At 42.6% G+C, this 144,179-nt stretch overlaps 1 protein-coding gene across 1 annotated transcript; it reads right to left on the bottom strand.

The window, feature by feature from the left end:
* Positions 1-42,850: 42,850 nt before the first annotated feature.
* UVRAG (UV radiation resistance associated) lies at positions 42,851-141,575 on the bottom strand. The gene is made up of 15 exons (XM_050902689.1): positions 141,430-141,575; positions 123,644-123,761; positions 122,170-122,204; positions 119,664-119,825; positions 117,806-117,880; positions 112,110-112,195; positions 98,457-98,562; positions 96,013-96,139; positions 94,950-95,034; positions 94,383-94,470; positions 93,740-93,800; positions 91,442-91,607; positions 75,717-75,795; positions 58,398-58,489; positions 42,851-46,577 (listed from the first exon to the last, which is right to left on the bottom strand). Exons 1-15 carry the CDS (start codon positions 141,508-141,510, stop codon positions 45,875-45,877), a joined length of 2,064 nt encoding a protein of 687 aa, XP_050758646.1. The 5' UTR covers positions 141,511-141,575; the 3' UTR covers positions 42,851-45,874.
* Positions 141,576-144,179: the final 2,604 nt, after the last annotated feature.

Genomic DNA, 144,179 nt, shown 5'->3' with positions numbered 1-144,179 from the left:
CTGTAAATAGGGGGAAAGAAATAAAATCTGAGGATTTAAAGGGACATAATTAGCGCTGGACCCAACCCAGGTCATTTATCTAAAATCCCACATACCTTGGAGGCCTTCATCTGAAACATGTCTAGCTTTTTTTTTTTTTTTCCTGTTGTTTTAACCAGACTGAAGCCTACAAGACAAAGATTTGAGACACTAATAACTGTGGCTGATTTCTGCCTGGACTTGTTTCAGCCCTCTGTCTCTTAATGCTAACCAGCAAAACGAAAAATAATTAATAACACTCAAAATTCTCCACGCTAAGCGCGAAGTGCCATTGTTTCCTTCGCATTCCTCGCGCTGATTCTGCAGGGCCCCAACCCAACAAAACAATCAAATACATGTGTAACACTGACAGCCTGACTAGCAGCTTTGGCTCCAAGGAGCTCAAGGCTAGTATTTCATCCAAAAAGGTGCTGGGCTATTAGTTGACAAACTGCATGGACATCTTGAACAGGTTCTTGCCTTGGCCTTGAGCATGACCATTTGCGACTTGATCTTTTATGTGGGCTTCCATGTTTTCAAAGCTGGCCATGATAATCCAGCCCTGAAGCCTTAGATGAGCTTCCAAAATAGTTTCAAGGAGGGTATTGGTTGATGCAGAAAGGGTTGTGGGGTCTTCTGCAAAGTTTCCCTTAGGCTATGTCCATATGGGTAGATCAAACAGCACCTGGGATTATTCCCAGGCATGAGAGCTCCTTTCTCCAAATGGTTTAATTTTTAGGATGCTCTTGGCACCAGTCAGGTCTGGACCACCAGACCGTTTCATGGACACCTCCCAGGCACAACACAGGAGGTAGCACAAGCCAGGGACTCCAAATAGGCAGTTTGGAAGCAGCCACCTGGTTTTGGATGGCAAGAAGGAACAGCAGCATGGACCTCGGGGCTGGAGATCAGCCCTGGGCACGTTTAATTTACTGGTATAGACCCAGTGACTAAATCGCTCTCTTACCCTCTCTGTTACCCAGTGGGAACGTATCATGTGGCAGAGATGTTTATAAACCTTCACCCATCTGGAAGTCATTATCTCAAAATGAAGTTTATTTGAAGAAATTGTATTAAATGATTACATGTTATTTTTGCCTCGGCTAGAAAGCAAACTGTTGTACCATTGCTGAGAGTCTCTCTTTGGTTCAGATTTGTTTTAATATTTTATCTAGACTATCAGCATCAGGGTATGGCAGCTAATTTGGCTGCTTTGTTACAGTTGTCTGGTGGTCGGACGTAATTTATTAAGAGTTTGACTCTTTATTTAGGTTTATTTGTTACTGTTTCTCTTCCCCATCTTCTGTTAGGTTTGTATATTACCCGTCTAAATTGCCTTTTTATTTACTTCTTGCATTTTGCAGTGAAGATTTGAAACACATATTAAAGTCCAGAAAAGAAAGAGAACAAGACTACTAAAAAAATACCCCAGATAGGTTGCCAAAATATTGTCACTTGTGTTGTGTACAGGGAAAAAGCTGGACTAGACAGTAGTGGGGCTGATTCTTCTCCCAGTGAAAAGAAAACAGGGAAAAAAACCAGGGACGACTAAAGCAGAGCATTGACCTTCAGCAAATGCATAGATTTGCAGTCCAGAGGTCGATTTCTACGATCATGCAATCTTCCTGCAGACCTCCACGCCACTGATTGATAATTCATGATCGAGCAAGAGCATGCCTTTTGAAGGGAAAAATAACTGTTTGATTTAAACATGTTAACTACTGGAGAGACAGATCATCCCCTACATTTATGTGCAATTCTGGCTCATTGCCTTCCACATGCTGTCTCTGCAGCCTGCCCTTTCCAACCCATCTGCACCACTGAACCCTTGTGCGGGAACCTCTTTTCCTCTGATCTTGACAAACGCCGTCCCTTCCCGCTGATATTCATCCTGAGCGAGTATCGCTTTGATCACGTCTCTTCCTCCCCAAGCAGCTCTCCTCGGATTCCCCCATCTGTGCCGCATCCACCATGAGCCGCTTCTCCTTGCTTTCAAAGCCTGTCATCCCTCAGCTGGCGTCAGGCGTTCCCCGATGCCAGGTTTTGCATCTGCTGCCCATTTCAGGTTTCTCAGGCGTATGCCCCTCTCTTCGCCAGAGCCCGGATTCATCAAGGCACATGAGCAAATGAAGTTCAGGAGATGGCGTTACTCAAAGTGCTTTGATATCTGGGGTTGGTGGGGTCCTTCCATGCCCCTCCCAGGTTATGTTTCAAGAAGATAAAAGGGAGAGCTTTTGGGGCCCAGGCAGCCAAGGGGCACCATAAGTGAGTGTGAACATGAAGCCCAAGACATGAAAAAGTTGAGAAGCGACTGACCTACTGATAGAAGTAGTTTTAAATCAGTGTGCTTCCTTTCTTTGCATCGTTATTCCCCACTACAAATCTGACCAGTATGGTTGTTTTGTAGCAGAGCTTTTTTTTTTTCCCCCAAAGGTTGGAAGATCAAGGAATCTTTCTTTTTTTCCCTGCACATTACAAATCTCACCCTGGGATCATGTCATGGACCGGGACCAGTGGTGTGCTCCCCTCTGGCCAGGGACCATCTCCCTCTGCTGTGTTTGTATCGTGACCAGCACAGCAGACAACTTCTGCCATATACAAAAGCAAACTACAACCATTTGCTTTTCTATCCTGTGGCCACATTTCCACCGCTCCACAGTGATTCCTTAACTCCTTAGTTAAACCCCTTTAACAAGCAGGATAAATGTCAGCCAGATCCTATGATTTGTATACTTTCAAAGTTTCCAAGCCCATCCTTATCAGCTTAATTTTTCTCTTTATTTTTCTTGCTAATGACATATTTAGAAAGGAATTCCCTATTCTGGTGAGTTTAGAGGCATTTATTAATTACATCCTGCTCTTTGTTTATTAATGAGCCTGGGTTCTCATTTTCCCCTGTTATAATTGTAGAGGGCTTTTATTTCCCTTTAGCCCTCGCACACTTAACATTAGCTCATAAATGTTTCCTTTCCTATGCCCAGAGATTTTCACTATTAGTTTAATTGACCAATGGCTCATCTCAAGTAGGGAACTGACTCATTGTGCACTACAGCTGTCAGCAAGTCGACTAATTGATAATGCGCTCGCTGGGGCCAAGCCCAGGACAGCTTGAGATAAATAGAAAAGAAAGTCGAGACCGGATTTCTCCTGTGAGTTTGCACAGCATCTAGCACAGCGCAGGCCAGAGCTGCCCCAAAGTTGCTAGGTGTTACCACAATAGAAATAATAATACATAATAGTAATTAATAATAAGAAATAATAATAAATGGTGGAAAGGATGGACGAAAAAGATGGGGAAATGTTTCCACAAAAACACAGTCTAGCTGCTTCCATTTTCCAAGTCTTCAGATGACCCATTTTCCACATGACATTGCAAATTCTTCTAATGAAAACCCCAGTTGTACTTGAGAAACGTGTTCTCTGGTTAAAAAACAAAAAATAAAAAAAAACCACTGATGGAGATGTTCGAACAAGGTCAGCATTGTTGGGATGATGGGCATTGAGGGAGCTCTTGTGAAGCGAATGCTACAGATGAAAAAGGCCTGCATCGCCCTGGACCAGGAGTCCCTTTGGTGATCAGTAACTGCAAGTGAGCTAACCACGCTGCCCAGAAGCCTGCAGCAGAGGAAACCAGTTGCAAACTGACAATGAAGCCATCCTTTCAGCACATCAGCGATGCATTCAAACATATGCCCGATGTTGGATGCCACGGGGCAACAACGTCCATGAGCTTACTCATGCTCCAAAGCATGCTCCAAAGCGCTTTGCTGATGCCAAAGGTGTTGCATCCCCACGCGGGATGAAGCCACGTGTGCCCTGACGTGGGTTCATCAGAGAGGTGGGATGGAGCCGTGCTTCCCTGCACAAGGGTAGAAAGGTTAAGCTTAATGCAACTCCTCATCCTCCTCACCATCAGGAGGACAATTTGGAAGTCAGAGCCAGCTCTCATGTTGGGGCCATCTGCCCTAAGGTTGGCTCTGTACCTCCTCAAGAAGAGCTGAGTAAATGTAATGTTGGAGGATATTGGGATGTCAGCAGAGAGCTGGCCTACGGCTCTGGGGTCCCAGGATGAAAATGGGGAGAGAACCGGTGAATCTATCATCTGCCTTTGCCAGTTTTTCCTCTCAGTCCTCCCTGGCCCTCTGGCCCTCTCCAGATGTGTCACATCTTACTCGTTCTTCGGACCCAGACAACGAGCTCCTACATCAGGTTCCTCCACTGTCAGGCTGGAGCAGCCCAAGAAAGCCCCTTGTGCAGCCCAAAACATGTCCTCACTGCACCACGGGAGCTTGGAGACCATCTGACACATCAGAGGAGACACAGCTTCAGGAGTCTGCTCTTCTGCCTGTTTTTCTCTCCCTTGGCTGCAAGCTTCCTCCTTTAGACTACCCCTTTGATTTATTGTACTCTTGCACTTCTGAGCACCTGGAAAGTGTTTTTGTCCCATTAATTTTGACTTGGAAGTTTCAATGTTTCCCAGAAGAAAAATAAATCACTCAAGCTGGGAAGACGCGCCCCACACAACCTCCTCCCTTGTCTGGGTCCCCTCTCTCCTGCCTTCCACTTTCTTTTCCCTCCTACTGTTCCCTTCCCCCTCCTCTGAGAGGGAAGAGGGGTGATAAATGTGCCATGCAAGGTATGAACTTCACATACCAGGAGCAATGAGGTAATCCTATCTGTCCAAACATTGTTTTGCTGAGCACCTAAATAAAGCTCCCTGCACCCAGCACATTTCCCATTGCTGGAAATGAAGAATGTGGTCCCAGGAAAGAGGGCAACCAGCTGGAGGGGTCTAATCCCTGCAGGGGCCTGCCTCCACTTCTAAAACATTTGACCCCCAGAAGTCTGAAACACTTCTGGACGGTCAGTATTGGGCTGAAATTGCATTTCCTTTAAGGTCTTCCCAAAGGTGACTCTTCCAACCCAAAGGTCTCAAGTCTCTCTCCATTGCAGTCTTCTCCCACTCTCCCAGGTTGCCTCCTAGCTTGTTATCTTCCTCCTTGCAAGGAAACAATCTTCAGTAGCACTCGCTGGTCTTCCTGAACAGACGACATACCCCAAATCAAGCCTTTTCCCATTTTATCAGGCACAGGGACACAGCAATGATGAAATGTATGCACTCTTGGTTTCTACGGTCAATCTCATGCCCCTGCCCCAGTCCTCCAAGAACATTGATTCCTTACTAAAATCCTGCTGTGTAAGTTAAACGCTGCTGATATCTTCTGCCAGGATAACTCCTGCTCTGCACTGGGACCATTACTCCTTTGCCTTAGTATATTCACTAAAGACTCAATGATTAGGGTTTTGTAATATCCTCCCTTCCCTCACCACTTGGACAACTCGTTCAGATTTCTTCCAGTGATGAGCACATGATGGACAAATAAGATACACTTGGCACTAAAGGAAGTGCTTCATAATTTATGAAATGTTTGTCTAATCAAGGCTTGTTTTAAAAAAAAATTAAATTTATTTTAAAGATAGCCTCTATGCCTAAATTCAGACCTGGTTTAAGGTTTTCCACAATTTGCTTCTCCTCCATTCAGTACAGGAAATACAGTGAAGGAACCACTTGTGAGTTCACTTCACCATTTTATTATGTAACCTTTTTTTTTTCCCCCTGGAAATTAGATTTACATGGTCATTCGGTCTGTCATCTATCTGTCCCCCACAGATTTCTCCACCTGTTGATTTTTCAACCAGCTTTGACAGAAAGCTGAAGGTCTCCAAAGAAATTATGTTCCTATTTCCACATTAAAATAAAGATTCAAAGAAAGGAGTGATTTCAATCTAAACAGTTTCTTCTTAATTTTTATCCTATTAGCTGATTTCTACAGGGAAGGTGATGTACATAGCAGATTGTAGTAGACAAACTGTACAAAAACCCCAAGGGAATTCTAAAGGTGCAACAGAAAACAATGGACAATCTTAAAATAAATCAGTTTAACAAGCCATCAACTCTGAGACATAAATCCATAACGACCAGACTCTGCTTGTTGCCATTCTTTGTTCTTCTAGTTTCTGTCTGGATTTGAGTCCACTGAAACCCTGCTAGAAAGGTAATTCCCTCTGGTATTTCCAGGCTGTCTAGAAATATCTGAGTAGAAAGCATTGGAAATTCTTCCAGAAAGCACATTTTCACATGGTTTCCAGTTGTGTTTTGCATGCTGCAGTCCCTAGATGCAGTGTGTGCATCACAATCAAGAGGCAAACCGTTTCAAAACGGTACGCAGCCCAGCACAGAGGCCAGAGCAACCAGTGCCAGGTGTGTTAAAACTGGTGGTGACTTCAAAACCACCACCTGTCCTGATGGTGACATCTGTTAGAAAAAAAAAGTAGGACACTTTCCTCTAGACTGGAGGTTTGAATTGCTCGGTGATGTCATCAAGAGGATATTTAGGACATAACTCATCTCATCCTAGACTTTGTCACTAAGTTAAATGAATTGCATCACCAAGTGCCTGCTTCTCTCCCTTATACTAAACATAAAAGTAATGAAAGTAAATGAGACTGAAAAAAAGAAATTGCTCCAATATGAAAATTGTAAAGAATCCAAGTCTTCTCACTTTATTCCCTGCTGCCCTTGAGAAGTTACAGCATGGCATTCAAGAGCATCAGAAAGAAGAGTCTTGTCCCATTCCAGAAGTGCAGCTCGACAGAACTTCATTTTAGTCCTGTCTTGATCAAACTCCACTGGACTGAAAGGATTTCCTGGGGGAAAACCAGGCTAGGAGAGCGAAAAAGCAGGCGAGCGTGTTTTATGAAACAAGACGAGCATGAGTGCTCTACCTGCAGTGCCGTGAAGTTGCACGGAGGATATTCAGTTCCAGAGGGGCGTGGGGAGTGCGGTAGGTTGCATGTCAACGGGGGTGCTAGAATAACACTACTTACACACTACATTGCTAAGGAGACCCACTTGGGAAAGCACAATAAATAACATGACTACTTAATAGCTCTGTAGTGCCTTTCATCCAAATATCTCCAAACACTGTACAAACATTCGTTAGAACTGCCGCTAACCCCAGGCGAAGTCATGCTATCTTTGCCGTGCGGCAGATAAGGAAATGGAGGTTACATTATTTCCAGGAGCTTGTGACAGAGGCCAGAGTAACAACCAAGAGTCCTGCCACCTATTCCCCTTTGCCCCGTGGGAACGATGGAGAAAAATGGAAATGGAAGTCTGAGGCCATGGTAAGCCCATACTTAAGACAAGGGGCACTCCAGCGGTGGTTTCTTTTGTTCCTCCAGTTGGGCTAAGTCAAGCTACAATGCAGGGAAAAAACGGAAGATATCAGGAGAAAAAGTAAGGAAATTGCATACTAGAAGCATGGTCAGCTCAATGCATGGTACATTTATAAACACTTGGAAGCTGGTGGATATGACCCCAGACCTATGGGACACAAATGTCCTCCTATATTGGAAGCTGGAGACCGTGGGGGATACTCTAGGGTATCAGCTTGTACGAGATGTCTACGAGCGGGTAGATGAGCCCTGGAGGTCTGAACTAGGCGTCTGGAGTCTGCTGTAGTGCAAAGAAGAGGCAAGTTTTGAAGGACAGATCATCCGACCCAGCTGTTTGTCCTGGTATTGGATGAGTAATGCCAGGGTGAGGCTGATCCTTTCCACTGTCTGTAGCAGGCATTTAGATGATGAACTCAGATGTCAACCTGAGTTGTCGACAGATGATGAACTCAGTTGTCAACACTGAAGACACCTAAATTGGGGCAGAAAACTCCTACCTTTCACAGCAGGGATAGGACTGGGATTAGAAAGTGTCTGTCCTTTAGGCCTATCCATAACTCACGTGTTGGAGAAATAACATCAGATGCAGGAGCAACCGTGGGAGAGATGTAGGGGTAGATTTAGCATTAACGGATTGCTGTCTGGCTGGATGTGAAATTCAGGGTTAATATCTCTAGCTAGTGTTATTGCACCTATGACACATTACAACACACCACTGTGGGCTCCTGAGTGTTTTGAGGTCTTTGAGTGGTAACATACACCAGCAAGCATCTATGGCTGGATCCTTCAAGTGCCCACACATAGGCTTAGACCACATCTCAAAACTGCATATACTTAGTCTTTTGGACAAGGTGTATAAGACAAGGCATCTAGTGTCTGGAACTACTGCTGCTCCTCAACCAGAGCACGTTTACATATACAACAGGAGGACTTAAGTAAGCACTGAGTATCCTGCAGCAGGACTCTCCAGAAAAGCAGGCATTTTCAGATAACAGGGCACGGCTGAATAGTGGGTTTGTTCCCTGGGTCTCTACTGATACTGAGACTGTATGTCTAAATGCTCAAAAGTGTTTAGATCCTGTGTGGAGCCAATGGCCTCAACTCAGAAACCTGGTGAGATCCCATGGGACATCTGGTTGGCAACCGTGATAGAGGACAAAGGGAGTGCCGAACCTTTCTCGAGATCCAGAGGCCGACAGGGATGTTCTGCAGCATCTAACATGACACCAGACACCTACATTAAAGCAACCGAGCCTCAGGCCTGGATTCAGGCCTGTAGTTGAGGTGCCTTTGTGAAGGTATCTCCAAATTCACTGTGTGCCTGAACTTCCATTATAGGAGAGGTCAGTCAAAAAGACTGTGGAGCCCAGAGAGCTATTCACCTGGGACAGGATCCAGTTGCCCAGCAGAGGTGCCTAGTCACTGGAGATGCCCTAAGAGCACCTGACCTGGGCTCCAGTTGGCACTGCAGAAGGGCAACAGTCTCTCATAAGCCTTTGGTTGCATGTGCAGCTTTAATCAGGTATCCTAGACACTCCAGGCATGCTCTAGGCACTGAAGCACCACCGGGTGCTTACGTTTAACCAACTGAATATCATCTGCAGGAATGGTCGGCTAAATAGGTCTGCATCAACTACAAAGGCAGAACAGACATCACAGAGGCACCCACACTCCTCAAAACTACGTATTTATGAGTCCCTTATGCCAATAGCTGGCAGGAGCCAAGTGTCCACACCCGGGATGCTGTGGACTGAGCAGTAAGTTGGCATGAGTTTGTGACAATGACAAGACCTTTTTTAAACAGTTGTGAGCTGTGAAGCAGCCTTGGCTTCCACAGAGATCACCAGGAGTTGAGGGAAACTCTTTCCAGCTTCCAGGATAAGGTCCTTCCATGAGGGACAGCCCTTGCCTTTGTCCAATAGCGATGCCAACATCTGAGTGAGCAAAGACCCATGAAGGCGGATCTATTTGCTTCAAAGCTGTGACAGTCCTCCCCTCCCAAGCTCCCACTGTAATGAAACAGTCTGTTAACTGTAAGCTGTTATTTTTTTAATGAAAAAAAGGAGGAATTGAGATTGTTATGTTTTCTGACCTATAGCTAGCAACACGTAACCCCCGCTCTCCCTTTGCAACTCTAAAGCGTTGATGTTAGTGTAACGTAAGATGCTGAGGAAGCGATTCCTCACAAATATTATGATGGGGTTGTCATGTAGTGGTCCATGTGGAGTGATATACAGACTGAACAACAAACTGCCCTGCTGGGACCCAGCCCCGAAAGACGAGTCTGCCTCTCACAGTCTACTCTGCACATGCCGGGGGTTGTTTCTTCAAAGCGGCTCCTTCAGGGACCGTGAGGGAGGAGGGACCGAGGTCTGAAAGGAACAGACAGTCCTCTCCCAGTGATGCAATGACCCGTTACCGCTTGCTCTAAATCAAGCAGTAAAAGATGGTTGATGGGGGTCTCTTCGGCTGAAGATGCTCTGCCCAAAGGAGGAAAAAAAGAGAGGGGGGCATGGGTTGGTTTGTGTACAGGTGGAGATTTACTTGGGAGTTAGAAGGGGCTTTCCCCCACTCCTTTTTACTAAATAGTATAGAATTTCAGAGGCTATTCTGATCCTCCTGCACTCACCCCTCCTCGGGCAGGCAGTGTCCAGCGGAGGTGGCTCTGTCTGTATAAAGAGAAGTCAAACAGCCCAGAGGAGCCCCACTGACAATTTTACACTCGTTTCAGACACAAAAGAAACATCAGAGCTCCAGCATCTCTTAAAAACAAAGACACCTGCTTTAACGATATCCGTGTCCAAGTCCGGGGGAGCTTTACGGGAATGTCTCCCACTGAGAAACAACTGTAATACCAAAACTCCCCCCAAACATTGGATATCAGCTCTTCCAAGGCTGGCTATAAACCTGTGGCCTTGTCCAACTTCTTTTTATGTTTATAGAAATTAAGGAAGGAAGAAAACTCCAAAAGTCCATCTGGTTGTCTCCTTCCTCCTCTTGGGGAAGATTCCCATCCCTGGAGTTTATTTCTGTTCTCTAGGATTGGGCTTTTGACTTGGCAGCTCGCAGATCACGTCCAGCCTGCCAGACACCACGGTGGACTCCTCCGTGCAGCTCCAGAGCAGACAGCTTGGGGAGCTACCATGAAGGTCTCATAATGCTGAAATCCGGTCCAGCCAGACCTCCTGTCTCCCGGACAGCAGTGTGCGATCAAGGACAGCCCCAAGCTGCAGCAGGACCCAGCAGCTCCACCACTGCCTCTGCTTGGTCCACGCAGAGAGGAGCCCTCTCCTTCCACCTCAGGGTACAATGGCATCCCTGGGTAGCAGGCATACCTGGAAGACCCACAGCATCATGGAGTATCTTCCCATTTCCAGTTGGACTGAGCCACCAAACTCCTTTCTTGGATCCCAGGACCACCGTGATTGCGTTTCAGCAGGCACCCCAAGCAGGACCAGGCTGCTGGTGCTGTAAAGATACACGAAAGGCTGTGGTCCCTCTCCCCGTGGCTCAGGCATTCCTCTGGCTGCTGGTGCCTTTGAGCTGCAAAATTACCTCCCACGAGAGCACTCCAAAACCAGAGCATTTGTGCAGCAGGCTTCTCCATGAGCACGTTTTCTCCAGAAGCATGAGGCACACATGCCTGGGGACTCTGCTGCTGTGGGAACCTTCAGAAACTAGCAATGTCCCGGTCTCTCTTACCCTTGTCTTGTGGCACATTACAGTTGGTGTGTTGGTACTGACATGCTATGGGATGATTAGAGTGGTGTTTTGAGGGTGAAGAGTAAAGAATAAATGTTCTTTGCACTGGACCCCATTGAAAAGTTGTCTGTGAAAGCAAGGAACTGAACTCAGTGATGCTCCTTTCCAAGTTTCAATCTCCTGTCCCAAGTTTCTCTGCCTCCCTCTACCACTGTGGGGAACATACTCACTGCACATCCCTTCTCAAAGCACTCACTGCCATCGAAGGGCCTTCACTGAGAGCCTTCCAGGGCTAAGTCGAATGTGTCTTGCCCCAAGTGAAAGGGGAAGACCAACCCACAACAATTCTTGCTGGGAATCCAGTTCTCCAGCCACTTCCAGCGTGGCAGAACAACCCCAGCTCCGTGGTTTCCCTTGCAATTGATATCTTCTCTGCCATATGGACAAGAAAATACCTGCCAAGAAAATAATTATGCATTGACCTGAAGGCAGCCCTGCAGGGAGCATTTAAATCTACGTGCAAAGACTCCAGATCCAAAGGAGACGTGGGTCTAATCCCCACCTCAGAGAGAGATGCCATTTGCGACCCTTTCTCAGGCCATCATCAGAAGCCTACAGTTCTCTGCTATGCCAAGACACAGCACCCCAATGCTCCTTTGATGTACCTGTCATTTATTGCCTTACTATAGAAGAGTGTAGCAGCTACAGCTGATTTCAAGGCCCTCAGCATCTAAGCAACATGTGGTCACACATTAAGAGAACATTGGTGTCTTGGAAGGTTTATGGTTCAAGCAAATGCCACAGGCAAAGGGCAAGAAGAAACAATGTGGAGGGCAGGGCACGGCTTCCCCATCCTCTCTGCAGATAGGTCTCCATTTCTCAGGGTCTTGCCCCATTTGTCTGCTGACTCCTCTTCCATTGCCTGACCCTTGGTGAAATTAGAGACCCGACTGGGTTCCCCAAAGCCTACCCTGTCAGCCAAGCAAAAGGTGAAACCCTGCTCTCAAAGCCAGACTCACTCACACATGCAGGAGTCCCAGGAGGGAGAGAATCCATGATTTGCTCACCTCCTCCTGTGGTCTGGACAAAGAGGACCTGTGGGGGACAAAAAGTGGACCATACCCCTACACCATGACAGGGACCCCAGAGTCGGCTCTTCCTCAGCAACAGTGTGGTGCACGGGCACGGCTGGATCAAAGCTTCTCAGTGGCACAGGCAATGTTGAGTTTTGGTGCCCTCTGGATAGGGGGGACGATGCTGCCCCAAGCCTGGGAAGGAGACAGCTACGGGGACAGGCAAGGGAGAGCTCCAGGGCTACAGGAGGACCGGGGGACAACTGAGGGCACAGCAGCTGGAGCACAAGGTTAGTTTTTTACCATCAGGAGCCTGTTGCCATCGGCAAGTGCCTACTGAGCTTGTTGGCAGAGCAGTTCCCCGTGACTTCTCCTGTTCACGGGACAGATCACAGTCCAAGCACCCTGGCCCTCCCTGGTGTCTAAGCTGGTCAAATCAAATGCCCATAAACCTTTCTCTCCATCACGATACAGCCAGTAGTACTTGAGGACACACAGAGATACTACACCTCCATGTGAGGCTCTCTATTTTCTCCTGGCTGTCACAGGAGAGATTATAGGCATCCACAGCATCTCCTACCCACACTGTTCACAATTTGCAGTCATTTATATCAATTTTTTTCATAGAAATCACCACCACCACCCTGAAGCAAGCACAAAAGGAATTACAGAAAACCAAACAGTGTTGTGGGCTCTAACTCCTTCTTCTGCAGAAATAGGATATTGCAAAAGGAAAAATATAAGCACAGCAACTCCACTGCTGAGAAATACTGAGGGCTGCAATTTCTCTTTGCTGCCAGGGTTTGACGAAGGTGGGAGTGATTTGTTGCATCCTAAGAAGACAAAGTTTGTACAGTCACTCTTGAAGCACGTGGGAGGGAGTATATATCTGTCTGACGGACTGTCTGCTTTTCCTCTAGCAATTTTTGAGCCCCTTCACCAATTTCCAGCTAATTTGACAGAAAAGCAGCAGTCTCCAAAGTACTTGAGTTCCAACTTGTTTTGTGAAGGAGGGAGGGAAAGAGAAAGAGGGAGACAATATAAATGTCCCCACTGAGGAAAAGCAGGTATATGGTTTCTGTCCTTATTAGACCCTAGAAGATCTGCATGGCAGAAGCTGTGAACATCCCAAACACTGTAAAAGCTTCAGCAAGATTCGTAGCTAGTAGACACTGGAGGCTCCAAAACAGAAAAGAGAAATCCTTTTAAATCAGGGTGTGTTGCTACTCATTGCTTAAAGTACAGCAATCCTTGCAGAGACCAGGAGTCCCCAGTGCTGACTGCAACGGGTTGAGCAAGTCCTAAGTGTCTCCTCAGCTGGCATTACAGGTTTATCATATCTCCTCTTGCTCTTCCGCTTCCCCTTTACAAGTCAGGGACCTTTTAATCTCATCCCTGCTGGCACCTCCCTCCCCAGGAGCTCTCTGCCTCCTCCTATCCACCACCCCTCTGCTGACCCCAGCTTTATCGCTGGAGTCTGGCAGGACAATGCCGGAGTGAATTTGCACTTGTATCTCCTGCTGTTTGTTATGATGGCCTGGTGTATTTCTCCTGCTGGAGAGTTCATTTAAATTCTTACATTTCCAGCCAAGCCTTTGTAGATGAGCGAATCCATGTGTCCTGCTCTGTTTTTCCCCTTGGAGCGCTCCAAGCTTTTCTGGTCCTGCCCCAGCCGTGGTGGTGTCCAAGTCATGCCTTCCTCATGGAGGGACAGGAAAGATTTGTGTTGTGTGTGTCTACAAGGTCAAATTCTCAAAGCCCATGGGTTTCCACATATCATTATCCCAAGGTTTGTGGCTTCTGCTCTCCCAGTTTTTGATATTTTTAACTCTTAACTTCTGCTCTGCAAACACACTAACTGCTGATCCACCAGAAAAACTTCCCCATACCATGCTGTTGAGAGGCTGCTAGTATTTGGGACATCAAAATGGGTCTTTTCACACAGGAGGACAAACAGGGGACACAAGCCAATTCTTATTTTTTGGTAGGATGTTGACTGTTTGTAGCAAATACGCACAAACATCAAATATGTGAACAATCAAGCAAAAGGAGCAGTTTCTTCAGTCTGTCCCCAGGTCTGGATGCATGTGTGGTTTGTGCCCCAAAAGCCCTGTTTCTCAGCCTTCCGTTAGACTGTATCTCTAACACATTTTCATCAGCTGGAGAAAACAAGAGAAGAGATGAGATAGGACCAGTACAAAAAAACCAAGCAGAAATCCTGAAACAAGCCCACGTAGACAGAACTGAATCATCTTGCTGGTACAGTTTTGCTTGTGGAGAGGGATATCAGGGTTTTCTGAAAGCCACACGGAGAGCATATTGCCAGTATAGTGGTATCCTCCACTGGGAAAAAAGCAGGAGAAACCTTATTCACTTGTTGGGTGTTTCATTGAGGTATCCATGCTGCATTTTGCTGTCCCTAAGACATGAGAGATGTTAATTATTCCTTTCACTGAGCTGAAAAATGGCCACTTACGCAACCGAAGCCTTCACCTATGTCTGTCATTGCCTTAGAGCTGCTGTTCATGCTCTTAACCTAATGCTTTCTACCTGGCTGCAGACCACAAATCTCCATCCTTCCAACAGAGGCGCGTTTCTCTTTCTCCTTTTGCAACGGCTCAGGGTGAAACCCAGCCCTAGTTAATGCACACTAACCAGCACAAGCAATTGAAAGAGCCCATGGATCCCGACCTGGCATGGGGCTGAATTTCAGCGAGAGTCAGACTTCTGGAGGTGACTAATCCCATCAGCTTCAGTAGGGATGGCAGCACACACAAACAAGGGTCATAGCGTGCGGGCATCGCTCAGCCCCCAACATGGATCACACGGAAAAGCCTCCACACGATGTAAAATACGATGCCACTGGGAGTATTTTCTGTGATGCCCTGTTAAATTCATGTCAGGCTGAATCAGCTGGGATAGCTCAGGAATTCAGGAGGAAAACACATGGGATGCTCATGGCCAGGGCAAGCGAGAGGAGTGCATCCTTTCCAGAGACCACAGGGACACACCATGCCTAATTTCTGCTTCCAGCACGGGCAGGGAGGATCATAGACCCCCCTTGGCTGTCCGTTCCCACACCCTCACCCAACAGAGAAGATGATACTTATATTTTAGCATGAAAACTATGCGGCACCATGGAAGGCTGCCAAGACATCCAGGCAAACCTCCCTGCCGGGATGGGCAGTCTCTGTGCGGCACACCGGCAGTGGAAAGCATCCTTGTAACGATACCAAGCTCTCGCGAAGCCGAAATGTGTAACAGGAGCCTCTATGGGGAAGCGCCAATTTATCAGCCTAACTGGACTGGAAATTCCTTTTCGGCAGGATCTGTTCACTCTTGAACATGTGCGGCGCAGCCCGAGGAATGAGCAATGAACATGATATCTCTTTTATGTCCGCCATGGCAGACGGCCTTTTAATAATAATAATAATTTAAAAAACCTGCCCGGTGACTTCACACCAGTCTTCCTAGATATAAAACATAGATGGGAAACCCTATGAGACATTTGTGCTATTTACCCTTGAAATGCCTGTATCCTGCCTCAGTTTACTTCAGGGTTAATTGGTCACATCCCCGAGATGCTGTAATGTTTGAACAGCAAATTGTATAAATGCTGCAAGTCATTCCCGTGAGGATGCAACTGAAGGACCCCGGTCCCCCATAACTTCGGTTTTCTGATGTCTAGCAAGGGTTGTGTTCACCCCTCAGCCCTTTTTTCCACCGAGCATTAGCAGGATTTCTTTCTCTTGCTTGCTTGGGTTCACAAAACATATTAGAAATTCCCTCTCTCTCTGGCTTAAACTGGCCAACAGCCTTAATGGTTTTTGAAGAGATAAACAGATAGACACAGGCCTGTGCAGAACATGATTGTATAAGTTGTGCTTTCTTAGGGACCCAAGTAGAAAGCAAGCCAGATGACTTCAACCCAAAATGCACTTAGAAAAGAAACCCTTGTGAAAGTGACCACGGTGGTGAGGATTAAGCGGGTGCAAGGAGAAACAGGCTGTGAGGGTAGCTGTCTGTAACTCCTGGGTAAATTAAAATAAACAACAATGCAAATATAGATGATATCAGTCATAAGGATTGCAGAGTCTCAGCCAAAACGTTTGCGCACTGAGAGCAGAATTTGGCTTCAGATGAATAAAAATGCTACTGGTTGTTCAGGGTAAATTGCCCTGGGTACATCCATCCTGCAGCACTGGGACACAGAAATTGCAGCAGAGCTGTGCTGATAATAGACCAGAGAGCAGGGACGGGAACGTAAAGAAGAGGAGAAGCCAAGGCACTTTCTCTGTGTCAAGACCCCTATATGTTGTCCCTGAGAGCGGTACGGTTGAATCCCACCTCCCAAGCTCAGATGAGGAGCGAGGGTTTAGCCAAAGCACAAGAATAGGCCTAACAGACATCAGGACCTGGAGAGATGGTGGTGGGTGCCATAACAAGTCTCATCTGAGGTCCTCTTGGTGCTCCCCTTTGGATGCTTGACATGGACCAAGAGTCTGTGTCCACCCTGGACTGCAAAGGGGGGTGCATTCACCTGAGGGAGGGATGGAGAAGGCACAGGGAGAGAGCTACAAACTCCACCAAAACCCATCTGGAGGCCTCAGAGATGCTGAACTCCCCTAAAGCATGGCCATCAGGGGGTCGGGCAGCATTAGCCGCACAGTCCGGGTTGAGGAGAGGTCAGCTACAGGCACTTGCCATATTGAAAAAGGATTTGCAGCCAAAAGCAGGGCTGACTGCAGAGCTTCCCTCCGGGACCACTTGTAGAATGAACATAATTGCCTGAGCATTTAAGAAAATAGAGATCCATCTTTCCGTGCAAGTGGGCCTGCCGCTGGGAGGGGAAAGCTTGGGGAAGCAGTGGAATAAATACTGGTGCTTTGCAAAGCAGAGATAAATCCACCGGCAAGGAGGGAGCAAAGTAAGAGAGCTTTGGGAAGCCTTTGCACATCAAATGAGCAGTGCATCCCCTGATGAGTGAGGGTGTCGGGGAAGTAGATCGATGGGCAAACACTCCAAACAGTAGCATCCATCTCTCATAATAAGGCAGCAAAACTGCTCTCGTTTCCTGTAATCTGATAACCCACCAGAGGAAGGGGAAAAATGCCTTTAAATGGTGATTATAATTCCCGTCATGGTGTTTCCTGATAAAGTGGCCCCCCAACATAGTGTTATTATCAATCATGACTACTGCAGTAGCATCCTGAGGCTCCCATGGAGATCTCCCTACCTTCAGAGGGAGACTTAGCTGTCCTAAAGGACCTGCAGGATCCTCATGGGAGTGACGGCTCCACAGAGGTGAAATGAGTTGTTCAAGGCCTCCCAGCTGGGAGTAAGACCAAACCCAACTACCCTCTGAGTTGTGGGATTATGTGAGCATCATGCAATCATAGCAGTGGCGGCTGGTAGGGACCTGTAGAAGTCTCTAGCCAAACCTCCTGCTCAAAGCTGGACCACCACGAGCTTCCAGACAAAAAAAGCAGCTCACAAATTGGCATAGTCGTAACAAACTGAAAGTGAAGATCTGAAAAACACGACCATCAAAGCCGTATGTTATTGTATAATCTCATGAACATCAAGCCAAGTGTTGGCAAGGAGCTGACTCACGTTTTTGACCGGTCCAGGCTCTGCTGGACTGGCATTTCCTCCCATCGCTTCCTGGCCTGGACACTTCATTCCATTGTTGGTTCTTCCCTTTTACCACTAATGTGTGGAAGCAATAACAATGCTCAGGACTTTTTTTTTAGCTCCATTGGCGTGACAGGCAGTTGTAATGCTGCTTCTCTTCACCCAGCAAAATGCATGTCTACGGCCATTTTTAGCATTGCTGCCATCTGTACTCCAGTTGTATCTAAGGGCCCAGTGCTGGGTCAAGTGAGCCTTGTGCTAGGTCCTATAAAAGAGAATCCTTCCTCAAACAGGCACTGTATGACACCAGCAGGTGACCAGCACCTCATTCCTGTCCTGAAGGACTAACCTCAGATTTGCCCCGTGACTCCACAGTGCCTCTGATCAGCAGTCCCCACGCGGCACCGTGGCTTGACCCTCTCTCATTCATCCTCCCTCACCAGAGAATTGTGTTCAGGTGGGAACTTCCAGTCACCTTCGATCATATGAGCACAAAAGAAGATGAGATCCTAGCTGTACCCACCAACACATCATTGGAAATGAAGATGAATTATGGAGACTGAGGTACTGCATGGCAAAGCCGGGTAATTGAGATAGCAACCGTCCCACCCAGGACACGTTGACCTCCTCTGGACAGAAGAGCAGCAGATATCCCAAGGTGCCCGTAGCATTCATCTACCTGCCTAATTCCTTATGGCTAAGCTGGACCGGGAGATCCGATCCCATTCCTGCTCTGCTTTTTGCCTTCTCTAAGTGGCAAATTCCTCAGAAGCAGGACCGGCTAGCCCAGCTGTAAATCTGTCTTCCGTGGAGCAAGCGAAGTGGTGGAGCAGGCAGGAGGAGGGAAGACGTTGTGGGTGCTCCAGAATAATCATTAGCGCAAAGAAAACCCCATATCCCTTCTCAAAATAAAAGGGGAATGAAGGAAAGAGGTCCATAAAAACTCTCCTTTTACAGCTTGTATCATAGAGACACAGGTCTACCCAAGTTTCTGATTAATTAGGTACGTAATGGGTGACTGCTTCAGACAATGTGCAGGAACAGCTAATATAGCGAGCAGCACTGAATCACAGGCCTGAGAACAGGCAGAACAAAAGCCCCAGATTGCTTTATTACATTTTTGTTATTAAATCATCTCTTCTAGAGAGAGTGTTGTTTTAAGCTGGCTCATGGTTTCAGGCAGGAGAGTTGCCCAAGTCTGGTTTCTGCTCTGCAGCTGCAAACACTTCATTCCCAGCAGATCCACCCGAAGCAAAGGAAACTCCAGACCCTGACAGCTCGCTGTTGGCTGCGTGTTCCCAAGAGCCAGGCTCCCACCCACCACCCTGCTGCAAGACCAACACCTTTCCTGGTTGACTCTAGACCCCAGAAGACATTTTTTCTTCCCCGAGCCCACCACTGCCAGCTCCCAGCTGTGCGTGGCTGAGGGAAGCCCACCCACTATCCTCTGGGTTGCTTGAGGAATAATTTGGCACAAGCCAACGTGAAGACCTCACAGTGACACTGTCCCTCTTCTTAAGGTGTGTCCAGACTAGAAATCAGACACAAATCACAACCCCAGTGACGTTATGGATTTCCCCAAAATGATGATGAATTATACCTACTCTATTTGCCACGAGAGGGCACTTTTACATTAATTCTCGCATCCCTGGCTCTAGCATGGAGTCTGCTCAAATACAGTTTGGTCACGGTGGGATCCAATGTCCAACTCATTGAGGGAATTTATTTTGCAAGGACAGGGCAGTGTGTCAAGTGTGTTGCTCGTTAAGTTACAGGGGAGACTGCAATAAGGGATACGGGTGCAGCTGGGGGTCTTGGTGTATCAGTTCTATACGGAGAGAAGTAATAGCAAAGAAAACCCCCATGGTAAAGGATGCCACATGCAAAGAAAATTTCCTCAGAGGAAACAGTTTTGTAGGAAAGATTAAGCAAAAGTGTAATGTCTTTCAATCCAGATGAAGGAGATATCTGCTTCCCAGCTTCTCTAGCAAAGACTGTATAAATTAGCATTTTGGAAACGGGACAGTGGCTTATGTTTGCTGCAGACATGAGTCGTTCCTTTGCAAACACCTCACCAGCTGGAAGCTGGAGGATAGAGTCCAGGCTGCTGACTTGGAGCTGATTAGAAACCATTTTTTTCCCCCCTCTCCATCATGCGTAAGATGTGGAAAACTGCAAACCCTGAGAATATGCATAGCTCTGAAATTACCGCTATTCATCATGTCCAATTGGCTCTTGGAGGAATCCCAACCAGTCAAGGCGTTCTGCAGCATAACAATAGGTGATTATCTTTTGCTCCAATTCATTTTGTCACAACAGCCTCCCAGCCTCTGCCGGACCGTGATTTTCATTTGGTTTCCAGGAAAAGTACAGAAGATCCAAGCAACGAGACAATTCTTTGCTTCTCTGGGGAAGGCACCTCATGTTTGGGCAAGAAATCAACTGTGCCTTGTAAGCCAGTTAACAGACACAATCACTATCTTGTGTCTAAGGTTGGGAAAAAAGCTAAATGTCTCTTTAACTAAATTCTGCAACTTTAGTCCAGGAAGGAAGAGAATGACAGACATGAATTAGATCAGCCCTGGGAAAGAGAAGGCCTTTTTTCAGTCATCTTTACCCTCTCTCTTTTCATCTTAGCTTCATCTTCAGGATCCAACCATAGATATGAGACATAACATTTTTAAACACCATCAACACTGTGAAAAAGGGCAGTCAAATACTGAGCAAACACAGGAAAAGCTCACAGAAGAACAAGGATGATAAGAGACTGGGGAAAATACAACTTATGAAGAAAGACTGGTGGAGTGGTGACTCCTCAGCCCAGAGAAAAGAAGCCCACGGAGGGACTGTGATGACTGTCTTGGCATCATTTGCAGCAAAGCAAATTTAGGTTGGCTCCAAAGGAAACCTACTAAGTCGATGGAAGAGAAACACTGAAAAAGTCTGGACTCATTTCTGCTGTGGGTTTTTATGAACTGGCAGCATGGTCCTTGGTGTAGGCGGTTAGACTAGGTAGTCTCTTGAGCTTTCTTCTATCTCAAAGCTTCCTCTGTGCCCAAGATCATGAAATTCCACAGGCTCTGCTGTATATGTCCCATAACAAAGGAGCCTCTGTAGCTCCACCACCCAGACTTACACCACGAGGGAAAGCAGAGTAGCAGGGGGACGTTCACCTTGTCTTCAAAACCAGCGCTGGTGGCCAGAGACTTCCATTCACCCACATACATCCTACCTCTGAGCACCATGCTTTACAAGGACGGGTTATGGTTAAAGAGGTTGAGCTCAACAGGTTGAGCGTGGAGGTGACGAATCAAATCCTGTTCTTAGTCGCGTTAAGTATAAAGTTTTTCTGCCAGCAGCTTACATGAGATTTTGCCCTTGCTGAGGAATTCCAGTAAGACCAGTAGAAAAGAAGACAGAAAAAAGCAGAGATTTTTTTGTTTCATTTGTGGCAAATGTTCAGCATTTCACAGTATTGGAATACATTGAAACCTTTCCAGCTGGATGAAGGAGACAGATGAGCATTGCCTGAGCTGGGGTAGGATGCATCGGGGTGCCTGCCTGCAGCAAACACCCTGGCAAGAAAGAAACATGGGTCACACTTGTAATTTATGTTTATAAAAAGCATCTCTGGCTCCCAGCACCATGACCATGGCTGCAGCCTCTCTCAATCGCAGCAAAACTCGTACGCACCGCATCGATTCAGACATGTACACTCCAAAGAATGCCCAGCCACACATTTCTCAGCCTCCCATGGAAAGGCCACGCACATTAAGAGAAAACTTATGAATCAAAATACACCACGACCCAGGGAGAAGATTTCCCTAACCTGCTGTTTTCTAGCACAGGGAGCAAAGCCCACTTTCAAGTTGCAGCAGGCTGGGCTAAAAAGCAAAGGCAGACCAAGGGCGGGGAGGGCTCCCAGGAGACACGACAGGCAGGAGCACTTATATCGTCTCCAAATGTCAGAGACCCCCTCTCTGTCCTCCTGCACTAACCTTTTCCCTTCAAGCATCCTCTTCCCAAACCCGACCCTTCAGGAGAGCGCTAGCCCTCTCCAGCAGGTCATTGCTTTGAGCGGCAGAGCTATTTGCAGCAATCAGCTCTTGCTCAAGAGTCAGGAAGCGCACGGCCGAGGAGGTTAATTAACAAGAAAACATTTCAATAGCATTTCCGTTTCGTGGGACTCACGGTTTGCATTTGTTGCCCCTTTCCCCTGTGTGAAAAAAAAAAAAAATGTGTTGCAACCACTCTCGGAGACAGGGAGTGACATGTGGATCTCTGGCACCTTCCTGCTGAATTCTTTCGGTGAAGGAGCCTGACCCTTCCCGGGGAGGAGGTTCATGCCTCGGCTGGGTGTGCGTGATAGGAGGGGAACATCTGCACCAAGACGGCCTCCTTGCATGCAAGAACCACCCACAAAGTGTCTTCTCCCATCACCTTTCCCCAACCACGGACTCAGAAAGTCCATTTCGAGTCGTGGCTCCTTGCGGGCGTGTATTTGTTGCACAAGATTTGTCCCCACCACTCATCTTACAGACAAAAACTACTCCCTCCGGTCATAAAAATCAAGTCACGGCACGCTTGCAACATGATGATCTGAGAACAGAAGGGTTACAAACGCTCGGGAAAGCCTGGGTTTAAAACCCAGGTAAAATTCAGGAGGGGTAATGATAAAAATGTAGATGATTTGCATGCAGCGGGTGAAAGACGGTTGGTGCTGTGGGTATAATTTTGCCAGTGCTAAGCCTCTTCAGCTGTACAAAGTGATCCGTGGCTGCAAACCAGGGGGAGAAGCTGGGGGACAGGTCAGCTTTGCAGCTCATATGCTGGCAGCTGAAAGCAGCAGCCAAGGCATCTCCACTTCCCAACCACACCAGGCATTTTCCTGGACCTCAAATGAATGAAGAAACTCAGCAACTCGCAACTTTGGGAGAAATTGCCTCAAAATCGATGCCGAAAGGGTTTTCCCCGACATCTAGCGGCTGGCGAAAACACTGAGAGAGATAACACGGCAGGAGAAAACAAGCCGTGCTATTACCAGGAAGATTAATTACAAGTGCAATAATATCCAGGCCTTCTGATGAAATATTTTACAGTATATTGCCCTCAGGAGAGTGGCTCTTTTTACTGATTTATTTTAACCTTCACATTAAGCAGATATGTTATAGACGTCTTCAGAGATGCCCTGGTGTTATTTGCCCCCTGACAGCAAATAATAAACTCTTTCTCAGCTATATAACATTTCCAAGGAAGCCCTTGACGTGACTAGAAAAATATCGAGGACAATTAAGTCACATGGCACTCGTAGCCCTGTGGGAACGGACTTGAGCTCTGCTCCAGGACTCGGATAGCATGAGAAACCCTGGTTCAAACGGAGTAGCAAGAGTCTTGGAGGTAGTAATTATTAAAGATCTCCTGGTTAAAGATCCTCTGGGGTCTCTCTATTATTTTAATAATGGTTCAAGCCAACTTCACTGCTTCCAGAGGAGCCCGTCAGCACAAAGGAGGAAGGGCTCATCGCAAGGGAACACGGGCAGGAGATCAGCTGCCTGCGGTTTTGTTCAGTGGGGAGCAAGGGGGTGTTGGTCACGCAGCTTTGAGGGCCCAGGTAAATTTGGTGTCTCGCTTGCATCCCTGCTTTCAGTCTCACTGGATGGAGCAATGTGATGGGCAGAGGTTGCTGTGAGATAGACATCAGCATGGGGCTCCCACGGTTAAAACATGGTTAAAAGGATTCAGGCAATTTGGGGAGATTTCCAACCATCTAGTCTGCCAGCCCCCATGGCTTTCTTCGTCTCTGCCCTTGGTTCTTCATCTGCAATTAATAAGGCAGCCTTTTTCCCTCATTACAGTTGCCTTGACTTTTTGCTGTGTTTGTGCAGCGCCTGGCACTCCAGCCACAGAGTCTGGCTGAGACCCCACACACTTGTCACACTGAAGAGAGACGCTTGCCACTGGAAGGGGTGAGGTGGGAGAGGAGGCCAGATCCTGCTAACCTGCACGGTGAGGGACCCACAGCATCCATCGGCATCAGGGGAAAGATGCTGACCTCCCTCGGGGCCCGAGAGCTGTTGCACACACCGGAGGGTGTTTGTGCAGCGCCTAGCACACGCAGGCACGGCTCCCCGACAGATGCTTTCAGTCACTGCTTCATTACAAGTAGCAAATCCATCCATCATCACCCCACCAGTATTCGCAGGGTGCTAGCATCAGTGCTGCTGCCACTCTGGGCCCCACCACGCTTCTGAAGGTTTCTCCGCACCAGCTCACCATGAACCTGCTCCTCCTCTCCCCTGCAGTCTCCTCATCCCACCCACACAGCAAAACCCCTCTTAAATCCTTTGATAACCATCAAAGCACCTTTATATAATGTTAGGGTCCCACCCCATCTGACCCAGACACCGTATCCGATTTCTCTTGTTGCTGTGAGGATTGGCGTGACGGCACGGGAGTCCCACATCAGACTTGTCTGCCACGGGATCATGCAATAAATCTTGGCACACAACTGGCTTTCGGACGATTTAAAGCCTGGTTCTGAACATTCACCTTCTCTGTTTAGCCCCTCGGGGAACCCAAACCCCACAGGGAGGAAGAAATTTATTTCTAAAAATCTTAACTAGCAAAAATAACACCGGGGCTTCTGGATGCATCACACCAGCCTGTGCTACATCATGAAGACCCCGCTTCCTACTGCAGCAACTTGCATCGGAGTCCCCCCCTAGGTATGGTTTCTCCCTAATTTCATGGCAATTGGACCTGTATTTTACCATCAGCAGGTCTGAAGAAAATAGACTGGAGCGAAGTCCCGGCGGCAGGGCTGGCTGGTGGCCCAGGAGAACGGTGTGCCCACAAGGGAGGCATCAACATCTACATTCACGTGACTGTCTTCTTATTTGTAGGGTCCCTGCAGGGTCTGTGCACAAGTCTGCTGGCTCCATGTTCGCACCCCTGCTCTGCACTTCAGTAGCGGATTGCCATGGGCGAAGAGAAACGCTCTGAGATAATCATAAAGGTGACCCTGCAACTCCAGGTTTAGGCTATTCCATAAGCATTCAGCACTTGGAGCTTCTCTTGCCCCAAAGGGAATGACTCCGCTACGTGGGGGTTGCAGCATCAGATCCCAAGCCCCTTTACCAACATTACAAACCTGAAGCAAAGAAGGGCAGCTTGCACGGCCCTCCGATGCCTTTTTTTTGCCTCCCTCTTTCCAAGCCCTGCAATGCTGGAACAGATCCCTGCAAAACCACTTCGGTTGGAGAGCTGTTGTCAGGTCATTTTGAAAAGTTTGCAACACTTTGCAAATTGTTCTTGCTGGAGGTTGTACAATAACAGTGCCATTACTCAAAAAACCCATCCAAGAATATTATGTTAGGCACAGGTCAGATGTCTCCACCCACAACAATATTCCAAGGGAAAAAAAAAAAAAAAATAAGGAAAAGAAATTGTTAAACACAAGCTGGAGATGACAATGAAAAATTTACCCTTAACTATGTATATTTTTATGGAGAAAGGTTATCTATCCATCCATCATCACATACTAGTACAGGAAAGAGCCTGTGAGTATTTAGATATTTATATCTCGCATGTGTAGTTAAAGAGAAAAAATACTCGTATAGATGCATGGCTGTCTCTGCTCCCCCCTCCTCTCCCCTTAGGTGCCCATCACAAACACTGCATAAATACATTGAAGCCGGTCATCTGACCTATTTTAACCATCTATATTAGGATAAAATGAATAGAAGTGTCTGTTTGTCTCCAGCAACAATAAAGGGAGTCTCAAGCAATTAGTTCAGGTGTAAAAAACTCTATTATGCCAGACCAATCCCATCTATCTGTCTTGTATTCTCGATCTCTAAAGCAGAGATAATAAACCTGTCTTTGTCTCAAAAGTACTTGGAGATCCAGAGGGGAAAGGTATTCATGACATAGGGATGTTATCTACGAAATAGCAACAATAAGGTTAACAATAAGGTTAGTAATGCGTTCATATATATAAAACTTGTTGTGGGGTTGCAAAAAGCCCAGGCTGCCCTCTCTTTGGAAAATCATGCCTATATTCTCCTCATAGCTCAAACTGGATCCTTCAAAAAGCATTATTTTTCTATCAGAACTCAGTAATTTTCAGGCGAATTAAAGAAGAAAGGTGGTTATTTCTAAAAGCCACTCCTTTGATACCTCACAAAAATCGCGTGACAGCACTCGGTGCAATTACTGTATTTTCCAGCATTTTGTTGAGTTGAATGCAACAAATACCAAAGCCCACATGCAAATTAGAATTTTTTTTTTTTTTTTTCCATTTTGCAATTTTTTTCCCCATTTACATTCTCCCTTGTCCCTCTGCCTCGGACTCCCCAGCATCAATGAAATCCCTCACGGTGCAAAGAGCAGAACAAGGACGCAACAGAGCCACCCCCAGAGCGGGTGTTCCTCCGCTGCCTCTTGCACAGAGGATGCTGCTTCAGCCCGTCCCGTCCAGCCCATGGGAAGCAGCCGGTGCCTCGAGGCCACACCAAGCCAAGACCTCCTGTTCCTGGGTCTGCAGCATGGGCACGGGGCTCTGGGAGGGGGCTAGGGTTGGAAAAGCTGGGTCCTGATGCCTTGGACAGCTGGAAAAAGGCCCAGCCCCTGGAAAGCCATCGGCTTTGGCTGATGGGGATGGAAGGTGTAAGAAGGAGCCAGGGCTTGGAGGTGTCCCCGCGTGTGCCTCAACCTCTGGGTTGGAGCCAGGACATCTGAAAATACGTGCCTGTAAGCGCATGCGCCCTGGGGCTGGGTGAGACATCCCTTCCTACGCCGTCCCCTGAAGGACTCACCAACGAGGAGGGAGTCGGGAGCCCCCATGGAGCACTGGCGGCTGGGTTGCTCCTGAAGACACCATGAGACCCCATAAAACTCATGGTATCTATGGTAGACCCTTTCTAGCATCAGGGCAGGGAAACGCCAGCCTCCAGGCACCCGTCCGCTTCGTGTCCACGCTTTGCATCAGTTCCTGCACACTTTTAGCATCTTGAAGTCTCTGTGAGGGGCTCTGCAAACCTGCGGCGCTGGATTCGGTGAGGTTTTGCCGCCTCGCTGGGTCGGGTCAGAATCGGGCCCTGGGTCTTCTAAATTTCCACGAGGTTTCACCGACACTAATTTCCTTTCAATCAGTTTTTCCCTCTCCGCTGATCAGTCCTTTCTGCCTTTCATACATTTCCAGGCTCTGCAGCCTCATAAAACTTCACGGGAGAACATTTCTGCTTGGTTGGCGTGGGCAGGAAATTACTATCATTTTTCACTTCTTCAGCCCGAGGAGGTGTTCACTGGGCCCGTCATCAGCGGGCAGTTGCACGCTGGCCCTTCCAGCACCATCCCCAGAGAGGTCCCAGCACCAGCAGCCAACGCAGAAAAGAAGCCAAGCTCTTTATTTTGACTGGCACCGGGAAGGCAACCTGGGCGTTTCAGCAACACAACATCTCCAGCCAACCCCTCAGCAGCATCTTGGGAGTGCAGTGAAGGCTGGAGAACACCCCAGCTGCCTCTGAAGGTTAGCAGCAACCCAGATGCATGTGTTTATCCCAGGTTTTGGATATAACACACCCTGCCCCACCACAGTTGAGTGTGAGCACCTACATCCCTGGAATACCTCCATGCTTTGATGCCTCTCTGATAGATTGGGACCACAACGGCCCTGAGAAGGACTCCTACAGACACCCCTGTATGGGGAGAGTTAATAGAGAAGACCTTTGTGGCAGAACACAAATACGAACGCAGGACTCGCAAGCGTCCACCGAGCTTTGTCTTCTTCCTTCACCATTTAAGAGGAATAACGAAAGCCAAAGACCAACATGTTGGGTGAAGAGCCTCCTCTCCTTGCTAAGCGCATCATTTTGTTATTTTTGTGGGTGGAAGGGCAGGGGTTGGAAGATGCAGTTCTTGGGGAAAGCTCCAGGACATGCCGAACAGATGGGAAAAGGCCTGTTCTCCTTGGCTGCGCAGTAGCTCCCCATGGCACTTTTCTTGGTATTTTATCCAGGACAGCCTTCAAACTTCTACCTGATGAACTGCACCCCTTCTTTGTGGCAGGAAGAGTCTGCAGTGCTCAGCTATCCGCACAAGACGATGACGAGGACAGAGCCTTGTCCTTCCTTTCCTGCAGAGCTGTCTCCTAGGGTTTAGCCCCCCCATCCCTAGTGTTGCATGGGGTTATTCCATCCCAGATGTAAGAACTCACGCGTGCCCTTGTTGAACGTTGCCGGGTTCCTGTCAGCCCATTTCTCCAGCCTGCCCAGGACCCTCTTCTGAGTAGCAGCCGTGCCCTCCAGCACATTGGCCACTCCCCTACACAAGTCTGGTGCCATCCACAAGCTTGCTGAGAGCAGACTCCATCCATGTTATCAATGAACACATTCAACATTGTCAATGAAGACATTCAACATTATCAATGTCAGTATTGATTACTGAGGGATACCGCTAGTTATTGGCTGCCAGGTGGACTTTGCACCACTTATCATAACGCTCTGAGATGCTTGCACCAGAGCTAGCTACTTGTGGCTCCCGTCATCATTGCGGCGAGAACCAGAATCACACAATAATTGAGGTTGGAAGGACCTCTGGAGGTTGTGGTCCAACCTCTGCTTACAGCAGGACCAGCTCTGCTGGCAGATCAGGCTGCTCAGCCTCATCTTTATCCTGCAAGTTCAGCTCAGCCTTGCTCTCGCACAAAACGCCGCTGTTCTCCCTGCTTTCATCTGGAGGGAGCAAACTGTGACCTCCACAGCAAAGTGAGCCCCCCAAATGGCAGATCACCCCATACCTCCTAGCCCCGAGCTGTGAAGGCAGGGAAAGACATACCGCTCTACCACACGCTCCGTGGCTAAATCTACTGTTCAGTCAGCTTGCTCCACTGTTCCCAGGTCGTTCAGTAACGTTATCCTCTCCTCTTTAATCCCTAAATTCTTCCCGCATGCAGATGCACACCTGTAATAATAAAGAGCCAAGGCTGCAGGTGTTCCATGCGTGATTTCAATGTACTAATAATCTTGCAGCCTGACAGACTGATATCCCAGGAGACACGAGGATCTCTGATTTTTAAGCAGAAATGAGGAGAACAATCCCAGGGCTGTTCCAGTGCCTGAATTCACGGGTAACCCCCAACCGCAGAGCCAGGGCTGCAAAACTTCTCATTCATCGAGATACTTGCGAGGGATTTGAAAAAGGATCTGAAGTACGGAGAACACTTTCCTCCTCGCTAATTTACTTTGTTTCATCATTTCCTCAGTCACCTGCATCCTCTTTCTCTTTCTTCTTTCAAATTTAGACTTCAAGCTCTTTGGGGCAGGGGTTGCTTTTACTCTGCTCATCTATGCCAAAGTCTCCACACAGCTGAAACAAAACTGGATATAACCTTTCCACTTGAAGAAAGACATGATGCACTCAGGAAAAATTTCATCTGCCGGTTCCATTAAAGCCCTCTAGAAGTTTTCTGACCAACACATCCCTTTGTTGAGCAGCCAGGCTGGATTTTTGGTTTTAACAAAGTCAGCATGATCTCTGCTTCAGGACTCCCAGCTCAAAGCAGATGAGAGTCGATGACTGGAGAGAGCATCAGCAGACCGCCAACGCTGTGACTGTCCTTGCAACAATCTTAAAGACGTGACTGTGTATAGATACCTACTGTAAGAAAAGACTTCGATCTCACTGTCCCACCATCCTTGTTCTGGCTGAATAAGCCATGCAGATTTGAGAGATGCATGTGATTAGCAGGCATGAAACACTGAATCATGCAACACTGTGCTCAGCAGAGATGCTCACGTGCTGCCTCTACGCAGCACAATGAACAGGAACAAGCCTGGAACAAGCCAACAGCATAAATTTGTCAACCTCGGCACCTATCCAGACTAATTAACTTGAGCTCGGGATGAACTGCGACTCCAAGGTTGCATCCATTTGCAACACGTGAAAGGGTAAAAGAAGAGGATCTCACTGACAGGCGTCTCTTTTCCTATTCCCCCACCTTCTCCCTACCGCAGCTGCGGACTGAGGTACTGCTCAACGAGGGACAGCCATGCTCTGCCCACACAACAGCTCAGCAGGCGTTCAGGAGCACTGTGTCAGACCACGCTTTCTCCTGCCACGTCTGAAACTCAACACACCAAGAGAAAAGCAAAGGAACCAGAGGACAGTGCCTCCTACGTTAGCTGATTGACTGTGGCTCAGCTCAGACCTCTCTGATCAGGAGGTCCCAGCTTCTTTGAGGTTCAGACCTCAGAGGGACCCAAGCACCAGGAGGTGCTGCCTGTTGCCTCTGTGAAGTTCTGGAGGTTCCCAGCAAGTCATGGCAAATCCCCCACGTTTCGCCTTCGAGGGCCGTGTTGTAGATTGCAGATCCCTGACCCTAAATCCTTCAGACATGTTGGGCTTGAAAAAAACCTGAAGCTGATCCTGCTGCACTACTTGGTTTGAGGAAAGCAATGATGTGGCTTCTCTCTTTCCCCATCACCACCAGCAACAAACAGACCAATTTCTGGGAGGACTTGGATGGCGGTAAGAAATCACACCCAACCATTGTGCAATTAGCAGAAGAATTAGAATCCACAACCCAACAAAATTACCTCGTCTCCTGTAATTTGTGGGGAGGATGCTTCAGCCTCTGAGTTTCCAGGCGTGTTCCAGCTTGCTTTCTCACTTGTACTTCAGCACGTGTGAGAAGGTTCATTGCACACACAAGCGAGTGGTATGTACAGCCCAAAGGCTATGAAGTATTTCCAAGTGTTTCTAGCTCTCCTGCCATTCAGAGTAAGAAATCAAAGGCATCACTGCCGGAGGTAAGTGTACGAGCTATCAAACCCTGTCTCCCAGGTTCTGCCTGTGCGTTGCCTGCATCGGGATTTGGAGGCTGGTTTGGGGGAGCCATCTGAGTTGTGAAGCCATGGTGTAATCCCGGAGAAAGAAGGAAAACCAGTCCCCTAGGAAAAGTGAGACTATAGGTCTGGCTAGGGATGGCTCTGTATGTGCTGCTCCTCCCAAGGTCTTTCTATGGCTGACAGGGAAAAATAAAGCTACATCCCAAAGCAGGCATCCCAAGAACGGGACCCCATGCTCACTTCTCTTCATCGGCTCTAACTGGGGCCCAGAGTAACCAGTTAAACTGCAGCGATCTGCAGTGCAAACACCTCTGCAAGCAAGCTCTTTCCTTCCAGCCTTACTGTCCTCACCCGTCCTCAGGAGACGGCTGCTGTGATGCTGGTTTTGCCCAGCCAATGGCAAAAAGTGCATCAGTTGCTCACCATCCCAAATACTGCTAGAAGAGAGCTCTTGGAGCAACTACTACTCCCCAGCCTCGGAGTCTGGCCACGCAGCCGCCATCCAGCCAGGCGGGCATTGCAATGCCTGTCTGCTCAGCAGAGAAATGCACAAGGACAGGGGGCAAAAATCATTTCTTTTCAGCAAAGGAAGATAGCTCTGCATGCTTTGGTGACTTTGCAGCTAGTAATTTCCATATGTTTAACTATCCTTCGCAAGCACCACTCCTACCTGACTTTCCCAGCTTGCTTCCCCACTGCGGAGGACGGGGGAGAACCCCCACTCCCGTCCTCTCCCTCATTTGGGAACCAGCCCTGAGAGCAGCTCAGCACCCAGGACCCACGTGGCTTTACCGGCTCCTCGGTATCACCCAGGCCATGCCCTGGGCGAAGTTCAGCGCTGGCTGTGGCAGGCTCCTGGCTAATCCAGACAGGCACCTTTTTGACTCCTGTGCTGGACTTTCCTGGCAGGCAGGGAGACGGGGGCAGCCAGGAAAGGAAAGTTTCTAAGTATAAAACCCAAAGCGTCCTCAGCCCCACAAAAGTGTCAAAGAAGTAAGAGGCACGTGGTTGACCTGAGCTATTTATAAACCGAGACCCGACGGAAACACGATGGAGCTGAACCAAATTCCTGTTTCCAACCCATCCCTCTCCCCCACAGCCTGTTACCCGAGCAGTGTGGCACCAGCCAGTGGCCTTGGCTCTGACTTCCCCAGGGTCAGGGTTTAAATTATAGCTGAGTGCACAAACTGCACCCCTCAGATGAAAAGCAGGTCCTGGATTCCCCGAGGTACGTGGGTGGTGGTCCTCACAACGGTGGAGATGTTAGTGTATGGTGCACGCAAGCAGAAAGCCTGGCTGATCGTGTTGGGAAGAGCTCTGCCCTGCAAAGGGCTCCAAGCATTTTGCTGAGGAACAGAACGGGGGGGACACTTACCCTTATTTTTCCTCCCCTATAGCCATAGGGAAGGCATCCAGTAAGAGCAATGTGCTGGTTATGTAGGAGGGATGCTCCAGCTCCCCAGAACCAAAAACCCTGCAAGGTTGCAGCTAACTTCAAGAGCTTTCTTTCCACCTAGGCTGAGAGGTGCAAGACAGGGAGGGACCCAGCACCTGGATCATTGCCACCCTCTGGCACACCAGACCTCCCATTCAGCTCACCCCCTCCTCAGAGATGAGTAGCAGCTCCTTGGGCAGTGAGTGCCATCCAGGAGGAACCTCCACAGTCCCACCTCGGATGAGGACAGAGGGTCCTGCTCTGCCCCTGCTCCAGCAAAGGCGATAGATAGCTGCAACAGCAACTGGACATCACACCAAGCTATGGGGACCAGCAGTCAGGTGCTCCCTTCCTGGCAGGGGCATCCTCTTCCCCTCACGTGGCTGGGGAAGAGGAGGAGGAAGGACCCAGGGGCAGGGAGAAGGAACAATCTGGGAATGTACGAGTCCTAGAAATGTGAAATTTCAAGACCTAGATCTATTCTGAGTCATCAGAAATAGTCTGGACTGGGAAGGCCTGTGCCTCTAGGTTGAGCAAGTTTCTGTCCCTTCCTTTAGGGCGTTTTTAAAAAGCAAACTTTGCAGGACTCTCTCACCTATGGATCCATCCCTTGCCAAACCCCACAGCAGCCTCTGCTCCCCAAATCCTAGGGGAAGGCTAGATGTGGCCACCGGGAAGAACGCCATCCCCTTCTAGGTGACCAGGCAGCCCCTGGAGGAACGAGGCTCTCCCCCTCAGCTGCTGCTTCAAGACGCTTTTGCAACGCAAACACAAGCCTGTAGGAAAAGCAATCGTGCATCATTTGTCATAACAAAAAGTTGTCGAGAGAAGCAGACAGCAGACCACAGCGAGGAATTGTTTTCAAGTCCAGTGGTTAATAGCTTTCTTTGCAGAGCTCATGGCTGATCCTCCACAGAACGTCCCACGCTTCAGAAGGAAACGTTACCATATTTGTTCTTGGTGCCATTGCGCTGCTCTTGCAAGCGATAATCCTACTTTTATCACGTGTTCTTCTCACAGGAGCCATATAGGATGCTACGCTTCCAGTGACTAGCAAATTAATTGGGTTTAAGACGTGTAAAATTTAAAAACCACCGGGGGAGGAAAGAATAGCAACCTTTTCCCGAGTTTTTATTGAATTCTTAGGGAATTACGGATATGTGTGATTTGGATGAACAAAACCACAGCGCTGGAAAGGAGTTCAGGAGCCTGTGTAGACCACTCTCGGTTGCTGAGACAGGATCACATTGGTATGGGACATCTCTCAGGGATGGTGTAGCACAGGCTGGGGTCCGATGGGATGGAGAAGAGCTTTTAGGGAAAGAACCTGGGACAACGAAGACAAACCATGCCGCGGGTGGCGGTGGCAGGAGTGGAGTCAGCAGGGCCAGGGAAGTGATTCTCCCTCTCCGTTTAGCACTCGTCAAACAGGGCACTGGGACCAGTTTGGGCTCCCCAGTACCAGGCAGATGGTGAGAGAACCCAGTGAGGCCACCAAGCTGGTCGGGACTGGAGATGCAAGGAGAGGCTGAGAGCTGGGTGTGCAGTGAGAGTAGAAGGCAAAGGGGGATTTTATCACCGTCTGCAACCCCCAGCTGGGATGGTGTGGAGACGATAGAGAGACAGGCTCTGCTGGGAGATGCTCAGTGATGGGAAGAGAGTCAACAGCCCAAGTTAGAACATAAGAAATTCCCATTAGGAAAAGCTTTTCCCCATGAAGGTGGTCAAACACTGGAACAGGGGTCTGGGTTGGGGGATCTCCATCTTTGAAGATACTCAAAACTCTCCAGATCAAACTTCAAAGTTGACCCTTCCAGTCCTGGTTGCTCTATACATCTTTGTTCTCACACCCTCCGGTAGCCAGGGATTACAGTCTCCTTGGATCACCTCCTCTAATATTTTCTACTTCTGCAGTTCTGAAATTTTTCCTAAAATATACCAAGTGCACATTTGCTGTGTGTGCATGCATTTCTTCTCGCCACATGGCAGTGGATGTGTAGAAATGAGACCTTTCCTGCTCTCTTCTTTGCATCCCATCTTGTTAATGCTTTGCAGGAGATGTATGTCTCTTTTGTAACAGCATCACCTCTAGCTCTTGCTCCACCTGTGACAGGGAACCTCTCAGCTCCTCTCCCACCACTCAACCCCCACACGGAGCCACGTCACCTTTCCCCTTTGGGACACAGCAATGTTTTCCTCTCATCTTATTAGAAAACCAGCTTCAAATTCCACTGGTAGTTTGAAAATCCCAGCTGAGACCCACGGGATGGAGAAGAGCTGCATCTGGTTTTATAAGGTATCCGTTTCATCGAGGGGAGGAGGTGGAAGCAGAAGAGATGCTGTCCGTGTGTCAGATGGGCACGGACAAGTCCCAGGCCAAGTACACGCCTCATCATAACAGCTCATTAACCGGCAGGTCAAGGGCTTGAGTAGTAACCCCACTGTGTTGCAACCCTCATGTAGACATGGGAAGACTGGGAGATAGGTCCCGCTCGCGGAGGTAACGGGGCTATCTAAAGTCTTATCTGCTTGTGGAGTTTATCGTGGCTGATCAGAGGCTGTTTTGGTAAGATGCTGTGCAGATTTTTCTCTTGCTCTTTAGGAAGCGGGACGAGAGGCAACAGTTTAAGTTCCAAAAACACACTCAAGAAACGTGCTTAGCCATAGGATTGTGGCTTCATCCACTGCTTTTTAATGAGCTCCCCTTGAGAGCAGCACCGAGACCCTGTTTGGGAGCTGGGCAGGGCAGGGGCCTCCACCTCCAATCCCAAGCAACAAGGAAGGATAAGGCATCGCTGCACTGGACAGAAAATACGGCTCCGCTTCGGCTCCAAAAACATTTTGGCATTGAATTTTATCTGCAAACGTTTTCAGCCCAATACCACTGGGAATCCTGATTTTTCCGAGACTTACCAACAGGAAATCCCTGAGCTGGAGGGTTTAGCTGTAATGAACTTATTGTATATTCAAGCACTGAATGTCAATTTGGATTACGATGTCAAAAATAAGCACTGAGAGCATGCAACCGTACCCTGGGGTCACCTGTCAGGAACTCCAGACTGAAATTGGCCAGATAGAGACCAGCACAGCCTTGATTTATATTTTTCCCTGTGCAAATATAACAGCAAAGACTGAACGAACCTACTGCATCTCGGAGATGAGCCCCCTCCTCCTCTCCCCAGCGCCTTCTTCCACTTTGCACGGGCTTCCTTGGCTGGGGATGCTTCATTAGAGGCTGCCCAAAGAGCTCAGGACTAGTCAGATGCGTTGGGAGGCTAAATCCCTCTGTTAGTGCATGTCTAAATCACTGCCACTTGTATGGTTCTGGAACCCCAAAGTCCCAGGCACAATCAGGATTCCCATCCTCCCAGAGACTCAGCACGCACAGGTGAAGACAAGCTCTTGCTCCCCCAGCCTTGGGCTAAAGACACACAGGAATTCATCCAGAGCATGGGATGCAAGAGGAGAGGTGCGTAGGGGCAGGAGGGATAATGTACACCTTCCTCTCCAGGCACGTGGCCGCAGCCCTGCCCCTGTTCAGGGGCTGCAGGCAGCTTGTGCCTGTCTTTCCATCCATCCCCTTTTCTCCGCAGCCCGGATGCAGGCTGAAGCAGGGAGGCTGGACCGGAAAAAGCTGGGAAATCTCCGTTCGTTTCTCATGCTCCATCCCAAGCACTCTGGGGTGAGAGCTGATCTGCTGCTGCCCATCGCTCACACCGCAACCACGGAGCAGCACCCACAGGGCGTGCAGAGCAGGCAGCACAGGCTCGCCTCTGCAGAAGGGGTAATCCCATCACAGGGGGATGAGAAAAAGTACCCTACCAAGGGGATGCCAAGGGGAAGTTTAAATCCCAGGCACAAGTCACGCTCTGGATTTTAAAGTCATTCCAAAATAGAAGACAAGAATCAGATGCAAATACACACCTTCGCTAAATAAATGGTTTTGCTAAAGTTTCTGTGACCTAGGTACTAATGTTATTATCTGCAGCCTTGGTGTTCTCCCCAGTTAATGTCACATTCCCTGAGATTTCCTCTTAAATCTTTCTCATGCAGGCTCTACAGCCTCTTATGGTTAGCTGGATGGAGAAGATGCTTGGAGACAAGGCAGGCCAAATTTGGTTCCTCCAACTGAAGGTCATGGGACTGGAGTCTTAAAGAAACCAAAACAAATAAAACACATCCCCAACCACCCCCCAAACAAAACCAAAAAACACCCCTCACCCTCCAAAAAAACCCCCACAAAACTCCCCCCCAAACCAAACCACAAACCCAGATCTCCCCTCTCTCTCCCATAACACTCCAGCCAGTTTGTTGTGAAGCTGGCAATGAGATTAGACCTTTATTTGCTTTGAGGAAACGTTGAGTTTCCTCTCCCTGGCGTGTGCACACACGCACTCCGTTGGGAGACCACGGCCACAGGCCCCAGCGTGGTTATCAAGGTCAGCGATGGGGTTTGCAAGGGCACTGGCAGCCTCTTTTCCTCCCTGCGAACCTTCAGCCACGTGAGGAGCTGGCCACCTCCATCCCTTCGTCCATCCATCCCTCTGGCTTCCAGTCACTAGGAAGAGCTCATGGTGGAGGTGTTCACCCCAGCCAAGTAATTGAGAATGCCCCTTGCAGACTGCGTGCTCTCCCTTCCCTCCTCCATTTCAGATGACTGCTTGTGTGGTTTGTATTCCCGAGCCTCTGATTCACTCCGCTCTCACAAACTACACAAGCACCAAAGTCAGGGATCAGAATAAAACCACCATCTGTTTTAAACTGGTTTTGTCAGGGAAGAAGTGAATCATAGAATCGTTTAGGTTGGAAAAGACCTTTAAGATCATTGAGTCCAACCATTAACCTAACACTGCCAAGTCCACCACTAAACCATGTCCCTAAGCGCCACATCTACACGTCTTTTCAATACCTCCAGGGATGGTGACTCAACCACTTCCCTGGGCAGCCTCTTCCAACTCTTAATAACCCTTTAATGAAAATGATGGGCCTTGGGTCTCCTGCGCTTTGGCAGGTAGGGAAGGGTCGATGGTATCTGGTTTATTTGTTCGTCTTATGCTGAAAATCACAGCAGAGGGGGAGGTTCAGAGATGCTCAGCCAAAGAGCACGAAAAATGCTGCTCTACTCTGCTGGTCCCCAACTTGACAAATACTCGCTGGAGGCAGCAACGCTTTTCGTTAACACTGGAAGCTTTGCTGCACAGAGCGAGCCCACGCTAATCAGCCCATGTACTCCAGTGCCTGATATCTGGCTAACGTCAGGGCAGGGAGGATTAAAGCTTCCCTCTTCGGCCATCTGCAATTCCCACCAAAGCTGACAGCATCTTGGACTTCTCACCCAGGACAAATCCTACCCCAATTTAGCAAGTGTCCTCCGTGGACGAAGGGGTAGCCAAACAACCGCTTCGTGTTGTCACACTACGCACTGTTGACAAAATTATCGCTGTAAAAACAAGACGGAGCCAAGCCAAATGGGGCCCTCCACCTACTCTGGCATGAGAGCATTTCCTGCTAGCACAGGGGAAAAGGTTATTAAAGATACACATGGAGGCAAAGGTAAAGATCGCTGCCGCACGTTGCGGAGCTGCACTTGCTGTGTATCAGCGTTCAGGGTTTGAGAAAGGTGATCTGTAAAAGGAGGGCTCCATCTGGTAGATGACAAATATGAAATCCAAAGGCTAGATGTTAAAACTAGACGAGGTAGATGACAAAAATGTGCGACAGGAACGTGGCTGAACGTGCTTAAGCTCAACTGGGAATTCAATGAGAAGACGCTGCAGTTGCAAGTAAGAGTTTTTAGCTGCCCAAGTTAATGCTCTGAACAGTCCTTGTCTCTTCCTCACCATCTGCTATGCCAGGAAGGATTCCACGCTTTTCTGAAATACTGTGGCTTATATTGCAAATAATACACTGAAAAATCTAGGTGAAACTCTGTCGTCCGTACAGTATATCTGGTTAGGCAAGACCAGCCTAAAAACTCAGCCGAGCCCGTTGGCACATGCTCTTCTAGCAAATGCAGATGGGAAGTGGAAACACGTGTAATGTTATACGGACATTAAGCACCCCTTCCACAGAAGATCTATGAAGCAGAACATCTCAGTACCTCTTGCCCTTTCTCCACATGCAGCTGGATCTCCTCGTTTAGTGGTTGCCCTACACGCGTATGACCAGCTCTCCACGACCGTGATACTAATTTTTCACTCAAGCACCAAGCCTATGGTTTCAGCTGACGGGAACACGCTTAAACCTTGCTGACAGCTTGTGGTTTGGCAAACATCCGAGGAGAGAAATATCCAGGTAGTTCTGTTTTTAAGAGTTGCTGGTAGAGCCCAGCAACTGCGGAGCTTGCAATTAATTGGGTCGCAAACACCTATTCTACCACAGTGCTAATGACAGGAAAAAAAGGGAGAGGTGACAGACATCAATGGGTGGAGAAGAGCTACAGAATCCATAGGGAACTCTTCCCTTTGAAGGCCATCTGAAGATACGTGAAAAAAAATAAACCTCTTTTGGAAGGAAATGAATTTATATTTTTTTGTTACAAATTTTACTGAGAAACAGAAAATAGGGAATGATTTTAGACATCCCCAGCTATCCTTCAGCCTGACAATACTGTTTTAAAGAAAGGGTTCCTGGACTGCAGGAAACCACCATCCTGTTGCTTTTGTCCTTCTCTTGCATGGGAACTGAAGGTGTCCTGCCTAAAAACACAATGCAACCTGCCAACAGAGGAGGAACAGCCCATCGCCAAGGAAAAGTCACGTTCCTGCTCTTCAGACCAAACATCTTGGAGCCAGAATCACAGTCCTGTGTTTCTGATCACCAGGAGAGGTGCTGCGCTTTGCTTCCAGACCTTTATTTCCTTCCAGAAAGGTGCTTTTTAACTCCAGCACGGCGGCTGAAATTCCTCCTCTTAGTCCATCTCACCACACACGCTCCTCCAACGCGATGCCCACCCCAAGGCAATCGCAGCCAGGTCCTAAGGAGGGACCTGTAGCTCCTCCGTAGCCGCTCAGCTCTGCATTCACCGCTGGAGCACTATCTGTAGTGAACATGTGAAAAAAAAAAAAACAAAAAAAACCAGCGTTGTAACCAGCATTTTGTTTTTGAGGTAGAAGAGCAGCACACTGATGCTGCTGTTGCAATACAGCACAGAGCATCTCTGCCTGCTGCAAAGGCTGAGGAACCCCAACGCGCTTCTGGGGTTGACTAAAACTAGCAATTGCAGTGCTAGAAGCTCAGACTCCTCCAGACCTAGAGCTGTAGCTGCCCAGGGATCTTTTAAAACCAGGCATATTTCATGTCAGCTCTCTAAGGGACAGGTGTTAAGCTGCGGCCAGGAGCACAGCGGGTCCATTAACAGGAATCCTCACTATCTTTCAGACCAGGCATCAAAACACGGGAGAACTTCGTAGGGACCAAGTTAGGCAGAGGTGAACTTGGTTTATTGCCACTCCTTCCAGCATCGGTTTAAACATCTGTGAAAGAAAGGAGGAACTCGGTGAGATGACCACAAAGCTGAGATGTTAGCAGAATGTCTGCGCTGTGTCGGTCAGATGCCCAATCTCCCCTCGAGGAATTGTTCCTTCTCGGTCCCGCATAGGGCACGTACAACTGAAGCCATAGAAAACAGATACACAGAAGGGTCCTCTGTCTTTCTGCCAGCGCACTCATGTCTCCAATTAAACCATCGAGGATGTATCGGGTTGCAGTGAAATGTCACCATCATTGCAAATTTGCAGGGACATGATGATTAATATGAGAAAATGGTTTCCAAACCCAGCAGCCATGTTCTGAGCCGTGCTAGCCAGGTCCGATGAAACCACAGAAGACAAGCCCAAACTCCGCCAAGACTGTTTCTAATTTCAGACCAACGACTGAAACCAGTCTCCTGAAAACAAGACCAGAGAAGCAAGAGCTGAAAGGAAGGGACGGATTTCTGCTGCAGAGCTTCACTGAGGAACGGCAAAGAAGGCATGCACGTCCTCCATCAGGAGACGTCCTGCAAGGAAAAGGAGATTTTCTTCCCAAAAAGTGCCTCACTTGCTTGTAGCACGTGCAAGTCTCAGCTGGAAATAGAAGCACTCAGCACCAGCAGCATTGGCAGCAACGAACCGGCCAGCTGGAGGGATATTGCCTTCCCGAGCGGAGAAGCCCAAGGAGATTCACAAGCAGAACAGTCGCCGAGAGCCAGATTAAATTTAGGTAGGCACAGGTAATCCAATCATTGCACCATGCTGCCCTGATCTTCCACCTCCTGTAAGAAGGAAGATGAAGAGAGAAACTTCTCCTCAACGGCTGGATTTCTTCTGCCCATCCTGTCCATGCGGTGCGGTCCCCACACTCAGGTCAACGTGCTTGGCAGAAGCATGACGGCTGGGCTGGCAGGTTTTCCACCTGTACCAACTGCATGTTCAAGCTTAACAGCTTTTCATGCATATGCAGCTTAATTGACTGAACTACCTTATTACACTATTTAAAAGATACCGGCATTTTATATGAAATTTTTAGGCAGCTGGGACTGTTCTATGCTTGTATCAGCATGAATACGCTACGGCACTTCAGGAGTCGCCCATTAGTTGTCATCCATGATTTCAGTTTAACACTTGAGACGTGAGCGTGCAACCTGATCTGCAAACCTTTTTTTTTTTTTTTTTAACAGAGACATGAAAAACACACCACGTAAGACAGCCAACAAGACTGACTCGAGCCATTTAGGCTCAGCTCACACGTCAAGCACCATCACCAAAAGACATCAGCTGCTTTCAGTGATATTCGTTGAGGAGCGTCATCTCTCCCACAAAACCGGGATGAAGGTCTTTGCTGGCACTGCCTGCAACCGAGCTAACAGCACAAACCCCTCCTGACAGGTACCTTGCAGGAGCTGACGGCTGGTTGCTGCAATTACACGATGCCTCTGGCACGGGCACGCAGACCGCGTACCACTGCTGGCAGGTGGACACATGACAGAAAGCCAGAGCGCTGCTGCCAAAAAGGCCAAAACCCAATAATTAGAGCACGTGTTAGATTTATTCCCCATCTCCCCTCTGCCCAGCCAAGGAAACTACATTTAGTTTTGCCTAAATAAACAGCCTGAACCTGTTTCAGTTACCGTGGGTAATCCATACAGGCGCTCGGCAGCAGGCTGAGGGCTGCTGCCCGCCTCGCCTGCAAGAGCTGGCTGGCTGTCCAGGCTTGGAGGCACAGCAGAAAACACAGGTTACATTCTCCTCCGCCAACGGTCTTGGGAGAATGCTTCCCCTGTGCAAGAGCAGAAAGCATCTGCTTGCTGTAGCTGGGGAAAGCAGAGCCAGTTCACATGGCTTACTCCAGCCAACTCAAGGCTTAATGGACCTGTGTCAATGAAACCTTTGTAGCACCTGACTACCAGAAAGCATTTTTTTCTTTCTGAATTTTTTTAAAATTTATTTATTTTTTTGATGGCCAGTGCTTTAGTTTCTTTTAACAAGTCAGTGCAACACAGAAAGGGACTTTTTGTCCCTGCTAAAACCAAGACAATCCAGACCAGAATGGATACGGCTCTTCTAGAAGTCAGAAATTCAACTATGGTTTTATCAAAACAACCTAATAATAGTAACGTAATAAAGCTAGATTGAAGAGTCCTACAGATTAAGTGTCAAGCTAGTCAATGCAGCACATACAGGACAAATTTCAGCAGCAGCAGAGCTGACGTCTGACAATCAATAGCTTAGTGGAAAAAAGTTTTCATACTACCTAATGAAAATTGTAAACCAATGTTGCATTCTGCCATATACAAGATAAGCTGACATCAAAATAACCAAAAATTAAAAGAAGTCTTAGTTAGATTTTTTCCCCCCCCCCTGGAAAATGTTTTTTCACCTGGGGTTAAGACAACCTTGCCCGCAGACAGGAGGTGCTCACGGCTGTGCAAAGACACCAGCCAAACCACAGCATTCCAGACGACACAGAGCACGTGCAAACACTTCCACCTGAAAAAGGTCAAAATCCAGAAACCAAGGAGAAATACCCTCTCTGGCCATTTGAAAGGTGACAAAATGAGGTACAGAAGAGCCCAAGGTTTATCTAGAACAAGTCCACTCTCAAGCAGCACCTCCAGTTATATTTCAGTAAAACCCTTTTCCATTCATAGTTTATTATTCACTTTAATGCAACTACATTTCAGTAAAGCTGTTCAATGTTGCAAAACAGCTTGAAGTAAAATTTCTCTCCTGTATCTTCCCACTTCAGCTCCAGGACTATACAGTTGGTGTCTTGGCATTTTACTCTCTGCTGACAGACAGATTGGGTGGGAGAAAAGTAAAAAACCAAAACAAAACAAAAAAAAAACCCCACCCCAATAAAAAAACCTGCTGCTCTGACGATACCTGGAGAGTCCCTGTGGCTCTTCACATTATGCTGCTTCCCACCAGCGACTCCGTGTCGGGGACAGTCTCCTCCCAAGACTTGTGCAGCAGACTCCTGTTCAAGGGGAACATAAGCTTTTTAGGCAGACATATGTTGCTTATTAGCTGGGATCACAGAAGGTGCTGGATGAGGAGCAATGCCTCCCTGATGAGGGAACACAGCGTTTCCACTATCCATAAAAGTTTTGCAAATCCAGCTGTCTCCCAGCCCCACCGTACGCCGTAGCTGTTTTTCCAGCTGCGTGCCATCTTTTTGGACGGAGCGTGAAAAAGACCTGCAGTACCATCTCGTGCGAAATAGGATTTGGAGCCAACAAGGCGGTCAGGTCTTCTAGGAAACCCTCTTGCTCAAATATTCACATTTTGATCAATACGGGCCTGACGAACAATAAGCCAAAGAGTTCGGGGGGCTGGGGAGGACACTGTGGTTCAAATCAGGCTTGTAAAGAAAACAAACACAAAGGAGCCATTAAGAGAAGACACACAAGTTGAGAGATACTAATCAGTTTTATTTTATAAATACAGATGAGCTTTCCCGCAATTACCAACATAGTTTTAATGTGTCATTTACTATGGGATATTCTGGTTTTGCTTATTTTAAATACCTGGTCAAGCAAGGATAAGCCAATGCTGTTGTGCTTGCTATAAAAATATAGTGGGATATGATCTTCCAAAACTAATATTCTCAAAAATCTTAGGAATTCCTAGTGAGGGGAAAAGATTGCTATGAAATGTTTTCTCCGCTTGAAGACATTTGCAGACATTTAACAGCGTCACAGCTGTGCAGGAACTGAAAGGCTCTTGACAGTTTAAAGCACACTGTGATATATCATCTCACCTTCAAACCTACGATTTGTTTCTCTCCCACTACGCTATTTTCAAAGTAATTTACGGGGGAAAAAAAAAAAAACAAACACAAAAAAGAAAGCTATGAGGTGGCTGCAGTCTGTACAATCCCCCATCCTCACAGCCACGAGAAGTTTGTCAATGCTTTCATTAGCCCTACGATGCTGTCGCCCTTCACACCACCTTCTATATAGAAAGTGATGAAAGCGGAAGAGAAACGTGGGGACAATTTAAGGCCTGCTAAAGATATATCCATAGAAAGCCCGTCAAAGAAGCTTTGTGCGACAGATGCAGAAATCAACCATCGTGTTTGACACATTAACAATTACAGGGCTCAAACAGGAACAGCAACACAACATCAGGGAGGAAAACTAGACTTCATTTGGTCGGGTGCAACCTGAGAAAATGTGCAACTAATGAAAAACAACAACAACAAAAAAGCCAAAGTCCCGCTGATGCTCTACGAACCTAATTTCACATGTCGCTTAATTGCACTGAGACACTCCTTGTTTGCCTACGAAACATAGCGACTTCACAACTACTCTTTGGGTTGCTTTGAAAAGTCACCGCCACGCACAAGCTAACGCCTTCCCGTCAGAGAGGAAAACGAGCGTGCCTACAAACAGAAGGGCTGTGCTGCTTTGAGCGTGCCAGATCCCAGCCCACAGGGTGCACGACTGACTCAACATTCCCTAATCTCACCTAAAATTATACTGCTATCAGAAGACGGTAAGATATAGTCACAGGACAGAGTACTTATGCCCACTTCATTAATAAGTGCTATGCTTTCAGATGTTCATTTCTGGCTCTCAGGATGCCAAAGCACAGTGAGAATTTCCTACCTCTCTCTCCTCAAAGATGATGGCAGTGCTTTAAGCTGCTGCAGCATTTGCTTTAGGGAAGCTCTTCATGAGGTTGGAACAAAGGAGCTTATTCGGGAAAGAAGATACTCATGAACGTGTCCAACTTCATGCCCAAGTTTGCACCTGGAATCACGTTCAATGTCTTAACAGAATCGAGGTCTCTGCTTCCGAGTGCTTCCAGCTAGCACATCGTACTGGGACAGACCAAAGATAATGAATCGCTGTAGAAAGGCTCGATCCAACAACTCAGTTGCAGACACAACCATTAAAAGCTAACAGAAGAAATGTGAATATAATTTTAATACAATCATTAAGGTGTTACCTGGAAAAATGCATACTCTAGAACAGTGCTATTATGTATATTGGTTCTTGCATACACGTCTTGCTTTGACAACAGATAGTTGAGATTACACATATCCACATTTTAAGAAGTTAATTTAGGCTAGCCTTATGGTGAAGTTAGGAAAAAGACTAGGTCATTGGTTCAAAAGAAAGCATAGACCAGGGAGGGAAAAAAAGCCAGGCATGATGAAGTGTTTTTTATTCTGCTATATATTTTTATATTTGAGAGCTCACAACCGAGCCCAAATTCTTGGGTATACAATAATAGAAAGCAAGAGCAATGAAATCCAAACTGAAACAAATACCAGGAATCACGAAGCAGGCTGCAAATTGCTTTCCCATTAATGCAGCTGAACACATGTGCCAGTGGTAACCTACCTAACAGCAAACTGCACCTCCAGCGAACCGCTGGAAGTTTCTTCCTTTAAAGTACAGATGGTTAAAAAGATATTAATTTAGATGAATAATGTTAAGTGCCTCCTTTCTACAGAGGGTGGAGCGATTCCACAAATTCGCCTAATTCCAAAGTGCCGACTGCATTTTTTTCAGTCTGGGTGTTTGTGAAGACGTCTGTGAAGTGCCTCACAGCACGCTGTCCCCGGTAGACACCTCCGAGGGTGGCAGCTGAAGCCCACTTAGGTAGTGCATTCGTTAGGTCTCTACTGATGAAGGTCTGTGCCCAACCGAAGTGGGGAATGGTCAGGCTGAGATTTTTATACGAAACCTTAGAGGCAACTTAGTCCTCAAGGCGTCTACTGGTAGGAACAGCGAGTATGGAGGAAAGGAAGGGGGGGAAAAAAAAAATATATCATTTCTGATTAATCAGGTGCAAGGAAACTGCAGATATCATACAGGTGCTCATTCTCTGGCAAGTTTACACCACCAACTGAAGACCCATCAGTGCAAACTAGAACTTCAAAGGCTACAGAGCGCAGCCAAGAGAAAGCTGTCCAATTATAACAAATTCATGGTATTCCTGTAACACTGACTACATTGCTCAAGAAAACACAGGAGTACATGGGAGAAGGTAAAGAGGTCTTACCATAAATGGTAATTAATGGTATTTTTAAATTAACTTTTTTTTTCTTCTGAAAAGATTAAAATAAATTTAACTCTAAATAATAATTAAGAAATTAACAAACATTCACAGAAGGGCCTGATCGGCACTAGAAGTTGTTTCCAGGAAAGCCTTTATAAATGGATTCCAATGCCTTAAAAAAAAAAATTTCCGACATATTACAAATACCAGACATAAGAGGACTGGAAGCAGAATCAAAATTTACCTGGGCTGTGAATATACCATGATCCTGTGTTATCGTGCTCAAGTCCATTTGTCTAACACCATAGGAATAGCTTTAGCTTTTTTATTTATTTTTTTTTTTATAATTAATATAAAGAATAAGTGCAATTTTATCTCTATTCCAGATCACTGATTTCACCTCAATGTCTGCTATCAAATCCCTGTCCAAGCTCACTTGTCCGAACTTTTACGCGGTCTGCGGAAGCTGGACATGTTTTCATTCAGTGCATAGATCCTTCGAGAGAACTCCTCAAACTCCCCTAGGACTTGTTCATCACACTCCACTGCCACGGCATGCTCCACCGGGATGGAGTTAAAGTCTTCTAGCTGATCACCCGTGCTGAACCCCGTCGCTTCCATCCCCATGATCTCCTCTGCTTGCTCCACGGTGCAGCAAAGGACAGGGCCGAGCGAGGGTCGAAACTCACAGGGCTGCTCGTTGCTTGCGGTGCCAGAGCACTCAGCAGGGAGAAACGCCCCATTTATTGCACTAGTATGTCCTAGGAAAGACTCCTGCTGCTCTTGGGTATTGTTTAGGCTCCTGTTTTCTCCATTTAAACTGCTGCACATGTCCTCGCCTTTCTTGGTATTTCCTTTCGAGGAGTCCATAGAGGTATCCAAGGAAGAAGATATCGATCCAGGTTTTTTATCTAACTCTCCTACGTGGGCTGTGATGGCAACAGGCTGTGTTAAAGCAGAGTTGTAACTAGGAGGAGGAGTTTTGTACTGTAGTCTTTCGTTTCCCGTGCTGGCTCGTTTTCGGAGTCCTTTATCTGGAGAAGGAAGCCCACTGGAAAAGCCAATATCCAGTCTGCCGAAGCTAGAGCTCTGTCTCTTTGGAACGGGAATTGCACTGGATGTATGGTGTCGATCACTATAAAAGAAGGAGAGGATAAATCACAGCTGTCAGGCATGCTCACGAGCAATACAGATGTTTAACCAAAGGCTGAAGCAATTATTTTATCGCAACTCCGGGCTCCGTTTGGCCAACTACTTGTATCCTAAAGTGCTAAAACCCCAAATGCGTTTAATGCTGTATGAACTACAGAAGACACCCCAGAGGACAGCTTTACTGAAAACCAGTAAGATCGTGTAGGAACGTTTACAAAGCTCTATGGTTTGAAGAGTCAATCACCCAAGAAACCACCACATTATGTTAATTCGTACTGTTAACACCATTTTATAGGACCAAGCTGTACTTTATGAATTATTACTGTTGACCGTATATTTATGTATTTATGGCCTGTACTGGGCCATCATAAACTCTTCAAAAGTGAGTAATAATGGCCGAATCCTCTAAGAGCAACTTCTTCCAACATTGGACTTTCCTGACAGCTGCACAAAGGCGAAAAAACCACACTAACTTTGCTATTTGCAGAGGATTATTTTTGCCAGATCTTCTGCTTTTCTGTGCCAATCATTCCAAAACTTTTTGGACAAACGTCAACCTCGGTTTCTTGAAGAACATGAACTAATCAAGCTTAATTTACAAGTTTGATTTTACTATTTAATACAGTTCCACAGACCACTTACACTGTCTCAGGGTCTATAATTTGGAACATCCGCTTTACGTCATCTGGGGTGTGTTATGTGAGTTCTCCTTCATCAGCTTAATCCTTATCCAAATATAATCACCATCCTATATGCAAATAGTATGTTGTACATTAACTTAAGCAACCGGTTCATTTTCCTTCCAAATTTAAAAAAAAAAAAAAAATACAGCTATTACTGATCTGCTGAATAAATAACTCCAAGATTCAACTGCTGTCAGTATGAGTCTCCTTCATTAACTCTATTTAAAAGAAACTCCTTCTGCTCAAGGCCTGATACATTTTGGGATCTGTCTTGCAGGGGAAAATCTTGGAATAGCAGTTATAAGTAGTCCCTAGGTGGATCCTTTTCCACATCATTTTTCTTTTTTTGCTCGCCTCTGTAAACAGGATAAACTAGATTGCAGAAAGTCCCTCTGAAAAATAAGCGTCCCCACGGGAGGGCAGTGTGGAGTACCACTGCTCTTTAATTTCCTCTCCCATCTTACCTCCTCCCAGGCTGCCCCTTAATACATGTGTAGGGCTTCCTTCTCTTCCCATAAAAAACGCAAATTACCTTAAGGAAAAGTTGCTTTTCAGAACTTACAGTTGCGGACAGTGAAGTTGAGAGATAAGTGCCGCACATGCAACTAGCAGCAAAAACATCAACTTTCTTCTAAGATTTCAACTGCTGTTTCAGACCTTTTTAATGCAAACTCTGCATAACATTGGCAGCTTTGCTTGCAAAGGTTTGGACCATTCTTAACAGCGGTGACAAAACAGAAAGCAGTGTGTGCCACAGATGCTAATAAGTGCTGTATACGTGGTCTTGGAGACTAGCCCTCAAGTCCCTTACTGACCAAGACTTTAAAATACTTCAACCAACCCCTACACAATCAACCATTTATTTTTAAAATGATGTAATACGACAAACACAAGAATCTGAGGCAGGACACTTGTGAACTTAGGCCATGTGCACTGCAGATATATTGGGGATAGTCTGTTTTCCCCTCCCCTTTCCCCAGCTTAGTGCTTTCTGCCTTGATTCAGAAAATAAATGAATACTCGGCATTACTTATTTGCTTAGATTCTGTTTATCTTAAATCTTAGCTAAGAAACTTTTTCACATTTCCTCTAGGTTTGCTGAATCTTCCTTAAGAAAGAGCACAGGAAATAAAATAGAGCACTATGTTTTCAGCTTTAACAGTGAAATGCAGCAAAACAAGGTATTTTGCTCTGTATCGAGTTATTAGAAACTTTACAATTAAATGGTAAATTTTAGGAATTTACCCAAATTCCAAGATGTGCATATATTCACAAAGCCAGACATCATTCAAGACACTTCTTTGGGTCCAAGGGCACATCATCCTATGTTTTTGTGTACTAATTCCTCATGGACGAGTGATAACTGATTACTACAGATCACTGTTCATTATAAGACATATATATGACACTGTTAATTATAAGACACTTTGCAATTAAGCAGATGGTGCTTTTCAGTGCAAGATATCTAAGGTTTTGCTGCCTTTCCCATTCCAGACACAGAGATGTTGCAGAGCTGAATTATCTCCCTTCTATTTGGGCAGGATAGCATGTAACATGGCGATCTGCACGTCTTCGAGATGTGGCAAGATGCACGTCCCACCGTGAGGCACAGAAACAAGGACAAGCAGTGGCTGTGTGCAATGGAACTGGGCAGGAAAGGCCTCCCCTCCTGCCCTCTTCCTTACAAAACTGAGCCCAAAGCACAGGCTGGGACCAGTCTTGCTGCTAAGAGAAGCCTAAGCCTGCCATGAGTCTCGAGGAGTACAAAGGGCAGTCTCCAGGCAGGAGAGCTATGAGCTTTGGGCTACAAGGGCTTAGATACGTGCACTGTGGTGATCCATCACGTTGTGGCTCTAAATGAAGGAGGCTCAAAAGAGAGATAGGCAAAAGTGAGAGATGGGTTCTGTGCTCAGTCTAGTACTTTAGGTTGGGAAAAAACACCCTGTTGCTGAAGTTTGCTTTGTTTTGTTTGCACTGTATTGTCAATTCAAGATCCAAAGGGCAACACACTTGCTTTTTGCAGCTCTAGAATGAGCTGTAAAAAAGTGTGCTCCTAAGTCTGGACCTATTTGACAAATCAGTTGTCTAAATACCATTTAAAATAGTGAGCATGTATGCAATTCAAATAGAAGGTGAGGTGTATGAGAATGCCATTCTCATACAAGCTCCTTTCAAACTCGAAGGCCACTTATTGCCAACCCTTTCCAAAAGAAATGGGCTATTCCCAGAACTGATTCCAGTATGACATCCCCTGCAACAGTAACGATAAAAATCATTCTGCTTGGTTTCTATCAAGATGTCAGGGATGAGTCAAATGGGAATGTATTCCTGCTGAACTGGAACCCAGGAGGACTGCAGATTCCAGAGAAACAACCCCATACATTTGAAATAAAAAAAAAAAAAGCAAGACTAGGAATAATACAAGATGTACAGGCAGAATAGGATAACTTTTTTCCCTCCATGTACAACAGAAGGCAGATGCACGGATGTATCACGTTAGTTGTTCTGCAGACTGTTGGGTCCAGATTCACCAAGGACTTCAGCAGCGACAGCTGGAACAGCCTATATGCTAGCGCAGAAGTTACGGTACAAGACACTGTATCCTTTGCAAAGTAAAGGAAGAGTTTGACGTCAAAGCATCAGGTCTGCAACACCCCGTACAGCAGTGAGGGCTTCCTATCTCCTGATCTAGGGACAACGACAAGAAGGGTTTATAGGAAATTCTGCCATTTCTCTGGATTTTATTCAACCATCCACAGGTTGAAATAGGCATTTAAGAGATTAAAATCTAATCCAGGATGAATTTCAAGCTGTACCTTGTGGATTTAAGTACAGGTGAGTGTTTCTCAAAACAGTCACAAGGCTATCTACTCTTTACACAGTATTTTAGTGATAAAAGCTCTTGCCTGAAATGTAAGCAGCCAGAAGAGGGTTCAGACAAGTTACAAACACAGTGGCCTGAACACCAGCCTACAGACAGGTTTGGAGTGGGCCCTCCTGTTGAATCTATCACCTTGCAGCACGAGATGCAAGGTCTCACAAGTGTAAGAGCCATCTCAGATGAGGAGGACGTGTAGGGAAAGAGCAGCGGAAAGCAATCCTGGGTTTAATCCTAGCTCCTGAAGTTGCAGAGGCACACCATCACGCAAAACGCAAGTAATTCTTGGAGAGATCAAACCCAAGGCAAAGCCTCTTCACCATCTGAACGAGTAATACCTGCTACTCTTATCTGTTGTGCTGGACTGTGCTTCAAACTTGCTCAAATTCATTTCTCTTAGATCAGACTCTTGAAAGGGCAAAGACTTAAGTACGGCATAAGACTGCTTAATTGGCAAACTCCAAATTACGTTCAGCAAGCGCTGATCAGCCCAATTTAGGTGCAACAGCAACTTTTCTATGCAGCAGAAGAAAGAAGCAGCAGCAGAAGAAATTTAAGTGTCTGAGTAAACCAACATGAAAACTGTGGTGTCTAATTAGCTCGAGAGAAGCAGCTTTACAAACTGCTCCGGTGGGCATATAAATTTAAGTTCCTCCTAATAAGAAACATGCCTAAATTCCTTTGTAAATCTAGGCCTTACAGGCAAATGGGTGAGAAATTAATTAATTTGCAGGACCAGGAGAGTTTTTAAAGAGCTTGTTATGACAAGGCTATTCAAGCTAACATGTTATGTATGCCTGAACAATACCTCTTTAGTCTAGCAGCCAAAAAAAAAATCTTCCCTTCCTTAGTAAGTTGAACTGGCAGAATGATCTATACTAAGTGATCTAACAGCCTAAATGTAGCAGCAATACAAAGCTAATCTCCCTCATCTACAAAATAACTTCCCAGTTAATAGAGTACATAAGGGCTGCCCCATAGGGCAGTAAAGCAGGAATGATCTTCATTTATCATGCAAGCATTCAAACTAATGAATTAGAACAAAAAGCACTTGCAGCCAGGTTCCTTAAACTACATGCAATGAAATGGACCTTACTTAGGACTGCACAACTAGGTTTTAAGCTGCTGGAGACATATGTGGGCAGATTTCTGAAACTGTCCATTGCTGCCAATAAATATGAATAGGATGGGTTTAGCTTCAGTCAGGAATAAATATGGGGATAACAGCCCAAATCTGAGAAAGCAGGAATGAAGTCAATAGAATGGCTTCACTGCTTATCAAATATTATCTAAGGCATTTAGATAAAAGTAAATATGCATGAAGGACTTTGGGGATCAGCCATCTAAGAGTTCATTGCCTACGCTCTAGTCACTGGAGAAAGAAAACGAGCACCGGAGAGAAGGGCGGGTAATACCCTATTGAGAGTCATTTATGATCAGTGGGAAAGTCACCCTCTCAAGATGCCTCTTCTTGACCACAGGGGCAACCTAGGCAACTAGTTTAGGCTGAGTGACGAGTGTCTAGAAGGCAAACATGAGAAGATGAATAGCTCTCTGTATACTTTTAAGTAGAACAATGGTCATAGTCTTGCAGGCAAGTAAAATAAAACCAAAATGGCTCTAGATACAGTGGGTTAAGCAGTTAAGTCAAGCGGTCTTTTCCTGTTCCATCACCTCCCTCTAGGTGAGGATGAGAAGTCAAATTGAGGTTTTGGTTCCAAAGTAATGCTTACAGAGAGGCACACAGCTCAGAAATACTAGGTTGCTATAAATCTTCATGAAAACAAGCAGCTGACGGAGGATCTCTATTCCATTTGCATTTTCCTTGAGGAAGAGACTGTACTGTTACCAGAATTCATAGCACTGCATCAGGGCAAAGAAAGAGATGTTTTATCAGCTTCACAGCTCATGGAATTAATAAAATATATTAAAAAAGCAAGTCACATCAGAAAACTATCATCCAATTGCCCAGAAACTTTAGAGACTGTAAGGTATCGTCACCAGTGAAAAGAGTTTGGCTTGCAGGAGTGTAGCCCTTTACTCTAAGGTACAACCTTGACGTGAATGACTAGGGTTGAGCTGGTTCAGCTTCCAGCCACAATTACTTGGGTCGGTCTTCTGAGACAGCACACAGATGTGGACACCTGTCCAAAAAGAACGGCCTGCGACTAGCGGAGTATAAAAACTGATTTGATGAACTGTCATCACGCCTTAATGACTTTTAGTCATCAAGTTGGATCACACTAGAACTGGTTACGTATAGGAGTACATATAGTTCCTATCAGGAAGCAGGATTTCTAAATTTAAAAAAAAAAAAAGAAAAGAAGAGAAACCTCACGTTTATTGGACATTATAGATAAGAGAATTACATCATCACCAATCTCAATGTTTCAATTGCATCCAAATCTCAAAAGCCAATTCATAACAGTCTAACTTCAGCTGTACGTTTTACTGGCAGCAAAGTTACAGAGTAGCTATTTTCTCCCCAAAATATTAGTTTTCACTAGTTAATAATTAGTCCATTTGGGCATTCTTAGAGACCTAAGGCACAAGACACAGACTCCATGCTGTAAACAGGCGAGACAGAGCGACTGAAGTAGGACACAAACATTTCTAAAGTTGTTTTCTTAGTGAACAGATGCTGGTTGTAATCTGTTTGCAGTTTTGATAAAAAGAAAAAGTTTCTTCAGTCAGATTCAATCGTGATTATTTAATCTGTCTGCAAGGGGCTCAGAGAAACTGTAAAGCAGTACGAGAGACAGAATACAATTCACAGGCTCAAATATGTATCTTTTCCTCCCCACAAAATGTTTCCTCTGAGGAACATTACTGGATCACAGCTGGTCAAAATACTAAATCTTGATTGTCTGGCCAAAAGCCAAAATCCACAGCTACAGCTCTTTGGTATGAGAATACTTTAAAAAAAACAACTTAAACACCATTTGATCTTTTTCGTTGCAAACTATGACCTCATGGCAGTAAGAACGCTAAATGAAGGTGTTTAAGTTGGTTTATAGCCATCTGAAATGTTTGAAGCTCCAAGCGCAGCTCCGAGCCAATATCATGTCAACTGTGCTAAAAAGCAATAATAGTTTCTCACCTTCTTAGAGATTACTGGTTAAATAACGCACAATAGTGACAGGGCTGCAAAGGGAGGCTGCCAATATGAAGTTAAGGTGAAATTGCGTCTTTTGGCAGCTAAGAAATTCTGACATACATTTAAAAAAAAAATAATCTTCATAAATTAAGCTACCAGAATTTTCTTAAACATTAAGTTTTAGGCTCCTCTTGAATCTAGCAGTATATGAATCAAGACATACCTTTGAAACACAAATCTAAGCCTTGGCACGCAAGTATTTTCGAGTCAAGCTTTTAAATGCAGGCTGAAAAGGACATCTCCCTGGCTACAGACAAGACCTTCTAAAGGAGTATCTCGTATTTGCCAGCATTAGATAAGCCTATTGTCTAATCTGTTCACTAGGAAAAAAAATCTCCTTCTCACTGGACTGCTCCAGTTTGCAGTGTGCTCTTTACTTGCCATTAATAACCACAAATACTATCCCTCAAAAGTTACAGAGAGTAAATAAAATTAAGCTGAAGCATAGGAGAGAAAATGAAAGAGTCTCTTGATTTAATGCAACCCTGATCTAAAGAGCCTGACTTGTGAAAGATAAATCTGAACATGCAAAAAGGAATAAAACAGTGTTCAAAATGTACAGCCGATGTGTAAGTAGAGATTTGGTCTCAAAAGCTGGAGTAAACTGCATACTCAAAAGAAAAATAATTTAAGAGAAAAACTGCATAGGGCCTTTTGCATCAGCAAAAGCTAATCTCAAAAATGAGCTGCTTTTCTGGAAGCCAGTGAGACTCCAGGACTAAAAAACTGGAAACAGAGAGAATTATTCCCAAAAGGAAACAGAAAAGATTTGGGGGACCACAACTGAGACAGCCTAAGTCAACAACAACTTTGGCTCATCATCTTTCACCTTCAGAGTCAACATCCAGATCTGATTTCAGAAAAATAAGTTTTTGCAGTTCTGCAGCCTCCATAACAGTGTGTGCGGGAACCAACAGATCTGTCTCGATTTCGTCTATATACAGTGCAAATAATATTTTGCAGTAGGGGTAAGGGGGAAGAAAAGTAAACACAGCAGAATATAGGTGCCAGGAGAGATATGAAGAGGGAAGCAGAGCTTGTAGACCTGCAAGCTTGCTGCAATAAATCACGTGTGTTGGGATGTGAAAACACGTATTAATCATTTAAGTGTCATGCCTGAGAAACCAAAACAACACAAATCTCACCAGGCAGTGGGATCCAGCAGCAACACAATTAAACCTTGATGCAAAGGCACTGGACTCTGCAGACCTTCAACAGGGCCAAGGGCTGCCCCAGAGCTCCAGCCAGAACAATGGAGTTCATGAAAGCCTGAAGCAGAGACTTTAAAGAAAAATTTGCTCTGATAGAAGGATGAAATAGGCGGGCTCTTCTACAAAAGCTGTAGGGTTTTTTTTTGTTTTCCTTGTTTTTAATCTGAAGGGGTAAAGAAACTATTTTGTACTCAAATCTAAACTGATGCTTATCAGAGAAAGAGGTTAAGCCTGAAATAACTATGTATTTCAGTTACCCTGAATATCTCGGGGATTCAATTCCATTCCAGACTGCAGAGAACTACAGATGTCTCTAGTCAAAAGCCAAAATGAGGACGATGCATGGGCTAGGAGTTAAAACGAGTCCTGTTCAAAGAGAAACTAAGTACAGTGTAAGAATTGTTTTTTACCAGTGTGATTATGATTTGACAGAACTTAAATTCAGTGAAACCCAACTACAGCGCTAAGAAAGGAAACTGAAGACCAGCAACAACAAAACCAAACAAACTAGGCAGTGCAAGTGAATCTGTAGATAAGAAAAACCCATCACTGCCTCATATGTTCCTGCTCTCATCCTGCCAGTGAAGGATAACCTGGAAATACTTTACTGACGATGGTTTGTGGCAGAGAGTATCAGATGACTCACCTACGGTATCCTGAAAACAAAAAATTCCTTCAAATCTTCATTTTAACAGCTGGTGGCTTTTATGCTTGTTTAAATATATGTAATCAAATATTACCCACAAGACAGTGGGCATCTGTACTCCGCTATGTATGTGCTCAACTGCAATGCCCAATTATGAAAGTCTAGCCAGTTTTCCCCTTGAGCTAGACTCCCTGTAAAGCCTCATTTCCATTTATATTATTAGGAAGTACTAAGAAGCATTGTTTAGAATCATTAGCCTTAAAAAAAGTTACAAATGAACAACTATTCATACAAGTTTTGGAGGTGAGAAGGAAATGAGGCATAGACATTCATGGGGGGGGAAGGAGGGAATGTGATACTCCCAGAGAACTATGCTTAATATTCCTATATGTTTTGAAATATTATCCAGTAAAAAAATGTGTTTTGCCTCGCTAATGACTGTTTATCACCTATAGGAAAAAAAAACCCTGGTTGTATGATGGCAAAACCTCTAAGGCGTAACTAAAGCTTCCATTATCAGTTCTTCAAAGCCAGCACACACCAGAAGGGAAGAACAGATACCGATGCTTTGAAAATGATTCCCATTTAACATGACCCAGAGTCATCCCACCTCTGCTTATTCAAGACTGAAGGAGACATCCACGACCCGTACCCCTCCCACTCTACTGATGAGTACACACAAGTGCTACAGAAGTCATGGTTTAGGTATTTTAGCCCTTCATTTTCAGATTTGCTTAGGGGACCACACATCACCTTAGGATTTTTTACATCATAGTGATAGATACCACACGAAAACTCCCAGTAATATTTTCCCGATGAAGAAAGCTCTTCTTTATGCATCTCGCTAGGGCACAAGAAGAAAAGCAGGGAGAATCTCTTCAGCTGTGCCTGAAATTACTGGCAGAATAAAACTGCACAAGGGACTGAGCTTCCTTTTCTCAGGGCCTGTTTACTTCCACTGTTTTGTTGGCTGAGTTGAATTTCCATCAAGCAACACTTTTTACAGTATTGCTCAAAGACGATACTTTTTCTGCTCCTGCATTTGTTTTCCTTTGCCAAGACTCTCCTCCTGAAGTAAGTGATTTGGACACTAGCTTAGAGTTCACATGGATCAGCATTTCTGTGCAAGGAATGAAAGATAACAAAGGCAAAGAGTGACACAGAAATAAGGGCTGCTAAGAGCTGTGGCATGATGACGTCCCATAGGATTTTCATCCCTGTTACCCACCAAGGTAGAATTTTTGTCCCAAAGGTCTGATATATTGAGCTGTGCTACTCCGAGGCACTAACTCTGTTTGAAGCCTGCTCTTATAATTTTCAAATGGAGCAATAACAAAAGGCTTGTTTTTGTATAAAAGGATGTGTGATCACATACTGTCTTTAGAACTGATGTGTTGTTCTTCCCATGTTCTGCATATTGCAGGAAAGAATAAAAAAAGAAGAGACTTCTAGAGCTTCACAATATTTTAGGACCCTACTAAAATACAGCAGTAAGAACGCCGTTGGAATAGTAAAATCCTTGGAAAGTTGCAGAAATGGGTACAAAAAGAGAAGGCTGTATATCAGCAGTTTGCCCACTGTTTTTTCAATCCAAAACTATTTATCCCATAACGCTTATTCTGCATTCATTTCAGACAAGTATGTCCATCACTACAAAAACCCACCTTATGCTCTGCTGCCTCCATACCTGTCATGCAGAGCATGGCAAGAGACTAGTCTGCATTACGCTAATAAAATGCTTTGCTAGTTCTGCTGGTTCAACATGCAAAGAATTCAGATATAATATGAATAGCACTAGAAAGCTTTAACTCCACTGTTAAAGAAGGGCCAGTGCCACAATGTTTAGTTTCATTTCACACCAGATTTAAAAACTACTTCAAGCCTAGTTTTGAGTCTCCCATAAAAGCCATATACTACCCCCAAAATATTAAGGTTTGGCTATCAGTGCTTTGTAGTTCGTTATCTTATCAGGAATAACTAGTTTCTGTTAGGAAGACTGGAAGTACTTTTTCACCTCAATTTAGCATAATATGTCCCAAAAGAAATTATTTCTCAGACCAATTGAAGCAGGGAGGGAGTCCATATCCATCACCAGAGCATCTGGCAGCAAAACCTGGTGGGGTGACCTCAGACTGGATGGTATTTTCAATACCTTGGAGCATCCAGGGCATCTGCATGGGGCCAGGTATGACACAGGGACCACACAAGACCTGTGCAACTTCGGAGCAGTGAATAATTAACCTAGGGATCCTAAAACAGCACAATGCTATGTTTGGGTGGGACTCGGGCACCCAAAGAATGAAGATGAGAATGCAGGACAAAATAATTCCTTAAGGTAAGAGGCTGCATGAGCACACACAATTCAAAGACCATGAATTAAAAAAGTGAGACTACAAAGCATCTAACATCTGCAGAAATACACTTGGTAGTGAATTGTGCCTTCCACATTTACTAAAGTTTATCTCAGTGGGTTTAAGGAGAATTGGTCAAGCCTCATCCTCAAACAACTGCTGCAAAATAAGCCTACATTAACTTTGGTCTTATAACATAGAAACCAGTCTGCTTTGACTTTCTACACAGACAGTGGAGAGCGAGTCTGGATGCTCCAGAGTGAATCAGAGCAGAAGCACTCAAGATTTCCCTGGAAGGTTACTGTAACCTTCAGTTACTTATTAATGTAGCTTCCATTTAGCAACAACACTCAACAGGCAACAGCTATTTTAATTAGCGGCAATTACACTCAACACAAATTGTGTGGATTATAATTCAAATTCCCATGCAGCTCACCTGAATTACACATTTAAAACAATGGGAAGCCAGGTACTGACCAGGCTAAGACCTGTTCTCCTAAGGTTGTTAGGCCTTTCTACTCTCCTGGACTATCATAAAACAGAAGATGCATCTGCTACCAAACCTGAGACACAGTCTTAAGAGAACGACTAATTCACCTCCCTCTAGTGAAGGACATTGTTTTTCAAACAGTCTTCCCTCCTGCTCCATACACCTCTGAGAAGTGTTGCAGGCCCATCTTGCAGAAGATATTATAAGAGCAGAAGAAAATAGTAGAATGTTGTGGACCTTTACATGGTCTGTATTTTGGGAAAGTCACAATCTTCACCAAGCATGCTTAACTCTTGTGAAGAGGAGCTGCTTGTTTGTGAAAAATCTTTACATCTACATTTTTTGTAGCATCCACCTCTTTCTTTTTAATTACAAAAAAATACTTACCATCTAACCATTAGCCCAAGCTCCATGAAGTTTTTCAGGTTAGGAAGAGTTTGCCTTAGATCTGGAGTACTCAGCCCATGTTGATATCTAAGCTACAAGAACAGAAAACACTAAAATTAGCACCACTTTCCAAATCTCAGATTCCAATGAATATAACAGTATGGTCAGTTAATCTACTAGGTTTTCAAAGAAAGTGTAGCGTTATCAAGCAGTTCCAAGCAATCTACTCCCCTTAAGGAAATGTTCCATTTAATACCCATAACCTCTTATTAGCAAAACCTACCCAAGAACAGCGACAAAATAATCAGTCAATCTGACTGTTAAACCTCATTACACTTTTTCCGGTTCCTATCCGTAACAGGAGAGCAGCCTCACAGCTTAATAAAAACACAGCCCTTAAGTGAAAAGGCCAAATCTCAACAATGTTCTACATTCACCGAATCAAAACATTTATTTGTGTGCAAGTGTCATCTGTCATCCTGGGCGTATCGATGTATGCTGGAATCAGTAGTGGAATTATTACAGTAATATCAACTAGTAAAAATACATACTGTCACAAAACTGATCTAAATCTGTGTTCCTTATACAGTTTACATCAAAATTTAAACTGCTGCAGTTATTCTTATAATTAAACCCAGCATTCAAATAAAATGCCATGTAGCTAAGAGAAAGGTTTCAAACATTGACTTTAACCCAATATTAACTCCTATATGGGTGCAAGCGTAAAAGATCCAATACACTGACTCCATTCAAACCGCAACTTGCTTTTACCCTCAGATTATCAAATGAAGTACACATGACATAACTGTCACTGCTGGTAATTATAAACTACTTCTTAAATAAGTCCCCAAACTAAAAATACCTCTGAAGAAAACGGCACATGGAAGGGGAAAAGTCTGTCTTTCTTTCAAGTTTGAATCTCAAAACTTTAGGGAAACTTTGCAGGGAAATTTATGCCTCGTGTGGTTGAAATATGAAAAAAAAAATCCCTAAATTCCAATATCTTTAAGACTATCAGAATGAAGCAGTATCAATTTAATACGCAGTTCTCAGCAGATGTTAACAGCCTCTAGAAGTCACAGCTGGCCTCCAATATACACATACAGTAACTGCACAAATTTGATTCTGAGAGCGCTACTTGCTGAAACATGGAACAATCCCACTCAAAGTTAAATTTGGTTTTTAGAATTACACACCTGTTTCCATAATTCATGAAAGTAAGGTGTAGGCAAGCATCCTCTAAGTTAGAAAGATTTCTGAATTCTCCCAAACAATGGGCCAATCAGTTTTTCACAGAAAGAGACTCTTGAAATTGGGAATGATTTCTATGCTTGCCTGCGTTTTAGAAAGAAAAATTGCTTTGGAAGAAGATCCTCCTCAGTACTGCATTGTACAACAGGAGGCCATTTATTACACAGTTTATTATTTCCATATGGACACAGCCAAGTCATATAGTGGGCTTGGATTCATATTTTCTGCTACAATGACAGAACCTGGATTAAGACAACCATGCAATATAAATTACTAAACGATCACCACATTCTCCTGATGGGATTACAGTGGATTTGGTTAACCAAAGAACTAGCCTGGGGCAAAAGAAATAAAAAAGAAAAAAAAAAGAAATCAAAAACATTACATTTGTTCCTCCTACTACAATCAAATGTTCATAGAATACCCCTTTTTATAGTCATCCTTAAATTCTAAGGTTTCAGAGCATGAAAAGAATTGGATTAAGGGATCTCCCTATTTCCAACAGCCAAGATCAGAGGAATGCGTGCGAGACTTGTATCAAAACATGAGCAAAAACACTGTTTCTGCTAAAACACATTTTCATATTGCAAATAGTAGAGATGTACAGTAAGTAAAGTTAAGATGCAAAAGTTTTGTGAAACCTCTAGAAAAAAAATACGATTTAACTTTATAAACTGCATTCTATTTTGGCTTTGTAATAGCTTAAAACCAAAGCAATATTCCCTTATTTGTCTGTATCAATACAAGCTGATGATGCTGTATTTACAAAACAAACCTATACATAAACCCAGAAGGTGCTGAAAAACTCATCTGCCTTCTAGTGACGGGGGGCGGGGGGGAATCAGTTGAGGCATCAGAGCTATGAGTTATTTCCCAGGTTTTAGTCTGATTCCAAAATTACCTCCCCATTAATGCAACAAGGTTAACTCCTGCTTCGCAGTGGTCTGCAGTAGTCTCACATACCCCAAAAAAGAAATCTCTCTACCTCTACTGAGTGCTAGAACCCACTACACGTACAGCGCACAGCAAACGGGAGCATGGAGGGAGAAAAAATGAGATTTCTCTTTTATTTAAAAGAGCAGAACTCCTTTTCCTCCTACTCTTACCCTCTGACAATGCTGCATCATTAGTAACAACTAGGTTTTTTTCCCCCCAAAAGTAAAGCATTTCTCATACGCCCTTCCTTAAGTTTAATATTTTTTAACAGCCAACACCACACATACAGGGATAGTTACTCCACCTCATCCAATAAATAGTAAGACACTGAACAACAGGAATAACCATCACCTGTGACCTGTTACAGTAGGATTCACACAAGTACCCTTTAACATCAAAATCAATTTTAAAAAGAGAAAAATGTAGGGAGAAGACAGCTGCTTTGCTCATGAGAGTTAAAAGGGTAGGAAAACAAAAGTAGAAAGAGGTGACCGTGTGCTGTCTTGATTCTCCTAAGAAACTGAGTTCAAATTTCAATTGTTGCTATTAAACATCACCCATCTCCACCCGCCCCACGCTAAGTTTCCAAAGGAACCAAGTATCGTTTGCAAAAGCAGCATTTTATTTAAAGATTAGATTGTTCCTTCAGGATATTACAGACCTGGCCATCCAAAGAAAACGTGCCTGTTTTAATTTGAGTGAACGAGTGTCCAAGATTTGTGTTCACATTTATGACTGTGTATACTCCATGGGACTGAGTAAATCATTAATGATGTTCAAGTAATAAAGTATTAATTGCCATTTCCTTACTAGTATTTAGCTCCTATATACAGCTTTGCTTTCCACAGTGCTGTGTGAAACGTTACTTGATTGAACAAAACCACGTAGTAAACATGAACTGGAAAACAAATAAGCTAAAGACATCAGACACTTCAGACAGGAGTCTGAGTCTGCTCTCATACCAGTTACTAGCAGTACGTACTCCACAGAAACAAGATGTAGCAGATGAGATGCATCATATTTTATGAACAGTTCAAGACAGAAGAACTTAAGGGTACTGATATTTAAGGAAAAAAAAAATCTCATTTTAATTTCTTTCAATTACACGGATTAATTCCTTTTACTCATCTCAAAGAGAGAAAGTTTCAACATTGTACTGTCCTTTGTTACTTTGGCTTCTATGTTGACTGACATCATTCAGAGTTATTTAATTAGAGATGTAAAGAAGTAGCTAGTCAAATGTAACTAAAAAAAGTACATATTCATGTCTCTACAAGATTTTAGAAAACAACTCTAGATTCATCCAATTTGATTACTTTCTCAGAAAACTTGTATTCCCAAACCTCTGACTCTCCAAATCTAGTGTAGTAAGAATTTCAGCATTATGAAAAGACTTTGAAAAGAGGATAGCCAGTATTTATAACTGTCAGTAGGTAACTGCCTAGGCTGCTTTTGTAAAATCTGAGTTTTTTGTTTGTCCTAAGACAGTTTCAGGAAGTACCTGTACAAAAGAATCTGAAGAAAGAGGAGATTAAATTTATATTAAGGCCAACTCTACCTCTGTAGAAGACCAGCCTATCATACTAGTGAGTATCTTATATTATACTTGCTATTTATTCCAACATCAAACTATAAATGTTGACACAAGCTTCATTTAAAACAATTCTCAGAGTGAAAGGCAGATTTATTCTTAAAACTTGTATTAGCTTTCTAATAAAATGTTTAAACACTTAATTTCCATCAAAGACTAAGAAAATTGTTCGAGCTAACACAACCACAGTGTTAGCTGTAGGTGAGGCATGAGAAAAAAATTAAAGTTAACTCGTAACAAGCTGGGCATAATTGGTTTAGACTCTCTAGGAAGAGGGGGAAAAAAAAAAAATAAATTCAGTTGCTCCAGTTTCTACCAGCATTTCCTTCTGTGCAATGGTTTGAACTTCTACTGGAAGGAAGCTGTCAGTGTTCAGCAGTGAATCAGCTCCACCCTGAGCGGCTCTAAACCTGCTCCTGCTACCCAAGCATCTTCCAGGTAATTTATTTTGTCAACCAGACAAGTATACTTCATTAAAATCATGTCAGACAACTTAAAAGGTTACCACCTTCCTAAAGGTAACAATTCCATGATAAAAACATTCATTCCTCAAATCATGACAAGTGTAGCTATCTATCTCAGTTGTTAACGTATTAAAATATAAACCTGCAAAGTTCAGTTACTCTCTTATGAAGTAAGAGATAAGAAGTACTAGAACTATTCCAGTTTTTCAAATAAGTTGGCTTAAAAAGAAACCATTTACCTATCTTTCTATTTCTGGGTAATATCAGACTGCACCCAAGATCAAAATTAGGGCTTTTGCCACTAAGGGACTGCCTCTTAAGAAAAATAACAATATCCTGCACCGACGTGCAAAGAAGAATAGCCCATTTCCTATACTAATTCCTGTAACAGTATTTAATGACTAATGGTATACAAGCATATACATTTATTTCCAGCCAGAAACCACAGAGTACCTGGACTGGAATACCCTTTTTTTTGAGCGCAGAGTGACTCCAATTCTGAACTCATCTGTTCATCATTTATCGTATTGTTTCCCCAGCCATATTCATCTTGTTCTAAGACATGTGGAAGTCGTCTTACAGCTCAGACTACGTTAATAAAGTTCAAAATACCAGCCACTTCAGTACACGTTATGCATAATACGCGGGTCTGCACTGAAACCTCCATCATTTTTGTACTTCCCTTAGTCTCTACTGCAGGCAACTGGTCCTTGATGTTGTAGCACCGTCTGTAGCTATACAAGAGGTGGACCCAACCCACTACTCCACTATGCAAGCTCATGTACTGTTAAGGCAGTCAAGAGCAATTTTGAATTATTTTCAGTTCAATAAGCAGTTTTCCTTGATAGCATCAAGCATTTAAAAGGACATCTGCTCCACAAATGTGAAAACCCACAAACAAAAATAGAAGCAAAAGTGCTCTTTCAATCAAGTTCGCAGTATTGGGTAGAAGCCAAGCATTTACATAAGGTTTTCAGAGGATGTCAAATGCTGGGACAGAAATATAAAATGCAAGTTTTAATAAAATGACATAGTTAATTGTTTTACAAGATCCTGGATGACTTTTCAGAGTATGAAGGAGCACTGGCTGGGATTCAGATGACTAAGCACTGCAATAATGAAAACAGAAAGTGTTGTTATAATGCCTGTTGCTATATAAACAACCTTGGGGGATCAGTGAAATAATGCCTGCTGCTATATAAACAGTTGTGTGTGTTTATACCTTTTGGGGGAAATTATAAAGTTTTAGATTATTTGCACTCTTAACATGTTGCTTGCCTTTGTTTTATTAAATCTAGCTAGTTGTTCTAGCTCTGAACAGCTATGTGGGTTTACTGAAAAACCCTTAAGCTTAACATTAGTGAAACACATTGTGGTATCAATTAGCTCTTTAGATAGCCTAACTCAAAACTAAAAGTTTAAAATTCATTTTTACTGTTCATATTTAAAAGACTGTCAGTATACATCTATCACCGTTTGGAAGTAAATCTAACCAAGGCTTTTTTTTGTTGTTTTTTTAAAGCTTCTTGGGGAAGTAGGAGAGAAAAAAAGCAACATAGCAAGCACTGTGATTATAACAAGTCTTCAAGTCCTCAATCTTGCTTTCAGAAGGAGCAAACAGAGGACTGCCACAGTAGTGACAGCCCTCATCCCAACAAGAGGAAGTGCTCAAATACACAGCTATTTTTATGGAAATACTGACTTGTATGTTGATATGCCAACGCCTGCCTCTCTCACCCAAGTGGATTTCAATGCTGTTCAGAGGTCCACCCTGAAAAGCAGATGTTGACTTTGCAATTCTTCTAAGAGCACTAAACCAACAAGAAAAACAAGTTACATCAACATCCTCGAAGACCCATGTCCTTCATTAATCCACTGGGCACACGCTTTAAAGTTCCTCAAGCTGACCCAGCGTGCTTAAAAAAGCCTTCATTAAAACCATCTTAAAGGACTCCCATCACAATTTTGATTTAGCCATAACAAATAAGGCATACAAACAGCAATCAAAGCAGTAACAGGAGATAACAACTCCATTTTATGCTGTCCCTTCAAAGGCTGCTTACAATCACACTGTTGTTTTTAAAACATGCTTAGTTTAAACTAGCCTGATTTCCCCCCCATTTACAAGGTAGAGGCTGCTATCAAATAAGATACTTTCCTCCTCTTTCACTTTGATCTGTAACAGTGATAACTAACAGTTGAGATGCTGCAACGTCACTGGTCCAAGACAGTCAATGCTGCAGTTAGGAAATGTTGATCTCTACGTTAGGGCTGAGTGTCTGCACACATTAGGTCAGCATGGAGCTCTAACTGATTCAGTTCTTACAAACTGCATCAAATTCATATGGTAACCTTTTCTCACCCACTGGTTCTTGCTACCCCAAGAACAGCCTGTCTCCTTTCCTCTCCTCTCAGCCTGGCGATTTTTAATTCACGTCCATCTGAAAGGCAGGGGAAATTCATGCATGAAATCTAAGTACAGGAGTGATTCAGCAGCGACCAGGGAAACTATATTCTCATCTGATAACAGACCTAATTCCTTTCTACCTTCTTTGATTTGCCTTACAATTATATTAAGCCGCTTCTTCCCCTCACATCCACCAAAATACAAAGTCTGATCATTATTCAAACACAGCAGCAGCCTGGATGCTAATGCTCAGCAACTTGTAATATTCTGCCAAACATTTAGGAAGTAGTTTCCTTCTAATTTTTAAAACTGAAATGTGATAATAGGCAATATTTAATACTGGATTTTGGTTTCACAGCAAGAGTGTTTATTGGAGATAGACCACAAGAAAATAAGGAAATAGGAGTACGTGTTTGAGTACATGCAGAACACACTGTAGAACTAAACATTTAGATGAGCCAAAAGCTGCGTTTCCTCCAGGACTCTCTCGCTCATATTCGTGAAGCCCTTCCTGAGAGTAAACACAATACCCCTCCAGAGAGGTCTCAAACATTAGCCTTCATGGTTCGAGTCTGGTGTCCCAGTAAGGATATGGGAAACCATCGTCAAAGACGGGCTGGGGGAAACAGCCACTTCCATAAGTAAACTATTCCTGTAAAATTTGGTGGTTAGTGGGCTCATTATAAAAACGACATATATGAGCCCCCTTGCCCATAAAGGTGCCTCTCATATACCATGACCATTTTACAAAAAGAACATTAAAAAAAGCAATTTAGAAGATAGAGCAGTTACTGGCCTCGGAAAAGCTTCCCCCCTTCCCCAGTGAAGCACTCAAATAACTAAAACCACGTTTACTGTTCGGCTGTAGTCTTGCTGCATTATAGCTTGATGAGATGAAACTATACAGCATAACCTTTCCAGGTTCAGGTCAGAACTTCTTAAAATGGCTCGGTATCACAAAGTGATGTTTATTGGATTATAAGACATGGGCACACTTACTTCCTATGACCTCATTCATCCTGAGCTTTTGTATTAAAAATCATTACATCAGGCACAGAACAAAAGGTCAGATGTGCAAAAGCCAGAAGAAGAAAGTCAAGTAATGTTTTGTACCTCCATCTTAAACGTGATGTTTTCTTTAGGCATTTAGCTCCCCAAGCGTAATTTTGCACTGCACGAGAACATCTGAACTTTCCTTTTTACCTATATACACCTAAATGGCAATAGTCTCAGGAGTGCACAGGTAGGTACAGAGAACTCACCCACTTTGTCCTGGCTGGAAATCAGAGTGAATATAGCGCAGAGCCCAAACTCATCAGCCAGGCTGAAAGGCTGCATGGCCACACCGGGGCTATTCCATCAGCTCGGGGGTGGACGAGCACCCACACCCATCTGCATACGCCTGTGAACTCCTCTCTGCTAGTGATAAGGTTTCATCACTTGATGACAGTTCAGAGCAATATAGTAAAGCTTCCAAGTAAGTTTTTGGAAATTTGCATGTGGTGCTACTCACTCCTCCTACATTTATTCACTGCCTTCATATTTTGGTAAATCCACTCCAAAACCAGGCAATTTTCCCATTTGGCATCAGTCCAGCTTTACCTTGTACCTTAAGATGTTGTGGGAAAGGAACCTGCAGAATTATTTCAGTGTACACAAACAATGCACTCCATTAAGTATTGCGAACACAAGGTCTTTCAGCTATTTGTTCTTTCATGCTCTGTTGGGAAAGCCCTTGTTTTAAAATGGGTAAAATTGAGCTTCTGGCAGTTTTTCCTAAAGCATTCATCCAGGTTTGTAAAACCTGCTCCTTCAAGTGAAAAGGCTCTTGCTTCGAGAAAGCATTACTCAAAGAGCAAGTGATTCAGCCCATGCCACAGAGTCTAAATGTAGGAAGAATTTGGGGATTCTCAGCTCCCAGCCCCATGTTTCACCGAAGCTGAACTGCTTCCCAGCTATCCATTATGCTACTTTTAGTGGGCAAAGGAGATTGACTTCTAAAAAAGATTAGATTTTTAATCAAATGGGAAAACCTCTCATTCGAGGAGTACAGAATCAATAGTTTAACCTGTGTAAGACTTGCTTCCCATCAGGGTAACACCACCATTCAATGAACACCAAATGGCACTAAGAGGCACCAATACTGAAAATATTTTCTCATACGATGGACGATATTTCAAACTTAAAAGCTGAGGTCAGGGAACATTAAACCAAGGTCTGTTCAGCAATGGCCTTCCTGAAAACAACTACCAACTTGTATTTGCTAAATTGAACCAGAGCCTGTTTTTTCTATTTACACAATATTAACTTGAGAAATATTCACATGAATTACACACGAGGCCAGCAAAGAAAGACACAATAGCCCCTTTAGTATTTCCAGTCTCTTGAAAAACAAATACTTTAAAGCTGTGGATTTCCAAGCGTTCTGGACTGATCAAAAAGTAAATGAGCCAATACATATCAGACACTTTTATTCCTTTTGTTGGAGAACAACTTGCTCTAAACTTCAACCACAGTATAAGCCTGAAAGGCATTTATGGATGATTAAGCAGCTGTCATACCCAAAGCTTTCAAAACAGGATTTGTGCCCTGATGTGCCAAATCCTATGCCTAGAAGTATGAGACAAACCCTGCCTCATGGAGCACAAAACATACATATTAAACTATACAACAGAAGAAAAAAGGATGTGGGTGGATGGAGAAGTGAAAATAACAAAAGCTCAGGAAAAAAAAAAAAGAAGCCACAGCTTGTCACTTGCTTCCTAATGACAGGTAAGAGTAATTTTTATGTATTAAAGCAAGCAAGGTTTCAGGAACCGATAGGCATTTTAGCATGATCTTTTTTTCCCCCATTAAGAGACGGCAACATCACAGAAAGTGAGAAGGCTCCTGAAGGAAGAGACAGGCTTGCAAATGAGGTCCATGAATTCCACAAGTGTTAACACTTTATATCTGAAAGTATCTGAAAGTCGAGCTTTGTCTCCAGAGCACACACCCTACTTGCTAGGAAAAATTATACACTACATCTTTTTCCTAGCCTAACACATTGTGCCATGGCTTGATAACAGACTTTCCACTTTCCTATCTCTTTCAATTTCAAAATGTAGTGCTTATATATACACTACAAAGCAGTTTAAGTTGGCAAATCACACGCGTTTATGTCAGCTTAACTATATCAGGAATCCATTTTCCTTTTGATTACTAAATTTTGGTTCTATTTTAAACACATACTCTTTTTTTTTAAAAAAAACTTAGCAGGCTGAAGAGTTAATGCGCAGAGACGATGACAGCTACAGAGTACACAAGTGATCTAACACACAGAGCGTGCTTGCAGGGGGTGGTCCCCAAAATTATTTTGGAGAAGTGACTCTAGGCACAGCTGGTGATGCCACCTCTCCTATTCCACCCAACCACCTTGTTCACCCCACCTCATCTGCTCCGTACTCTCTGCAACCCAAGCAAGAAGCTCAGCCTCCAGCACTGCCTGGGCTCAAGCTGCAGGTGCCGTGCTCAGTACAGGTTGGAGAGCCAAGATCTGCTCCTCCACGGAGCAAGTTAACATTGGCCTTTGCTGATCAGTACAGATTGCCTACAGGCAAGGATAGGCAGGCTTTCATCTGAATGAAAGGGTGACTGTTGTTACAGCTAATCCAGTCTCATTTCAACCTATTTTATCTTGGCATGGGCGATAGGAAAGGAAAAGAAAGCAAGCCTTCCAACAAGTTTGCAAAAAACATATGTAAATTCCCCAATTCTAAATGATCTGGCTAGGTATCAGCCCATTGCTACCCTAGGAGACTTTCAGGAATGAAACCTCTCCTAAAAGCTTTTGGCTCTACGCAGCTGGAGAAGGTACTTTGTGGTTTTTCAGGTGCAGTCCCTTCCTCTTAACATTAAAATGAATGCTTGGCACTTTACAAGATGAGGACTCTACTCTGGCTTCAACCTGTGCTCTTTCAAGAACACTTTTCCTTATGCAGTTAAATTGGCCACAAATTCAGACAGTGCATTCTTTCTGAACTGTACGTTTTATGATCTTAGTTTAGGGGCCTCATAAAAGATGTAGTGTGCAAGTCACAGTATCCTACACTCAAAGGGTCATAACCACTGCATCTACACGGATACCCACAGAACTCTTAAAGACACTTCTGCTCGGTAGTGTTTATTGCCAAAACAAATTTCTAGTCCTAACATTTCTGCCGTTCAACTTCCCATGGAAAAGTTTAATAGTTTCTATTATAAAGTTGATTTTCTCACATGTTTGATAGTCTAATAGAGCCAGAAACTGAACATCTTGCCTCATTTCACGTTTAAGAGCTAAATTTCAGTTCCCTTTCTTACATATGGCACTAGTACATAAGCATTCAACTTCTATTCCATGCAGCTATTAGAGAGCTATCAGTTTGACTGCAACTAAAATACGTCAAGAAGTATTTTGCTTTTCTTCTACGCTTCTGTGAATGTTACTTACCTCGTGCATTAGACAAGCAACTGAACCAAAAAGCACCATTCCCACGAGAGCAGCATTGGCTGATCAACTTCTCTAGCAGGTTACATAGAGCACGTAAATGTTGTCTGCCACCATGTGGACACAGCAACTCTGGACGCACAAAAGGAGGGCTAGACACAAGTTACTTGCTTGGATCTGTATTGCATTGATGTGAAAACAAACATCCTTGGGGGAGCTGACAAAAGATTGTTTGAGTGATTTTTTTCGTGTCAAATAGCAAAGTTCATCTGTTGCTAATGACTGTCAGATGAAAGCAGAACTATTCTTTGGCCAGGGCTGAGCAAATCATGCCAATGTGAAAAGGAGTATCAGTCTAACATCACTCAATAGTTGTCTGACAAAACAAATGAAGGGTGGATCAGAAGAGAAGCCTTGCCTTGTGAGGTGATCGTGAGCACGCATTCAGCCCGAACAGAAAAAAAAAAAAAAAAAACAACACAAAAAAACCCCACTTTAACTCATGCAGTGTAACAAATCAAAAAGATTTCACAAAACCTGGAAGCGATGCCTGGGAAGGTATGCTCTGACTGCCACCAACTGCAGAGCCTCCCTGACAAACACCAGCGAAGAACTGGGGTAAGACCAGACACATTCACTCCTTAGGCTGGCTCTAGGAAATCAAAGAGTTGTAGAACAGTCCAAATTATTTGATACCCGGTTTTGCGAGTCTCCTTTCAAGAGCCAGTAATTTAGACAAGGACAGAAAACCACCATTTCTGAGGCCACATCCACTAAAACCAGATGGAGGTCATGACCAAGGTCACAACAGCAACAAGACTAGAAGGGGTCTCGCAGTGATCATAGCTCTGGCCTATGGTTCTATGGCGAAGCTGGGCTGAGAGTCAGAATAAGAAATCCAGAAGATCAAGAGACAAATTATCTTCTGCCCCCTTCGGTGGCTGACTGAAATACCAAATCATCATTTGATGCTCAGAGTTGCAAGTAAGTTGATTGTCCCATGCAAGAAAACAGCTGCAATAAAGCCCCTTCTGACCGGGACCAGAAGAAACTAGCTCTACAGCTATAACACAATTATTTCCTCTCCAAGCAATCCTGCAACTGGACGAGGAATAGTGCCTGTCAAGTATTGTGCAAGAGACAACCTCTTGAATACCTAAAGAAATTGGAAATTTCATGAACAAGATGGTCATGCCCTCTTCAATGGCTACACAACACATACGCATGGGTTAGAAATAACGACCAAGACAGGAAAGATCATGTAATATCATCTTGTATACAACTTCAGGCCAGGTATTCTCCGGTAGTGACACCGTGCGTGCTCCCTAAGGACTCACCTCAAGAAGGATGGTCACTAAAATAAGATCATCTCTTCATATGTAATGAAGAACCTACGTTGAAGTCAGGGCCAAGCAATCAAGGCTCTGAGAATGAAGGAAAGAGATAGCAAAAAAGCAGCAATAAAGCTTCTTTCTTTCTACAGGCTTGAGATTTGAAACTCAAAGCCACTGCACTCTCACACCCCACACACTCTAAGGTTAAAAAAAAAATTTTTTAAAGAACTGAGAGGAAAAAACCTGGAGCACCAAGACCAGTGCTAAAGGACTTGCGAGAGCTCAGCTTAGCAAGGTCCATGTCTATGCCCTAGCTGAGCTGTGTGCCACATGCATTTTGTGTTCAGAGCGATGAGAATTCTCCGAGAGATGCTAGCTTGCCCACGCTGTGTGTTTGCTGATCACCCACAAAAAGCCTCACAACGCTTCAGTGAGTTCCTAATAATCATCCACCATAACAGGAGGTTTTCACGGTGTAGTCTCAACTCCTCTACTGTGAACACCAATGCAAGAGTTCATTTCCTTCTCCTACTAAAGCCTCATCTTCCTCAGATACTCCACACACATCTGTAACTCAGCAGCTGCAGAGTTTGTGGGGCCAGCTACCTACTGAATGATCTCCCAGTGCCTAATGCTTTTGAGCGCTGACCAATTCACTCCCATTTTTAGCAACTGTATTGTGCTTCACCTTTGACAATGCTCTGGAATGACAGTGGATTTTTCTTTTTTTTGTTGATATTATTAGACATAAGTCACTAATTTCCCTTTGAAAAAAATAACACATTTGTATGTTCGTTAGCGTCAAAGAGCTGAAATCTTAACTGGAAATTTATGGTCTTACCTAATATTATCCAACTTCAAAAGCTACTCTGAACTTCGTGAGGGATTCAATTTTACAAATAGAAAATATGGGGATTGAAACAATTTGTGCTCACATACAGATGGAAGTTATTATGAACTCTCGGAATTAACACACATTGTTTTGACTTCGGAATGTAACAGCAAAGCAAGTTTCTCCAAATAAATGCTCTACCAAGCTAGCACTGAACTGCTTCTAATTCCAGCTGAATTCTCCAGAGTGCAAGATGTGGTTTTCATTGTTATTATCCTGCTGTTTTACAAAACAGTACCACTTTATCTCTAGAAGAGTTTTTATTTCAGTAATTTTACTTAATATCAACCCAGTCTCACTTCTTCCCCACTCACGTTTCTCCTTGTCACCAGAACTCCAGGTAATTGTGAAAGGAAAAAAAAAATTATAAAAATCTGTGAAACCAGGGAAGCTTATACAAATCCTTTCAAGTATTTCTTTAAGTTGATACAAGTTTTTCTGGGCTCTCTGTTTCTCACTCACAGTGATCAAGACTTCCATGAACGATTCGAGTAAGGCGATGGAGACCCAAGCTCTTCTCTTAACGCTCCAGCAGAGTCAGCACTGTTCCTCCTAGGCACCTCCAGTCTTCCCACAGCACCCAGAGGGAATCAAGCAACCGATCTGCATTTATTCACACCAGAATAATTTGCAGGACTGGTTCTCTGAATTAAGGCCAACACCTTTGGGCCTTAAAAGGACTCCCTCACAGGTTGTGATGGTCTAGAGATAAGAAAGAGGTAGCTGCTCATTCTCCATCCAAACTTAATTGTTTTCACACATTCACACGAACTAAGCATATCTGGAAGCTTCTCTCACAGCAGCCTCAAGATCTTCTAAAAGCTACTTGAATTCAACAGTTCCAGCCTCCAAAGGAACAACGCAAAGGACTCAAACAATCTCAGGTTTTTAGATCAAGTCAGCCCCTGAGTACAGAAGGTTTTCTGATGTATTTCTGCATGTTACCTACCTGTTCTGCTTTCACAATGGAATTTCCCCTTGGCAGAACTATAAAAAGCTGCAATATTTGACCAAGGATATCAAAACAAAGGTGACTACAACAGTTTATATGGACCTCAGTAACACTTTCCTGATTAAATAAGTAGTAGAAGCCCCCCAAAAATTCCGATTTACTTTTATTACGTTTTTATATTCAACAGCATACAATCTCAAGCATTAAAATGTGAACCACTGGTGTTGTACGAACCACTTCAAAGTTTGGCCACTGACTACTCTAGCTTGTACCAGCACCACTGACTCCATGTAAATTTGGAAACTTTTTAATACAAGTATGTACTTAAATAATGTACTTCATTTACTTTTACAAGTTTAAACACATGCCAGTGATTTCAGAAACCAACTGCAAGGACTTGGAAGGCAACGTGGGTGAGTGACCATGTGTTCAACTATTCATGGTCCTTTAGAAACAGGACAAGAGCAAAACCAGAACAAGACATTTCACTAGGTCCAACAGTGGTTGGACAGTAGGTCCAACTCAGAGATGACAAGTCAAAGAGAAAAACAGGAAAACAAGTGAAGTAGTGACAGTTCCTATTAAAAAAATACTACAGGCACAAGTGCCAACTAACCCAGACTACAAGAACTGGAAAGATTACCAACTTGGGCTCAATGAAGAGTTCATAATCTCAATGAAGAAAGAAGCACAGAGCACTTGCATCACATAACTGAACGGCAAACTCCAGAATAGGAACAAAAACATGAAAGGCTGAAAAGCAAAGCAAGCAGCATCACAACTCACAAGTTACAGAATGAACTAATGTGTTTACATAAGTAGAGATTAAGGAAAGCATTGATTTGATAGTAATGGAGAGAGAAAGCTATCAAAGCATTTGAAGGAAAGAGTATTTAATCCCTTTCTCTCACTAGTCTTCCCTATGAAAGTCAAGTGTGAACAGCTGGCTGCCATTATTAATACCAGCAACAAAGAGTCACAGTCTAAATTATATTAACAGCTTAGTTAAGTGAATTTCCAAGATTAGCAGGACTTGATTAACTTCACCTTAAGATATTTTAGCCTTTAAGTAATTTCAGAGCCATTGGAGGTTATCTTCCAAAATACACTAAGCACGGGCAAGATACCAGAAGTCTGGAAAATGATAAATGCAATCCAAGCTTAAAAAACAAAACAACACAAAAAGACTCAGAAGCTTTACTTTGATTTGGGGTAGGGAATGGGGAAAAAGTGGTGGAAGAGAGAACTGGAAAAACAAACCAAACGACTAGAAACTCAGCATAAAAAAGAACAGATTTTTCAAGAATAAAACTGTCAGACCAATCTAATTTCAAGCCTTACAAACACGTTAGAAACTGAAATGTCATATTTCTGCTGGAATTAAATAAATCTCTTGGCACTTTATGGTGTAATATGCTCGCAAGCATGCTGGGGAAATGCAATATTGATGAAGTATGAAAGAATACAGAGCAAGTAAGTATTCTTTGGGTGTAGTTAAACAATGGTTCACTGCTGTAAATGGAAGTGCTAGTGCAGTGGGGCTCCACCTGGGTCTAGGCTTTACTCCAGTTCTATTCAATATTTTAATTAGGTGAGCTGGATAGAGAATAGGCTCAGACGCACAAAGCGCAAAGCTGAGACTGAGTTCTCAGCCTACCTTTCCCTATCTTCTAGAGTTCCGTCACCAAATCAGAAACATGATTAAGAACAAAAAGGTGCATCGTTAAGGATACATTCAAAGTACAGCACATCAAACATGAATTAAATGAGTCACCTGCACAAATTCCGAACGGACTATTTTGTTGCTGTGCAGAAGAGACTTGGGATTGCTGGTTGCACTGAATCACAACATTCACCGTGTTAGGCTGCTAAGAGTACAAACCTATCAGAACATAATGAACTGAAAAAAATGACAAGACCTGTGAAGCATTTCTCCTATCCTACTCAATGTTTTGAAGGCAGCAGTTGCACACTGTATCCAGCTTTGGGCACTGCACTTCAAGAAAGATGTGGATTCAGATGGAGAATAAGAGACAACAAGAATGCTCAGAAATTAAGAGACATGACCCATGAGATAACACTTTAAAAAGGAGAGGTTGTCTTTCAGTGCGTAGAAGTTTACAAAGAGGAAGAGACTTAAATGAACAGAGTATTACAATAAGTGATTATGTGATTAAACAGAAGCAAGACAGATTTGGATTAGATGTCAGAAAAGACTGTAATGACCCAGACAGTCACGCATTGGAACTAAGTAGTACTTAGATCACAGGTCTTCCTTCAGGGAAAGTTATACAAACATCTACCAGGGATAGCATAAGAGCGGCTGACCCTGCCCTAGGACTAGGCAACAGTCTAAATGGCCTCCCCAGGTCCCTTTCAGACCAGCTTTTTGAACATTTTCTGAACTCCATATGAAATGTGTTAGCAGCAGGCATTAGTACCACCTCAAATACAGGTTTGTAAATTTGTAAACTCTCATGCATTTGCCAAAGTAAAGGATGATTTTTAAAATACATTAAGAGCAAGAAAGTACGGGTGATTACATTAAAAAAAGAAAAGTCCTCTAAATCTTGTAAATGCATGACTAAGATTTTCCAGTTTGTTGTGTTTTCTTATCATAAGTATAGGGGTAGAATACTAGTTAAAGTAATAATACAGCAAAATTAAAGACACAGCAATGAGAACGACACAAATGAATCTTCAAGTATGACAGAATAAAAATAACAGAACAAACATTTACAATTTTCAAAACAGTGCATATAGACTCATAGCATTTACTATTTGAAAAGGAAAAGGTTCATTATTAGCTGGCGAGCCCTTCCCTAAGCACCACAGAAGAAAATCTCAAGCACAAAGCTGTAAGGTAAGGTAAGACAATGATTTGAAGAACACCTCCACTAGTTCACAGATGTTTGCCATAGAGAATAGCATCACAAGACAGTAGATGCACACTCATGCCATACTGACATTAAGCAGATAGTAGATATAAATAAAAAAAAACCCAAACAATCTTGGTATACCAACCTGTGCTATATTTTTGTTGAGAAGATATACTCCATATTCAAACTGAAGCTTCTCCCCTCCTTTTGGATATAAAGGAAATCTGATCGGAAAGAAAAAAAGGGGAAAAAAAAAAGCATTTAAGGTGAAATTATTCAGATGCTTATGTAAACTTCAAAAAGCCACAGACTCCTTTTCTGAGAAGGTAAAGGTTTAAAAAGCCTCCCTTGCTGACTTCTCCCAGGAACCCTCTGCAACTCCAGTCAAGCAGCCTTTTAAGAACCGATGTCAAAATTCAGCTAATGAATTACCTTTTCTAAAGTATTTTAGGTTTTTAAAAGATGCTTTATGACTCTCCCAGTGCTGCAACATTCCTCTCCCTAAGCGAAGCATATTTTAAGAAGCATACAGCTTAATACCAGATCCCACGTTATCCCTTTGTATTCAGCCATTTGCATTTGGTTAGCTCATTTCCAAATAGAAATAATCTTTTAAGAACGGTGTTCTCTTTTGAGCGTTATTTTGGGATTGAAAGAGCACAAATCTCTTCACATACAGAAGACATTTGCAGGCTCACTTACCGTCACACCAGAACAACGCTCAGAGAATATAAGTGATTCCTTTCCTTTCAACAAGCTTCACACACACACCAAAGGCTCAGGTCAGTTACAGCATCATAGGTCGCTACAGCCCTTGCAAATATTATATTCTTAATTGTTTATTTCTTCTATTTAATAGGTAAAGCATTTTTCACAATTTTAAATACCTAGATGTAGCAAATAGCTTATAAGAAAGTAGCACAGCTTATTTCTGTCTTAACTGCTGTGTGAGTTAAGTCCCTAAAGTGTTGAAGCTGTTTGACCATCTGCATTAAAGAATATAATTTTATGCATGTGTTCTAAGAATCTTTGCTTAAGTGAAGCCGCTCTCATAAACAGTTTTAATATCTGTACACTTCATTTCTTAGGATTGTCTTTTGACTCTTCCTTACCACCAGAGGTTATGAGGTCATCACGGTCAATACAGTAATCTTAGTACAATCTAAAATTTATGTTTATGGGAACTACACCATGAAGCAAGCTTTTGCCTTTTCAAGAACCGTATGTTCTGTAGCTCCTAATCAAGATGCTGAGCGTATTATCTGCACAAAACCCACATTACATCAGAAACCAAAGTCTCTCTCAAATATAAGATAACAAATACAGGAGATCAATATCTACTAGAAACAACACACATTCTAGAGGGGAGATTACGCAAAGTGTATTTTATCATCAATCAGCCCCGCAGTAGAGTACATTTGCAACTTTTAAGGAGAATTATGTAGCACCGTTAAAGCTAAAGGTTAACAGGTCATGATCACAGCAGATCAAATATTAAGATGTCAGCTTCAAGTTTTATGCTACTTTCAAACTCACTAGGTCACTTCAAGTTGAGGAATATAAAAATCACCATGAATAGTATATATCTAGCTCACCTTGCTTAATAGATCTATAAATCCAACTAGTTCCCCATGCAAGAAAATAAAGTCTTTCAAAATGAACACATGCTACAAAAATTCCACGATGCATTATCCTAAGTGTAAAATACAAATCAAAAGGAATTCATTTCAATATCTACAATTACACTACCCAAATAGAGCAGGATTTAGATTTAAAGGATACCTTTACAATTAACAGTATAAAACTAACTCGAGCTTGACAATAAAAGCACCATTAGGAACACAAACCATGTTTCACTAGAAGATAGTATTTCATTAAGTCACTAGTAATAGGAACCATGTATTCTATTATTAGACACAGAACTCTTCGATATGTGCAGTATAAAAAAGAGGATAAAAACTGTTTTACAGTGCTCGCTACCATCTCCCACACACAGTTTCTCTTAAGTGGTAAAGATTAAGCTTTTCTGTTTATCACGTTGGTCCTGCTTCTTTGCTAATACTCACATTTCTGTCCTTTAACTTCCACTAAATAATCTTGAAAGACTCTGAACTACATACATCCTCGTGTCAGCTTTCATAACATAATCATTTACATGAAAGTCTTGAAAAATGTCAGTGGATGTCTTTGTGTATGCACATTTATAACTCAGAGAAAAATATTACCAACTTTTATGTCTCTTTCTTTGTGTGTTATCTTGCTTGCCCATTAAGCCTGGTCACAAGCAATAAACCTAAGGGAGAGGAACCACGACATTTTATATAGTGCTTCATTGAGTATAATTGAATGCAACTTTAACTGCTGGCTCCCTATGTGAAATTCTTCTTGCCTGCTCCTTAGAAAAGCACGACTGTAAGCTAAATCTCTCACTTTGGCATGCTGCAAGAAGTTAAGTCTGCTGTGTAAGGTTTTAGTTATACTTAAAAAATACATTTGAAAATTACTATTTTAGCATTTTTATAATCACGAAGCACTCAAAATGCAAAATGGCATCCGCCCGCCCATTCTACTCCAACACGTACCTTCCTTGTTTCCATTCTTGCTGATACATTTGGGGGGGCGGGAAATCATTAAGCTCCTTTAAAGCAGAATACAGATACTTACTCTAAGATGACACATTCAAAGGGATAAGTGTGATATGCTTAGTGGAAAGAAGAAAAAAAACAAGCTACAGGTGTCTGTTGCGTAATCACCAGAAGAGATCATCTGAGAGAAGTTACCAAGTAGTAGGAAACTTGTTCTGAGTACACTCGGAAGTCGTGCTCTAGTCCTTCTCAGAGCAGTACACTTACACGCTGTAAGGAAACCATACACCTACCATGCTAGCAAGCAGTAATTGTGAACAAAACAGCTTCTGCTCAGTGAGGTTCAAAGCGTGCCCTTGTAAAAATATGTTGATATTTATCTTACGACTATAGAATATTACTTTTCAATAGTGTGCAGACTTCTTAAAACACAGCCCTAATACACCCTGAGTTTACTGTAGATATTCTATTTCTACATACAAAGAGCACACTGCTCAGCTGGCATACAGCAGCAATAATTTTAACAGCAACTCATAAAGACAATCTTAGTTCAGAGAACGTTAACTTGATGCAGGAAAAACCCACAACATTTAGTAACTTAGAACAGGTTAACCCCATTTGGAGTTGTTTCTGCACCTCGTGTTTCCACTGTACTCAAGGCTATTCTCGCTTCACTTAAGACATCTGACATGTCAGCAATGCTAAGAGCCTGTGCTGGGGAAAAGCACAAGGACCAGTAGTGACAAAGGGAACAAGAAGCTAGCAGTCACATGGAAAGGCAGCTTTAGGATCTATGACAATTGTGCCAAAAGATGCTGAAATTAAACGAGTTCCTCTCTGAATTCAGAAGGTAGAGAACACTGTGTAAGAGTGATCCAAACTGCACACCAGACTGATTTTAACCAGATGGTCAATATGCGCCTTTAAGATCTAAGATAACATAAAGAGGATTCTCGATCTTAAAAGCTTACGTTTGTTTTGGAAGTTTTATGTTTTGCTTATTTAATCCCGAAGGACTGTGACAAATGCAAAGGTTTTATTAATTTCTTTGAGTCATGTGTTGTTTTATAGGACTCACTGGGATACAAGTCAGATGACCGGTGTTACCCAGCTGTACCACACTGCAGGAACAGAGGCAAATCCGTAATAAACCACAAAACATACACATGCATGACATTTTTAGACACATAGCTCACCTCCCCTCTCATGGCATGTTACTTTGGACAAAAGTTGTATTCTTCTACTTGTGATACCACAATGACAGAACAGTTTCTTCCACAGCGAACCAGAACAGTATCATGCTTACAGCCTCAAAGCACACACGAGGCTTGTACTAACACTAATACATTCAAGACTCAAGTTTTCCCAGTCAAACAAGAAGAGGTTTTGATTGCCATTTCTCATGGGCAACAGTTAAAAAAAAATTAATAAATCATAGAAGCAATTACAAGGCACTTCTAATCATCTCTGAATAAATTCATTTTAGCAGAGCTTAGAATAGAGATGGTAACTCATCCACTCCCACCTTACCTCTCTCCCATCTCTCCTGCTTGGAGGGTTCCCAAGAATATGCATCTCCTCTCTACCTGCAATCTTAATTCCAACAAGTCAACATCAACTGCTTTATTTCAACCTATCCCCTATTAATTACTGCCACACTTCCTAAGCAGACATCAGCTGCTGGATAAAGAACGCTTCAGCTTAAACCTCGTCCAAGAAAAACTGGCATGGAAGTCAGAAGGGAGCACATTATTAACTGCTAGTCAAGAAACGCTCCTCTTCCATCGAAGACACCTAATATTCAAATCAGATACTATTCTCAGCACTGAAATCCCATGTTTAACACAACTGGATGCCACTAACCATGAGCAGTTCTAAGAACAAAGAAGGGGTTTTTGAAGTACATAGGGCAACTGATTTTCAGTCTATTTACACATAAGGAGGTTTTGCTGATAGGCAATGAGTAAGCAAACAAGTATGAGCAGGTCAAGGCTTAGAGCACTACTGATCTACATAACCAAATATATCTACTTGTAAGAAACTCAAATGAGACCGACAAATCAAAGCGTGCGCTCAAGTATCAGAATACAGATTAGTGCAAGCCTAAGAGGAAGAATCTCTAATTTCCTTGTAAACTGCCCAGGCAAACAGGGGTGGAAAAGGAAGAAATCCCAGCTAAAAGGAGTGGCTAAGCGAAGTGTCAACATTGGTGTTATTTTACACTGTAGACTCCATGTGAAAGTTTCTAGGGTACTAAGCCTCATTAAACCCTCCCAAAAGAGTTGTGAAAAGGAAAAAGCGAGGCAAAGGTTACGTGCTTTGTTCACAGTTACTCTGATGGGGAAAAGTAATCTCAAGTCAGCCTTTTAAATAAAAAACAGGGCCGAAAGTCTACCTATTCTCCAAGTTGAAACTACAGAACCACCACCCTACCATCAACAATGGAATTAAATTTTGAGTTCTTCAAGGATCTTGCAACACTTCACAAATGCTAAGTTTTAAAATAGTCAGTTTGAACATTTCCATAAGAAATACCACTCTGATGGGTATCAAGCTTACAAATACCCAACTATATCATCAACAGTACTCTTAGGGAGCTGTTACTTTGGAGTTAGTCTTTACTCTCATGAGATTTTTTTCTAACATGGTATTTAGTCAAGTAGAACACATCTTAGTCATAACAAACACGCATACCTCTAAGAAACTGAAAAGCAAAGTATAATCTTACTACAGTAAATCACATTTTTTAAGGTTACAAAGACTGTAAACAGGTAATAAATTGTCAACTCTGGTTTAAAAGTCTTTCTGTAAAAAAAAAGAAAAAAAAAAAAGAAACTCAATATATGCATTTCCAGTCAATACGGAAAACAAATGGTGGCTGGTTGCCATCCTTTCCACTCCAGCTGAATCATTAAGATGCAAAAACAGGTAAACAGAAATACCAGTGTTAAACCAAGGCAAATTTCAATTTTCAGTTCAAGATGTATTCTTGAATAGGGCTAAACACATTTGTGGTCTGGGGGCAGTATAGGATGAGCAGACAGGAGTTTCAATGAATGCCTTTGCCAGCTGTACCTGTCTAGGGGCCTGAAGACATTTCTGCTGGAAGCAGACTGTGACTCTATGACATCTCTGCAGCAATCCGATCCAAAAGCTGCAGCGTGCCCCTTGAGACCACCAGCCATCGCTCCGTGTTGCTGAAACTACCTGTTCATCCAGATACAGGCAGATCATCTTATAATCATAAAGCTACAGGCACAAAGAAGTCTAATGTATGGTCTCTAAGGCAAGTTCAAACCACCCTGTATTCTCAGCTATGGTAACACTTCCCTCTAAATAAACTTCATCCTTTCTTGGGGTAGGAAGATTGTCTAAATTACTTTCCAGTGTTGATTTCAGCCTTATTTTCTATGATTCAAGGCATAACGAAGGAGACTATGCTTATGTGCCGCTGAAAGTAAGTCTGAGAAATTTCAGGGGTAGATGGTAGAGAAAAGCCTCTTGCAAGGATTTTTCTTTTTCATATTTACAGTTTAAGGTGAGATGCCTACAGTTCGGATCAATCAGGTTAGGTGGGTTTTTTCCCTTATAAAAAGTATTAGTTACTTCTTAACAAAAGAAAGGGTTTTAACTCATCTCTGACTGACTTTTGAATATATGGACACCACCACTGGTTTTGATAAGACAGCATGGGCAGGAAGTTTCCTATACAGTGTCTCTAACCAAAACTGCTCACTAATACTGACGTATTCAAAAAAATCAGAAAACTGACTACAGAAAAAAAGGTTTTTTTAAAGATTGCTTACGTTGCCCACAGATATTGATTCTGGAAAACGAGATGTCTGTTTCAAAGCTAAAAATGCTATTAGCCTAATTTCAGTGTTTTAAGCATTAGACCACCCTTCTTACAACTCAAATAAATTGTGCTAAATATTCTACTCTAACCACTAAGAACTTCTCTTCACTGTCCTACCTTTTTCAGCTGACCTTAGACAAGTACTTATCAGCCATCAAGATCTCATTTAATTTTATATCCTCAGCTAATCTTTAGCTGTTTTACATAGTAACTTCAGTGTTTGATGAATATGGAGTAAATCACCACAGGATTCTTGGTTCAGTCAGATGGTAACTGTTAGGAAAAGCTGAAAGAATCCTTATTCCCTGCATTTATTTCAGACCTCAAGTATCTCTTATGAATTCAAGTCCAAATACATTTACTGTTGTGTTCTGTGATTTATGAACTCCTCTATATCCAGAAAAATCACATATGTACCAATATATTGGTGGCCAATTTTTATTGTCTATAACCGCCTGTCTTTAATACAAACTATTTTTAAAGCTTAAGAAATTGCTTCATTTTTAACTGCTTTCACCTGCTTCTACTTTGGTATTACACCATATGTTTTAGATCTTTTATTCTCTCTTCTGTTCAGACTTCTGCCATATCCCAAATTATATTAAAGTCTCAGAGTTTAATCTCTACTTCAGAAAGCTCTTTAGGGAAGAAGTCAGTAAAATAATGATTTTTACACATCACATCTAACTGTTTTCCACAGGCTGAAGTGTGGCACAATTTAAATAGCATATTACATCCCATTTGGCAAATGTAAGTAAAATCCAAAATCTAGTTTGGAATTGTGTTAGATAACCTTAATTTCCAAAGTGATGCAAAAGTTCAAGGACCAGTAATATTTGTAGCTTTGCAAGCTAAATTAACAGCAAGCACATTTATGTTTTAAGAACACTTAATTATCCAGTAGTTACCTGAAGATCAGAAACTTAGTCCACCAACTAAATGAAGCTGACACCACTGTATGTTCACATCACCTTATTTGCAGTACCTTTGATACTTCCTGCCCAACTGCACCCACCGAATTTGCCAGAGAACAAACTTGACATGGTTTTTTCCTTCACTTCTTATTTTCAGGGACAGTAAGCAGAATGGCTGCAGGGAGATGACTGTAGAGCAGACTTGGCAGAATGCAGCTGAAATCCAATTATTCACTATTATACGGATAAAGGACTGACGTAACTTCTGTGACTGCAACAGTCACCGGTGTGATAGCAGAGTCATCCATCAGATCTAGGGAACAACTGTGCCTCACACAACACTACCAAAAAACAGAGCAGTTTAGAAAATGACGAATTTCAAGCTTAAGCCCATAGACAGGACACCCTATACGAGGATAGAACCAAATAGTCCAATCCAGATAAGATAATGACCCGAAAAAGTCACAAGTTCTTGCCTGATATGACTGAAGTATGAGGAGTGTACAAGCACAAGGTTTAAATATTTACTGAAGTTTGAGTTATTTCAACCTCACCTCCTTTTGGGGGTCTGTGAGGGGGGCAGGCAGGGGAGGAAGGAGCTAGTGTTTTCCCTCCAACCTAACCACATCCTGTTTGCTCATTGTAAAGGAATGTTGTATCCAGAGGAGAAAGCTTCCATTATTTAAAAGTGCTGGGACTCTTCCGAACCAGAAGAAAGCAAACCTTGAAAGGCTTTTAAGTGAGAAGGACCACCATCGTCCAGCCAGCTCACTTGAAATCACTATTCCCCAGCGCACTTCGAATTAAGTATTAGGAAAAGTAGGTTGCTGAAGAGCCACAGGCACCAATATACCCAGCACTTCCAACCTCTTAGCGCTCCACCAGAAGACCAAGGCACAAGAAGCTTTGGCTGCACAGCTTCAAAACCTGTTTCCTTCTCAGATAAGCTGCACCATGGTTGTATCAGCTTCAGAGCAGAGACTGGCACAGACCTGAAGTAGCAGACCCAAGCAGCTGAGTGCTTGTTGGAAGGAACACAACTAAAACGCAATAGTATGAAACTGCCATCACCACCAGACTTCTCAATTATAGAGATGCAACACAGAGCACTTCAGATCCTTTTTAGATCAAGCTACCAGTTGATGGTGGAGGCCACAAACTGACCCTAGGGTGACTACTAGCCCACCAGGAACAGCTATCTAGTCTGCCAACAATCATCATATGATTGGAAAAGTTTTAAACGGAAAAGTTAAGATCCCCACCTGGTGAGCAACACTGAAATCAAATAAAAAGGTAGAAAAAAAAAAAGGATTACAAGTGTGCACTTTGCTTTGTTAGAGATGAGATTAAGTCATGAATATGAATCACAAATCACAAGTGAATTCAGATTTGATTACTATATGGTTTTTAGTTTCTACTTGAGAGAAAGCACTGCACTTGTAAAACAAACTTGATGACAAAAATACAGACTGCCAAGGGAAAAAAGCATATCCTCATTCAAGCTTTACACAATACAAAGATAATTAGTTTACTGAGAAAGGAAAACATATTGGCAGTTTATCTTTAAGAAATGTATTTTCAAAATGCCTATCTGAATAGCTCAACAAGAAGATAATCGAAAGCAGAAGCACTGCCATCTTTCTATTAAGAAGTGTAACTGCTGTGACCTTGCTCTTGGAGAATGTACAATAGCTTCAATATGTACAGGCTGTACACAGGAAAAGAAAGCAAAGACCCAGATTATGAAAGTCAGGCAGTTCTTGACAAGACAGTCACCAATTTATACAAGAGGGTATCATTCTACTACTTCAGCAAATAACACTTTCAAACACCTCAAAAACATAGCTAGCAATCCACGGAAGAAGCGACACTGATGGCTTTTTTGTAAATTGTGCATTTCCGTGACATATTTCAGCTTGAATTCAAGGCTTGCTACATACAAGCCGTGATGGATATCACAACGCAAGGACTATCAGTAAGGACAGAGCAGACAACCTCGCTATCAGAACTTTAAATCTCCCTGCCACTGAAGGATCATTTTTAACTAGAGGACACTATACAGGTCAAGTCCCTGCTTATTGAAAAATGAAGTAATGTTTTGAAAAATAATCTCATCAGGAGTACAGTGTTCCAATGGGAGTAAATTCAGACTAGTATGTCTTCACAGAAACATTTCTCAGCTGTAGATATCTGGGGTCAGTGGTCTCATCTACTGCAGTAAACAAAATCTGCTTTCTCAGACTGGCCAGGAGCATGTAAAAGCTTCTAGTTCCCAGAAATAGTGTTAACAGTATCTAAATTTATTAAAGAACACCTGATCTAGTTCTTAATCTACGCACAGTAATATCTGCTGACCCAGTGAAGGCAAAAGCATTATTTTGGTGATCAAGAATAAAATAAGCCAAGATTCTAGCTAAATATCCTCAAGAATGTGGAACGTAAAAATACAGTTCAAGATAAGTTCATGGCAAAAAGCATTATTTGAGCAATACAGTTGAACACTTAACACACACTCAATCTACCACAAAGAATCAACTTTGCTTTGACAGCTATTAGATTTCTCAACAAACCATCTCCCTCCATCTGATTTCAGTTTGCCAAGATTTCTTCCCAAAGCTGCCATTTTTATTATCTCAGCCAAAGTACTAAATATGATTAAAGACTTCTTGATTGAGTTGGAAAGATGTTAATGTCAGTGAAAAGTTATTCCTCACTTGCTTGTGTCACGATTTTTCAGATTGCTTTGTTGCAAGTGGCTTATCTGTTACCAGGCACAAAGCAACAACCACCTTCAGTTGTACTAGCTCTACTACAGCTGAAACTCTGACTTTCCCATTCTTTGAAACAGGAGCAAGGCCACAGTAGTGAGGACCACTTTTAGACTACATTCATTCAACAAGTGGTTTCCAAATGCTCCGAAATTGTCCATATGCCTGTTCAGCAACACTTATCTCCACTTCTTTGCAAATCCAGCTTGTCACACTTAAAAGAACTGAACAACAACACATTGAGAAAGGTAATTTGGAAGCAGTCTTGTAGCAGAAATGGCTTTGATACAACCTTTGCTTTACTCACAGGCCTGAGAAGTGAAACTTTTTACATCAGAACTTATGCTGTTGGTAACTCATATTGCATGACTTAACACTGTGTGAACCACACACAATATAATGGAAGCTTTCTTTATCAGTGCAAATGAGTATGTCTAAAAATACGCCACCAACATATCAAATTAACTGCTTGAACATGTGCAGATTAAAAGTACATCTGGCCCAACTTACTCTTAACTTTTCCACTTCTCTGCAATTTGGCTCCCTAAACTAATTAAAAGCATCCCAAACCGGGGTAAACCAACCTGCTGGTTTGAATTCAAGGCTCAATCAACAAGCCGTGCAGATACGTTAACATTCGCCACACACAGTGCTGCAGCCCTTTGGCCCTGCACTTGCACGTCACCTTTAGCTGTACAGAAGCTGTATCAGGATAAACTCACTCATGGCTTTACATCCTTAAGGAATCCATAAGTATTCTAAAGATCCAACAAGGGCAGCTGCGTTTCATGCTTTCATGCTCTTCAGTTGCTGCAAGACTGCCTCATCCCAGTGAAAGATGACCTGTTTTTATTATTCATACCTTTGCACTTCCCACACGGGCTACGGCAATGAAATGAAACTGGCCTTTAAGGTATTGGCACCCAGAGAATTACAGCTAGTTCCGAGCGCTGCAGTGCCTCTGCAATATAAGAGGTCGGATGCACTCAGACTTCATTTCCAGATCAAGTCTGATGTCAGCAGATCTTCACAACCCTAGCTCAAAACAGCTACTTTTAGAACCCGTACCTAAATTAAACATCAAGACAAAAACTGACTAATAATTACAATCTTCTGGCATGCTTGAAGTTCTCAATAATGATGAAGCTCAGCTCCAGAAAAAGACAATTTGGAGGTATAACTCCACATCACAGAAATAGTTTCCAGGACATTATTTCAGGATCAGACCTATCACTTTTAGCTGCAAACACAGCATACAATTTTGGTCCTGTTTTCTATGAGGACACAGTAGTGCAATAGACAGACATTTCCTATGTTTAGTGACAACACAAGGTGTTCAGACAGGACAAGAACTAGCATAATTTAGAAAGCCATGGCAGCATGCTCAATTTCATTCCTCCTTATGCCATTTCATACAACTGTTTGGTTCCTGAGGTACAAAAAATTCATAAAACATTACTGCAAAGATGTCAGATGCCTTTGAATGCAGATGCCCAAGACTGCATCACAGCTGTTTGCGTATCCTTCGGCCTGTTGGTGTCTGTATTTGTCAAGCAGAGTGGAAGAAAAGACCTTAAATCTTTCTATAAACTATAAAATGTCAAGGAAACCTTTACAGTAGTTTACTGCTATCTCAGATCAGCTAATGCCAAAATTTTCCTGCAAAAAATACACCAGACTAGATCAGGCTTCTTCCATGACTGTCTAGGGCCTGTTTGGGTTTTTCTTTATTTTGTTTTTAAACTTTATATGTATTTTTGACCTTTATAACATTAAGTGGCAACAAGTTCAATATTTAAACGTACAACACAAGAAAAAAAAAATAGCACTTCTTTGAGATCAGACAACCCTGAAATGCCTGTATGTGCTCCAGTACCTATGCTTGAAAACTACAATGTTCTTTTTGCCTTTTAAATACAAAACCTTTTTCGATCACGTATTCTACCCCTTCATTTTTTTCCCCCTAACCCAAAAATATGACTTTGAGGTGGTTACTTTCTTACTACTAGTTTTTCTAATCCTCCCTTAACACACTTTGGTGGGAAGAAGGTGTAGCATGAGCCAGAACAGACTGCATGTACTATTTGCTTTCTGTTTACGATTACTACAGAGAACCAATGTTAGCAAAACTCTTTCTTGAAACCATTCTTGTTTCCAAATTAGCTAGCAGGGAAGTAAGAGTTCTTGAAAGTCTTTTAAAACACACAGTATGAAAGAGAATGCAAAAATACAACAGAAATAATTTCTCTGAATGTGCATTTCACTTGTCCAGACACACGTAGTGTACCAGAAAGGTGATTAAACTCCAAAGAACGTTACTTTTCTTAGGGGAGCATACATATTTCCAAGCTGTCTAATGTGATTTGATTAAATGTGTATTCTATTCTTAAATATTCAACTGGCAGGTTGTAGAAGTGTCATGTGAAGTTTCAATTATAGAAAGTAGCAACCGAGCATAGCTTTGAGTCAGAGATGCCAAAAGACTCCCAAACAGATGGCATAAGTGTGCTTTACTGTACTCACTTTAAAACTAACGAGTAGACTGATATGGTTTAAAAGACTCAGTAGCTTCCAGCCAGCAAAATGCAGGCATTTACTTTGCGAGATGTTTAGCTTGTATCAACACTGAAAGAAGAGAACTGAACTGAAGACTATATAAAAAATACCACGACAATTGCAGCAACACCAACACAGGCAATTGCACAAAGTATGTCTCACTCCAGACATAACAATCCTTATTTTGCTCTAAACTGGAAGCTATTCATCTGCGAGCAGACTCACAGAAGCACTAAATGCAGGGCTTGACAGACAGTGTCAGAACATATCATAAATAGTTTAATCTCAGCATTCTTACTATGTTTATGAGAACGCGATGAAGTGCTAGGTTTCAGTTCCACAAGAACAGTGCCAAAGAATTTAGGTGGTTTATTCAGCAAACATGTTTGTCACTGGAGAGAGGAACATGCTGCTGTCCTAAGTAGCTTAAATTTGGGAGCGATATATCCATCATTTGCTTTGAATTCTTTCAGACTCCAGAACTTTTGAGGAATGCTACTCTTTCTTCCTACATATTCAATGCACTCTGGAGATGCTGAAAGGAACCACTGAAGAAGCGCATTAATGCGATATTCAGTGAAAATCGTATTCTTGCCTTACCTTAGTGGTTCAGAAAGTCATAAAAGTAGATTTATGGGAGAAAACTTACAGCCTTTTAGCAGTACCAAAACTATTTTATGGAATACAAGAAGGGAACAGTTATTGAATAGATTATAAACACTAATATCTCTACAATTACAAAGCTGACCATATATTGTATGCTACTGGCAGGTATTCTATACCTCATTCTACCTTCAGTAATGTGGCCAGACAAGTTCTCACCACAGTCTCCTGCTTCTTTTGTACACTCCTAAGTTCCAATAGAACAGTAATTGCAGCAGACAAAATTGAATACTTCTACAAGAACCCTGAGATTTAAGTGACCTGGATCATTCAAGTAAACAAATTTGAAGCAGATAAAGTATTTCCCAAATGTAACTTACATTCTGAAAGCTCTCAAAATATTTAACCAGCTTATTATAAGGGCTTTAAAAAGCTGGGAAAGAAACTTGAAAGTGAAGTAACACATTTATACAGTATAACATTAAAAATAAACACGTGTACTTATGAAATTGCTCTCGAGTGAAAACATCAGCTATTCCCCCAAAGCACAATTTTTAGAAGCTCTTAATATGGATCTCAGGGCAACCCTGCAGTCCAAAAAACAAAAGTACAAAGCCAAGTAAAATGTTTAACCTAGTCAATAATCATGATGCTATGTGTTACAGTAAAGACTGAGTACAGAAAAAACCTCACTGTAATTACTCAACAGTTTATGTTGGCATTTGAAAAGCTGCTAAAGGACAGGTGACTGAAATAAAGAAATTTAATAATGCCTGTTAATCACTATGTTCAATTCAGCTAGGAGCAGGTGAGAAACATGAGCTATTAGTTTAGAAAGAAAACTGCAAGTTAAGACATTTGAGGTTTTCCATAGCAACCAAAGTCCTTTGAGAGTTGGTAGGATTGACTCTCCAATAGCTGGGAAGAGAAGATCTCAGGCAGGAGCTAATCCTGAAAAAATCTTGCAGAACACAGGTAAATGGCCCAACAGGGATTCATATACTTAGCTAAACTTTCTCCTTTTCAGAAATCTATTGCGAAATAAAGTATTAAGTCATGAGGGTTTGGAAGGCTATGGCCTGAAGGACTAAACCTTCCAATTTGTCTCAGACAACAGGAAATTGTTTTAATCTTTATACACCCACACACAGGCAGCTCTACTCCTCAGAAATTTGTTTTCCAGATACAAATGTTCTAGTTTGCTGCCCTTCTGAAAGTGATGTACAGGAAGGAGTATGATCATATGCTTAGAGAACTAAACTGAAGCAAAACAGATTAATGTTCTATTAAGTTACCCAGGAAGTGTTTGGACAAATTATTAAAATGGTATCAAAATTAATTTGCAAGACATAATTATATAGTCAGATTTTATTGTGCCAAAACAGGAAGATCTCAGTGAGTTTAACTCTTAAGGCAAGTTACCCCTGCTGTCCTGCCAAAAGTCACTGAGCTTCAAAGAGAAATCAGACGCTTCCAAGCATCCCAATCCTCTCAATTATGCACAATAAGACCCTTCCATCTTGATTTGGACTATTAGGAATTAGTGTTAAAATATTATAATACTTTGATTGCATACTTCCAAAGAGAAGAGTTTTTTTTCTACAGGCTTCATGTCAATAGAAACAACTGCTTTCCCCAAATTCATTTCCCCTCAGCCGTTTCCTTTGCTGCCTTTTCAAACCCTGTATATGGAAAACCAGCCTGACTTTGCAGGCAGCCATAGATGCACAGGATCGGAGCAGAGCAGCTGGCCTCCCACAGCTGGTCACTGTCACATTCCTTTGAGTTCTGTGGTTGCAGGCTACAAAGTGAAGCTTAACCAAGAATTGCCGCAATTTTCATATTAGAGCGCACAGGTGCAAAGACAGTGGGAAAAGAGGCAAAGCGCCAAAATGCAGGAGAAGGCATTCAGAGAGAGAATTTAAGGACAGCAAGATAGTTTTCTAGTAGCACGACAATAACAATAGTGTAGCTACATGTTGAAAGACAATGATTACAGAACAAATGAAGAACTCTTTACTGAATATTAAGTTGATTTATAGTAGATAACAGTTCACAGTGCTCTTTTTCAATTGATTAAAATCCTCTGTGTTAAAGGAAGCTATATATTTTCTCATGTTTATCAACCACTGCTCCAGGACTGGCAGTAACTCCTCAGCGAAGCTATACTTGCTATCTGCAGTTTATTCCCATAGCCAGGAGCAAAACATGAAAGACAAGTTTTCCGATCAGCAGCCAAAACCTACCTATAAGGTACCTGTAAGGTAGGTTTTCCAATCAGCAGCCAAAACCTACCTATAAAGTACCTAAAACACACTATTTAAGTTTTTTTAGCATTATTAGAAGCCCAATCAACAGTATATGCGTGCCAACAGACCTAGAATGAGAAAGCTGAACTACTCTATTAGATCACACAATTCCAACATGAGAAACTCAAAACGACTGTCCCACGTCTACTGAAAGCAGTAACAAAAAACTTCAAACTCCCCGTCACTTCAGACTACCCAAAACTGTTCAAGGTTTTTTTGTTGTTGTTGTTGATTTGTTGCTTTGAAGAAAGTACATAAGCGTATTTAAGACATACTTACTCTCGCTCTTTCTCCGTCAGTTTGTCATTGATATTATCTTTGATTGTAGACCGGGAGCCCTTGTGAATTATAGGATACCTGAGTGGCACTTGTAAGAAGTAGGATATCATTGAAACCAAGTGAGCGGTGTAGCCCAGGGCAACAGCAATGCTTCCGTCATCTTTTGCTGTCAATAACAAAAGATTCCATTATTTAATCAATTGGATCTCGCTGCAGGTTCAGCACAAGTTCATCCTTATTGCTTAGACAATGAGATAATTAATGAAGCTATCAGAAGTTATAACTTAAGAATAGGCGCAAGTCTGAAACAAATTTAGACTGCTTTACAATTCTTTGCAGTTCACTATATTTGCCTCTTTCATTAAAGGGCAATGTAAAATGGGTGATGGTTTGTTCTCCTTCCAATTCTACACTTCCAAAGCTAAAAGTTACTCTTCTCAACATTTGGCTGGGTGGGGGAGGGTAAAGAAGAGATGGGAAAAGTGAAACAAAATTCCCAAGACAAAATTCAAGTCTTAAACTTTCTGCATTTCTCTAGATGTAGCTGACATGTATGACCGGGGTCAGGGAAAAGCTGCATTCCTCCGTAACTTTATTCATTAGTGAGATCAGTTGGAGAGACACCGACCCCAGGGTATGAACTCTGTTCTCTGCCAATAACTGGAAGAACTTAGATTAACCCATTGTTTTAAAGTATCATTTTCGATTTGACATTTAAGGTTTCAACCTTAAAGCTTCACCTGCCGGGAATACACACAGGTCTTGCGATTCAAATTACATCCTTCAGCCATGTAAGGGCTTTTCCTTTCTGTTTTCTCTATTTCTCTTCTTTGTAAGTGAACACACCAAAACAAACAACATGACAGAGTCATCCCTTCTGAGGTACAAGGGAGTGCCGTGAAATCAGCTAAACAGAGAACCTTCTAAGAAAGCTTATAATGATGTTCAACAACAACTATGAAATCATACTGAGCTCTATTAGAACATGACACGATATATGGATTTAAAAGTTACACACCTTTCAAAAAGGATTTTGTAAAAAGTGTTCAACATTTGCAGCAAAACTGGCTTTTTAGGAAATAAATTTTTTTTCATACTTCGGATGCCTGATTTTTTTTTTAAATATTATTATCTACTAAGAGTCTGAAATAAGATACATGACAGACAGCTGGTTTTCCAATTTAACTGCATATTTCACTAATACTTAGTACTTCTTCCTCATAATACAGTATTTCTAGAGACTTTAATAAAGAATTAGTAATTCTTTTGTAAGGAATCAATATCAGTAAACTGAAAATGGGTCAAAAGATGCACACCTCTGATTTCTCAAGAATTACCAAACCAAGTTCATTACCACATTTAGTGCAATCAGGAAAACAAAGCATAGACTGATTTTTGTCATATTGACAAATTAATTCGTTTTCAAGATCATTCCTCCATTAGTCTAGCATCCAATATACACGCTGTTAGCACAAGTTAATTCCTATGAGATGGCTTTAAAGAGCGAGACAATTGATTGAGGTTTTTGCCCAAGAAACCACATGCCTTGCAGAGTGAGCAAGTACTGGGCACAAGAAATTCTCAAAGGGATTTTAATGAAGTTCCAATTCATGTCAAACATTTGTAGATGACCGCATGCAGTTACCTGTACAACTGTTATACAGACAGGCATATTATACATTTGCTTCTGCAACAGGATGACTGTAGACAGTTAAAGTAGAAGCTGACTTGTAAAATTCTCCACACTGTCAGGCAGGTTGAAAGTCTTACTTAGGCAAGATGTTTATTTGGTAAGTTCACCAGCAACTACAGCAAACTGAATGGGGATTCGTGCACATTGCTCCATCGAGATTTATGGACTGAAAGTAGGCACAATGGAATTTTAGGTCAGACACAAATATTTTCCAGAATCACTAAGTTTGGAAGCCACCTCTGGAAATTGCGTAGTCCTAGCCCCCTGCTCAGAGGGGGTCAGGGTCAGCTACAGCAGGTTGCCCAGGACTGTGTCCAGTTGGGTTCTGAGCATCCCCAAGGATGGAGACTCCACAGCCTCTCCGAGTAACCTGTTCCAGCATTTCAGTATTGAGTCTTAGAATACAGAGGTACTTTTCTAAGAGTCAACAGTAACTTCCTTTGTACTAGCTAGGAAGTAGGAATAAGTAATGCATAAGTTTTCTTCTAGTCTAGACCTTTCCAGTCAGAAATTTGGATCCTAAGCCATTGCTATCAGTTTACTTAATTTTATGAAGTTTAGAAGCAGTGTCAACTGTAACAACTAAATTAAGAATATCCAGCTACCTTGAAAGTCTTCAGAATTAGGAAGCTTGACTCCACAAACAAAGTAATCCTTTTGATCATTCTGTAAGTTTAAAATCAACAATGGAAAGTGAGAATGGAACAATAACATCCAGAAAACAGAAACCTGCACAAAATCTGATGACAACAAAGCATTCGTGTAAAGAAAAAACTAAATATTCAATGAAACCCAGAGTGACTTTGACATAGCGTTTTAGTCCACATTTCATATAACTCAGAAATAAATGCAACTTTTTTAAAGAAGGAAGAGCTTCATCTTAATTAATTCATTATATAAAAAGTTTTGGAGCTCAATATTTTGACATCTGTTTATGTGCACTCCGTTAAAGTTCAGCTAGCCTACTGTCAGGGTTACTTTATATAATTGTAAACAAAATGGAAAGTATCCATTAAATTACAGCTACAGCTATTCTACTTTTATAGTGGAGACTATTGGAGAGATGCTGGCATAAGTCCTCTCCCTATGAGGTTTGCAATCTAAGGACCAAATCCAAGAAAAAGCTGGAAAAAACAGCATGAGTGAAGAGCAAGTTTCATCACGAATAAAACATGATATCTGCTCGCAGTGTAATAAATAGGAAGTTCATTTCACATCAAGCAGATTTTTAGAACATTAAAAACATACCAGATCAATAGGGTAGATATAGGATAGCTCCGACAGCAATTGCTTGCATCGAATAGTCTGCTGGGCATTTGTCTTCAAAAACAGTTCTCTTTGGGGAAAGAGATCCCAAAACCATTAGTTTCTTCAAAAGCTTTAAGTAAAGGTATCAAGCCCTTGTATCCCTTCTGCATCTTCCCAAGCATCACATCCTCTCCCCAAAAAAGCTACGTAATTCCACCAAAAAAAAAAAAAATACAGAAGACAAAGCTAACTTTGTGTTTTCAGTGCACCTCATATTACAGGCATATTTTGACTATGACAATTAAGTATTACAAAGCTGTGTTACACTAAAACAGACCTGAAAGTCCTATCATAGTCTACACATGCAACCAAGCATCTGTTTTTTTCTCTTCTAGGCTTGCCATTCTTAATTATCACTTTAGAGATCTACAAATTGTAGCAGAGATGTCTTAACAGAAGTTTTGGGGTGACATTAGGAAGAATTTGGTGCCAGGAGTCCCACTTCAAATGGCCTACTCTCAAGCCTGTATTTCCCTTCCAACTGCAGAAAAAGCATAGGTCTTTTACCTCTTAGCAGTGCATTCCTTTCTTAATTCATGCAGGGATTCGTTATGCTCTTGAAGTTTCTGGTATTCAGTCTCAAATGCATTTTCTAAACAACATGAGGAATCAGGAAAAAAATTAGTAGCCAATATTTCCTTGGTTATCTGAAATTTTAAAAGTAGATACTGACACAAATGTTGGCAATAATCCTCCACTTACTCTTAGGTGCCCATATTCCATGTTATACTGCCAAACTGGGGCATGACCAGTGCAGGAGGAAGACCTGTCTTCATGCACTATACACCATTCACCAGCCAAATACAACCAACGAAACCTCATTTGCCTTTAATACCTGTTCCCCTCATGTCCACAGTAGCGGAGTAATTCAGTTAAGGCATCTCAATACTTGCATAGCCAGAATCAAGTAAATGGCAAAAACCTCATTTTTAGTAGTGACTAACTATTTTAGACTCAATTAAGTATTTAAAAAAAAAAAATATAGTCCTGCAACAAGATCGAACGTCCATGTAGTTTGGTCTCTGGTGAGCTCCAAAGAGACAGGGATAGAGCATTTTACTATAGGACACTTTCCCAGTAAAAGAAAATACCAAGAAGACTGAGCATTTAACTTTCACTTACATAATAAGCTATTAAGAGGGATTTTTGTCTTGTAACACTTAAAATGGCATCCTAATCACAGGTACAGTAACCTCCCTTGTGGCATTATAATGTGCCTGCATCAAGCCACTGTTTACTGTATTACAGTGCAGCTCTTCTGATTTTCTCATAAAATTTTAATTAAGCACAGATTTAAGATTGCTTTAGAGAGGTGTCATAGTAAGAAGTTATTTAGAGACAGGACACCAGAAATTGCTGTCCAGAATTCGATATAAACACAGATGGTGAAGAGATTATACCTGGCTGCAAACTTCAGACAGAGAAACACACAAGCACGTTAGAGCCAGACAAAAAAAAAAAACAAAACAGCACCTTCATTTTGGTCACCATGATCATAAGTTAGGTACTACTCTTCTGATCAGCAGATTATGAGTATCTGCAATAGAAGCAGTAACGTTTCTACACTTACCTCTGTCATGCAAAGTACTTTTTTCCTTATGCAACATGGCTACTTCTTGACCAAGGGCCTTCTTCTGCCTCTCCAGTTCGTTACGTAGCACCAGGATCTTCAACTGTAAACATTCACTCTCCTTTTTCTATTGGAAGAAAAATAGATTTTAAAAAAAAAAAAAAAAAGTTTTTCTGCACACAAGCAGTTCCATAAAAGGGGTGAAAGGAACGAAGGAAAAAATAGGACAAGACTAGTGTCTGCCAGACTGAAGGCTGAGTTCATAGATTACCACAGGCAATAGATTACCAAAGACCCTAATCATTTTGCTACTTTGGAAGGAGAGAAACTCAGCTGTGTCCCACAGTGCTTGTTCCTCCTGTGGGATGCATCTCCTCTCCTGTGCTCAGTGATGCAACCTGGCCCAGGGCAGAAATTAAGAGAGGAAGGAGAGGTGGGAGGAAGCTTCTGTAGGACAAGTACAGAGAAACTAACAGCAGAGCGCTAGCAGCACGACGAGCCTTCATTCCCTGGCAAAGGGTTCAGCAACAAGAGGGAAGATGAGCAATGAGGAGTCTATCCTAAATTGAGGCAGGGAGCTGGAAAAAGGCTGGAGATGTCTGAGCTGCACTATTAGATCCAATTCCCAGCTTCAGGGTGATGAGAAAAAAAAAAAGGATATAAAAGGAAAGAACACATAGCAGGGAGCCGATTACGTCATTACACACAGTTATATTTGAAGGATCCCTTCTTTAAAAGTTTTAGGATTTGTCCTGTACCTACTCTAAATCTATTCCTGTGTTTAAAAAGAATGTTTTTTTCTTTGATGCACTGTCTCCCCTAAGAAATTGTGCTGCCATGTGCATAGTGAAGCAGAATTTTCTGTTATAAGTGGTTTTTCTGTTTTGTTTTAAGGAAGGAATATCTACTGTGTTTAATAGATACTTACTGAGAATAACTGAAGACAGATTCAAAATGGAAGAGAAGTTACATCTCTTCAGTCCAATCATAGCCCTGATAGAGTTCAAAGCCTGAAGGGGCAGTCAGACTTACTTGTGAGCAAGTCTTGTGTAAGTACTACCAGACACCGTCACTTTGTGTAACTCTGCAGGCTTTCCCTTTTTCAAGCAGTTAATGGAGATAATGTTACTTCAACACTAGCTGCCCGAAAAAAAAGTCAGCTCTTGCTGAACTCTTCCTTCCACTTCATATTTGCTTCAATTACATATGGTTGCTCAGCCTTCTGGTTCAAGACTGCAGCAGGAAACATGACTCTGTATTAAGGAATGAAACTATAGTTCACACACTTATAAAGGGGAAGGGAAGCCCAACAAGAGTTTCCATTATTGAACAAAGGAAAAGAAAAATAGGTAATCATTTCCTTATACCACAGGCCGTGGTTGCTAAGAAGCTGCATCACGTGTACGATGATTACCATTTTTGGTTTTAGTGTTCTTTATATAGTTTTGCTCACACGTATTTATAAAGGAAAAGCCTTTGCATACAGGGACTAGGATATCCATAACCGAAAAAAAGGATGGTTAAAAAACTTTTAACAGCCAAGATACCAGCAGAAAGCAAAGAAGCTCTGGGTTGGAGTCACTCACAGGAGATGTTTTATTGCCCATTAAGGGAGTTGACTTCTTTGCTTTTTTGTCTACAATGCAACCCTATAATTAGAGTGCATAAACAAATTCCCATTTTTCCATTTTGTCAAATCCTTAAACCAGTTTGACACTTTTGGAAATTAGCTGAGTATTCTCAACCCAGAATCTACCTTACAGCAATAAAGCACCTTCACATCACAAGGCTGCCCTTTCCTATACAAGGCACCAGACGCGTGCCAGTGAGTCCCAATATACTGAAATCACCATGAGCCACTCTTGTTCTGTCAAATCACTGCCTTGAGCTGAGCTCAGCCTTTCTGGGCAGAAAGCAGAAACTAGTGCCAGTACACTTTTTTGGAGAGGGAAAGAGGACAGGCAAAACAAACTGTCAAAAGCTATTGCAAGATCTAATATAATTCCTGTTTAAAATGAATGTGTCACTTGAATGACAGCTTTTGCATGAATTCTATTCACCCGAAGGGAGCAGGGTGCAAGAAGATACAGCCAGTAGACTCACTCCACTCTAAATCCATCACAGGTTCTTGTCAAGATTTATTTAAATCATTAAAAGTTTGTTTTTCTGATAAACCTCTTTCATGCACTGTGCAATGTTTATGCTTTAAAAGCAATTATACAAAATAAAGGTAAAAATAGGATAAGCAATCTATCAGTCCATCTGACTAACACACACAAATCTAAAATCCATTACAATACACTTCTCAGATGAGTTCCCATTTGAAATGACAGGTTTAAATAAAGATTTCAAGTTCAAGTGTTAAAAAAACAAGCTTATGGTCAAGACATCAGCCAGATGCTTCAGCAAGCCTGTAGAATACGGTTTTAAATAATCAAACTTACCAGTTCGTTGCTTGTAGATGTACATCTCAGCTTTTCTTCAATCTCCCTTCCTATTTTCTGAACAGTTACCTGAGTCTGTTTAATTGCACACTGGGCTCTGTGAAGCCTGTAAGGAGAAGAGAAGTTACAGCTGTACTAAACGTTCCCCACATGTGTCCTGATGATGAATGCGCCAGCCACCTCAAAACCTGCAGCAGTAATAGGAATTCAGATTGTCAGCTTCTATTTGGAAAGGAAACATTAAAAGAGGAATCATAACTTGCACAGTCTAGAAAGGAGTATCCAAAGCAAACCAGCAAGTCTCGAAATTCAATCAAGTGCCAGATGTCCTTTTCATTTGTTAAAGCCAGTAGCTGTCAATAAGGCAACGCTCTAGGTGAGACGTAATTATAGGGTTCTCGTGTAAGAATTATCAAGTTATAACGTAGTTAATGTCAAGACAAGGATACACACATGACAGTTACCGTGAGCATTGTTAACGTAGGGCAGCTTTAAAAAAGTGCAAGTATCCTTTAGGTAACACACAGCTACCTAGGCCACGAGCATGAACACCCTTCAGTATCCCCAAATCTGCTATGGGCCTTTCTGTAACAAAAACATGGGTTTCTTAATTGAATCGCTATTGAAGCATGAAAAAGATGATGATTATGTGTTTCTGATCATTAGCCCTGGCTTCAGGGTGAAGAGGGAAAAGTGATTATTTGCCATATTTATTGAAAAAAAAAAAAAAAGGCAGGCAGAGGAAAGCAATGACAAACACACATCTAAGAGGCATTAGTATCTTTCTTAGAATTAACATGGAGTGGAAATTAACATATTTATTAGATAAAAATTAGCGTTGGTCTACAGACATAGACTATGTCTTTTAAGGCATGCAAACCAGGCTTACTTTGCCTATCCAAAGTTTCATTATTAACGGCTTCTCCTTTTGTAAGGATATTCTTCAGACAGCCTTGCTGCTGGGGTAAACACTTAGCTCGACGAAGGTCTTGTCAGAACAGCAAAAGTAGGTCAGGTAACCTACTGTATGACATTAGGGCTTTGCCAGGCAAACATCACAAAAAGACTAAGCCTGCTTCAATGCATGCTTTAATGACCATCTCCGCTTTGCCAAAATTAGAAATCTCTGCCTCTTCATAGGAATGCTTACTTCTACTCAAGCAAGGCTATGAATTTGCTGTGCACCAAGGACAAGAGCACCAGAGCACACAAAAGAGGCTACTCAGCTCCTTCCTTTTACATTCTCTAATCTCTTACAGATTTATAAGCAATTGAGGCATTGCCATTTAAAGTTTTTGCCTAACGGTTTTTAATGGTCTGTATGCAGCTAGGCCAAGACAACCAAGCTACATGCTTCAAGTATGAGTAACCACAAAGCATTACCCCTTCTCACACCATCTCCCCTCAGCATCCCACCTCAACAGCACACGTTACACACTCAACAGTTACACGTTATTGGTTAATCAGTGTGAGGACAGTGCCTAAACCAGCTAGCCCAGCAAACAAATACACGGAGAGGAGATTATACATGGGCAACAGGGAACAAACAGTGCTAGTAATATTAAACAAGGTCAGTGTAGTTTAGGACTTTCACATGCTACACACTTTAAGTGAATACATTTAAGTCAGACACCTTCAGTTCCTTCGCACTATTGCTTCTCTTAAACGATACTCTCTAATAGATTTTTGTTTGAAATTATACTAAGTGATTCCTTTGGTTTCTTCAGAGCTCCTCGGACTGCTCATAGCACACACAGCCTAGGAGCTTTTTGGGAGTAGCTGCACCCCATCTAAATCATACATCAAGTAGCATGGCTCTGCTGGCTGCTAAAGGCTGCTGGGGGTGGAAGAAGACTGCTGAGGCCGACAGCGCTGGGTGCTGGGTCACCCAAGGGCTCAGTCTCACATCCCTCATGGAGTACTGAGACCTCCTAGAAACAACTTACTTCCTACTGGGAACTACTACTTACACCTCCCACCCTCCCGAATGCCTCTTGAGGCTGTTGGCTATGTAACATACGGATATGCAGGTCAAAGCCAAGGTTTGCTGACCATCCTAAACGTCATTCAGAGCTCTGCTGTCACGTCGTACAGCGGGGTCTAAGTTTCCTACTTCAACTGTTTCCAGCCTGCTTCTTTCCAGAAGTCTGGAACGTTTTCTTTCCAGACATAAGAAAGCCTTACCCAAAGCTAAAACTTATAGGTAAAGAGTAATAACTGAGTGAAATTTCCCTTTCCTCTTCATCTAATTTTATACTGGAAGAACAGTCTTGATTTAGTCTGTTAGGCATTAAGAAAGAAGTTTTACAAGTTTTCACGTCACGCCATTCAGGTAGCAAAATCTGACTGCTGAAAAGTGTTTTACTCATTGGAAGAGTATTTACGTAACTGATAAAATTGTTAGAAGGATCATTTGCCATGTGAGTTCCTCACAGTGATTTGATCAATACTCAGCTAAGAACCTACAAATTTTCTAACAGTGGGTTCTTCTACCCACGCCCAAGTATAAGGAGCACACATCTATTCGGACTGACTTCTCAAAACAGTACATACCTGAGAATACTACTTCAATTTGGTGCATCTATATCTAAAGGTATATTCCTAACCTAGAAAGACTGCTATACAAAATATTTCAGCAATCAAGTCTGTTTTTAATAAGAAATGGTTTTCTTTTTAAGCCAAACATCATCCAGTCATTTCTTCCAATATAAAAAAACCCTACAGTTAAACTTGGCTGCCTTGATGCCAAATAGTGCCATTTATATTGCAAGACAGAAAACTTACTGATACTGGTTGACTCAATCCCAGTATGTTCACTGTTGTTCCAAGAACTTTAAAATGGTAACAGTTAGATCATGACCACATCCGAAGTTAAGCCTTCCAAGATTAAAATTTTAGGGACTTCATGTCACAAAAGCAGCAACTATCAACAGAAATCTCCCTTCCCCAGCCAAAAAAGCCCCCACTGCACCCACATGGAAATCTTTGGTCATCCAACAACGGGAATACAAACTCAGCCATAAGAACATCAGCATGGAAATTTTGTCTGTCATTTCTCCATGCACAAGACAGGCTTCAGTGGAGGCAATTATGACTGCACCAACGAATGGAGATCAGCAAGTTGAGGCCATAAATCTGGATTAAAATTTGTATATAATGAATGGAGAGAAACTTCAACGCTAATTGACCGCATATTGTTTCCATTTCTAGTCTGAATGCAAGTCCAACGCTACAGCCTAAAGTTAGCACAATTTGTGCTTTAAGTACAATCCGGCTTGGTTTAGTTATTGACAATGATGAGCCAACTGATGGCATAATCTATGTGCTATCAGCCAATACAGGATTCTTCCCAGATTGTTCAAGAGGGGTTTTTATTATTTTTTATTAAAATTAGCACTTCCATAGCACTTTAAGAGCTAATTCAGGGCATCAAGAGGCCACTGGCCTGCTACCAAATTTCCTTCGGCGGTCAGGAAAGCCAAGCCAGTTACAGCAGAAACTCAAGCCTTTTTAAAGAGATAGCTTAGCCAACAGTGTCGTCATCCTGTGTCTGCAGGCTGTTCTGGTGTCTCTGCAGCAGCTCAGCCATTGTCAGCCAGCAGCAGAGTAATACGAACATTAAGTGTGACAGATTTACTGCTGTTGCTTAGGGCCCTGAGAGCTGCTGTGCAATTGTCCAACATCAGGTGAGCTGCATGCTGCTGCCTGGGAAAGAACTGGAAAGCAAAGCAGACATTAAAATTCCTTACTACCTTAATATAGTTTCGAGGTGGAGATCCATGAAGCTGCTGTTCTACTTCCATTCTCATATCACCTGCTTTCTGAGATGAGGGAGACTCAGAAGAAACAAAATACTCTCCCTTCCTTTGGAAGTTTAAAAGGCAGTGGGATAGATACAAAAACATTCACCACATACTGTAAGCTAAGATCAACAGAAGCTGCATCCCTAATCGACCTGGGAAGGCCTATCAGGCAAAATTTCAACAACTCTCCTCTTCACTTGCTAGTTCCCAAGTTGCCGAAATGCGGGCTATTTGGAGTATTTCTTCAAGGCTTTTCAAGTCTGACATAAAATTGTTTCCCCCCCCCCCCAAAAAAACCTTACTTTCTACCTTGGCTGTAAGATTTGAAACAATTCTAGCATACAACGTTCTGCCAATCAATTCAACTTGGGTACTGACTCGGAGGGAAAAAAAAAAAGTTGCCAAGTTTTGGACTTCTTCACCATTACAGGCTTTCTTTGCAGTAACATCCTTGTCTTGTTTGCAAGATCAAGCAGGTTTCCTGACTTCCCGAGACTGCACAATGCAGTGGTCCAACATAACTTGACTTTACAACTTGGGAATGTGCTGTAATAGCACATTTGCTCTCTTTCAGCTTCCAGTAAGTTTGAAGCAATGTTTGAAGGTTCAGCTGAAGCACTTTCCTTTAAGACACACTGCAGTATCCTGCAACTGAGATATCCCTCTTGGTCATGAATTAGTCTAGTGATTTACTAGTTTGTGTAGCAAGTTCATTCCTGGCTGCAATCTCTGAAAAACTGAAAGCTGGAGTGTAGTGACAGTTGTGCCTATTAAGCTAACATATGCTTACATTTACATTAATGAAAAAGTCTCAACTTTATTAGACATTTGATACACGATTTTGTAGTTCTATTGTACACTCCAAATATCTATTTGCTTCTATCAGACACATCTGGATTTTTCATGTACAGAACTTTAAGCCATAAATGCATCAATTAATTACAGCAGTCACATACTACAGCTACTTCTCACAAGAGAAATAAATGCCTATGGCCTTATTTGCCAGAACAACCTTAGTTTACAATGAGACTAAATTTAAACTGAGAATTACTACCAGGGATTTAGAAAACAGACCAGAACACTTCTGGCAATAAGTGAGATGTAGGATCCTGGAAGTAAAATACCCAAACCTATTATTAAAGAAAAAAAAAATCCAAGACTTTCCTATTAAATACAAAAAATGGAACGCACACTACTTTATATCAGTCCAGAAATTAGATTATGGAGAGTGCCAGCCAGCTATAACATATTTTTTACATAGCCCCTTAAACCATCATTTGCTACATCTGCTTTCCCACAAGAAAAAATTTTCTAACTTACAATCATATACTCCCTTTCCCAATTTCCTCGGAAAACTATACCTACAATTTGTCAAAAGCAGATGTAGGGCGAGAGAAGACAGTAGGGAGTAAGAAGAGAATAAAATGCAAGTCTGACTTGTTCATTTATGGCATTGAACCTCTACAAGAGCCAGCGCTGTAAGAAACTCAAACAAGACAGTGCTGTTGAAGCACAGATACTTTTGAATTGACTTACACGTGTAAGACTCAAATTAAGTTTCTGAATAATCAAGTCCATGTGGACACTGCAACACTGGATGCTTTGGGCTCTTTGCAAATGGAGAAGAAAAGGAAAAACCACGTCTATCAGACTGGCAGCAAGGGAGGTCCTGGCCTCCAGTGTGAGGAACATTTAAAGGAGCTAACTAGTATATAGATCACCTTCAATACACACAGGGCATAAACAGAGGAGAGTCATAAGGTGAAGCACAATTTTTTCCACAAATGAAGTCACAAAACCTGAGATGTCTCTAGTCCTCTTATTCCAATTCACAGATTTGACTCCAGCATTGCGATGGATTTATGGCTTGATTTTTTATTCAAAGAACAAATGTATTTGTGGCAAATAACAAAGGACATTTCTTTTTGTTCTTTATACTGGCGCTTATCAGTTTGTGATTACAGAAACCTTGCTGCCAGGGCAACAGACAGAATCAATTTCAAGACACTGTATATAGCGGAAAGGTAAGTTACATGCAAATCAAATTTCCAAGGGGCATAAACATGTAAAGATGACTCCTACCAGAAGGACAGTGACACTAGTAGAATCCAACAGCCTTTTGCTGACACATAACTTGCCAACAAATCTTAATATAAGTTTCAGTTCTCACTCTGAGACAGTGAGCAAGCCTAAGACTGGAGTTCACTGCACAACTGAAAAGGAAGATGCATAAATTCAGGTTGAATGGGTTACAGGCTCCACTCAAAAGGGAAACAGCTGCTCTCAAGCTGATTGTGTTCTTCCAATCGCAGTCCACACAACTGGTAAGGTGTTTGTGACAACTGAGCACAGGCCTTACCCACTGGAGGGAGAAGGAGGAGAAACACCAGTCAATATTCAGGTGACTTGTTTTCTTCAAGCTGCATACTTTGGCACGTTTTCCTGGAAGCCATCCCCAACTCAAATCAAAGTTTACTTTCAAGAGAAGTAGAATTCTGCAGCTGAAGCAGAGCAGCGAGATCTCCCACGAGACAAAGGGATGGTCGTAACGCTCACAGGAGTGTTCTACAGCTTCTCAGTCAGAGGTGCATTCCCTACCCTGTTTTTAATTATCAAACAAATTAGAGCATTTTCTCCAATGTGAGATCTTTAATCCATTTTCTTTGTTCTCAGTCAAAATGCAGTACTGACTTTCCCTGATGTGGTTAGGTATTTCTGAGCATTTTGGAGACATGACTGCATTCACTGAAATCTTTGCCCAGGCTGAAAGATAAAGCAATTAGCAGCACCATTCTTATGGCTGTATCCAGGACAAAGTCACAACAAAAATGAAGAAGAGTCCCAATGCCATTGTTCACAAAATCCTCCTCCTTAAACACTTTCAGGTATCTGTCAGAAAATTACTTAGCTAAGTGACATGCTCTGTTTTTCATCAACTCTAATAAAGCCAGAAAAAGCAGAAGGACTGCGTTATGACTTCTAATCTAATTGAACACTGCTTCATTGATATGGTCTTTTACCTGTCGTCACAAATAAAGAAGCAGAATAAAGCTATTTTTGAAGTTCTGCACAGCTCTGTGTAATCTCTCTCTCAAACAGTGCTCTGAAACCAAATTTGATCAATAGCTAGCAACGTGCCTATCACACTTACACTAAAAATCTGCCACTGTAGGGGTGTTTTATACCATATGGCATACTAGGAAAGCTGAAGTAAGAGCAGCAGCAGAAGACTACTAACCTGCAGTTCAGTTAACATACAAAAAACCCCCACCTCTCTCTCATGCTTCATGGACTGTTTCAACTTGCTATGACCCATGTCGCTCTCTTCTACAGATTCTGGCAAAAGTCAGGCTTGTAAATTGACTCTTCTGATGACTGATTAGCCTCAGTTTCCATACAGCACCACCCAAGTAAAATGCCTGGGAACAGATTTGTCTGAAAGACTGATTCCACAGATCAAAATGCCTAAGGAACCTCTCAGAAAAATTCAGATCCCAGTTTCCATCTCCATTGCTACTTCCCAGGAAGACACCACCCCACAATTCCAAATCACATGGTTTTTAGGCCAAGAGACATGACACTTGTTATACTGTTCATCCATTTCAGTACTGCTTATTAAAGTATACAGAGGCACTCAAGAGGTCCAATTACAGTTCAGATTTATTTATCCTGGCCTTAGGCCACCTGGGTTTTCATTTCCAAAGCCAAGGGGATGCCTGCCTTGTCTTGGCTGCCTATACGGTACGAAGAGCCAAGTCTTCCGGGTGGAAATCTTTTGTAGTTAGAAATATCAAGCCTGGCCATCACAGAAAAACAACCACACTTATCACTAGCAAAGGGAAGTTTTAGCAGAGGAACCTACTGATTTAAGAGCACAGATCAGGCGAAGAGGAATCCTACTACCCTTTCCACACTCGAGATGGTGTATTTCCACATCTGCTGGGAGAGGGTGATGGCAGCAGCAGTAGCAACATTAGAGTCCGAAAGTCTGCAACGTGAGCCAGCAATTTGATTGCAAGATACTCACAGGAAAAGCTAGAACAAGGCACTGCAAGAGCATCAGGCTATTAGTGACAACCTTTTCCTGCCACACACACGCCATCTTCTCAGGATGTGGCACTGTTCCTACTGCATGAACATCCATAACTACAATATTTAGAAAGGTTTTGGTTGCGGCTATGAGTTGGGACCCTTCTCTGAGAAAGAACAGCAAAGGAAAAAGCTAGACACAAAAGACTTAACTGTGAGTGCATACTTTAAAATTAAAAAAATAAAATAAATCTTTCCTACCTCCCCTTATCTCTGTGCATCTACCAGCACGCTAAAAGGAATAGGGTAGCAAAGAGCAACTCTCTATTTCCATGCAGTCAGAACTGCAGAGGCTAGAGGCTGAATCCTACCTACTGCACAGCTCCATTGGGTTCACTTCTTTCATGGAGATGAGGATGGAAACAGAGGAACTTCAGGGAAGTTCAAAAGACAGTACAGCTTTGTATGGCTCACCTCTGGGTTTGTTATCAGACGCTGCACAACCCTCCACAGTCAGAGAGCAGCTGATAGCCTGTTTTCTTCCTGTTTTCCCTCCTTTTCACCCCACCAAACATTTGGAAGCCTAAAGTTTGGAATTGCTGCTTATAGCAACTACACAACAACAAAGTCTGACTGGCTGTCAAGATGGGACGCTGACATTGTTCAAGACTAACTTGTCTTGTGCTTCTCCTTGGCTGTAAACAGGTCAATGTACCCAAGATACACCTTCACACAAAGCACTTTAAGCCTACGAAGACCTTGCTCACTCCATCACTCCCCACTCAGAGAGCTTACAAAAAACAGCTTCAAGTTCAGCATAATTTCCATGTGCTAAAAATAACTGCCCAAAGGCAGTTACTACATTTGGCACGTGCAATTCCACTGACTCTGTAGTCTCAGAGAAACTACTCTGAGCTCCTAATGAGTTTTTCAACACTACAACTGCTTACGTCGACTGCGTACTTTTGTCTCTATTTCTAGTTTCAGAGATCAATTTGTGTAAGTTCTGTTCGTTCAACAAGACTGCTAATAAAGATGGAAGAATTTAAACACACAATCAATATATCTGTTAAAAAGCTTCTTTCCTAAGATAGGCAGAGCTAAACAAAAGCTGATTTTATGTTGTGTCCCCATGTTTTAGTCTTGGTCACTTAAGGTAGTTGATTTTACCAACAACTCAAAGTTTCAGACTGCAGACAAACACTACCTACATTTGTATTCTTAAAGTGATAAGACATACACTCTTCTTTAAATGAACAGTTATATTACAAATGGCAAATCCTGAAACAAAGCCTGTCACTTGAAGCACACCCCTGGCCTATGACAGATTATGAAATCTGAAGACGACGGGCATACTTAAGGCACTGGGACTTAAGACAATTTCTAGTAACTTCTATTTCTACTTGTCGTGTATCAACATGCCCAATGTTCAACAGTGCACTGCAAGTTTCTTTGAGCCCCTAGCCTAGAAAGAATAACGAGTTGCTAGTTCAGAAGTTGAGCTCTGGTCCTCCTCAGAGCAGTGTCCTGTCACTAGCAACCTTGGACCATTTAAAGTCACTGAACCTGGGCCATCGTTGCTGTGATGTGAAATACAGGGAGGTTGTTTGCTTAGTGTTATAATTTGGTTTGCAAAGTCATGTTTACTTGTCCAGGGCACTGCAGCCAGATTTATTTGCTTATCACCAGAACTGTGAGAACCTGTTTCTTTTAATGAAGGCACAGCCTGTGTGGTCTCTGGAGTTGCTCTAGTTTTCAAGATTTAATCCACTAGATCAGATGCACATGTGGCAGTAGCAGAGGAAGCCCTTTAACACCTAGAAGTATTATTTAAGTCAACTTCAGCCAGATTAGATATTAGCAATATTACAGCAGTTGCCTGGAGCTGGTCTTTTACTCATCTCCAACACTCAAATTGTACCAGTATCAGATTTTGTTGTTATTGTGAAAAAAAAATATTTTTTTAAAAACAAAAATACAACCAAAGTGTTTTCAATTTGCACTAACTGGGGCTAGCTAAATAGCACAAACATGCCATACCATCTGCTGAAGGAATGGTTAAACCATAGAGAAAGTGGTTTTGACCAGAGAGATAAAAATATAGGAAGCAAAACTTCAAAGGGGCAGGTTTCACCAGTTCTTAGAGCACTTTTTGTCTCCAGGCAGAATTTGGGAGGCTTTCAGGCAGTCACATACTTAGAGGCACAAAAGCTATTAGCAGGCCAATTGCTCTAAGTGTCATAATACCAAGAAAAGCTGTTGTAGAATACAAGACACGACTTTTTGTATTTAGGAACTGAAGTAAAATTCTAACATATAGGATTTTAAGCCCTTTCTTTAGTGATTGTCAGCATATCCCATCTTCCCAACACCACTTAATACTGAAAGGTCTATTTTTCAAAGTTTAAAGAAAAGAAAGGATAGAAAACTAAGAGAATACTAAATATAAACTTATTCCCATTAGTGCTGCAAACGTGCTGAGAGCTTGATTATGGACACATGTCCAGAACATGACCTCAGATGAATTTGGCCCATCCTGAGTGTTATGTGAAAGGTGAAACGTGTTAGTGTATAACCTATTACTACCAGCTATAGAATATTTAGAAAGCCTTTAAGTGACCTCTTTTCAGGAAATCTGACAATATGGCCATGGGACAAAAACCTCAACATTTTAGCTTTCCAGTTGGGGTGGTTAATTTTTGTTAGTTAGCCTTTTTAAAACAAATGGCTGGAAGAACATTTGTCATTTCCATATGGCATGAACAACTTATTAGCAGCACTATGTTTGCCTGAGGATCTTGTCCCTGCCCCAAAACAATAAGGCCCATGAGCTACAGAGGTGCTGAGAACTTCCTTGTGTAAAGCTATGCTGTCTGGGTACTTAAACTTTTCCTCCTGCTTAATTAACTTGTAAATCCATGTAATTAAGCATCTGAGCACACAGGCACTATTTTTAATCCAACACTCAAAAAATTTTCTACTTCTCACACACTCTGGCATTCCTAATTAATTTTTTTAATCAACATAATTTGAGCCAAGCACATGCTTTTCATTAAGGCCTATTCACAAGCTTCGTAAGTTTTAGCTGTTCACTTCGTCTGAGAAGTAAAAAAAAAAATTAAATCTTTTCTTCCCCAAAAAGCAGTTTTGATAGCAGGCAGAGATCAACCATAGAAGTTGTCATTTTGCAGTTTTTCAAGAGTTAAGGGTTGAGGTAGAACCTGCTCTCTCAATCGATTTTCACACTGTACAGCTGATCACAGCGGCTATGCCACACCTGACAGCATGGTACCATCAGAAAAACCGGGATGCAGATACCACCATCACCAGGACTTGCTTCCTTTTTTGAGGAGTTTAAACAAAGTCAGTACATGCTGTTCTTCGTATTCACATCTCGTGAAAACATTAGGAAACCACATGTGCAGCTTGTGAATTTTTACTACAGACAAATATCGTATCATGAGAAAGTCTTCAAAATGTGGGATTTATGTGACCAGATGCAAACCTTTATGGTGTAGACACCTCCCTATTCTCTTTATAGCCAATGGACAGAAGCAGGCAGACAGCAATTCATTTCCTCCCAAAGTACACGTCCTGTCAAATGAATCACAACTCAAATTATGCCCATCTCTCTCTTCTGGTTGTAAGCGGAACATGTTCTCACAAAAACTATCTTTGGAAAGAGTTCATGGGCTAGTTACTCAAGCCTGGACTCCTGGAGGAGTTGGCAAACCAGACTGCTTGATAGGAGGAAAAGGACACCTGACAAAAAGAGACTAGAGATTATTTTAAAAGAAATAAATGCTATCACCAGTCTTTTGAGCTAGATATCAAAGCAGCAGCAGAGAAAGCATACCTGTAAAAAAGCAGAGTTAACATGAGAGGGAATAGAAAGGATTCGGGACTACACGGAGGACTTTGCCTCAGTTCCCGAAGAACTTTCCTAGCTAGGAAGGAAACAGGCAAAAATAGCACCTAGGTATGGTCACAAATTATAACTTCTAACTTTTGCTGGAACTAGACAATGCAATACATACTCCTTGATGGGGTATGTAGAATCCATTGAAATGCAATCAGCAGCAGGCCTTGTGCTGAGGCCTGGAAAAAACTGTTCCTTTTAGGACAAAGGAAAAAGGAGGATGTCTTAGCTCAGAGGCAGGGCTGAACAGGAGCTACACCCAACAGCATGCCTAGAAACCGTAAGGGACAGTGCCTGGACTCTCACCTTCCCAAGACTGAGCAAAGCACATGGCTCCCGTAATCAAGTTTCAAAATAGCACTGGTGAGCATCCAGCAAGGGGAGCTTTATCAAAGCTGACATCTTCATTTCTTGTCAGCTTTATGACAGACAGACAGATACTTTCAGAAGAAGGACCACAGTTCAGATTAGACAGGGTTAGACAGGGTGCCAGTTGGTCAAGTTCACGACCAGCTGGTATAATAGTGAGTGTTTTTTCTGGAGTGTGCTTCATACTACAAAGAAGTGCAAAGGAAATGTGAAAAAAACGCATGAATAAAGCAATCAGGATGACTGGCACACATTTTCTTCTTTCTATTTAACAAAGACTTAATGTTAGGTAGTATAAGAGTTCTCTTCTAATGGACTGTGCCAGAATGTAACCAGAACTTCCTAACGTGCCCCCTGGTTGTTTTCCACCAAAAGTACAGAAGACAGACATTTAGAAAGCAGCCTTTAGTTTAAATATGCTTTACAGAATCAAGAAACAGCACATTTAAATTTTAAGAGAGCTTATAAAATAAAGACTTCTGAATAAGCAACCTAGAGTTAACTTTTCCTACCACTTTCTTCACTACAGAATATAGAGCTAATGCTTCACGCAGGCAACAGTGACACCTACTGTTAGCATGATCAAATGGATTCAACTTTTACAACAGATTAAAAAACCAAATGCATTTTTCCAAAAAGACTTCTGAAAGCATATTAAACATTTCCTTTTCAAGGGTTTCCTTTGTAGCACATCTATTGTTATTACTGCAGAACTGAAGTTATCAACCTCTCTCCTAAAATGCCTTTTAAATACAAATTCCTCAAAACCAACCTACTGACAGCATTTAAAACCTCTATTATATTTCCCCACAGCTAACATTCTTGAACTGTTATAATTAAAGCAGATCTGAAAAAGGCCTTCTTGTTTACCTTCATACTAGCAGTTTGTGTTTTTCACCACCAGAGACACCTAAGTAACCAACCAAAAGTGCAGTTACCATACCTTTCTTATACCATACATGTGTTGGAGTAACTGGGTCCTGACTACGCAGTGCCTCTTCTGGATTACAAGGGAGAATTATGCAAAAGGTGAATTCAATTCAAACAAAAAAACAAACACCAAACCACAAAACACACACCCCCACACACACTTAGGTGTGTAGCTGTTTTGTTCCAACTACAGCATCATTCTACCAAGTTAAGTTTTGGCATGTTGCTTTTTTTCCATTGTCCTAATTTATTTAAATAAATTTTAATTTTGCTGAGGAGAACAGAGTAGGGGCTTTCCACAGAAGCTCTCCAACAAAGAAGCTGCACGATTTCAACATTTGCGAGGCAAGTCCATGGACTAGCTCCCCAGCCAGCTCTAGTTCAGAGCATTCAAGCTTGCACATGGCAGAAGCCTAGAGACCACCAAGGAATGTACATACATCAAGGCCCATCTCCTTGCTACCAGTGGTAAATCGGCACTACCTTCTAGATATCTCCTTTGCACATTCCAGTCCAGAAGGTTTTTTTTATATTTGGAAAGGCTCTTTCCACACACACTAAAGAAATTACAATAGCTACACAGAATATTCTCAAAAAGCTTACCTAAGCAAAGAGAAGACATCATAAGAGTTACGAACACAGTTCTGATCCACCTGGAGAAGACTATTCTTCAGGGTACCTGAGTGATCCTTAAGGCAAAGAAAGAATGTTAATTTAAGAATCAAAAATTTTTCCATCTTGGCTAAAAGCATGCACTTTTGGTTGGAGAACAAATGATCTTGCATTTAATGTATTTTAAATCTGTCTTCATACAGTTTTATGTACGGTAGGTAGAAAGAATTTAAGGCGGCAGTAACACCAAGTTCGAGTCTGGCCTACAACAGCACTTACCTATAAAGATGTTAACGACCTATCACTTTATCTGTGTTCTAGACATGGAGTGTATTTTCTTGAACTTTATAATCCATTACTGCACAAATTTTATGCACAGAAATACTGAAGGATGCAATTTACAGTACTGCCATTCTTCAGCTTCAGATCTGAGAGCCTATTCAGTAATGTACCAGAGACGTGCAAGACCATGAGATAAAGCTCTAGTCTTTATCTGTGCTGTAACACTTCTAAAAGATCAAAGCAATCTTAGCTTTGAATGATGTGAACAAGTTTCTGGAAGTTACAAAAAAGCCTTATGTCATTCTTAAGAGCCCAAAGTGTACATTCTGCACAAGAGGCATCAAAACAGTAACAGACAAACAGCAATTCTTCGTGCTGCGAAGGTCAGATACCGAGCTTTTCCCTATCAGGCACAGTCACGCAAATTCCTAGAAATGCCACAAACTCAGAACTGTTTCTTCACATGATAAAGCGAATTCTAAGTAGGTCAAACCACCTGGCAGCATTGTCAGAAAGTTTATGGATGATAGGAAAAAAGGCATTTATTTTAGTGTATGAAGTAGCCCCAGCCGGTACACGCGATCAGCTAGTTTTCCAACAGCGATACAGATGTACTCCAAGTACCACAATCCCTGCCTATGTATTCTTTCCTGCCGCAACAGGCTGTTTCCATATAGAAGATGCTGAAATGCAGAGTTACACGTCAACATCTACTGACACAATTGCATTAGCCACAGGCCGTGCAGCAGACATTCCTTTCCACCAAAAATAAGGTTCCACCTAAAGAATCATGAGATCTATACACTACATTATTCATCATATTGCATCAGAGACACCATATCAGCAGCTGTCTCAGCTCCTCACTTCCATTCTCAGGATGTTGGATCCTACATGCTGAAATCCATACATATATCCTCTGAAAAAATACCAAAATAAAGACATCTTAATGCCTGAATGAACTAGGATGGTGGAAAACTGAAAACGCACAACTACCAGCGTCACCGTTTTACACCATGAAGTTGATGTCGTTTCAAGAAACACTGCCTTCAGAAAGCAAAGTGCAAAATTTTCAGAGAACAAGTGGAGTGGCCTACAATAACTAGTTTCAGCAGGGAAAGAATTTGGAGCAGCAACATATTTTAGCCTTTTCTTGTTCCCCTGTACTACAGTGTGTTGAAAGGAAATTCCCAAAAAGTCAGGCACCAAGTGGTCTATACAAACTGTTCTACCCTAAGGAAACTTGCAGAACGTGCAATGGAAGGGTTTCAGACTCAGTTACTAAAGAAGTTTGCCCTTTGAAAGAGGCATTTGTCTGCTTCTCTGCCACAGCATTTATTAGATACAGGCACGTGTATTTCTAAACACACAAAAAGGCTTTGCTTGTGCAAAGTGGCCAGGATCTAGCTGCTAAAAAAAACAAACAACAAAAACCCAAAAAAACAACCCCAAAAAACCCACCACACATATGTGGGGAAAGACTCTACCTGTACGGATGGAGACTACATACTGGAAAGAGATGCAGCTTTCCAAAGATAAGGGTTGTTCCTGCTTGACGGCTGAAAAAATAGCTACAATTCAGTATCCCCAAAGAATATAACTTACTTTTCTGTTCCCCCGTACCCCTGACCACAGCCAAATTTTTTTGAGTTATGGAGAGCTGTATAGCCCAGTTCTGGTTTTATTTCTTTAAGGAGACAACAGAAAGCTAGTCATTAACTAAAAGCTATACTTGCTTCCCTAAACGCACTTTCTGAAAATATATCACTGCAAGAGCAAGGGCAAGTCTTATCGGTTAGTTGCAGCAAGCATAAAATGGTTGAAAGAAAATTTGAAAGCCAGGAAGGCAGTGAGGAAACCAGAGAAGGAGAAACCTGGTTTTAGGAAAGCCAGTATAACACCCAGAACCTATTTTGTTGAATCTGGGTAAAAAGCAGTTTTACACAAAAGCATACAGTCTCGAACAAAATCAAGCAGATTCAGAAAACTGCTAAAGGATTGGGAATACTTTAAGTCCAGGTTGACAGCTTAAAAAAATAAATAAATCTTTGAAGCTCACATCTATCTTTTCAAACATTGGTCCAGTTCAAGCAAATCCAAATAGAGTTTCACTGTACGACTACTAAAGAGGATGAAATTAAGAGAGGAACAAGTGCTTCAGTGGTCCCATTCCAGAAAGGAAACAGGAAAGTAAGTTTGTTGTGACAAAAGAAGTAGAATCCTGCTGAAATCTTCTAGCAAAATTACTGCATAATTTACTACAAAATAATAATTGAAAAACTTGAACAAAAACAGAAGTTGGAGGTACAGTTATGTGAAAGTCAAATGTGGTTAAGAACCAAGCAGCTATGTTGGCAGCACACATTTGTATTTACATTGAGAAGAAAAGCTGTAAATGCTAGAAAAAGAGTTACATGAGCACTGTCAGACACCTACAGTAAAGCAGTAATACCCTTCAGGGCTCAGAAGGCATGCAGAAAGGCTTTTGAAACCTTACTTCCCAACTTTTTTCTTGCCATTAGCTAAGTATCCACTGCAGCAAGAAAACTGCAACTTGAATAAGAACATTACCCAAAGAAAACATTCATTTTTTCATTGCATATCAGCAACAGCCAAGTTGCTGCTGGACAGAAGAGATGGAAGAAAGGTAAAATTCCTATATATTGTCAAGGATACAGAATCTAAAGGCTTTTTGACATCAGTAGGAAAAAAAAAAGTGAAGAGTCAGTAATGATAGTAACAACAATAAAGAGGCCCTGGATATGGTTCTTTTATTCTGTGAAGACAATAATTGCCATACTACAATTGTCTGGTTTACCTAGATTTTCTCCACCAGTATTGCTGCTACAGTTTTCTACTTCGCTCCTTCATATAACAGGAGCTTCCCACAAAGCAAGCATTTTGAGCACAAACCTGCACTTTGAAGGCTACCTTATATGCAAGTGGGCTTGAAAGTTCTAAAACAGCAGCTAAAGTGCCTTATCTAGTGAAGCTGTACGCTTCCAGTGCTTCAATTTTAAATTAAACAATTTAGCAATTAGAATATTTCTATTTGAGCACGTTGCTCTTGCTGGTTTTGTTTACCAGGGAGATATGCATTTAATCAATAAATCTACAATTTTCACCAATAAAAACAATGGTTGTGACAGTCCCTAATGCTCCTGCCCTACTTCAGTTTATTCTGATACACTAGCTTTTAGGCTCCCACCTCTCATCACAGGTAAGCTCACAGGACAGAAAATGGGAATCTGCATTTAGTTCCAGATGGATCAAGCAATGCTCAGAAGTACATCTACAGTGTGTTTTGAAACTCTGAGTTCATTAAATATTGCCAGAATGGTTTAGTCAGCTTCCAACAACTTTCTTATTTTGGCTCATAAGTGGTCTTAATTAACCACAAAGACATTTAATACACTAATAAAATGCACTTTATTGTAAGACTCCATAAATCTACTTGGGCAATTAATTCATCGTCCAAAGAATTATTAAAGTAACAAGGGCTTTTTTGAGCAATGGGGAAAAAAAAAAAATAAGCAAGTATACCATACGTTAACTTTGTCCATACTGAGATGTGCAAAAATAGAGGACACTCCAACGTTGACTGAAGTGCCTTTGTGCACAAAGTTTTCATTAGACTTGCAAAATGGTATTTGTAAGCATCTGTTTTCATAAGGAAGTTTCATATGTGCCAGTGCAAAGAAACTAAAGGTGTTATTCCATCCATGTATTATCTCAAAAATTGAGGCTTATGACTAAGATGTCTTGAAGTATTACAGAGACCCACCATGACCACCAGAAAGAAAAAAGCACGGCAGGAGATCAGAAACCTGACACCAAAAATCCTTTCCTACAGAAGGTTTCAGGTGGTGCTTCATAAGTAATACTTAGTATAACCACCAAAGTGGGGCTGTATAATATTTAGAATATCCAGCATTGACATGAAAACTATAAAGCAAGACGAACTGAGAGCAGAAATACCCCTAAGGTGCACATAGCTTCTGAAGGCTACAGGAAGAGTTTGCTTGTGCCAACTAGTTTGGCTTGAACGGCAGACAAGTCACTTAAAAACAGGAGGTATGTACTATACAAGAAGAGATTTAGGTCAAGGAACTGACAAAGAAAGCAATCAGAAGCTACAGATCAGGGTGACAAAATAAGTTTCTAGCTCTTGCAGCCAGAAAGAACTGAATAAATTATAGGGAAGGACAGAGGAGGAGATTATTTGTGCTCTACATAGGCTACGACTGTATTTGCAACCTAGCTACAGAGCATGTTCAAGAACCAAAACCAAGATGTACTTTTAAGCCTTGTGAGCTAGGGAGGAAGTCCTGACAACTAACAATCAGGAAAGAGGAGAGCGTTACCATCACTGAATTCAGGCCCAGCTTATTAATACTGAAATCATGAAAAACTAGAGTTGCACCCTGCTTCAGGGAAACTGAGTTAACAGCACCAGGAAGCAGAGACTGAGCTGTGTACCAAACCATCTACAATTTGAAGCATAACCATCAAAATACCAAACAGAGTTTGGAGGCTTGCATACAGCCAGAGAGTTTTGCACACATCGCCACCTTGTCCCTTGCTCCACTCTCCCCACATGTGAACGGTTACCCGTGTTGCTGACTATAAAGCCATTGCCTCCATTCAAATCCCCACAAGACTGGACTTGCTGGTTGTGGTTAATGCAGAAACTGTAGCTGTGCGTCAAGAGTCATTTTCTCTCCAGCCAAGGACTCCTTATACAACCTATCTATACCACAGTATTGTCACCCCCAATTTGGGATTAAAAAAACCCTGTCAACTGTGCTATTTACAGTAGGTAAGTTTAAACTTTTTCATCATCAATATAGTAATCAGCATTGCCATATAATTAATTTGGCTGCGGTCACAATATTGGCTGAACAAGCACAAATACTACAGTGGAGCCTTCGGGGAAAAAAAAAAAAAAAACACAACACAACAACATGGGGTGAAACAGTTGCAACACAGAGCAAATAAATAGCTTCCCATTTAGAAGCTACATACTCTGGTTTTAAGAGTGAGAACCAAAACATAATGTGCTTTTGTATTTGCCATGAAAATGAGCCTTAACAGCTACACCATTTTCAAAATGTTCTACGTTTGAATGAAGTGTGTGCCTCAAAGAGTAAAGTCAAGGCTTACTTTCAGTAACCAGGCTTTTTTTGGACTTAAAATGCTATGCTTTAAGTCTTCCCAGAACAGCTCAGATGTCCATGCAACCGAGGTGAGATAACGGTTCTTATCTGTCATGTCAAAAAAAGTATTTTTTCCTCAAAACTGAGCATTTTCATGTTCTGAGCATCCAAGTGTGAAAATTTAAGTTTAGAAGTTGAATTTCAGCTTGTCACCGGTACTAACAAGCCAGAACAAATATGAGATACTCTTACCTTCTGTTCAAATGAAGCTCCGTAATAACCATCATTGAGACCAAAAATAATCTCATTTGGGTTTCTTGCGTGTATCTGTAAGAAGAGAAGAAAACAAATCATTTTACGGTCAGCTTACTATGACTTTACACTGCAAATGAGCATAAATTGCTCTGTTTGATAGTCAAATGCAGTTTTTCAGCACCTGTAATTCTAGACACACATGAAACCTAAGAGAAAACTGCATTTAACCATACAAAATGCGTTTGCTTCACAGCTTTAATAACAGTCACTGAGTATGTTCAGCCATTCTACCTTGAAATTAGAAACACTGGCCAGAGCATCTTTCCTATTTTTGTCAGCTGGAAATGCAACAATAACTAAGAGACTACGGAACTAAACAAAGACATAGGTCTCAAGAGTAATTAGCTTTCACGTGACATTACCTAAAATGGTAACTCAAAATTAGGCTTTTGTGGTCATAGTAGACACAAAATTAGTGTTCAGTATTATAGCTAATATCCTGCTATTAATGTAAAGAACATTATTTCAAATAAAACCATGCACTAGAGCACATTATTTAGGGAGCCGTTTCTTCTGTCCAGTAAAAACAAATGGAAAGAAAGCTACAATATGAAGAGTACTGGGTTTGGCTGTGATGGAGTTAATTTTCTTCACAGCAGTCCGTATGGTGCTGGGTTTTAGATCTGTGACTAAAACACTGTTGGTAACACACCAGTGTTTTAGCTGAGCGCTTCCACAGCATCAAGGCCTCCTCTGTTTCTCACTCTGCCCCCGCAGGGAGCTTGGGAGGGGACACAGCTGGGACAGCTGCCCTGAACTGACCGAAGGGATATTCCAGACCCTATAACATCATGCTTAGCAGTAAAAAAATCAGGGGTCAGTCTTTGCAAGGCAGCTGTTGCTCAGGGACTAGCTGGGCATCAGTCTGTTGGTGGGAGGTGGTGACTGACTACCTTTGCATCACTTGTGTGTTGTTCTCCCCCCGCTCCCCCCCCTTTTTATTTTTTTTTCCGCTTTCAGTTATTAAACTGTCTTTATCTCAACCCATGAGTTTTTCCTCACTTTTGCTCCTCTTACCCTCTCCCAGCCCACCCATGCAGGGGGTGCTGGCCAGGATCAATGCACCATGTGAAGCTAGAGCAGTCATTCCCCATAAAGCTTTCCTCTCAGGCTTTGAAACATCCCAATTTAAAAAAAAAAAAGATTTAGTTTTAAAGTGAGAAATAAACTATGATCTATTCTAAATAGATCCTATCAATTAATCAATCAGAAGTACCCATTGGAATTAGGACAATCTATTTGATTCAAAAGGCACTGTATTTTTTGGTGGTTTTATTATTTATGTGATATAGGTTTCTTTTTGAGCCACTTTTACTATAAGCTCCACAATATAGAAAACACCTCACTTTTCACCTCTTTCAAAAGCCTACTAGTCAGAGACAAATACCAGAATTAAAACAGATCTTATACAGCAAGCCCCTGGGACTGAAGACCTTTGATGGGATGTCATTACTATGAGAATGGATTAAAACTGTAATATACACAAACATTATGATCTATGTTCATTTAACTATATGTACAATCATATTGCTATTTCCTTAAACCGAGGCATCGCAATTTAAAGCACTGAGTGCTAGCAGTATCATTTAAGAGGTTCAGTCAACAACAATAACTTAAAATATTCAGCTAGTCAAGATTTAAAGCTCTGAGGTAAGCTAACATGAATCTCTGCAATCAAACTTTAAAATACGCCCTTCAAACGCATTCATTTCCTTTCTTAGCATTCTGTGTATTTGTTCATCCAGATGTTTTGTTTCCTTACGTAAAAAGTTGAGAAAAACTGTTTTCACTTTACCTGCTGGCCCAAGTACTTTAACCCATCTAGATTGACCTTCCATTCAATCAAAAGCTGAAAGTGCTCCTTCTTGCCGCCCCAGATCCTCACAACAAAACAAGAGACAGAGGTATCAAGACGATCAGGCATTATTCCAAAGTCCAGACTCCTCCATGTCGGATTCTGTAGGTATTCAAAGAAGGATAAAAACAACTCAAGCTGAAAGTAGTCCTAAAATCTAGTGACAATTCAGAAAGTAGCAAAGTCCGTGTCAAAGATTAAGAAAACCTTGAGAATAACAAACATCAGCCATTTCAAGGTTTACACAGAGTTGAAACCAACAGGCTCTGCTGCTTCCTTATTCTGTTTTCTAGAGAGAATTCCTAGGTTAAAAGCTACATGCTGTAAAGTACTTCAGAAACTCAGAGTGGGCTCTGCTTCCTTCCATTGCAAGGCTTTGAAGAATTTACTTCAGAATTTACTAATTCAGTTTAGCCAAATCTGGAACTTTAAAAGTAGAAGTAACATTCCTTTCCAAGTTATAATTCAGCTTCTGAAAATTAGGGTATAGCTTACATTGCAAAAGTTAAAATTGAAACACTGATCTATTCCCCAATAATTAAGGTTGCATAATTTATTGACAGGTTTGTTCACATTCTTCTCCTCCTTGACTGACGCTGATGGCAATCCTCAAATGTCACTAAGAGCTCCTCTTCACTCCAAGAGATCAGACTTGCATCTCAAGCTTTACAGAAGCAGCATACATTAAGCTAAACTGCAAACACCTATTCCACTAGAACTCAGATTTGCAAACACGAGGCATTCCAAGAACTTGCACTCACCTCTGATAACATTTAAATTAAAGATTTGTGGAAACAGTTGTAATTGGCTCAAGCTGCAACCAAACCAAGTCAATCCAACACTACTAGTGCCAAGAGCCAGCTACCAACTTTAGGACTTCCACAGGCCACAAATCACAGTGTCCGAATGCAGAAATGGGAAAGTGCTTTTTATATGTATCTCCCTCCTCTGCTCCACACAGAAATGGTAGCTCCTTCAAAACAAAAAGGCAGGAACCCACCATCCCATGAAAGAACAAGCCTTTCCTTCTAGTGCTTAAGCAGCTGGGAACAGGCCAAGCATCTCTAAACTGGTATTAAGTAATTTAGAATAAGATGCCTTTGAAAAGAAGGGAGGGACAAAGTTACCCAGTAAGTATTACAGAAGGAATGCATTAATCAGGTTTTCCTAAGGAGCAGGGACATTTGGTAGCTATTCAGGCACAAGAATACCAGGTCATTAAAATACCCATAGATGATGTACGGAATTTGCTCAAGATATTTTTGACTTAGATTTTTGTCATTCCATCTCGTATTTCCTTTGGTTAGATTCCCTTTTTGTTGTTCCTTTTCCTGATTTAGGATAGGCAGAATTCAAAATCCTAAAGTCTCAAGGAGCTTGTCTCTTGGACAAGCTAACAGCTTTGAGGATATAGACAGCTTTTCCTCCATTCAGGAGGTTTTCAAAGCATTTACAGCCCAGTGTGCTATAAATGGTGCAGTTCTAGCTTGTTAATGCAGACATTAAAAAGCCCGTTTAGCAGGTTTTCAAACTCCCTTACTCAACACTTGCTACATCCTACTCCCACAAAGAGACCTACCCCTTCTCCGTTGTAATAAACTGTTCAGTTCTGGTCCCTTCACTGATCTGAACTGGAAAATTCAGAAACTCTAAGACATTTTCAAACTTCAGTTTCTTAAAGCTATTAGCTCTTCAAAGAATATACATTTTTATTATGCACGCACATGTTCCTTACTGTTCACCCATACAACAAAAAGATGTTCAAAGAAATCAGTGGTATATTCTGCAACACTGTTTTGACTCTTCCTTTATTTGGGGTGTTGCAAGCAGGGCCTCTGCTTCTACACCAAGGTTGCTAAACTGCACAGCATGAGCTTCTAATGGATCTGTACACCCAGCAAAGTAATATACAAATGCTCCTTGAATAAGCAAATCATAGACATTTAAATAAAAGCAGCTATTTCTGTTGCTATCACCATCAAAAACAGCAAAAAAAAAGATGATCTGTAAACAAATCTGAGTTATGATGCATACAACTCTCAGATACTGAAAGAAGTTAAACCAGTAAAAGTCCAGCTAACATTACTTTGCCTATTGGTGTCCTCAATATTTAAAATGGATATATATCGTAAAGCTCAACGTGAGCACTGAACAGTTTGCACATGAAAATGCCCTGCCCTTGGCGTGTTTAGTCCTATCTGCAGGAGTACTAACAGACCATTGTTCCACAGCTGTGAAAACGAACATGCATTTCTACTATTCAGTAACTCACTATTCCAACCCTTGTGAAAAGAACCTGAAAAGGAGGAGAACAACGTGATGCTCCTAGCAGAACTGAAGAGTGGAAATACACATTTAACAGTTATGGTATTCAGCAGAGAAATCAATATACTGCGGTAAATATACAATTTTTAAAAGAAAGTTTTTCCATATTAAAATAACTTACCAGAGAATTCTTGATCACCTCACTCTTATAAAATTCTAAAGAAAAAAGAGTAAAAAAACACCTTTAGATTAGCTTAAACACTGATACAAATCTTAGTATTTGAAATAGAAAAAGCTAAAATAAGTAACACTCATGAAAGACAAATGCCAGTGGGTCTAGTTTATCAGTAACAGATTCATGAGAAAGACTTTAAAATGCAGTCATGCTTTTGACTAAAAGTCCTCATTCACACTTAATTATTAGAAGTCATTATCTAAATTTAGCATTTCATCTTTATACCCAAGATAATCCTCAAGATTTACTGAGGCTTTGGTTTCCGGGGAAAGAACGTAACCCAGTCCTTTATGATATTTGGACGACGTCTGCAAAGTCACTAGTTTGTCATACAACATCTTCCTGGAGGAGTGCAGCACGGATAAACTAATTGCACTGCTTTCCTGAAGAGCAAGGGTGACCTGTTCCAGATGCTTAGAAAGCGAACAGCCAGATTACCTCACAGAGGTGCCAAGAACCCTGTATTTAAATGGAAATAAGCAACTGCTGACACATGGACCCTGGCTTTCCCAGCCAAAGTAAGAGCTTAAAGTCTTTAGGTAGACAGATCTGGAGGCTGGAATACAGATTTTGTACAACATCCCTCAGTCCATCGGAGTCCAAGGATAAAGCTTTGATGGAGTGCAGAACAGTCCCTTACACCAAACACTCTAGAAATAGTGATCGGTTACAGGTTCAACCAACTGCCAGAAGAAAGTCCAGGTAGCAAGCTCAAGTTATGTATTCTTATCCTTCTAAAACAGCAACCTTGGAAAAAAGCAAGGTTCAACTACACTAGCTGAAAATAAAAATTAGGAGAAAAAATTTGCCTGCAAAGCTCCAACTGTCCATCATACCAAAAAGAGCATAAAAATATATTTTTAATAACATCTCTCCACAACGAAGAGCTATACATTGTAGCAGAAAGCAAAGCATTAAAGAGAAATGAGATCTAACACTCAAACACAGTTATCAAAAGCAGAACAGATGCCTGGATGCTTCGTGTCATTCGCTAACAATTCTATTTTTGGAAAACTTTGATAATAGTAAGTGCTGGTTTATGCTCCGTAAAATAACTGGTATGCACAGAGTGGAACACTCTCCCCCACACAAAGCAACTAAGGCTCCAAAAGCTTTAACTTTTCTGTGCTCTTGGAAGTTCCCAAGTTTCCTAAATTATCGGTGGGGGGACAGGAGAGCAACAACAAAAACAGGCTGATTGAAGAGACTCTACCAAATCTGTCATCTGTTTTGCCACCTTGGCTGCTAACACTGAAAGCTTTTATGAAGTTCAGGAAACTAAAGAGCTCTTTTCCACTGTTAGCGTACGGGAGGCAAATAATGGCAGCAGGCTGTCAAGGCAAAAAAAAAGGACAGAGAATTCGTATCTTAATAATTCAAAGATTAACTAGTAAAAAAGTTAATAGTAAGCCTGGCTTACCTTTGTATATCTTGGCGTTATCACACAAGTGAAGAGTGAAGTACGTATCCAAGAGGCGATAACCATTCTTATTGATAATGTTACGTGCAGCAATGTTCCGAAGGTGACGAAGCCGGCGCTAAAAATAAGAAAAAAACCTAAATAGTTAAAGAACTTTCTTAGATTGAAATTGAATCTTTTCTCTTGTTTGTATTAAAGCATTTTAATGATTTCCAAAGCACCGTTGTCAAAAAAAAAAAATCCCACCAAACACTCAATTTTATTTGGCAGAAAGCGAGTGTAAGCAATAAGCATTCAGCAAAGCCATAGGAAACTGACTGGACAAGCAACAACTAGCACCTACAAGCTCAGATTAAGCAACACTGATATACAAGACAAGCTATTCTTACTCGTGTCCTACACATAATTTTTCTTCCACACGTCTAAATCACCCCAACTACTCGCACAGTTTCAAGCAAATATGTGACACTATTAGCATCAAACAGCAGCAGGGGTTCTGCATCCTCACGTTGGAAACACTTAGCCTAAACTATTTTCAACAAGCACTAGTGGACAAAGAGCTCCAAAATAAACCACCACCTGATCCAGAGCCATATGTAACTGGCTGAACAAAGCTTCCTGCATTCACAGTAATCCTGGAAACTGCTGTAACAACCCTAAATAAAAGTAAAATACATCAGAAAGACATATCCAGATTTTCAGGGAAAACTAAGGGCACAGTCAAATTTGTGATGTCTGTCAGCTACCATCTGCTTGGATAACCGAGTCCTTATCTCTTGGATCAAATACAAATTTCTCCTTGGATCTCTTGGATCTTTAGTTTAAGTGATTTCATCCAACTCCAACATTAAGTTAGTTTGCTACGATACTGTATCTTGAATGAAAATCATCAGATCGAATCAATCTCTCTCCCCCACCTCTCTCCCTCTAAGTGCCAAACAGCTTTAATAGCTGTGGCTAAAATCCTCAGCTTCAAAGCATACTACGCCCTTCATCTTTGACAAATATTTAACATTACTAGCTTATTGTTAAATTTAACTAGTTAACAAAGCAATTTTGTAGGACTGTCCAGTCACTCTTAAATCATTGCTTCGCTGTCGTTCTTATTTCAACTTTGAAAACCCTTGCAGGCTTAAAACAGACTACCATGAACTTAGCACTCGGCAAACTGCCACTTCAAATATATAAAGTTTTCACCAAATCCTTCAGTATCATATTCTGCCAATCAATCTCTCAACCTACCAGTGTCTCGCCCATCTACCATGGGGATGTTGACAAACGGCTCCCTATCCTTTTTGAATCACCACAAACCACCTACAAGCCTCAAACAACTGGTTTAGTGCATTCTTTTACCACAGAGTTCATTTTACAGAATACTACTTTTTCCCAAAAGCTTGTTAATTTGTAAGTGTGGATCCACCTTAAAAGAAACACTCTCGCATTGACCAAAAGTGGATTTAAAATGCTTTTGCAATCGAAAGACAATTTTTCTGTTCGCAGCTTCTCCTAAAAGGCTTTTAACAAGAGTTGAAAGGCCATCATCTGTTTTGGAATCACAGGATGACGCTTTATATCACTTAATATCACTGAAGTGATATATTAGTTTTCCTTCCTGGAAATATATAAGAGGAATATTAAATTTCTGTTCACGTGACAGACTCCAAACCGGCAGTGGATTCATTCCTGCAAAGTCTGTTTATGAGTTAGACTAAAAACAGAGCCTGAGATGGGATGCCCAGATACCTCTAGTATATACACGCAACACAAAATTAAAAAAACAAACAAACAAAAAAAAACACCAAAAAAACCCCAAACCTCCTAAGCTGCTTAACTGCAGAACTACATGGTCTTATTTTGTTAGAAACTGGTATCAAGAATCATATCACAAAATGGTTTGGGTTGGAAGGGACCTTAAAGATCACCTAGTTCCAACCCCCCTGCCATGGGCAGGGACACCTTCCACTAGACCAGGTTGCTCAAAGCCCCATCCAGCCTGGCCTTCAACACTTCCACGGATGGGGCATCCACAACTTCTCTGGGCAACCTGTGCCAGTGCCTCACCACCCTCACAGTAAAGAACTTCTTCCTTACATCTAATCTAAATCTACCCTCTTGCAGTTTAAAGCCATTACCCCTTGTCTTATCACCACATGCCCTTGTAAAAAGTCCCTCTCCAGCTTTCTTGTAGCCCCCTTTAGGTACTGGAAGGCTGCTGTAAGGTCTCCCCGGAGCCTTCTCTTCTCCAGGCTGAACAACCCCAACTCTCTCAGCCTGTCTTCATAGGAGAGGTGCTCCAGCCCCTTGATCATCTTCAAGGCCCTCCTCTGGACCTGCTCCAACAGGTCCATGTCCTTCTTATGCTGGGGACCCCAGAGCTGAACGCAGCACTCCAGGTAGGGTCTCAGGAGAGCGGAGTGGAGGGGGAGAATCACCTCCCTCGACCTGCTGGCCATGCTTCTCTTGATGCAGCCCAGGATACGGTTGGCTTTCTGGGCTGCAAGCACACATTGCCGGGTCATGCTGAGCTTCTCGTCAACCAACACCCCCAAGTCCTTCTCCGCAGGGCTGCTCTCAATCCACTCATCGCCCAGCCTGTATTTGTGCTTGGGATTGCCCCGACCCATGTGCAGGACCTTGCACTTGGCCTTGTTGAACTTCATGAGGTTCACATGAGCCCACCTCTCAAGCCTGTCCAGGTCCCTCTGGGTGGCATCCCTTCCCTCCAGCATGTCGACCGCACCACACAGCTCGGTGTTGTCGGCAAACTTGCTGAGGGTGCACTCGATCCCACTGTCCATGTCGCCGACAAAGATGTTAAACAGCGCCGGTCCCAATACCGACCCCTGAGGAACACCACTCGTCACTGCTTTCCACTCAGACATCGAGCCATTGACTGTAACTCTTTGAGTGCGACCATCCAGCCAATTCCTTATCCAGAATGTCAACAGAAAGATTCAGCCTCACTTAAAAAAAACCTTTATGGATCTTGTACGTTATTTCAAATCTAACCTTAAAGCTGTGTAGTTTTGCTGGCCATTTTTATAAGCAACTTAAACACTCCTTAAGAAATGGCTTTGAATATACATTGCACTCCCTATAAAAATGATTCAAGGATTTTATGTGCCATATCTCTCCTTTAATTAACTTCAGTAGCATACAAATCAATCATCTACCATGCTCATTCCTCCCTTCATTTTTTTTTTTTTTTTTTAATCCCTTACAACCTAAGAAGAATAGCCCACATAGCGCCCAACAAAGAAGGCAACTTTCTCCAGGTCGTTTTAGGATTGCAAAGTAATTGTGTGACTGGTTAAGTAGTATGTTACAACGAAGTAGCTCCCAAGCGAAGCCAAACAAGTTTCTCATCGTTCACTATATGCAATGAGGTTTGGAAAAAGCTGTAGAGTGTCATAACCTACAGCTGCATCTCTGGACAAGAGCAGAGTCCTTATCTCCATGGTTTGTGACTTCTCTGCACCCTTCAAAATCTGGAATTTTATCCCAAAGTCTGAAGTCTCACTTTTCCCAAACCAGCTGGAAGAGGAACATTAAATTTGGGGCTGTGACACCACAACACAGTTCAGGACTCAACATGCAACAGGTAATAAATGTCTATTTAAATCACCAACTTAGTCATCACTCTCCTCCTCCCTCCTGTCCCATTACTTGTCCATTTAGGCTAGCTGATAGGGAACAAGTTTCCAATTACATGGACAATTTTCTTGTTCACATTCTTTAGTATGAGATCATGATGACAGAGGGACTTGGATCCTGAAAATAAACCTTCCAGTTTGCCCATTATATTGCCGCTGATATTATATTGCATTATTCAGATTTCCTCAGAACTCTACAGAGGCAGCATTCAGAGTTAATTAACCCCTCCTGACCAAAGATAAATAGCTTTAGCCAGGAGACCATCAGCTACAAAGACATATGCAAAAGACAATTCAATAGGCTCTAAAATTCTTCATCAAGGGCTTGCAGCTGTTCTGTGACAGAAAGTATTATTTCAAGGGAATTTTCAAATTTCTATTAAGTGTTACCTCCTACGTGTTTCATATCATTTTTTGCTCAAGATATTAGAATACACAAAACAAAAAAAACACTGTGTTGTAGTTCAGCTATCACTGGCATTAGCCACATCGCCCTGCCGCCAACCCCGCTGCTTATTCGCACTGCTGTATCACCCTCCTCATTTGTACCACCATAAATAAGCGCTTGTGCAGCTGCTCAGTGAATCACACTGGGGAACCGATCTGGATGAAAACTAACCACCTCTCTCTTTTGCTGGGTTAGTTTCACCGGATCAGTTCCTCAATATGGTTCACAATGTGGCTGTACAAGCAGCTGTGCTGATGAAAGGGGACGGTGCAGCAACAAGCAGCCAAAGGCAGACAGGACCGCTCAAATGAAACTGCCAGCTTAAAATATGTGCGGAGCTACGTACAGCCTGGCACTTCTACAAGCAAAGTGAAAAGCGGTTCACAATGAGGTATCAGTGCATTTCAAACTGCAAAAGCAACCCTTTATAGAGAAGTGACCCACTACACTTTACATTGAATACAGTAGCTGCAAATAATCCAGAGTTTTCATTTCCTTTTCTTTTAGGCGAAGTGGGAAAGAGTAGTCACTTCTCATTAGAGACAAGTTTTAGCTATTTGCTCTTTCTATAAAAGTATCAACAAATATTCATCACAAGGAAGGATCCCCCACAGATGAGATGCTCTGCAGCCAGAACAGCCATTCCAAAAAGCCCCGTTTAAAAATCAAAATACAAGTGCTGAAAACCATGGTAAGCGCTTTGGCAGCCTCATGAGTCACATAACTTAAAAAAGGCCAGCTGCGTCTGCAAGCTGATAGTGCAGGATCTGCTTTCATATAAAAGATAAGCAAAATATGCAGATGAGTATAGATAATTTTCACCACTATCTCCTCAAACAGTCGACAGTCTTATCAGCAACACGGTACTGAAGATCACAGACTCTACACCAGGCATCTTAAGATATCCTACTGCTAAAAAAGTTGTTTTTCAGCAGAGCACTGATTTAGGTAAGCTCTGTCAAGCAGAATTGATACCATTAAAACGGGTATTTAACTTTTCCAACGGCTCTGAATTTAGTGCAGGCAGCCTGAAAGATGGCCTATCTTGATCACTGCTTAGCAGAGTAGTAGAGCAGGTTTAACAGCTCATTCTAGGGGGTTTGTGACACAGAAGTTATTTTCATTACCACAATTGTCCTAGTCCTTTGCAATTCCCAAGAAAGTCAATGGAACAGTGAAATTACATGGTAGGCCTTGTTATCATTTGATTTAATCGCCAGTCTAAGTTGCAATTGAGTAAAAGCAACTGCTATAGAGCAACTCTACACTGACCTACATGAAAGAAATTAGTGCTTCCTTCTACCTTGAAAATAAATGACTACAAACCAGGAGAAGAAATCCACTAATTTTCCCTTAGAAGAAGTCCTGAGTAGTAGCTTATATTTTAAAAACACTGCTGGAGGTAAAGATATCACAGGTTATAAGCATACAGCTATCCCAAAGATATATGGAAAGGCTGATCAGGAAAGCTTTAGAAGAGATCAGAAGAGCAGAGCCTATCATCAGGTTTCATCCCTCATGCCTGCACAGCCACAGAACTGGCTTCCCGGAATTCAACAGCAGCATCTTGACAGAGCTGCTACGGAGTGCAGCGAGACCATCCATGCTCAGCAATGACAAGCTTCTCTCAAAAGTCAGGGGTCTTTTTTCTTATTTAAGAAAAGCTCTCAGTTTTCATCATTCTGAAGAACTATTATCAGTTGTTTAATGTATCTAGTGTTCCCATTCAATGACTTTCTGGGAACCTCTCCAGATTTACCGCAGGCCATAAACAAGTCAGACTGCTACAGAATAAAGTATTTTGATCAACAACCTTGTTAATACTTTGCCTTTTCATCAGATGATCCCAGAACTCTACAGTCTACCAAGTCTTCTGAGGTTTAAAGGACTGAAACTGCCTGGTCCCTTCATGCTTTAGTTCCCTCAACACTTAAGATACCATAATCTTTCACTACCTCTCCCTAAAATGCCACCTTCTGCATCTAGACACTTGTTCCCATCCTGCACTATGTTTTCTTGTGTATTTGTGCAGTCTCATGGTGACGGTCAGAGAATTTAACCAAGATAAAGCTGGCAAAAAAAGAAGTTAGTTCGAAACTTGTGTAAGTTCCTCCATTTCAGCTCACTACAGCTACACAGTTGTGCCCACCACAAAAGCAGGACAGAGCAGGCAGACTTTTTTAACACTGCAGTGTCTTGACGGCTTAAACTGATCCAGACACCACTCTTTGCTTCCCTCCAGGCCTGAGAAAATGAGTGACAAAGCTATTCACCGGTTTTTTGTCTTAACAATCCAGTACCATTAATAAAAATCACTGCAGAGATGGGGGAGGCGGGGAGAAAGGGAAGAAAAGGTAGTAAGTCAAAACAAGAGAGAGAAGTGCACTGTTGTTAACATAAGGTCCGGACTGTTCATGGAACCACAAGGAGAACAGTGACTACCTACAACAGCCTAAAGTATTCATGGAATTCCATAATTATTTGTTCAAGCTCACATAATGGGTAGCAAAAACAAGCACGGAGAGTTCTGACTCCTCTTCCATCTTAACCACTTTATTATTCTCTTACAAGAATCTGATGATCCTGGGAAAAAAATAATAATGTAAGTATATCCAAGCTGGATGAGAACACAGCCAAACACCATTTTTCTATCTTCGCTACTGATCTACCACACTTACCAGTCCAGGCTCCAAGTATGAATTTTGAAGCTTGGGTCATTAATATGGGCCACAGCTAAGCCTATTCTTTATCACATGGAGCCTATCATTTTATTAGCAGCTGAGATGATCTAATGGCTCACTGCTGGGAAAAGGGGGGGGGGGGGTCTGTCTTCTTTTTGTCCCACATCTGCCTCTTCCCGCCCTCTCTCCCTGTGGCATGGTCTGCCCTCTTTAGCACTGGCTCTTTCAGCAAAACTATTCATGAATTCTTGCTCCCAGAAAACACTAGCACTTTGACACGTTAAATCAACTTGCAAAGGTGTCAAAGGAGCATCTAAACTTCAGCAAGGCAGGCAGTTTAGTTTCTTCCAGCAACAGCCATCCAAGATGCTGTCAAATAGTCCCCTCTGTGAAAGAAGGGTTAGGCTGAAAACTCTTCCAGATGTTAATAAAAGAATGACAGTGGGCCTACTGCATCCATGCCCATGAGCAGGTTTCAGAAATCCTGCTGGAATAGTCTAATTTTTAAAGAACTTAGTAAATTTGAATACATTTTCCAGAATGAAGTTTAAATTCAATTGGCCAGGAAGAAATTTTTATAAATCTGTGGCTGGATTGGAAAAAGGCTTTTTTTCCCCCCACTCCACCACCCCCGCATTCCTGGTGACATCCCATATAACCCATGTAAAGTGCAAAGCATCATACAGCTTGAAGAGAGCATTTCTGATTCAACAAAGAACAAGTAGAGGGTGGGGAGAAAGAAAAAAAAACACCTTACTTTTGCCTGAAGTGTAAATACAAGGGTAAAACCAGTGCAAGAAGGTTGGGAAACCATCTTGTACAAGCAAAGTCAAAATTTACAGAAATTATTTAAAAAGCCCAAAGTTGCCAAAAGCAAATCACCACTCAGGGTTCTCAGAGGCCCGATTACCTGAAAAGCAATCATTTTTTCTCCAGAAGACTTACTGTACAGGACTTTCAACACTGGCTACAATTTCAGCACCAATTCTCCTTACTTAGCCTTTAATGGAGCATCCTACCTATCAGATAGTTTTTAACATAAACACCAAGACATAGACTTCATCTCTGGACACCACCTCTGATTTTCAGACCGCTGCCCTCCTCCTGATTATTTCAAGGGAGAATATTCCATAAATTCTTTTCAGGTCAGGATCAGCTCTGACCTCTGTACAAGCTGGTACGTATTCTGGTTTTACCTGGCTTTCCTATGAGTTTCCTAGCTTGCTTGCCTAACGACCCACAGTAGCTCTGGAAGAATTTAAGCAAAATCCTTCCAACTATTTTAGCATTAAAGCAGGGTGCAAAGATTAGTTAGCAACACAAACATTACTACAGCAAATCTAGTTGTTTCGAACTTAACAGAACTGAGCTTACAAGGTCAGCTATTTGGGTCTCTGAATACTTGTCATAATTAAGTCACAGAAAAACATAGGGCTCTGCATGCTTTGTAGCTCACAGCAGCCAGGTTGTTTCAGGTTTGGTTGGTTTTTTTTTTTTCTTAAAAAGCATAAAAGCTCTAGCTCTAAAAAAAAAAACCTATCTAAATTTGAACTGTATTTAGCCAACATGAGCATTATTTATTATCACAGCACTGCTCTACACCTCGTTATTACAGCTTCTTACTTCCTCAGATTTTCACTACTTGCTTTCACCCATCCGTACCAGTTTGAATATTAAGTAGCAGTCATGCGATCCGAGTTCTTGGAAGTCAAATGATAGACAGGAATTCATACTTAATTCAATTTTATATAAGTTTTCAAGCTGCCTTGTTTTCCAATTTGATACACTCCACTACAAAAAAAAGGTACCTCACACAAGGTTTGGGTCAAGTCTGCAAAGCCTTTAATAGCAAAGGAACATACAGTGGGAAGTTTAGATACTATTCAGATGTGTTGTTACTTAAAACCACAGGAAAGACAAGACAATGCTTGTACTCCAATTTACACACTTGCTAGGATGATTTATTTAGAAGTTTTGTAATTAACCAGTTTTCCACAGTTCAGCTTTTGACAGCTCAGAGTCAAGAGAATCACATGTGATTTCAGATCGACTTCAGAAGCAAAGCAGAAGCATTTGATATGCAATTTTGTAGGACACACCATAAGGAATTTTTGGAATTCTATTTTAATGTCCTTTCAGCACACACTTGAATACAGCAAGGCCCCCAAAGCTACACAACCATCATTAGTTCAATGAATCACTCATGGATCTCCTTATAATTGCACCCCCTTCGTATCTCAATTTCCTCATGTCAAGCGATGGGACTCAACAGCAGTTCAGTAACTCATTTCCCTTTCTCAGACATAGCTACTTTCTGGCAACAGTCTTTTAAAATTCGTGCCTGCTATGAATCCTACCTGAGACCAACACAAGCTCAAAGATGCATGGTAGGAATGTAACTGCATTTTTTCCTGTGAAGATGCAGCGCACACACACACACACACCACTTCCTTCCCTCTCTTCCTAGAGATTTGATGCAAGGAATGAGACACATTGAATCTGTGCAGTGTGATTTACCCAGACTAAATGACCACAAGAAAAGTCAAAACTACTTTCATCAGCATGGGCTCAAAGTTTTCACAGACATGCAATTGTGGATTTTAGTTTACAGTTCCACAAATCAAGGTGCTTCCTTTCCCTTACATGTATGGGCATCTGAAAGGCGTTTGAAAGGTTCACGTTAGACAGAAAACACCTATAAAGCTTTCACTTGAACACATTAAGGCTCAATACAGGTTTCTAATCATCCATACTCCGCCACAACTACTCCTGTTTCTGTACTGCCATGAGAGTTTCAACGAGGACAGTCAGCACATGGAAGATGTCCAAAAGGCATCGAGTCTTCCCTAATTCATATAGGGAGAAAGTGAAAGAGGAAGAATAAGGAACATCTCTATATTTGACATGGCTCATGCAGAAGTATAATTATTCTCCAGCTGCTTGAATGCAGAAGAGCCCTTCATTAGCTCAACCCAGAGTTAAAGAATGGAACGTGTGAAGTCAATGTTATATCTAACAAAATATGTCAGTCTATGGCACAACTTGCTCCTTTAATACTACTTAAAACAGCAACAGTAGTATCAGAAAATAATTAAGATAGCTAATTACATAATAACTGAAAAAAATTAAGACAGCTATATATTACTCTTAAAAGGTAGCTATGCCCTTTGGTCTATCCTCCCTTGCACCCTCTCTTACTAGCTAGCCCACTAAACTCTTTCCTCACTCTAACTGAATTTACACTGGGGAGCAACTCAGAACTCAACTTCTACCTCAAAGCAACGATGTAAACAGCTGCTAACTGTCCAGCAGGAGCAAGAAATTTTCTCTTGGGACACCATAATCACATCTAGAAAATCTACACTGCTTTTTTAGAGCTCAGAACCAATGAGACAACCAAGACCAAAACTGATATTCAATGCAAGCCCACAATGTTCACTCTCTTCACTGATTTTCTGCATCCTCATCCTTCTCTCCACATCCAAAATTTGTGCTCCTCTCTGCAGAAAGACTGAAAGAGCCTGTTATTTAAAACATAAAGTACGGACAGGTACAGAAGACACGGGTATTCAGTCTTAGGATACAAACAGAATAGCTGGTTAGGTGTGACAAAACAATACTCAAAACACAGAATTTACTTAAATGTAGTATTAGCAGGAAGGGTTCAAAAGCAAAATCATAAGCCCATGCAGGGACTTAGGCAAATCAAGTTCTTTCTGTGTATTGTTTCAACAGCTGTGTTTGGTTATGGTCACTACAACATCAAGAGCAACAGACCGAGCGAGCTGGCAAACACCACAACTCTGAAGAATAAAAACTGTCAGCACACCCTAAAAAATTGCTCTGAACTAGAGTTAAGAAAAAACTTATAAGCACAGACCACTGGCCAGACAAAGCTCCTCTTGCTAGGTGTTTATATAAGATACAAATAACAAGGAACTAGATATACAGTCTTTCCATCTTCAACCAAGACCTTTAAGAAGCAGCAGCTAGAAATACCATCTTTCCTTATTGATGTTTTCCTCTGAGTTTGTCTAAATAAATATTTACTCACTTGCAAGATGAAAGACCAAAACTGTAACTGCTTCTTTGACACAACATGGGAACTATGCCATGGTGTAGAAAGAGAACATCGGGGTGCAAGTCCTACCTCATTAATAACGCACTGTAGCAGTTCAGAGAAGTCCCTTAAGCCTCTTAACATCACCTCGGGCAAGAGAGCATTAGTCCATATTAGCTGTGGGAATAACCTGGGGATACCAATTAAGCAATGGACAAGACTATGCTCAGAAGGAAGGATCCAAAAAGTAAACAGGGCCTTATGGAATAAATTATCAGCAAAATCAAAGCAAAGGCACTTTTGACCTTAAAGAACCACTTAAGTATGCACCAAGTTGCACAAGCAAACAGCATACGCTGATTAATAACCTGAAGCATATTAATGTTTATCATGTTACTGGATGACAAACCAAGGGCAAACCAGTAAGCCTCTCTTCATAAATAAGGAATGAGTCCTCAGTTATCAGCTACCAAGACCTTTCCTTCACTCATTAAGAGCATTCCCTAACCCCCCACAAATCTCCTGAATAAAGCATCAAAACTGATTTACTACAGCTTTCTGATAGAACAGTCTCCCTCTAACTTATGGACAGATCATTCAGTCTGCAAAATACATTTGCATTCCTTAGAGAAAAAAAAAAGTACACTGCAGATAGCAAAAATCTAGCCCCAGATTAACAGCCAACCTTTTGGGCTACAGTTACAATTTTTCAATAATTTAACAACTACTTCCTCCTAATTGTCTCTAACAAACAGTAGACATTGATACAGCTGGACATGGATACAACTGTGTAAGATCACCAGATCAACACTCACATCGTCGTATTTTACTGGAGCAGCACTTCCCTCCTCACTCAGCGTTTAAAGACAGTGCATGTCAAAGAGAAGTGAAAGCAATATTCAAATACGACACTTTCCATCCGCTATTCTGATTTCCCCCAGCATATTTAGTAGGAAAGAGGAAATAATATATTTAAGAGTCAGTCTTTGTTTTCATATTACTCAGTGGAATATATAACAATAGCTATATAAAACTATTTCAAAAAAAGACGCTCTTTTCGCTCTGTGTTAGTTGAAAAACTAGTTCACCTGCAGCCCTCAGCCCGTACAGTAGCTTTCTTCACTTCTCCCACATACAAGACCTCTCAACCTCATTTGCCAGCGCACTTTGAATCACCCATTTCTGCCATGTTACCCAAGTTGTTGTGTATCAGTGGTATGCATCTTTAAAGAAAGTAACTATGAAATTTTAGCCTTGTTCTAATTCACCCATATTCTTCTCGTGTTGCTTTACCTCTACTCACTTGGATCACCTCAAGTATCTAAACATATATCCAAGGTCACTTCCAACTGCTGAAAAGAATGGTTTTATTTATTATTGGAATCCAGAAGTACCTGCAATCCAGAAGTACTTTTTCTTTTTTTCCTGGGAAGTTCTTTCCAGAAGTACTTTCAAAACAAAAAACATGTTTTGCTTTAAAGTTCACTTCACTCATGACTTCCATTCCTTTGCATCCTGGGTTCAAACAGGGTAGCAATACAAGTTTCTGAAGCGTGTACATTAAGCTCATGCAATTACTAAAATCCCAAAAGCTCAAAGACAAAATGTTTAGTATATATCATTTCTTTAAATGTAGCTCAATGGAACATTTCTTGTACAAGAAATTTTACAGAACGGATAGAATCTTCACTTCTATGGTCATCAATGAGACATTCAGATCTTGTCATCAACTTCCCATTTCTTTATAGGAAGGATCATGGAATAAGAGTATAAACCTGAAAAGGACATTCCAGTCTTTGAATTCAATCCCTTTATTACAGTCAACCAGTTCATTGAAGGTAAACATTACAGCGTGGTTTCGTGTTCATAGTAGATTTGGGGGGATTTTCTTCCTACCAGTTAGGGGTCTGCTCCAGAACTTTGGCTGAAAGAAGTTTTTCAATTCCTAAATAAGATTTTCATCTTCAGTATTCAAAACAAAGGACCCTTGCCTGCCAAACAGGTTTAGGGCGGGAATAACCCATTGTTTGAGCAGTGGTGGGATGGCAGAAAACATATCCTGGCCACATGATACTTTTACCCAGCTACTGGAAATGCCAACATGCATTTCATGAAACCAACATGCACCTAGTCTGACAAGTCTGTATCAGTACTGAGTATAAACAAATGTGATGCTCTGCAGTTTGCTGAAGTTCAGAGTGCAAGGAAGCCTCACATGGCTCATCACAGAACCAGTTCAGGTCCCTTGCCCTTATCATCTCAAACCTCTGTCCTGCACTATGTGAGCTAAACTGCTCCCAGAGTTAAGCTAGCATGGAAGCTACAGGAGCCATGTTTGCTAAGCGTTGCTCTCGGGCTCCTAAAAATCCATCAAACTTCAACTGGTTCTTTATGAATCCCAGTCTGAAAGGGAACGGAGGCTACAGAGCGTCCTTGGGAAGTTTCACTGTTTGCTCTGTTTTGCTCTGCGCTGAACACCTACTTCTGACATCTGTGGCGGAAAGCTCATTGCTGCTCCTTTCCACAGGAACTTTCACCATCTGACAAGAGATGTCTATGAACTGAAAGACATAGAAGATATTGGGTCACCTGGACTTTGGTCTAACACTATTCACGGCTATGCACAGTGGTACAGTTTACCCCTTCCCTTCTTACCACCACATCCATATTCACTAGAGCTTATCTAACTTCCTCACATGCACCCTCCCACGCAGTACATGCAGGGTCTTTGAGTAGCTCATCGTGGTAACCCACCTTGGACATCACTACACAGGGCATACTAAAACGTGACTGACCAACACTGAACTGGAACTAAAACTCCTGATGGAAAACTCTGTGTACAGCTCCTAGTGTATCCTCTAGTATCTATAATATCTAGCTTTTTTCCCCCCACTACCCTGGGTATCTCCAGTGAGCAGAAAATTGCTTACATCAAGGTATCAATAATGTGGGTCCAAGAGTTGAACAGTTTCCTGGGGAAAAAAGCAGATATAGATGGAGGTGATCTGCAGTCCCATTATAGGACTGCCTTATGTACAGTCTAAACATCACGTATTGTTTTCCCCCTATAATTTGGAAGTAAGCCATAGATGATCTTCAGAAGAAAGCTTCTTGCAACTGATCATCAATCAGGCCAGTGGAAATTAGCAACATGAGCAGACCAAACTTTTTGGCTTACAACTGGCAAGTACTGGTGGCAGAGATGCAACCAGCTGATGAGCGTTCTCCCTGCGGTTGGTGTACAGTCAAACCACTTGGGAATGAGCTGTTGAAATACTTTACCATCAGCCCAGTCACAGAAGTGCTAAGCTGTTACGCATATGACTCAGTACTCACCTACTACACTGGAATCCACATTGGGTTTTGTTTGCTTTTCTTCTGTCATCTATCTTTATCACAATGAAGTAGCAGGGGACATTTTTGTCATTTTCTAAAATGGTTCTAGCCATTATTTCTGAGGGATCCTCCTCTGCTCCACCCAAAACCAAAACCAACTATACCTGTACTTCATTCGAGCCCTGGTTAGCCATCTAGACAAGAGGGATGCTTCACTCTATAGACGTGGATCTGACTGAATGCCTGAACCACAGACTGACTGGAAATCATTTGTTTAAAAAAAAAGTATGGGTTCTTTTTCTTCCTTACAACTCCCTAATCACTCACTCCAAACTATGCATCAGTACAGCTGTTTGTACAACAGTACATGCAATTCAAGTTCAAGCTTGCAGGTCTTCAAACCCTCTCTCATAGTTCATTAAAAGCTTCAGTCTCTCTAATGTTGGAATTGATAGTTAAAGCTTATCAATTTCAGCATGAAGAAAAAGTTTGAAGTGCTGGAGTCCACGAAGATGTGCTTTCCTGTCTCTAGACAACCACACATGACACCTGTTTTGGTCAGCAGTTAGCACAGTAACATTCAACAGATCATTTGACTGCAGCATGACTGGCTCTCTATGTTAAGACTGCATTTTTTTGTCCAACCCCTTCCATCTAGAATAGAAAAGTCTGAAAGGTTTGGCTCCCCCACCCACCACTGCTTTGAGCTGCTTATGACAAGAGGACTGAGAAGTTTGTTTTCAGCATTTAGAAATCAAGTTATCATGTAAGTTATCATGACACTCCTGGCTTTCTTGCATCGAGCAACTAGGAAGAGATAATGCTAAAGAATCTCTGCTTTTAAAGCGTAATTACTTCACAACACATTTTCAGTTCTGTTAGACTCACTCTTCCAGCAAAAGAAAATGACATCCAAGCACAGTTACTTAGGGATACAAATTGGAATTTTATGCTTAACCAGATGCATTTCTTTACAGCCATATCCTCTATTTCTCCCACTTAAAATGCAGAATACAACAGCAATAGGCATCCTTAGGCCAGGTCATCCTGTCACCAACGAACAAGTTAAAGAATAGGTCAGTCAGTCTGACACAAGTGTGGTCACACTGGCAAAAGGTTTTGTACATGACACTTCACTCCTGCAAATGTGTCACTAGCAGGAGCTTTGTTTTCTAATCGACGTGAATTTCACTGGCACAATTAAGTCTAGACTAAACCCAAATTACACCTTCAACACTTCAGTTGTTAAAAAGTCACTTCAGTCATTAAAAGCACTCCCCTTAAGTTCACATTTGAGAATTTGGTCTTTAGAGAGATTTATAGCCATGACTCAGATCATCTTACTCTCATCCTTATAGTCAAAAAATGCAGCACTGAGTGTTCTAGAGAAAATTGCCTACTAAAACAAATCACCGAGTTGATTTCTGTGCTGGCAGGTAGCAAACAATTACCTTGTGTTACGTAGCACCACTCTCAGATCAGCCAGATTTCTGCATTATAGAAGTGGTACAATAGACTGGAATGACTTTTCCATTCTTTTTCATGATTCTGCAGTAAAATATCGCCAGGGTGATTAGCCCCTTCAGGGTAAGGTATCTTGCAATTCAGTAACAGATTTTTAAGCTCAAATAATACAGTGACAGAGGATGATTTGTTATCAGTGTATTCGACTGTAGTTGCGGAGCTTCTTGATTTGATTGGAAGCACTGACACAGCATACAGATACCTCAGCACACGGTGCTTACATCTGCAGAGCACACAGCAAAACAATACCTCAGACTTTGTCACAGCCTTACACTTGCTACAATTAATATTTCTTCAGCACCCATACAAGCATCCTACGTGGCTTAAACTAAATATTTACTCGACTGGAACATCCTATAATTGATGATTCAGTTTCTGCTCCTACAGACTCCTACAAAAGTTTCTGCTCCTAGAAAAAAAGACTGTGGTTTGGTCTCACTTTCACAAATGAAGTCCAATGACTAATAACTAAGGCTTCTCCCTGCAGCATTCACTTGGTTCTTGCACAAGCCTGGGAAAGAATAAAACCAAAACTTCAGCAGGGAGAAGGCCATACTTGATCTCCTGAATGACCCACTGCTCCCTGTAAAGTTCATCCAAAGCAGTGCTCATGCTTATGTTCATTAACATAGAACAGGCCCACATTTTAGAATAAGTACTTGCTCTCAAATTAGGGTCAATACTTGCATGGCTCCAGGGGCCAAGAGCCATTCTCATTCCCTCCCTTTGCCCCTAAGTGGATGTCTGGTAAATCATGTTTATCTGAGGAACAGTTATATCTTCATTTCAAGTTGACATCTATTGATTTTTCTCTACTAACTCTTCATTTTCACACCTGGTAACAGGTAGCTCAAGTAACTCAGATCAGGTGTCTACTTCTTAATAACGTCGACTGCACCGAGGCAATGAACCAAAACTTCAAGCGCAGACTCACATCTTGCAGTATTTCTAAAGAAAAGCATGCCTTTGCTAAGTAATTATTCCCCCCTCCACCACTCCTGCTTAAGCTCCCATACAATTAAAGTCACTGCATGCAAGAGGGGAAAGGGCACAGACTTAGTTTGATATGGATTGCTAAATCCTCACGCAGAGCCTAGACTTCCTCACTTAACCTTGCTTCTAATACTCTCCAAAATTAAAACGTGGGACGGCTGCCCAGTAAACCAAAAGCCAACTATCAGCAAACAGGAAAAACAGAGTTAGCTGAAGGAAGGATGTGATGGGGAGAGAACATTTCGCCACTTTTCACAATACACCGTATGTGTTATCCATACTCAGCCCCCACCCCGTTAAGAGACACCACAGTGGAGGAGAGGGCACCCCAGCCGCTCCCGCCTCATCAGCTACCCAAGCTTAAATCCAATTTATTTGGGTGTTATCTACGCCGCAACTCCCAGCTTTACGTTGCACCCAGCATCTCTGTGGGCACAGAAGCAGCCTCTCAGGGAGGGGGAACCCCCACTTTGACTCTCCCGTACTGGCAGGAGAAGGGTACAGACCCCTGCCCCATGCAAAGGGGACCTCACCCTCTCATCTTCCTACCAGCCCAAGAGAAGGGTGCTCAAAACCCCTTGCCTCAGGGACCTGCCTTCCATCAGCTCAGGAACTCTGCCTCAGGCATCCCCTTAGCTTGGGGAACCCCCCCTTACACCTCAGGGAGTACCTCTCCACCCCTGCATCTCAGGGCACCCCACACCTCAGGGAGCACCCCCTCTTTCACCTCAGGAGCACCCCCTCTTTCACCTCAGGGAGCACCCCCTCTTTCACCTCAGGGCACCCCACACCTCAGGGAGCATCCCCTCCTTTCACCTCAGGTCACCCCCACACCTCAGGGAGCATCCCCCCCTTTCACCTCAAGGCACCCCCATACCTCAAGGAGCACCCCCTCTTTCACCTCAAGGCACCCCCATACCTCAGGGAGCATCCCCTCCTTTCACCTCAAGGCACCCCACACCTCAGGGAGCACCCCCCTTTCACCTCAGGGCACCCCCACACCTCAGAGAGCACACCCCCCCCTTCACCTCAGGGCATCCCCCCAGCTGAGGGCCGCCTCCGGGCCACCCCTATCCCGAGGCCCGCCGTACCTGCTGCGAGGGCAGCTCCACATGCAAGGCCCGGGTGGCGGAGCCCGGGGGTAAGGCGGCGGGGCCGGCGGCCGAGCTCATCCTCACGGCAGGGCAACGGCCGGGCAACGGCTGCAGCGGCTGCGCATGAGCTCCGCGGGCCGCTCCCCCCCCGCCGCCGCCGGGCACCCAGGGGTTAATGGCGGCAGCAGCACCGGCCCGGGCCGCTCGCTACGGAGCCATATTACCGCAGTGCTGGGGGGCGGGCGGCGGGGGCGGGAGGGAAGGAGCGTCCCGCTCGCTCATTGGCCCGCGCTCTAGTGAGGCGGGAGCCCGGCTGCGTCGCTGAGCAACTACTGGCTGAAAGGAACGCCCAATCAACGCTCCCCTCCGCGGCCTCTGTCAAACCGTTGGAACGGGAGCCGGCACCGATTGGAGCGCCGACTTCCGGAAGGCGGGACGGCGCCCCGAGGAGCGGCTGATGATTGGAGAAAAGCGGTTTTGATTGACATCGCTCGTCCTCCGTCACGTGTGTGTGTGTGGGGGGAGCTGTTTTTATCACGTGGTGGGACGAAAATATTTTGCTGGGTGGGTGCGCGGGGCGGGGGGGCTGCTGTCGCCATGGCAACGGGGAGCGGGCTGGCCCCGCCGCGGCCCGGGCCCTGCTGAGGGGCCGGCCGGGGGCGGACGGGCGGGCAGGGGGTCCCGGAGAGGGTGCGGTCCCTCGGCTGGACCCTCATGGCACCCCAGCCGGCCCCACAGCAGGCCAACCTGCCCCACGAAAGACCAGCCCGCTCCACAAGAGGCCAGCCTGCCCCCACATCGCGCTAGCCAGCCCCGCAAAATGCCAGCCAGCCCTCTAACAGACCAATCCGTCCCACGCCACGCCAGCCAACCCAACATCACACCCACTCGTCCCGCACCATGCCAACCCATCCCACACCACGCCAACCCGTCCCACACCACGCCAACCCATCCCACGCCAGCCAACCCAACATCACACCCACCCGTCCCGCACCATGCCAACCCGTCCCACATCACACCCACCCGTCCCGCATCACCCACCCGTCCCACATCACACCCACCCGTCCCGCACCACGCCAACCTGTCCCACATCACACCCACCCATCCCACATCACACCAACCGTACCCACATCACGCCAACCCGTCCCACACCACGCCAACCCATCCCACATCACGCCCACCTGTCCCACACCATGCCAACCCGTCCCACATCACACCCACCCGTCCCACACCACGCCAACCCATCCCACACCACGCCAACCCATCCCGCACCACACCAAACCCATCCCACATCACACCAGCCCACTCCACATCAGGCCAACTCACCCCACGTTAGGCCAACCCTGATGCCAACACACGCCGAGGCCCAACACAGCCATCCCCCCCCCAGCACCCACCTCCATCCCACCCCACCCAGGCAACATCCATCCTGGCCAGAAGGACCATCCGCGCACCCGGGCCAGCACCATCCCCACGTACCGCGCAGCACCGGGAGCGCCAGTCCTGTCCCCGCGCCCTGCCAGGGCCACCCGTCCCCACGGCACCCTGCAGCACCTGCCCGGCGTAGGCGGCCGCGCTGGAGACGCTCGTCCCCATCGCACTGCCGGGGACAGGCACGGGCTGTGCCGAAACACCCGTCTCCGCACCGCCGGGAACGCCCGTCCCTCCACCCCGGCAGCAGCACTGGGAATGCCTGTCGCCGGCGCACGCCGCGGCACTGGAAATGCCTGTTCCCACCGGGCTGGGCGGCTCTGGAAGGGTTGAGCGTGGCGTGCAGTGCTGGAAAGCCCTGTCCTCCTCTCTTCCTCCTCTTCTCCCGTCCTCCTGTCCTCTTGTCCTCTTCTCCTCTCTTCCTTTCCTCAGCCCCGTGCAGCTCCCACGCCATGGAGACCTTCCCCGCTGGAAGCCCACCAAGCCTTCGTTCACCTGCAGTACTCATGGTTTTGCAACATTCATGCTATGTTGACGTGCGCTGTCCCGGCGTTGTCTTCAGCACGCATTTTGATCTTGGGTATTCAACGGTGAACTCATTAAAAATTAAAAAAAAAGAGGAAGAATACTGAAAACTGGAGTGGAAAGTCAAGTTTTCTGGAGTTTGAGGGCCACCCTTGCAGAAGTCATCCTCTTCCATCCTCCTCCTTCCCTTGCAGCCGCTCGCCATGGTCTGCCTTTCTCCAAAGTACTTCCTAGGAGTTGAAACACCAAACTTTTCCCCTCGGTAACCACATAGTGACACGTCGGTGTGGACTTCGTTTACCAAATTGTGCGATTCTACATGTGGGTGCCCAATAAATTCGATACCTCGAGCTTAAGTTTCGGGCATGGCGAGCCTGGAGTTGTGTTTGAGTTCTGGATGTTGCTGTCTCTGATCAGGAAAATTATTTCAAAACAATGGCCTTTTTTTGGAAGATCTTCTGGGAACCAGTGCATCTCCATTTTTTTTCTTCTGAGGGAAAAAAAAAACTACTATTTCAGTATTTTCAATAGCAAAGTGTGCTATTTTCAAGCATCCAGACTCCTGAGCCATGTTGTCGAGATCAGGAGGCTCAAACGTAGTAATTTTGGACCTGTTGTATCAGTTTGATTCACCTGCTGGTTTCTGGTTCATTACAATACATGTGCTCCTTCCTTTTGAACTTTCCGTCTTCACCTTGGAGAATCGAAACTTGCTTTTTAAGATTAAATCTGTTTGTTTTTTTTTTCCCCCAAAGTGTGAAAAATGCATTTGGAATGACAAAAATGATCTT

This window comes from Gymnogyps californianus, chromosome 1 (genome assembly GCF_018139145.2).
Source record: "Gymnogyps californianus isolate 813 chromosome 1, ASM1813914v2, whole genome shotgun sequence".
Classification (NCBI taxonomy): Eukaryota; Metazoa; Chordata; class Aves; order Accipitriformes; family Cathartidae; genus Gymnogyps; species Gymnogyps californianus.
This window is presented reverse-complemented; position numbering and strand designations above follow the sequence as displayed.

Coding starts and splice junctions, on each gene's coding strand:
- UVRAG (XM_050902689.1), bottom strand. CDS start 141,510: ATGAGCTCGGCCGCCGGCCCCGCCGCCTTACCCCCGGGCTCCGCCACC. Junction 96,140..98,456: donor CATCTACAAGCAACGAACTG/GTAAGTTTGATT, acceptor TTCTTCCAATAG/AAAAAGGAGAGTGAATGTTT. Junction 93,801..94,382: donor ATATCTACCCTATTGATCTG/GTATGTTTTTAA, acceptor TTAAACTTACAG/AATGATCAAAAGGATTACTT.